A 115,241-nucleotide genomic window follows, 5' to 3' on the forward strand; every position below is an offset into this window, starting at 1 on the left:
AGACTCTTGGTTGCAGCAATAAAATCAGTGTATTTAATTAATATTGTTAGAAAAACTATGTATGAACACATTCTGGGGGAAAAAAGTCATTTAAAAAGTTTGCTTTGTTCCTTGAAATAGCATTGGGATTTTCACTACTCTTTAAAATACTCTGCATGTTCAAACTCAGTAGACTAAACTTAGCCTCAAGGAGCTCTTTGAAAGAAAAAGTATGTGCATCTGAAACAACAGAATGGATATTCAAACATCTTCATGTTAATAATATATTTTGCCTTCTAAACTACAAATGCTGAGGAAGAAAATGCTGATAATTGTTTTTCCTTTTTGAGACCCCAGAAATTATTGAAGAATTAGAAAGCATCATTTTAAATAATATGTTAGTGTTTTAAAAATACACTGTTTCTTTTGAACTGGTTACTTTTTTTTTAGAAACCACTGCAATATTGGTCTCTGTACTATGAGTACAATTAAAATGGGCTGGAACTTTAGAAGCTATATAATCAGTCTTTCCCAAGGCCTCATGGCACACTTGTTAACTTTATGAAGTAAAATATTTTCTAGTATTCTCTTTTTAAATTGATAATCCCATGCCTCTTTCAAAAGTAGTTGAAATAAATATATCTATAGTAGAAAAATTCAGTTTTTTAGTATCAGAAAATATGGTGAAAATTTTTGTGTGAGCTGGAAATGTACCTATTGCTTGGGCCTAACACATGAATATATTTAAGCAAAAGAAGACAAAGACCCTGTAAAATGTACTTACATTTGTACATGAGAGGAATATGCCAGTTCTTATGGAAACAATTTTTATGAAGATTGTAACTTTTATGCCCACATTTTATTGTATTTATTTTCCTCTTTTAAAATATTTTAAGAATCTATGCTTATGAAGTGTACACTTTCCTTTTCAACACCAAGTTGAATATGATGAGGATGATCAACTTAAATTTTCTCTAAGACTATTAACAAACAGTGTTGTGTTAGGTCATAAAATATTTAAATAATAAACATAATGAACTTGGGTGCTATTAATATTATGTAACATTTACACAACTCTGCCCTGTAAAACATCCCCTGTGTAAATCAGATAGCTGCAAGTTTTCAACTGACATTTTACGACTGATGAGAAACAAGGAGTTCAGAATGAAAACGAGAGATGGGAAGAAAATATGAGTTGATTATAGGTATTTGTTTCATCAAGATTCTAGGGAGACTGTTCGAAATACTTTCACTGCTCCTATGTGCTCACAGATCTGAGGAGCAAGTTATGTATTCCAGAGCCTTCAAAGGAAAACTGAATAGTTACACAATCTGTTACTGATGCTAAATTATTCCATTGTGTCCTTTTGTTGTAAAACAGGTGTTCTTATATTGGGACAAGGTTAAATGTTGACTATATTCATCAGAAACAATCTTTTTTCCAATTAAGTACCTAAATTATGCCCCAAAGTTTTTCAATAAGACTGTCATAAATAATTGCTCAAGACTAAAACACCATTGTTGTGCCTTATCTCTTCCTCCACACAAGAACATGATTTTTTACTTTTCTCTTAAAATTCTTTTTGATGAAAAATGTGTAATCTGCTTCGCTTTTTTGTTCTCCAACTTCGTAAAAATATAAAGGGAAAGATACAATATTTGTGTCTTGAAGGTTATACCCATCTGGAACAATATTTCACTTCTCATAAAGCCACTCCTGTTATTTTACTAAGATAACTGTCTAATATAAATATGTAAAGAGTCCACTGAGTAATCAAAACGGAGCCATAAATTTGGATCATTTTGTTTTTCAAAGGTATTCATTTGCAGCGGCATATAAACATTTTAATAATTCTTTCAAATATGTTCGTGAACATTTTATTAATCTCTTAATTGCTGGAGCCCAGTAGGCACACCCGCGCACTGCATGAGCGTGCACACCCATCTCGAGCAGCAAAGTATCAACTGCCGTATTCCAGAGGTGACAATGACAAGCATTCTGTAATTACAAGTCCACAGTCTCACTCACAAAAAGGCAATTCTGGGAGTCAGGCTGCTGAGTTAAACAAAAAAAAAAAAAAAAAAAAAAGCCAAAAGCAACCAGTTGCCTTAAATTGGAGCTCCCCGCAGCCTTTCGCGCTGAGCGAGGCAAGGCGAAGGCGTAGCTGTCGCGGGGGGGTGGGGGCCGGGACCCCGACACTGTCCAGCGCTCCCCAAGTGGGTCTCCCACGGAGCGCGCCCGCGCAGCCCCGCGCGAGCCGGTGACAGCCGGAGGTGAGCGCCGCGCGCCAGGGAAAGCGTCTAGCGCGTCCACAAAGCACCGGGGCCGCCCCCCGCCGGGGAGAGGCAGCCCCGGCGGCCCGCGCAGGAGGAAGGGCAGGACGGAAGCGGCGGCGGGCCCGCGCGCAGGGGGAAGGCCGGCGGGGAGGCCCAGGGCGGGGAGGCCCACAGCCGGCGCCGCCGCCCGAGCCGCGCGCGCGCGCGGCCGCATCAGCTGAGCGCGCGGCGCGTGTCACGTGGTGCGCGTGTCGAAGGTCACGGCGCGCTCACAATGGAGCTCTCGGAGTATGTGCAGAAAGGCGTCCAGATGCTGGCGGATCCCCGCTCCTTCGACTCCAACGCCTTCACGCTTCTCCTCCGGGCGGCTTTCCAGAGCCTGCTGGACGCCCAGGCGGATGAGGCCGTGTTAGGTAAGCCGCTCGGCCCCGAGCGGGATCGGCCTGGGTGGAGGGGCGCTCGAAGAAGTGCAGCGAGACCGAGCGAGAGGGGCGAGCCCTGGGGAAAGGAAGTCTCCGGGCTTTGCCCTGGCTCCGAACCGAGTCTGGGGATGAAGCTCTGCCAGAACCCAGAGCCGACCCTGAGCATTGTTCTGTCCCCAGTTGGCACCTGCACATTTCCAGCTACATGTTCCCGGTCAGATTTCCCCTCCCAGCTTCTTTGTTCTTTTGGAAAGCCCGTGTTCAAGTCCTGTTTGTGGCCTAAACATCTGAGGTTTTCAATCTGAAAGCAAAAGCTGTTTGACACTTGGACTTCATCAGGGGAGCTCCCTGCAACCCCAGCTTTCAGTGCCAGGCTGGCGAACGTTTTAAAGGGTCTGTTTCCAAAGTAATTACTAGGTCAAACACTGTTGACATTTTGTAACTTGGAGAATACCTCAAGTTCCTGTGATCGTTCCAAAACTCTAGTACCGCGTTTTGTACAGTTTTCCAAGCCTAGAACTTTAAAGTGTGGTGCATAATGTTTGGTTCCGCACCAGTCACCAGGAGGCGAGTCTCTGTTAAGTGGTGCGGTCAGTGATTGCGGAGTGTGGTTGTCAGTATGGATTGAAAGCTTACTTTAAGATGATCGCCTTAGCTAATTTTCTTAAATGTAAATATCCCAACAATTCAAATTTTGGGTTTTTTTTTTGTAGTTTCATGAAGTAAACATTTGTACAAAAAGTATGAAAGTGGAAGTTCTTTAAACGAAAATAGTAACCACCACCTGGGTTAATTTCAGAAAAAGAATAGCTGTCAAAACCTTAAAATATTTTGAAAATTGTATTTTATATTAGGAACTCGTGTCCTTCCCTCACCCCCTCCCGCTTTAATTTATTCATGTCCATGGAGCCAGTTACCCTAAAGTGAATCACTCTTTAGGGGAAAAAAAGCTTTTGCTTAAATTTATACTTTGTAGAATATTTATCTTATTTTACTTTGAATTTACGTCATCCAGTATGAGAATGATCACTGTACAGTTATTTTCTGGAACTATACTTGTTTATAAAAATAATGAAAAAAGAAGAAAAAAAATAAGTGAAGGTAATTGAGACCAGGTAACAGAATTATTAATGTGTTTGTTCTTTTGCCTTTGACCTGGTTGCTCATCTCATTTACTTATAATTGCTAGTCCTTACACATGAATTCTTTCTGTTAACTTGTTAAGAGGTTTTAAAATGCAAATTAAATATCTTTTTTTAAAAAAGAAACAACTCTATACAGAATTTATTATCACAGGCATCACTGGCAATTAATTTATTTTAGATCACCCAGAACTGAAACATATCGATCCACTGGTTTTAAAACATTGTCATGCAGCAGCTGCAACTTACATACTAGAAGCAGGAAAGCAAAGAGCTGACAAATCAACTCTGAGGTACAGGAATTATTTAAATATTTATTTTCAAACTACCTTTATGATCCCAATTTCAGATTTTAAAATTGAACTTTGGCTTCCCCCCCCCCCTTCTCTAGCGCTTCTCTAGAAGATTGTAAATTTGACAGCGAGCGAATAGAACTGTTTTGCACGGAATATCAGGTTAATTACATTTTTTACAATTAACAATGCTATTTTTCTTCAACTCTGTTTGCAAAAATGTGTTTTCTTTCTTTTTTCTTCTCCCCCCCTCTCCCTGCAGAATAATAAGAATTCCCTAGAAATTCTACTGGGAAGGTAGGTACTGTATAAGGTATCAAGCTGAGCCACTTTTCACTTGCAGGTATGAATGGAGAGTGCTGGTGTGAAAACAGGGCCAAAAAAAAAAAAAAAAAAAACCAAACAGGGACCTTGGCCCAAAAAAAGGGACCAAAGGGCAAATGAAAAGAAGTTAAGCTAATGTTTTTAAAGATAAAGTTTATTGAGATGATTTTTAAATATATTTGTACTATTCAGAACTTGAAAATAAAATTTAACAATGTTTTAAGACTGGATTAAAATTGTGTGTGGGTGGTGGTGGACTGTAGACACCATTCTTAGTAAAGATAAATACTGATAAGTTATTCTGTAGATAAGATGTGCAAATTGTCTTTGTATTTTTCAGCATAGGCAGATCTCTCCCTCACATAACTGATGTTTCTTGGCGTTTGGAATATCAGATAAAGGTAAAGTTTAACTGTTTCCAAGGGTAGTAAGGGAACTTTATTAAAAAATAGTTAAAAGTTGAAACATATGTGTTGTGTTGTTTTAGACCAATCAACTTCATAAGATGTACAGACCTGCATATTTGGTGACCTTAAATGTAGAGGTATTTATGCATAAGCTCTTGTCTACAAAATAAATGTCTAAATGAAAATTTAAATTTCCTTGATTTAAATAAACTGCTTTTTTTTCCTTCCCTAGAATACTGATTCACGATCCCACCCAGAGATTAGTTTTAGTTGCAGCATGGAACAATTACAGGTATGGTATTAGGATCTATGAGTATGTCTTTGTTTTTTGTAATGTTTGAGAATTATGCTTAGGGAAATTTCCAAAGAAAAATAACATAATCATGTGTAAGTAGATAATGAAGGTTGGTTAAGGTTTAATGGGAAGGGGGTTTCAAAAGCAATATTTTAACATAGACTTCACTTTTGGAATTAAGGTGTTAACTAATAGAGAATTGGTCTTTATTTGCCATTCCCTCCCTATTAAAAGAAACTTTTGAAGTTAGTATTGAGTGTAAAATTCTCCTATTTGTGTTGTTTGATCCAGTAGAACAAAGCAAAGTTAAGAGTATAACTTTGAAAATGACTTCTTTGCTGTTAGAAACTGACTTTAACTTTCTAAACAAGATTTTCAAAGCATGGTTTTAAATGACCATAAAGGGAGAGTATACATAGGATTCTAAAACTGTTTATATTGACACTGTAAAACTGGGGAGATTCAAAACTTCATTGATCAATGGTTGTGACAATGAAATTATGTCTTACCATTTGTGAAAAATTAAGATCATGACTTGAAAGTTTGATGAATTAAAACCTTTCAAAGGACATGCCAGGCAGTAGTTTTAATGTAAACAACCTAACTTTAAACTTCCAGAAAATGCAAATGTAGCATGATCTTTGTTAGATAACTTGGGAAATTTTCTTTAGCTGTATCTTGTCTGTTAAGAGCATTCGGTAGGAAATCTTACTTCAAATCTGAAGACAAGTAGCCAGCTTGAAGATGAGATCTTTTATAGGAAAATCTTTTAACGGGTAACCGTTTGTCGAAGGTTAAAATCCTTGTGAATTTTAAACTTGGTTAGAAAGTGTCACCCGACTTTTTTCTTGCATCTCTCTCAAGCTTGGTTCAGATTTTCCCGCGTTTTATCCTGAGAGCGTGGGATGATTTACGTCTTTTTTAGGATTTAGTGGGAAAACTTAAAGATGCTTCAAAGAGCCTGGAAAGAGCAACTCAGCTGTAACCTGGAAATGTTGACGATCTGCCCGGTCAGAAGGAAGACCAGAAATGTGTCGCTGTCGGCCGAACCATCGTTTGTGCGAACTGGATGCCCTCCTTTGTAGTAGAAAAGTTTTTCTTTTGAATTTATGCCACTCATCAGTTTTGACACTTATTTTTTTTTTTGCACTGTGCAAGTGTTAAGAGGGAAATTCTGCTTAAGTGAATCATCTTAGCGTTACCTGTGCATTGACCCATTTTGATCCTGTTTTCAAGTGTTACGAAAGGAAAGACAGTATTACCCTCTGAATAAATAAGTTGTTTTCACAAAAAAAGTAGGGAGAGTTTGTTCGTGTTCGAGCTGGCGTGTCATTGCTGTGAAGTGATTAGCGTGAACTGTTAACGACCACCTTTTCTCTGGGCTAAACAGTGGGAAAGGATGCGAACCCCGGGATTTCTCGAAGACCCGAGCCTCGCGCCTCGGGGAGCGGGCGCGGTCGTCCCGCGGCGGGAGGCGGCGGGTCCCGTTACCTCCCCGGAGGGCTCGCCCGCGGGACTCCCGAGGCCCGGCCGCGCCGGCCGCCGCGCGGGGCTCCTGCCCGGAGCGAGCCGCTGCCCGCGCGCGCCCCGCCTTGGCCGCTGGCGGGTGGGGAAGGGGCCGGCGCGGCCGCGGGAAGGCAGGGGCGGGCGCTGTTGTTTCCGCGAGCCCAACTCGGGCGCAGGTTCCGCGCGGCGCCAGCGTCTGGGCCGCAGCCGTGGGGCCGGCGGGGCCGGGCTGGGGGGGGCGGTGACCCGGCGCTCTCCTCAGCGGGCGCCCACGAACATGTGTGCCGCGGGCGGGGGCGGGCGGCGGAAAGAAAGACCTAACGGGGGGGGGGCGGCGCGGGCTGAGCGGCGTGCGGGGCCGAGCGGAGCCCGCGCCGAGCAGGGGGGCGCGTGAGGCGCTGTGGAGAAACGTCTCCGCGGCCGCGCCAGCGCCGCCGCCGCGCGGAGCGGGCGGGGGGCGGGGGGAGGGGGCCGGGTCGCGCGGCCGCGAGGGGAGGGGGCGGCCGCGGCCCGACTACACCGACACTAATTCCCAGGCCGCCCTTAAGGAATGAGGGGAGCACGTGACCCGGTGGGGGGCGGCGGGGGAGGGGGCGGGCGGACTCTGAGCCATTTTGGAGCCGGTGTCAGTTTCCACTCCGCCTTCAGCGGTGCATTTTTTTTCCACCTTCCCCTCCCCCCCTTCATCCTTCCTCCCCTCTCCCTGCCTCTCCGCACGCACACACGGCGCCCCCGCCCGCCCGCCGCCCCCCTCAGCAACTATGAAATAATAATCGTAGTATTAAAGGCAGAGAGCGGGGCGAGACAATGGGGAGGTTGGCGAGGGAGCCCCGCTCCGGCTTAGAAACACCTCCCAGCCCCGCAGAATAATCCCGCTCGCGCCCCCTCCGCGCGCGCCCTCCCCCGAGCGCGGAGCGGGCGGCGGCGGCCGAGGAGGAGGCGGAGAGGAGGAGGCCCCGGAGGAGGAGGCGTTGGAGGCCGAGGCGGAGGAGGAGGAGGCCGCCGAGGAGGAGGAGGCCGCGGCGCAGGAGCAGGAGGAGGCCGGGCCCGGGAGGCGGCATGAGCGCAGCGCGGCGGCCGCGGCGCCTCTCGGCCGCGCTCGTTGCCCATTGACAGCGGCGTCGGCAGCTCGCTCCAAGATGGCCGCTTGGCTCGCATTCATTTTCTGCTGAACGACTTTTAACTTTCATTGTCTTTTCCGCCCGCTCCGATCGCCTCTCGCCGGCTGCTTTTTCCGGGTACGTAGGAGGCGAGGCGCCTCCGGGACGGGGCCGGGGCCCGGGGGGGGCCGCGCGGGGCTCGGGCCGGCCGCGGGGGCGCGGGGAGCGGCCCCCCGCGCCCGGCCCGCGCCGGCCGGGAGGGCGCTGACAGCGTGGGCGCCGAGCCCCGCGCCGCCGCCCGCCCGCCGGCCCCGCGCGCCGCCCGGCCCCGCGCGCTGCCCGCGCCCGCGAGCGCGCGCCCGCCGCCGCCCGCCGCCTCCCGCGGCGCCGGGACCGACCCGCAGCCCGCGCCGCGCCGCCGCCGCCAGCCGGGCTCGGCGCCGCTCCAGCCGCCGCCCGCTCCGGCCCGGGACGCGCCGCGCGCGGCCCCACGGTTTAGTTCTTTTCTCCCCCGGGCTCCCCGCTAGCCCCTCGCGACGCACATGGTCCCGGAGAAGAAGTCTTGTATTTCCAGCCTCGGCGGCTCCCCCGGTCGCGGCGCCCTTTGTTGAGAGGTAGATTTTGATGAAACGGGACGGGATCCTGAAATCGGGAGCTGCCTGGGTCAAGTGGCTTCCCTCCTCTCCCGAAGAAGGGACTTTTGGGGGGCTTAAACTTCCAGGGAGCGCCCCATTTTATAGGGATGGGTTACGTGGGGGGCAGCGATCCCGCCTAGGTGGCTGTTAGGCTGGAGGGAACCCAGACAAAAATATTATTAACTTAACTTGGAGGGACACTTGTGTGAAATTGGATGGCTTGTAAGATGGCGGTTCCCAGTTGTTTCCAAGGGCTCCTGCTTTTGGGTTTAAAAGTGGTCAAGTTTGCAAGGTGTGATCTGTCGGGAGTCTTGGATAAGTTCTGCAAATACTTGGGACGTCGTCAGTGGGAATTGGGCATTTCAAATTTGGAGCTTTTTCTGGAGGGATGATGGTGACTGGACATGAGCCTTGCTGAGGGTTTCTTTTCTTTCTCCCCATCTTTTCCCCACTCTTTGCCCCCTCTCTCGGAACTACAGTTTTGATCTCAACCTCAGCTATGGGATGCACTTAGAACCGTGACTTTCGTCCACTGTGTTTTATAGGTTTTGCTAGGTGTCAGCATAGGTCATGTGGTAAAGAGATGCTTTGGAAAAAGGGGCATTGAAAAGTTGATTGCATATGTTTATTTAGTCTTTTGGGCTTGACAGCACTGCAGCATGCTCTTTTTCCCAGAGATTTACAGTTAATAATTGGAAGTAAACAAGTAAAGAGACTTTGATCATTCCCAATTGCAATAAAAGGATTTAGTGGGCTTAGTGGTCACGGTTCAGTATTTGAAAGAGAAGCATGTATTAACCCTTCCCCTTAAAGTAGGCAAAATTCTGGGTATACTTAATCAAATCCAAGTGTAGGTTAGTGGTATCTAGGCTGTTTTGAGTAGCTTAACCTATATTTTGTAGGAACCTTAACCCTAAGTTCTGAAAACACATCATAAACTCCAATGAATACTTGATACTTATGGATGCAAATTGTTGACTGTATATATGAACTTATTGTAACTACATTAGCATTTGAGTTTTATCTTAAGTAGACTGAGTAGAGTCCCTTAGAGGTTGATTTTTTCATCAGCAAATTTATAAATTTTTTAATAATTGAGTTCATTCCCATACATCTACCCCAAAGTGTAAACGTGTTTGAAATAACCTACCTGTGCAGAGTACATGCCTAGTAACAGTATCTTTAAACCATACAAAAGGCATTATGCATACATGTGTGTATAGACACACTTTTTTTGGTAAGAAAAGCCAGCATTTAATTGCACTTGATAAACCCATTGATACTCTACCATCAAGTTGTTCTTAGATATACATTAAGTGCTCAGATAGCCAAATTCTCTTCAGGAGTCAAATTAACCCCAACTTTACCCATACTTGTATTGGGCTGTGAGCCCCAACTGGGGTTATGGAGTTCATTTGCATTTCTTAGATTTCAATAGCCTAGCTGATTGTTAACATAAGAACTTGCTTCTGTTTTCCTTCATTTTGACATCTCTGGTGTTAGGCCTCCAACTAAACTGACAGCCCCAACTGAGTATGTTATAATGGCAAGTTTTAACTACTGTGTATTTGTACTATTGTGTGTTTGATGCACTTTTGCTTGCTTAACTGGCAGTTTCTGTGTTAGAACTTAGAAGGTCTTAATTTCTAAGGTACACAAGATTGTTTCTTAAGCCTTATCAAGCATGTTTTGGAAAGTCATTAGGGTGCCAGTACTTTCCAGTGATACAAAAGATAAAGAACTGATTTTTATGTAAGTAACAAAGTGATATTTACTAGCATTATAAGTGGTGTTAGGGTTGTGGCCAAATTCTTCTGAACTGAGATAGAGGTGTAGTGTGAATTAAGACTGAAGATGAATTTGAAAGGGTTTTGGTCAAGTACATGTGACTTAAATGTTCAAAGCCAACCAGTAGATAACCTTCCACTGAGGTTTGATTATTCTTTGTATTAGTATTTGTTTGCTGGTGTTGGCTTTCTGTAGAGGAGAAATAAAGGCAGCTTTTTTTTTTTTTAATTATTATTGAAGCCCCTTCCTAAACTTAATGACCAGCGATATTAGTGTGCTATGCTTTCACGGCAAACAGAAGTATTACCTTACTGACTGTCTTTCTAGGAATGCTCCCGCGGTTTCACAAGGAGAGTTTTCTTTAAGAACCAAGACTTGTCTTTAATCACCAACTGCAGTGGATTTAAATATTGCTACTCTTCAGGGATACTGCTCCACCCACAACTTCTCTGCAGTCCCACTTAAGTTTATATTAGCATTATTTTGACAATATTCATCTGAACAAGTAACCCAAAGATAACTGAGGAGTCACACATGAAGTTTTCTGATTGAAATTGATGAAGTTTTCTGATTGAAATCACTGGTTGCCACTGTGGTTACATTTACCAAAGAGAACTTTGTTTTGGTTTTATCGTTGTCTAGTACTCTAAAGCTTTTCAGTTTCAGCGAGTTGAGGTCTGTTGATTAGCATCCCCCTCTTCTGCATTAAAATTCCCTGAAATTAAAACCTTAGGTGCACTTTCAAGTTTCACATGTGCCTAGATTTTTAGTCAAGGCAGCTTTGAGAATGTACTTAAGACAGATCTAGAACCTAGGTCTTATTTCAGGTTCTGAAGTGAGTGAAATGGGGCAAAATGTATTTTTCAGGAACGCTGCACCGAGTAATTGACTTCCCTGTACGCTGGTGTATTGTTGCTGACAGTTCCCTCCCGTGACTGTTCTGTAATATATGATATCTATTGGGAATACCATTTCATCGTGTTAGGGTTTGTATGGAGAGTAGGCTGAGAAAGTGACATTTGTTTTTCTCTCCTATCATTACTCTGGGTTGACAAGGTGTTGATTTAGCGTTGGGAATGGGCTGGTCACATGGTTCTTTACATATTGTCACTATCGAACCGATTAGTTTTTCTTGCCTCCAGCATAGTTCAAACAGAACACAGGGCTTGCCCCCTCCTTCTTGCTGTAAAACAGATTTCAGTTTCCAAAACTTGGTACCGCTCATCTGACCTACAGGAGAACTTCCTATCAGAGAAGAAAACTTTAAAGAGGTTCAGTTGAATAAACATCTCTGCAGTTTGAGCCCTGACGGTTTCGGGCTAAGTGCACTGTTGGCGATTCTCAGAAGCTCCCTTCGTGAAATTTTTGACCTAGTGATGACTACCAGGAAAGACCGAGTCCAGCTCTGAGAGGTCCTCGCAGCGCGTCGGCGGCGGAGAGAGGCTCCAGAGCGAGTCCGCGCCGGCCGGGAGTGCGGTTTGCATTTTCCTTTGCCCGTCGCACACTCGGGTGCCCCCCGCGCCGCCGCCCCGGTGGCCCAGGGCCGGGATCCTGCGCCCGGCGCGGCGGGGCCGCCCCCCCGCCCCCCCGCGCGCGGCGCCCGCACCCCACCCCGCCCCCGCGCCGGCCCCGCCCCCGCGCCGCGCGGCCCCTCCCCGCGCCCGCCGCGCCGCCGCCCGCCGCCCCGCACGCCCGCCGCGGTCCGGGCTCGGCCGGGCTCCGCGCGGAGTTGCCGAGGTGGCCGGATGCCAAGTGTAAGTGTAAGTTGCTATGGAAACCCCGACCGAGGCGAGTTCCGAATCCCGAGCGAGACGCAGCCCCGGGCGCCGCCGGATCCGCCCCCCTCATCCAGGCCCCAGGGCGGCCGCGCTCAGGCCCCGCCGGAGGCCGCGCGAGGTGCTTCCCCGCGCCGGCACCCGCTCCGGAAATGCCCGGGATGCGGCCGCGCGGGGCGGCGCGCCTTTGTATGGCGCGGGAGCTGCCAGGCTGGGCGGCCCGAGCCGCCTGAAACAGCGGGAGCCCCTGGGAGGCCGGGGCATGCTCCCAAATTTGCGACTGAAGATCCATAAGAAAGTTTCGCCATAAATCTGGAGCCCCGGCCCCGGCCCCGGCGGCTGGTGGAGTCCGCGGGGGCCGGCGACGCCCGCGGCGGCCCGGGCTGCCGGCCGAGGACAAATGGAAGAAAGACCCGACGCCTGCGCTCCCAGCCCCCACCCCAGACCTTTTCTTCTCGCTCCGGGAGTGACCTGAGGGACCAGGAGTTACTTAGCTGGATACTTTTTCGCCATTTCGGGAGAATTGATTTAGGTCTGATTAGTAAATTCCTTCTGTGGAAAACGGTGGGACAGCCCAGCTGTGCACTGTTGAAGGGAGCCTCATGAATTCCAGCATTGCCGAGTGTGCGGCTGCTTAGGAGTGGGAGATCATCTTGATTCTTTTCCTGGGAATTATGGCAAGTATTTCTGTGTCTTGCAGGATCTTTTATCAAGCAGAAATGCATCGAACTACCAGAATCAAGATCACTGAGTTAAATCCCCACCTAATGTGTGTGCTTTGTGGAGGGTACTTCATTGATGCCACAACAATAATAGAATGTCTACATTCCTGTAAGTACAGAATACAGACCTCTCTTGTGTTATGTGTGCATAGTATTTTGTCCTGAAATTTGAAAACTGAACTCTTCCTGCCATCCTTGGGACTCAAGTGATGGAGTCATTTTCTTGTCTCTAGTGACTTTTTTTCTTAATACATATTTAATATATGTATTTAACAAATTGTTAGAGTATCATTGAGTTATTTAGTTGGAAATACCTTTTGCCATTTATTATTTTGGTGCTACTAAGTCTCAGTTGTGGCAGTAATTTAATACTTAATTAGCATCTAATTTCTACACTTAAAAATTTTTATGTTTCTACTTTTAGTCTGTAAAACATGTATTGTGCGTTACCTGGAGACCAGCAAGTATTGTCCTATTTGTGATGTACAAGTTCATAAAACCAGACCACTACTGAATATAAGGTAGGAAAATGTTTAAAATTATTGTAATTGTTATTGGAAAGGTATAATTTAGTAAACGTTACTCCCATTTATTTTGAAAATAAAATTTTCAGAAAATTTACTAATTTACTAATTCCCACCTAATGTATATGTTTTGTGGAGGGTAGACCTTAATTTCTTGTCATCTTAATAGTGAGTCACTTTAATGTTCACTATCTTTCAAGTGATTTCACTATCTTTCAAGTGATTAGAAATTTTTTTATTTGTCTTGTAAAAACTGAATTCTCTGTTTTTGCATGTTTTATTGACTTCATGGCAGGCAAGAGTAAATGTGTTTTAAGTTCTTCTTTTTTTTCCTCTTTATTCTTTGTTCATATTAGCTGATTTAGTATTGTGAAAGGCACACTTCTCTTTACTCAGTGAGAGTAAATCTGTTAGAGATTTTTCTCCTGATTTTAAAAGAGTGCTACTACATAAAGGATTTTTATTCTCATAGTTATAGCTATAGGTACAGACAGTGTCACAATCAAATAAAGTATTATATAGCACAAAGAAAACAAAGAATTTAAGTAACTTACGAACATTTTTAGTTTTGGGCCATTAATTGATAAATTGTGAATTCTTTTTCAGGTCAGATAAAACTCTTCAAGATATTGTATACAAATTAGTTCCAGGGCTTTTCAAAAGTGAGTGACTTACTGAAAAATGAATTTCAACTTTTTATCAGTTTTTCCTACTATACCAAATGTTTAAGTCTTTTTATTTTTCCCTTTCAGATGAAATGAAGAGAAGAAGGGATTTTTATGCAGCTCATCCTTCAGCTGATGGTAAACTCTTTGGAAGGGGGAAGACATTTTATTTGGAGGGAGAACTTACACAGTAATTTATTAAAATCGAATTTAATCTAAATTCCATTCTCCTGTGTGTATGATAATTGTTTGATTTTTTAAAATTTAATTCTAAAATGTCTTTATAGCTGCTAATGGCTCTAATGAAGATAGAGGAGAAGTTGCAGATGAAGATAAAAGAATTATAACTGATGATGAGATAATAAGCTTGTCCATTGAATTCTTTGATCAGAACAGGTAAATTCTTTAGGAAATGTATTTTATTTTAACTTCTTTATTAGCTACATAGTTCCACTAACAAATTTTCTGTTTCTTAGATTGGATCGGAAAGTAAACAAAGACAAAGAGAAATCTAAGGAGGAGGTATGTTTTGTGTTAAAAAATATATGGAAGAAACATTGTTTGGATTCTATTTTATGAGGGTTTATGTTGCCTTTCAGAATATTCTAGGATAAGAAAATGCTATCAAATAGAAGAAAATCATTGTGTTTGATGTTTAAAAGTGATCTGTATTCATAGCTAATAGCTAGAATTTATATATGATTGCTTTATCAGGAATATGTTCGTTTAGTTTTTATAATAATAACAAACTCAAATTTGAATTTAATCACATCCCAGTTTTTCTATTTAGTACTTTTTATCAATTTCCAGCAATAAAATTGAACCTTATTTCTTATCTGAAATTTAGGAATTGAAAAGTAATTACTTTTCTCTAATTACCTTTAGGTGAATGATAAAAGATATTTACGATGCCCAGCAGCAATGACTGTGATGCACCTAAGAAAGTTTCTCAGAAGTAAAATGGACATACCTAATACTTTTCAGGTATCTACTTTATAGTCTTTCTACATTTTATAGAGATCTTTTATTCTTCAATTACTTTTTCCTTTTTGGGTTCTGATTCCAAAAAACTTAAAAAATTAGCACTTAATTTTGAAATAGCTCTTAAAATGTTTGATATGAATTATGATTCATACTATGTAAACAAATCCCTTCATATTCAAGAAATGTTTTGAGAAAATGTTTTTGAAAGTATTTTTGGCTTACATTTAGATGATTTAGATTGTTCTTTGTGATACTTAATTGAAATACTATTTTTCAATAGATTGATGTCATGTATGAAGAGGAACCTTTAAAGGATTATTACACACTAATGGATATTGCCTACATTTATACCTGGAGAAGGGTAAGTGGCATATCTAATATTAGCAGTGTATTGTGGTAAACTATTGAAAGAGTTAAGACCATTTTTTTTTTTCCTTTTAACTTTATAGAATGGTCCACTTCCTTTGAAATACAGAGTTCGACCTACTTGTAAAAGAATGAAGATCAGTCACCAGAGAGATGGACTGACAAATACTGGAGAACTGGAAAGTGACTCTGGAAGTGACAAGGCCAACAGCCCAGCAGGAGGTATTCCCTCCACCTCTTCTTGTTTGCCTAGCCCCAGTACTCCAGTTCAGTCTCCTCATCCTCAGTTTCCTCACATTTCTAGTACTATGAATGGAACCAGCAACAGCCCCAGCGGTAACCACCAATCTTCCTTTGCCAATAGACCTCGAAAATCATCAGTAAATGGGTCGTCAGCAACTTCATCTGGTTGATACTGAGACTGTTAAGGAAAAAAATTTAAACCCCTGATTTATATAGTTATCTTCATGCCATTACAGCTTTATAGATGCTAATACATGTGACTATCGTCCAATTTGCTTTCTTTTGTAGTGACATTAAATTTGGCTATAAAAGATGGACTAGATGTGATATTCATATGGACGTTAATTAAACAGAAAGTTTGTTCCTATAAAGAATTGGTTTCTGAGAAGGCAGTCAAGATATTTTCTTGCGTGTTAGGAAAGATGTGAAATGGTTTCTGTAACCATTGTTTGAATTTGAAAATATTCTGCAATGGATATAAACTTTGGGCCATAGTTTGTTAATCTCAACTAACGCCTACATTACATTCTCCTTGATTGTTCTTGTTATTATGCTGTTTTGTGAACCTGTAGAAAACAAGTGCTTTTTATCTTAAAATTTAACAAACGGAAAGAATTTGCATAGAATAATGCATTCTATGTAGCCATGTCACTGTGAATAACGATTTCTTGCATATTTAGCCATTTTTGATTCCTGTTTGATTTTTACATCTCTGTTGCTACACAAAACCGATCAAAGGAAAGTAAACTTCAGTTTTACAATCTGTATGCCTAAAAGCGGGTACTACCGTTTATTTTACTGACTTGTTTAAATGATTCACTTTTGTAAGAATCAGATGGCATTATGCTTGTTGTACAATGCCATATTGGTATATGACATAACAGGAAACAGTATTGTATGATATATTTATAAATACTATAAAGAAAATATTGTGTTTCATGCATTCAGAAATGGTTGTTAAAATTCTCCCAACTGGTTCGACCTTTGCAGATACCCTATGTTATGCCTTATCAGCATAGAATGTTCTTAATGTGGATATCTATTTCTAAATTCTGTTCTATTGGAAGCAATTGGCAAGTCATAATACTGACTTTAGTAACAAGTTTACTTTTTACATTGTTACAGTAAAGAAAAACTTTTAACTAAGGAATTTGGAAATGGTATCATTTTCCATTGCTTATGATGGAATTAATGTGTTTTTAAAATGCATATTGATCATTATAATTCTAAACTTTTTAAATAAACCAGCAAATAGTTGGAAGGAGGCATTTTATCTAAAATTATTTTAATATGTGGCATAGCAGTAATTTCAAATTTAACAGTTGCTTTTACAATTACAAACAGTGGAATTGCCCTCTCTTTAATGTCTGGAAATAGAAGCAATTTATTACAAGCTTCTAGAGGTAATTTTTAAATAGAGTGAGCATGTTGAATTTACGATATGAATAACCCAAACCATTTTCAGTTTGTGTTTCGCTTTGGTCGAACTTGGTGTTTGTTCATCACCCATCAGTTATTTGTGAGGGTGTTTATTATATATGACTATTGTTTCATGTTTGTATGGGAAAAATGTAGCTGAACATTTCATTGTCCCCAGTCTGCAAAAGAAGCACAATTCTATTGCTTTGTCTTGCTTAGTCATTAAATTACTTTTACATATATTGCTGTTACTTCTGCTTTCTTTAAAGATACAGTAAATGAAGTTTTATGAAACCACAAAATACATATATTTTTATTTTGACCTAAATTTGTACAGTCCCATTGTACCTGTTGTTTCTAATTATAGATGTAAAATTAAATTTCATTTGTAATTGGGAAAAAACCAATAAAAAGGATATTCATTTAGAAAATAGCTAAGACTTTAATAAAAATTTGATATGAAAAGCACAACATGCAGAAGTTTTGGAAACCCTACAGTGGATTGCTACAGACAAAAGATGAAAAATCCATTGGTGTCTCAAAAGTGACGTTTCTAAGAAGTACATGCTTTGTTGTGTAATTGCTTGAAAACCCAATTGAAAGATGTCTGTTTATTTACTCTCAATCTGAAGTAAACATTACCCATGTTTGCCAATTTTGGTGAATTTAACTCATTGTTCTATGTAGGCTTCTCAAGCTTTTCATGATATCTAAGATAAGGAAAAGTTAATGGAATTTTCAAGTGGTAGTTTTAACTTTGGATTATGTATATGAAGGATAAATATTTTCTAAAGGCTAAAAACTTCAAATGCTAGTGGACTGTCATTTGACAAAACCAAGTTATAAGATCAACACGGAATTTGAAGACTGACATCTCAACTTTTTCATGATGAACTTATTAAACTTATAAAACATCAGATATTGTATTTAACAATATTTACCATACTTGAAAATGTGTCCGTTTTATTTGGAAAAGGATTTCCCCCCAATTTTGAAAGTTGCTTAAGTTTTGAAGAATATTTCAGCCTAAAATTTGTCTTAATAAATCAGAAAGTGATGTTTTTTGCATTATCTCTTAGCCAGCCAACACAGTCTGATAATTAAGATTTAAAACTTCTGCTAAACTACCATTTCAAAAAATTTCAACATTAGAAAAACCCATATCAAAGCTATTAGCTTTCTAATTCTTAACAGATAAAGCAGGGTACAAAAAGTAGGCGTTAAGGTTGATTCTTGCTTCTGAAGACTAGGATTTTATATCACAATGTAAGTGTTAAAATATTCCACAGAAAATGCCTAAATTGATTTCACAGATTTTAGTTTAAATGCAAAAAAGGAATGAGGCTGGTTGCTGTTGTGTAAATAGTGATCTATCTTGCTTTACACATGCATACCACTTCACAATCACTTTTTTGCTTTTAAAATTGCCGGCCCGTTAATTGCACTGAGTTGAAAAAAAAAAAAAGCTGTCCCTGGGTTGACTTAAACTATTGACGGTATTGCTTCGTTTCCATATCCACATGTGCAAATAAATGTAGGGTCTCTGGGGGTACAATGCAACAAAGTAAACTAGCAGCGGCTTTCCTTCTTCCTCTTATCCTTTCCCCAATATTTGTAGTTGTAGTTCATTTGGAAGTTGTTTTAGTACACTATGTATAGGCCTATCAAGATAAAGTTTTGTTATGAAACCTGAATAGCAATTTAACAGGAATCCATACAAAAATGCTACTTGCACTGGGCTAACAAAAAATGGAGATGTTTGACTCTTCAAAAAGTAATTTATGGTAGTCTTTTCAGGAGCTAGGATCTTATTTTTAGAATAATCTGTATAAAGGTCTCTAGTCTCTTGGAATTCTGGGGGTGAAGGAAGTGTTTTTCATATTTTAAAAATTTTATAAATCGCTCATCTTTTATTATCCCTGGAATAACAGTTGGAATTTCTGATTTAGTTTATTGCTTGTGTGAAATGGAGGCTACACATCGTATTCTCAAATACAATGGTTGGGTTTTCCCTATACAGCCTCTTTGGAACCCAAAACAGATAATCTTGATGAAATTACATTTTAAATGGTCCTTTAAAAATAAGCCTTTTAAACATCCAGTATGTTTGGAGAAACAACAGCTCCAATATAAGGTTCTTGGGTCAGATGAAGTCATTTCACTTGAAGATGTTTCTCCATGTATAAAATAAACACTACAACAGGTGATTATTTTTAAGGCTGCTCTAAAAAGAAAACTCTGACTCCATCAAAGTAAATCTTTGAACTAAACTGGAACCACAGAATTCAGACAGACGTGTCCTTTAGAAGGAAGATAAAGTATCAAGTGTTAGAGCCTCGCGGTGAAAGAGACTTGGGAAAACACCCAGGCGAAGACCTTGAGCCTGTGGATATCCTTGCAAATCTCAAGATCGCTCAGTTTTGATTATGAAAGTCTCCGAAAATGTTTACACAGTCGAGTGTTTCCTGTTTCCGCAGTTAATTTTTTTTAACGTTTTTTCTTCTTTTGGTTCTTGAAACGGATTTCCTTTATTTGCACCAGTTTCTTTTTCTTAGTGTGCAATTTCTAGAGGTCTCGCATGAAGACTTGACTCCTGGCTTTTGTCTTCATCAAGTCGACGACATCCAAAGTCGTCTCTCACCAAGAGGGCTTTTCTAGGGTGCTTGTGAGTTTTCTGAAGTTCAAGTGCATGTGGAAAACTCATCCCGAAGTTTCATTTAACCCTCCAAGTAATAGTATGCACTCAATAAAAACGTCCAAAGGATTTAAATTACTCAATAAAAACGTCCAAAGGATGATGTTAAATTACCCCCGTTCTTCGGACTCCTGTTTTGAAAACATCCCTTTCAGAGACTAACAAAAGTAACTTGCAAAAATAGCAGGTGGCATTCCCTCAGTTACCCACTTTTCAGTGGAAGTTTGACTTCTTGCTCTTAGAGTTGGGCCACCACAAAATTCAGACGTCGCAATGAAGGTGATTTCAAGTTCGTTGGGGATTCGCTTTCTCCAACTGTCTCTGCTTTCAAGTCTTCCCAAGTGGAGGGAAGAGTCTTTGGAAGGCCACAGATCTGGGTACTCGGGAAACGCGTGGAAAAATGGAATTGCAGGAATGAGAACGTTACAGAGATGGATAAAGACATTATTAGAGAGAGAGGAGTCTGTTCAGGAGCTACAGCCTCAGGCGTCATCCCTCTCAAGAGCGGAAGATAATCAGATAAAACTGAAGACAGGAGGAGCGCGCCGCGCAGCTTGGCTTGCAAGAAACAGCCGACGACGAGGATAATTAGGGTGGAAATAAAACTGCTCTTCCACCTGCGCGCAGCGGCCAGGGCGCAGGACGCCGGCCTGGAGAAAATGACCCCCCTTCCCCCGGACCGCTGCCTGTTGGGTCAGGGAACTGTCCCCAAAAGGCCATGGTAAGGAGGGAATGGCCCTCAGCCAGCAGCTCGCCAGGGACTGCAAAGAGGCGCAGCTCCGACCTCGGCTACCCCCAGCGCGGCGGGCGCTCGGCCTGGCCAGGCGCGCGAGCCCAGGCAGCCGGGCACCGGGAGGCCATTTTGCGCGTGCGCCGCTCTGGGCTCGCGTTTTCGAATCCCGCCAAATTTGAAAGCGACATTCTCAGGCCCTGCGCGACTTGGGAGGCGGGGAAACCAAGTGATTCCTCCTAGTCGCGGGCGGTGTAGACCGCTGGGATGCGCGCGGCCTCACAGGTGGCCCCTTGCTGTCGAGGGCTGCTCTCCCGGGCGAGGGACCGGCTGGTCCGAACGGTCGCCTGGGAGCGGCGTCCAGTCTGTCCGGACCACGCGTTGGGCGCCCCAGAAAACGTTCTAACGAGGTGTCCTTGGAGTTTGGCTTGTTAGAGCCTAGATTGTAAACTAAATTATTACCCAAATAAAGCCATCTTGGAGGTTCCCCAAGACAACACTTCGTGGGCGACGACCGGAAAGGCGGATGGGAGGAGAGAGTCCTCTGGTCGCGCTTGCTAAAGGGTGCACCGGCCCGGATCCTCTGGGAAGGGAAACTGACCAGGTGGACGTGTCCAGAAGGGCGTGGCAGCGCGGGAGAAATCTCAGACCCCAGCGCGGGACCACACCTTGGGATCCCAAGGCGATGCTTAGCAGTGTCTCGCGTCAGGGAGGGACCTGGGGAGTCCTGCGCCCTCGCGCCGCGAGCTGGCACAGGAGCGGCCGGCCAGAGACTGGGGTGTCGCCCCGCAAAGCCGCCAGGACTCAGCCGGCTTCCTGCAGATTCCGCGCCTGCCTGATTCCCCGGGGCATAAACGCTTCTTTGACCCGGGACTCCTATGCCCGCCAAAAACTGGGGGAAGGAAGAAATGCCTTGGGGAGCAGGGTCGGGGTAACCGCAGAGAAGTGAAAGCGGCCTAAAATGGGCGACGCCGGGCGAGTCCTCTTTATCAGCGCAGCATACTGCAGGGGCCGCCATTTAGTGGCGGATTTCGGTATTTCAGTAGCACGTTGTGCTGATCGTCACCACTGGCTTGTCTACGTGGCATGGTGAATTTTAAGCCACGGTTTTAAAAAATGCAATTTCCCGCTAGCTTCGCCCCGCCCCCTCCCAAAGGAGGCTCTTGAATCCTATTCTCCACTCCCGGTGGATCGCTGCGCTCGACCCCGGGCCGGGGGACCGTGCCTCGGGGCTACACCAACCTCTACCTGTCCCCACGGGCTAATGCGAACTGTGCTGAAGCCCCCCTCAATGGTAGAGGGGCGTTTTCCCGAGATCGAGGCGGTTCTGAGTCAGTAGCTTTCCTCTCTGCCCCGTGGGGAGAGTCTCCTGTCCTTGGGGGTCGTGCTGGGATGTGTCTTTCACTGCGCCGGCCCTGGCCTCCCGCCTCCCGCCTCCCATGCGGGGAAGGGACATGGAGGGTCCAGGCCTGGCGAGCAGGACCCACCCGACGAGAGGCGGCTCCCCTGGGACTGCGGGCTGGGCTCCGCAATCGCGCTGCCAGCCGTGCCTGAGTCCCCCCGGGGCCGGGAAGGCGAGACAATACCGCGGCGTGGCGCGCGGTCGGTGTCCCACCCAGGGCTGCCGCGTCCTCGAGGATTTTCATGAAAAGCCCCGAAAGCGTGGCACGAGCCCGAGTGGAGAACAAAGGGCCGAGGAGAGCACCGGCGGCGAGGTAGCGCGCGCGGCTGCCCTTTGCTCGGCTGGGCTCGGAGTCGCGGGCGCGAGCGGGGCCGGCTCCGGCCTGCAGGAGAGCGCGCGGGCTCTGCGGAGTCCGCTGGTCCCCGCCCCCTGGCAGACTCGGTGAACCCGGTCTTCGAGCCAGAACTGCCATGTTGCTTTCATGGGAGGCGCCAAGAATTTGACGCTTGCGAGGCAGCTGCACCCCCAACCCCAAAGCCCTTTAGCCTTCGGTGCCGCACAGCTGCGGTCAACGCCGGAAGGGACCCTGCAGCGTCGGCTGCAGCCAGAGCCCACCGGGCCGCCCAGGGGGAGCGTCCAAAGCGCCGAAGCAGCCTTTCTTCGCCACCTTAGATCCAGGGGTTGCGGGGCTGCGGGCTCGGCAGAGGCTCGGTTGCCAGTAGCAACCACACGACGGCGATTTGCAGCCCCTGCGGCGGCTACCGCCGCCAGCGCTGCTGCCACCTCTTATCCCGGCCGAATATTCGGAACTCGAGGGTTACCCTTGTTGACACCTCTAGCCCCCGCCCGGGTCCTCATTCTCCACTACTCTCAGCTCCGGCTCCAAAGCCAGCTCCCCCGGCTTGGCCCTGCCCCCACAGCAGACAATAGGGGCGACTCCGAGCGCAAGCTGCTGCGCGCGCGGCTCCGAGCAGACACCTGAGCCTCCAAGACAGTGGCGCTTTGCTTAGTCCCAGCCCCAGGTGCCCTCGTCTCCAACTTGAGCCGAAATTCTTTGCAATGGCTAGCCCATCAGGGAGCTTTTCTGGGTATCAGAAATAAAGATGGTTGTGGTAAAGAAGTGGTGGTAAGGACGCCCACTCCTTTCCTTGTAACATCGACACAAAGAAGAGCTTATGTATGTGTCCGCTCTTGGTAACAGTGGCTTTTCTTTGGGTTAGAGCCACAGGCAAAAGCTACAATCTTCCCTCTGCCCTATCTACCAAGGATATATGGCATAAAATCCATAATTCAACCACTTACGTTATTGCAAACTTTACATCCAAACATGTGTTATAAGTGGATGGAGCACCCCCCCCAACCCATTTCATTTGCTGAACCACCTACGTCAGCTCTCGGCAGTGTGGACTGAGTAGTATGATGAATAGAGAAAATGACTGACAGTAACCCTTAGGAATCTTTCTGCCTCTTCTAATATCTGTGGTTCTATGACACTGGTTTAATTATTTAATAGAACCCTTGTTAGTACTTTAAACACGTTTTCAATGAAGAAAAACCTTCAAGGTATACGGCAAAGTCTTTTATTTAACTAGTAGGATCCCTGGAGAAATATGTGCATTATCAAATTTCTTCATTCTTAATAATTGTCCCCATTTGAAAGTCATTTAAGTTAGCTGAATGTTTATTCCTCCTGAATTGAAATTTCGTGTAATTTACAGATGTGCTGAAAGTTTTAAGTTCAAAGTTCCTTGTCAACAAGCACCTGTCTTTGTATGCTTCAGAGTCCTTTTAACATAATTAAGCCAATATTTGTCAAATATCCAGAGATTACAGAAATTCAGAAACTCTTATTGGGAAAAAAAAAAAACCCTTAATGGCAAAAAAAAAAAAAAACCCAAAAAAAACCAAAACCCTTAAAGCTTGGATAGCTTTAAAATACAAGATGAAAAGTTAAACATTTTCCAAGCACGTGGTATTAATCAGGTGTCTTCATTCATGCATATTTTTACCTAATTCAAGAGATAGATTGCACTAAAAAGTATCTCATAGATGTTTGCGAAACTCTAAGGAGAATCATAAATTGTATATAAGAACTTATAACTTTTCTGTTTTCCCATTAAGTGCCTGAATATTGGTTAAATAGTCATAAGAGATTTTAATGACTTTCATGTAGCAACTTTACAACTCAAGGGAATGCTAAGGGGCTTGTATTGGATGTTGCAAATCAACTAAGACAATGTATCTTGAAATAGCCTATTAAATTTAAATAAGCATTAAAAGGTACTGAAAGTAGTCAATATGTCTTAATCATAACTGATGGTATACTGAAGTCAACAATGCCTCCTAGAATGCCTCTTGGGTATGATGCTGTAGAGGGGGCTCTCTATAAGGCTTCACAAAATGTCAAGTTCATTAAATAAAACAGTTTTCTTCAAAGAAGAAAGTTAGCACTACTTGGTTCCTGGAGGCAACATAATGACTTGTTCTTGCCCAAACACCCCACCACTATCTTAAAAATAGGAAAGCAAGGCTTTAGTGAAAAGTTCCTTTCTATGGTCTTTCAGGAAAGAAAAGCTCCAACAACTTGCTTTGGACCAAGTTAAAGAGATTATCTCCTTTTTTCATTACGACTGTGTCTTTCAATGAATTGAAGGGTAAGATCAAAGTGCATTCATATTCATGTGAATTATCGCTATTGACTTGAATAATGATGAATTTCATTGTTTTATTTAAACTGAAACCAGAAACGCTGCTGCTTTTGAGTCTGTACCCCTAAGGCTGTAGAATTTCTTCTATGAGGACTCAAAAGCCAAGCAATTAGGTCTGACAACCACGTCATTTCCATAATGTATTTCCGTACAGAGGACTCTTTACTGGAGTTAGTTACATTTCTATAGAATCTTACCACACAATTTTTGACTCCCTTCCAACTTTTGAACAAAACTCAATAAACACATTTCCACAATATTTAAGTATAAATATTTAAGTATAAATTAAGTATAAAAAGTGTCTAGATGTTCATGAATCAGAAAATCAATGTTATCAGTAATTAACTCAGGAGAGTGTTTTTACTTTGAACATGATTCATTACAGTTTGTTTTCTAATGTAACTAAAGAACTCAGAGGAAGTTTGGGAAAATGTGTTTACCAGCTGTTTCTTTCTAAATATGCCTCATGACAATTTTCTTAAAATATTTTCACTTGGGTTCTCTTCAAATTATCCCATTTCTAAGGAGAGAGGTTGGGAGATCCAGTGTACTGCACTTACTTTTACCAAATGACCATTCTGCTCAGTATATTCATCTATTAAAATTCTTATCACTTTGGACAACACTTCTAAGGAAATTAATTACAATAAAGTAAAAAAACTTTAATATAGATTTAAGAAAAATACATTTTCATGAACTTGAATATACAATTCTTACAGGATCTTTAAACTTAAAAGACTCTAATACAAGACAAGTCTATTATCATGGTCTGCCTGGATTCTGGCAGTTTCCTTTTCCAGAAGGATAACTGATACCTGTATCTTGGTATCATTCTTAAAATGTTTGCCATTCATATAAGGCATTATACAGAGACATCACACCTTCTTTTTTTGACTATGTTTTTCTATACAATTGTGTTAGAAGAAGTCTCTTCGCTGGGCATGCTTAGTATTGCTAAGCACTCTTTAAGCCAAGAGTTTAGTAAGATTGTAGCTGTCTCTTGAATTTGACCATAAACATACTGATATTATTTGTATACTTCCAAGGTTACTTGTAACTTCCAAGACCTTTATCCTTGACTTGTAATTAAAGTGATTAGCAATTGCGTCTCATTTCACCAAGAACAAGTAATTCTAGAATTAAAAGCATTTCTTTTTAATTTATTTCCTTAAGACTAGATCTAACGGGAAAAGTATCAGTATTTTCTTCACGTAGGTAGTCATTAATCTTTTCAAACGTTGTCCATATGAGAATATTTATTCTTCGCTTAAAAAAAATAAATAGGGAGGAACGTTGGAGTAAGATGTAAATTAGGGTGATCCAACTTCAGCAGTATTCAGACGTTTCCTCTGAAATATCAAAGAATAAAATTACAGGAGTTGTGTTTTATAGCTTACTTGTTCTAAAGAGGATGCAAATTATGGCGTAAATATCTTTTTTAAAACAATGAGATGCTGTGCCACTGAGTCTTCCAATTTAGGCTACATTTTAGCCGAGTTTACTTTCTGGGCTCATCAGCTTTGTGGGAGAAATCACCCTAGCATCGCGGATAAAATCTATTATTTTCGTGAAAGCTGAAACTTGAAAACTTTCCCTCGGCTTTGGCAGTATTTTTCTAGGAATCAGAGCAAGCACTTATTTATTCTTCACAGTAATTAATGATAATGAAGTTTTCGCTTGAGACTTGATAAAGCGAAATGACGTAAAAAAAAAATTGAGGCTTGCACATGCGCGGTGAGGTGCAGCTTTTTTTTTTTTTTTTCTTTCAAGGTTTTGGCTTTTCATCCAGCTCCAGGGCTCCGGCCCGCGCTGCGGCCTCTTAGGAGCTGGCTGATGTGAAGTAGTGCAGGTCCCCACATTTCACTCCTGGAAATGGAAATCTGAACCCCCCGCCCCCACTATGCCCCCCCCCCACCCCATGCTCCAAACGGGACTCTCTTTACAAGTCCTGGGAGGAGAAAGCAGGGCTGAAGGGAGCGGCGAGGCGAGCTTTGGGGCTGCCCCCGTGCTTCGGGGCCTCAGCTCCTGGGCTTGGGGTTCCAGCCCACTGCAGGGGCTCCCTTGGAGTTGGGGGCACTATTTCCCGGGCCCCGGGTCATGGGCACTGCGGCGAGGCTCCGCCGAGTCCTGTCGGTGAGACCCGGCCTGGCGCTGCGGTCCTGGCTGGAGGCCTGCCCGGGACGCAAAGCGAAAGGACAGAGGCCGTCGACATCTTGCAGCCCGCCCCCAACAGACGCCGGCCCGCGGGGCCGCGGCCCCTTCCCTCCCCAGCTCCAGGCAGCGGCTTCCAGAAGGCGAGGAAGCCGGAGAGTCGAACTGCCCTCGCTAGCGCCCGCGGCTCGCCCGCGTGGGGGGAGGGAGGTCTCCCCCGCGGAGTCAGCCTCGCGCCCCGGCGCTCGCGCGCCCCGCTTCTTCCCCGCGCTCCAGCCGCGGGTGCGCCCGCCCGCGCTCCCCGCCCAGCGCCCCCCGCACCCTCCTCCTGGCGGGGCAGCCGGGGCCTCGCGGTTCTCTCCTTCGAGCTCTGCCTGACCCTAGCGGATTTCCCGACCCTCCCGCCCAGCTAGAAACTTCGGGAACCCCAGGGGATGCTAGTTGGAGTTTGAGGAACTTTGGGTTAGTGGAAAAGCCCAGGACGTCTGGCAGCACCACTGGCTTCCCTCCCGACCCCACCTCCCCTACCAACTCCGGGCGCAGTTGCCCTCCAGGGCCAGAGCTCGTGACTGAAGCCCAACTTCGGGGCCTGTCTCGCTCTTCGACTTCGGCCAGAACTTTGTGCTTAGCGCTGGCTGAGCCTAGACGAGCCGGTCCAGGATCCGCAGCGCCTCAGGGTGCGCGAGCCAAGTCCTCGCGGGTCTTGGCAGCTTCCAGGGGCCGTTTCCTGTCTGGTAACTTCTATCTTTGTCTCTGGTGTCCTGTACCAATAACAAGGTGGGGAAGCTATCACACCTGCCTTCTCTGAGACATAGAGACCAATCCAGCAACGCCAAGGGTTAAGGGGGGAGGGGGCAGAGACGTGTTGGCTGACTTCGACGGCAGGGTGCTTAGAGGTTTCTATCTGGTGATGCAGGATTTGGGGGACAATTTAAAAAGAAAACTCATGTAAATCTTTAGAAAGAAGATGCATAGCACACATACACAGTAAGCGAGGCAATTTGGTTTTTATGCTTGTCTCAGTGCCCCAGAAAATGTTAGGCTGTGTTTCATACTGCTACATTAAAAGCATCTTTTTTTTTGATATCAAAAACTTTGTGCTGTATGATGCCTTTGGAGCTTACTCGTGTGTGGAATTAAGAATCCCACGGTCACGGTTTTCTTGGGAAGTGAAAAAGACAAGTTCCATCTCTCTGTCCACGGAGTTACTGGAAAAGGAAGCCATGCACAGGTGTATCTTTGGAACTTTGGGGTCAGATAACATTATCATCTTAACTTTTTATTGGCCTTCACACTGAAAGGAAAAGTTTTAAAATGTAAAGCATTGATGTTAAATAGCTTGGAAGGCACAGAATAAGATAAGACACAAGCACAGCATCCTTTCTGGATGGAAGTGTACAAGTCTCTTCTGCCCTGCTAACAAATTTGATCTCATAACTGGATGGTTGGCTCTGACCTTAACCAAAAATCTTGACATTATTTCCCAAGAGGGGCAATGCAACATTAAGATGTTATTTATTTGGCTTCCTTCACAATAGATAATATTATAAATCCATAATTTGGCTAGAGAGTATGTAACACCTTTGCTCTAGAGTAAAAAATGTAAATATGGAGTTACTTCAGTAATTTTAGATTTGGTGCTGGCAAATGATTATTTTATTCTCATAGCTCTAATAATTACATGTAATTACTAAATGGATGCCTTTTTAAATGCTAACTCTGTATTTCTTGGTGGGGTGAAGGAGATTTCATATGTAGATAAACAGCTATTTTTTCTTCAACAGGATACCATTTATTATTTTAGCAGTGTATTAGATATTGTCATTTTATTTAGGTTTCCCTAAGTCCTCTGCTCACAAAACAGCTACAACACTTACAGCAATTACAACCTTTCAAACAGAGCAGCTTGGTGCTGTTGAGTGAATGAGGAGTTTGTTTACATGTATAATTTTCCACTAAATTTCATGTCTTAGAATTCACATTTTATTAGTAGTAAAGTGTTTGACACACACTAAAAATAAATGTTTGACTTGGTGAAGAATATACATACACTTTATTCATTTCAACGACAATTACTAAAATGTGATGTTGACATCTATTTAGCATAAATAAAGTTTTAAATTTTAAAATTCAACTGGGAGGTAAAGAGAATATATACATATGTTAAAATTTGCAGAATTTCTTTTAGACATGTGTAAGAATATATTCCCATAGTGGTGGGATTTTCTGAATCACCGAAGTAGATTTTTAAAGAGAAACAGAATTTTAAAGCTGGCTTTGTATTGTTGTCTTTTACAGTCTCAATTTCATAAGTAGAGGAATTAATGCAAAAATGTTTCTGAAGCTACATATAACTAGCTTTTTAAAAAAGAGCCCAAAACTTCCAAGCAAACCTTTAGTGGAAACAATTTTCCAAGTTGTTCAGATAATATGTTTCACTGTCAAATGTATAGTTTAATGTGTTAACTATGTATCTATTTGAAGTCAGCTGTCCTTTAAGAACAGTAATCTTAGACCCTTTTTAAAAAACACTGAAATACCTCTTTAAATATTTTTCTCACTGCTTAACCACTAGAGAGATGTATGTGATCATGCAGCATTCACTTAGCTTTGTAAAACATTTTGTTTTAAAATATTTTCATTTCATGCTTAATAAAATTTAAAGTGAATGACAAATATAGATTGGCTTTCTTGTCAGTAAAAAATCTCTTGGTATATTTTATTACAATTCAAAATTGCAATTATAAACAATTCATTAAAATGTGTATTATGTATTATGTTGCATTTCATCTTTTAATTTAAATAAATTTTTTAAAAGGCTAAAGAGCAAAGATCTTGCTTCTTTAATATGTCCATTGATATAAAGTAGAATTCCTATATTGTGTTTTATCAGGAAATATATCATTCAACTTATAGATATTATTAGTGACACTCAAAATCTAGTTTAAAAATAGCTTATATGCAATTTGAACTCAAGTTTGTAGCATTCCACAAGTAAACTGTTATGTTTATAGGTTTAGACCACTTCTTCACCCTTGAGTTTTTATCTGAACATTTTTAAAGGAAATAATACATTATAAAGCAATCACTGAAAATGGCAGCTCTAGTAGCTCCAGGGGTTTGAATAGTTGAAGGACTAAAACAAAATATGGTACTTCTTAGTTTTAAGGTGATTTTTGAAAAATAATGTGACAAGGAACTGAAAAAAGTTTCAAGTGAAAGTTGATTACAATTTTGATTATTTGCTCAATGTGATCCCACACCCTCTAAATGGAAAAACCAAAAACTAAAGAACTTGTGTTCTTAGAGAAATTCCAGATCACTTTGCAACTTCTACCTTAGAGTTAAGTAAAGGGATTGTGGGGATCATTGGTTTGTAAATTGCAGGGCAAAAGACATGTAACTGCTCTGGGGTAACAGAACACACATTACTGAACACATTATCCCCCTGACTGCTGGTCCATTCCTCAACTATTTGGGGCTCCACAAAATGTCAGCCCTTCATCAGAGACCTCAAGTCAGAGTGAGATTTCATAGATTATCAGAGAGGGCTCACCCCAAAGAGGAGAACCAACTAAGTTTACACACTCTTCTACTGCAGAGGAGATATCCAGAAGTTTCCTGTCTTAGCAATAGTCAGCAGCAGCCGCGGCTATCTACCCACCTGACACCTGGTGAACTTGTATTTTGTAATGGACAAACATTTAAAGTGGAGCAGCTGTCTTTGAAACATTAGGTACAGTTGTTTTTTTTTTTTTTTTTTCCCAGACAAGCTAGATTAAGTGCTTAATTTTTGTTAAGAGGAACTGGGTAAAGAGAGAAAGTGCTATTAACTAGGATGCGTGGTTAAAACATTTTGATCAAGACTTTCCAGGTAAGATTCTCACTCCCTTTCTTTTGGAAATGCCATTCAAGAGAAAAGTGACAAATTTAAAAGACAAAGACAAGCGTCCAAAAACCACAGCGAGGAAGCAGTAAAGTTAGGAATTCGGGGAAAGCCACGGAAGAAAGCACATTTATCATATTCCCTCTCTTTTCTCATTGAATCTCTGAGAGTGCTTCTAGATTGCTCTCTATATAGTATACTTGCATAAAAATGCTCGTCTGCACCCACCAGGAATCCTGAAACCATAAATCCTGAAACATTTATGGGTGTATAAAACATTTATGGGTGGACTGAAGAGTCCGGATTAATGTCTGGGTTGGACGTTGAAGTTGCCTCGACAACAGCGTATTTATCAGCTCACACACGTCACATGTGAGTGTCTCTGACCATGGAGCCAAGACCACTTCAGCCGGCTCCCTCTGCGCATCTCCCCTCCCGCGCCCCCTCTGCCTCCCAGGGAATCGCGTCCCCGGGGCAGACAAGAGACCAACCGGGTGGACGCAGTTTGGAGAGAGCCCGCGCCCCTGGAGGTGCCCGCCCCTCGACGGGCGCTGTGCTCCCGCAGAAGCCCGGGGTTGGGCACCCGGGAGACCCGGGCAGGCGCGGCAGGGGGAGTGCCCACCCCAGCTCCCCCCAGCCCCCCCAGGCCGGCCGTCGGCGCGGGGCGCCCCAGCCCTGCGGCCGTGACGTCACCCGGGACTGGCCGTTGCGGGGCCGCGGCCGCGTTCCGGTTCCGGTGGGTTACCCGGGAGACGCGCGTACACACAGCAGCGGCGCCCGTCGCAGCGGAGCGGTGGCCGCCGTCGCCCCCGGTGCGGACTCGCAGGCCCCGCGCGCACTCGCCGCCCCGCCGGCCCCGTCGCGGGCGGACACCTGCGGGCCTGATGAGTCAGAGGCAGGTGCTGCAAGGTAGGGCCCGGGGCGGGCGGGGCGCCCCGACGGGCTGGCGGGGGAGCGGCGGGGCCGGCTGGGGCCCGCTCGACCGCGCCTCTCCCCGCAGTGTTCGAGCAGTACCAGAAGGCTCGGACCCAGTTCGTGCAGATGGTGGCCGAGCTGGCGACCAGACCCCAGAACATCGAGACGCTGCAGAACGCGGGTAAGTGCCGGTCCCCGCCCGCGTCTCCTGGCCCGGACGTGGCTCCCTCGCCCGGCCCCGCTCCTGCTCGCGGCTGCCTCCCTGCGCCCCTGGCCCTGCGGCACCTCCTCGCCCCGCTCCTGAACCCCTGGTCGCGGGTCCTCGCCCCTCGCGGGGTGTCCCTGCCGCGTCCTCCCACCGCCCCTGGCATCGCCAAACCCAGCCTGGGTGCCCGCGTTCCTGCCTCGCCCATGCGTTGCCCTGGCTGTCTTCCCCCGGGTGGCGGGTGCCCTGCTCCCCCGCCGGCTCAAGATTTTGGGGATGCTGGAAGGGGCCTGGAGGACGGTGTTCTTGAAGACTGGCATTGTGTGGGGGTGAGTCCAGGTTTCTGATTGGTGTGAGAGTCCCGACGTCCTAATTTCCATTTTCATTGCGACGGAGTGTCCGGTTGAAAGTCAACGTGCTTTGCATTGCCTGGACGTCTTCCTTCGTGAATGGGAATCTACCCTGAAGAGGCCTATTTTATCTGGGTGTCATTGCATATCAACCCCGCCTTTGATAACCTTCCATTTCCTCACAGCAAAGGAATTCCAGAGCCCTTGACACACTTTTTCTGGTCTTGGGGTAGTGGAAGAGCAATGATATGCTCGCACTTTTCCCAAGAGATTTAAAGTTGATAAGGTAGATTTTACTTTTGACAAATCCTTATAGTGCGCTCCTTCCACCCCTCAAGTTTGCATTCTGTGTGTGTGTGTGTGTGTGTGTGTGTGTGAGAGAGAGAGAGAGAGAGAGAGAGAGAGAGAGAGAGAGAGAGAGAGAGAAACACAAACCACCATTACACCATTATCCTGTCACTGTTTCCTCTGCTCTTCTCTTTCCTGTCCTCCTCTTCATATTAGACATGATCACACAACTAGCTGAACTCAACTAGCATGTTCTCACTGCTCTGTCAAGACAGATCTTCAATTTGTAGGAATGATAATCAAAACTGATTTAAATTAACATAAAACTTAAAGAAAATTGAGAGCACAGACAGGAAAGAATGTTTAGAAATAATATTTACTACTCTGTGTGTTTGAAGATAATTTCCTTTGCACTCTAGATGGCAGTTTCTTGGTTTTGTTTGTTTTTATTTTCTTTTGGTAGGGTGTATTTAGAATAGAGTGTTTCATAATTATTTAAAACTTTATTTTGAGATAATTATGGACTAGTTTGTAGATGTAGGAATTAATAGAGAGATCCCCAGTATCTCAAAACTATAGTCAATCACAAACAGAATGTTGACATTGATACAAATCCATTGCTTTATTCCTGTTCTCTAGTTTTATTTATTTGTGTGTGAATGTTTAGTTTTATATGATTTAACCCCAAGTGTATTTATCAGCAGCAGAGTCATCACAAGGGTCTCGTGTGTTGCCCTTTTATAACCATCTATTCTTGTCTCTCACCTTGAGCAACCACTAATCTTTTTTTCCATTTTATTTGTTATTTCAAAGATGATAATTATTTGTTCTGGAATTGTTCCACGTGGAACAGTTTGTGTCTGTGTTCAATTATGCATACTCTTCAGTGTACTCAGAACAGTGCTGGACACAGTATGTTATATATATATTGTTTTATGTTCATTAGAGCATGTGACATTCTAAAAAGCACTTTTTAAGTTTTTTCTCAGTCCTATTTATTAGCCTTTTGAAAGGACACTTGCTGTTTACTCATGTCTTATGGACAGTATGCATATAGCTAAGCTAAAACAGTTTTTAAAAGGGAAATTGACATTTTCAACATTTGATGTTGAAATATGAAAGTATAGGTATCACTTAAGATACAGAGTGTCAATCACATTTTACTATAGTAGAGGCAGGTTATTTCTTCCTATAGTGAACATGTGGAGAATATTATAGAATTGAATTGATCCAAATTTATGTTATGTGATCACCAAAGTATAAGTGACTTACACATTCTTAAATAGCCACATCTTTCCATTTGTGGTCAGACTTATTAAGGAAAGTGATACAAAAGGAATATAATAATGTTTTGAAGTTATATGCACTGGGCTGATATCTTGATGAAATGATAAGATTTTTCTTTTCACAAGGATATTATTTTAACACTTTTATGTCATCTAGATTCAATTTAAGCATTCCTCTAGTAATTGTAAATAGAGGTAGATAGTGATAATTCCAAAATATCCCTTTAGTTAAAATAATCTCAATGCTTTGTTATGAAAAGTTTCCTTTGTAGTCAATTAGCTTAACCATCCAAATTATTCTAAAAAAAAAAAAAACCCAACAGATGACATGTTTTAAAAATAATTTTGAATGAGCCACAGGTTGTATGTGTAACTGCATATTATGATCAAGATATTCTTTCCAGTCAAGTTAACTTCCTTTTGATGGCAATCCATTTTATTCCACTTTTACAATGTTCCTGCATTCTTGGAAGGATTTTGTTTTTCTCACTTTTCCCCTAAACATGAGTCTAGATACTGTGACAAACGTTTTCCATGATAAATAACTGGCTCACTTGTTAAGAATTTTTGAGTTTACTTAATGTGAAATTAACTTTGATTATGACAATTATAATTGGAGTGTTACTTCATTTTACATCTTTGAACTTTTTTGTTGCATTCTTGATATGTTTAGAATAGAATTAGTTTTACTATTAAGTCTAAAGAAATTATCAGAACAAAGAAAGCTTGCAAGATATCTCCTGAAGATTTGGGTAAGAATAAGTTTGAGTTCCAATTAAAATTGTTACCAGAAAGAACTGTGTACAATGTGTCTATAAATCTAGAGTTATTTTTTTCTCATTGAGATTTTATTCCTCATAAATCAAAAGGACATAACTGAAAACATTAAAAGGTTTAATGTTACAAAATTTCTTTATTTGAGCAATCTTGGTAGCTTTTTAAAAATGAATTTTGACACTTCTCCTCCTTTAATTATTAATAACACATAATTGTAATGATAGAAACAATACATGGTTACTTCTACCAATTATGGAATGGAAGTGGTTGATTAGTTATAAAATATAAAAAACATTTAATGGCATAATGGAATACCTGTCCAATCTTAGGTTGGTTAGGTCTTTTGAAATAAGCTAATAAAGGCTCTAAGAAAATTATTTTTAATTGCTTAACTATATAAATAAACTACTTCTGAATGAGCTATTTATATAAGAAAAGTGGTGGTAAAGTTTAAACTAATACTTTGTAATATTTTACTTATCACCTAAAGTAAAATAATAAATATGGCAAATTAGTGGTTCTGTGCATTTTCAGAAGAATAGGAATAGAGAACTTTGCATAACACTTTATATATGCATCTTATGAACTAATTAAAAGATTTAGGAAATTTAATAGGTTCAGAATTTGGAGAATAGTAATATATGTTGAAATAAAATGATATTAAATTATGTGTTTCTGGGCAAGGGTGAAATTCTTCTGCTTAATTATATAGTTCCTCAATTTGTTGTATGAAGGAAAAACCTCTACTAAGCATTTCTTAATGTATTTAATGCATTTCCTGTTAGGTACATACATGTTCCATCATTCTCTTACAAAATAGTTCCAGAGAACACTGAAATTAAAAGATAATTTGCAAAACACCTGCAAAAACCCAGCCAGATTACTTAAATTTGATTTTATTTTCCTAAGATAGGAGTCTTAGAGTTTTGAATATAAAATAATTAACTCAAAGCTTGACTTAAAAATAATAGGGGGCCTCCCTGGTGGCGCAGCGGTTGAGCGCTGGGTTGCGAAGCTGCCGGTGACCTCTGCGGCGCCAGTTCGATTCCTGGCTGCTCCCTGGCCACCAGAGGAGGGTCCCGCATGGCGCGCAGACCTCTCCTGCCGCCCGCTGCTCCCCTCAGCAGTGTACTTCGGTCCTTCTGCCTGCTCTGCTCCCTGCTCTGGCTCTGGTGAATTCTCTCACCCTCCCGCACTTCTGACTGTACCCAGTGCATGTACAAACAAAACAAACAAACAAATAAATAAATAAATAAAACATGCCTCTATTTAAAAAAAAAAAAAAAAAAAAAAAAAAAAAAAAAAAGATTTATAAAAATAATAGGGATCGAGGTTTGTTATATATGCTTAAGTGGAAAATACCTCAGGGAACTCTAATTTTTTTGAAGCTTTATGTGCCTTAACAATATGTTCTAAAAACAAGATTGTTTAGATTTTTATTCTGTGTTTCAAACCTTTATTCCTATATGGACATTTTTCTGTTTTGTCATCTAAGCATTGGTATGTAAGAAATACTGTATCAAGGGCTGTCATCTAATTGTTTTCTTGGGGGAAAAACTGGACAATCAAAAAAAAAAAAATCCAAGCTTCATATGAGCTTATGAAGGTGAGAATTAGAAATGGTAAATATGTGGGCTAAAATTTAATGTTAGAGACTAAATTTCTTTTAAAAGTTATGTATTTTTTAATTCTAATTTACATTTGAGTTCTTTTCCTTGAGCCCTCATAGTAAGGTAATCTCTTGGTTTATGCTTTCTTACTCCTAGTATCTTTCTTTCATAGTGTTTACCACAATTGGATTTCGTTTCCATTCTCCACCAGCTGTAAATTCCATGCCTGGCACAGCGCTTAGCATAGAGCAGGTGTTCAACATGTTTAAATAGAGTGAAGGCAGGTAGCATTATTTTCCTAAGTGTTTTCATATTTTTTTTAATTAAAGATTTATTTTTATTTATTTATGCATGCAAGAACTGGGGTGTGTAGGCCAGAGGTGTGGGGGAGCGGGCGGGGTGAGAGGATTCACCAGAGACAATGTGGGGAGCAGAACAGGCAGATCTACTAAAATACACTGCTGAGGGGAGCAGTGGGTGTGACAGGAGAGGTCTGCTGTGCCATGTGGCCATGTGAGTTATCTCCCTGGCTGGTATTGAACTTGTGCTGCAGTGGCTGCTGCTACCTTGATAGCGCTAAGACTTTAATCCCTGCACCACCAGGGAGGCCCCTGTTTTCATACTTCTTAAAAAATTATTCTTATAATAGCTCAGGTAGGTAGAGTAGGTATCTTCTTCAGTGTGCATACTTAAACCCAAAGGAGTTTGGATAACCACCTTCTTCACAAAATGAGGGTAGTGCTGACTTGAGGGTGGAACCTGTTTCTTCACTGTTTCTTGGCCTTGTGCCTTTGCAGATAAGAGTAACGATTTCCAATGGTTCTAGGAGCTCCTAATGAACCTCAATGTCAACTGTTTCAGTAAGTCTTCTGATTAGGCCTTTGATTGTCAATGGCTGTCCAGTAATTGCATGTAATTGACTTTCGAGGTCTCCTGAGACCACTGTGGGAGTTTGAGAGGAGTCTAGATGAGGCGACTAACACTGATGGACATTTGTAGGTTGAAGCATTGGGGTTGTATTTAGGGCTTAAACTGGCCTGAGTCTAGATGACCTTTCTGCTTCCTATGGCTTCTAAGGAAGCCTTATCAAACAGGAAGCTCTTTAAAAGCACCAGGAAAAAGTGTGCAATCCACTGGAAGTTGACAAACAAGATAGTACTTCAGAAAGTTGTTGGACTGAGAGCCTGCAGGCATCAAAGAGAGACTTTATCAGAGCTGGGGGTGGTCAGCTGCTTTGTGAGTGACTGCCTCTTGCCCTGGACCTCTGAGCACAGTTACTGGGGAGGCAACTGCTATTTGTTGGCTGGTGGCTGTGAATGTATTCTCTATTATTTCATTTAACCATATTTTGTTTGAAGGACTTTTTCATTTACTGGAGCCTGAACTTAGAAATTTTGATTGAGTAGATGTGCTGGGCCTAGGAGAATCTCAAGACCACACCTTGAGAAAAAATTCAGCCTTGCTTTGTAGATGACACAAATTAGACTTATTTAGTTTTCAAAGTGAAATTTTGGTTTTGACATTAAAAGGGATTCAATTTTAAATGTATGGTATATTCAAGTTATGTTAAAAATGTAGGTGAAACAGGGCCTCCCTGGTGGCGCAAGGGGTTAAGATGCAACCTATGAAGCTATCCACAGCCACTGCAGCATGAGTTTAATCTCGGCTGCCAGGGAGCAACCCACATGGCACAGCAGGGCACTTCTGTCTTGCCCACTGCTCCCCTCAGCAGTGTATTTCAGTCAGTCTGCCTGTTCTGTTCCCCACTCTGTCTCTGGTGAATCCTCTCACCTACCTACTCCCCTCCCCACACCTCTGGCCTGTATGCTTGTATGCATAAATAAATAAATCTTTAAAAAAATGTAGGTGAAAACAGTGGTATTTGGGCTTGTGATATGAGTCCATGTGTCTCCAAAGGAAACGATCTCCACACATTTTCTGTATGTAAGTTCTATTGCTATGTCTGGTTAAAATCTCTATTAAATTATGTACAGAGACTATATTACATTAGTTTTCCATGGAAGTGTCTTTGTAGAATTAGTCTAACAATATCCCCTCTGTATTTTGTTCAAATTGAAGGCTTACTTAAAAAGTAGTACAACAGAAGTAAAATGGTGGTCTCCAGAACCAAGACTACAAGGGTTTCTGCAAGAGCTATCTGTATATTCAGAACTGTGATAAATAATTCAATAAATAGAAAAGAAGTATAGAACATAAGCTCTGCTCTAGAAATGTTAATTATTTTACTGAGGAGATTAGACATTTATTCACATAAAATAAATCAGAAAACCATATAACATACTAGGTCAATGATGACTACCATGCTTCAGGAACACCATTTATATCATAATCTATGTAAATGGCATTTCCTGGATTTGTGCAGAATACAGCCTGCCCTGCCATATGTGGTAGACCAGAGAATTACTGAAAGTCTCCATTTTCATTTATTTACCTCTTTTTAAGAGTAAGTGGCACAAACAATACAGCTCTAGCTCCATGACTTTCCATTTCACTTAGAATAACATTGCAAAGACTTAATTTGATCTATAGCCAGATTTGATCTGGCCCAAACCTCTCCAGTTTTATCTTTTGCCATGTCACTCCTCTCACTTTACATTTCAGGACAATGGAATTTATCACTCTTCAGTAGTCTGCAACTATCATGCATCCCTTGTCCACGCCAGAAACTTAGAATTGTCACTGATTCCTTCCTCTCTTTATAATAATATTTGTCTCCTATATGTCGCCTCAGAACTTTCACTTTCTCTTTCCCATTAGCAATTACTATTCTCTAGTCTATCTTCACATCTGGTCTAGGTTTCTACAATAGATTCCCAAGTGGTCTTCCTGCCATCATCTTGTCTGTTTTCATCTTTTCTTTCCAGTGTAACCAGAGTGATCCTTCTTTATAAAATGCAAGTTTGAAAGCAAATATCTGCTAAGAGGTCAATATCTCAAATATATAAAGTACTATAATTCAACAAGAGTAAATGCACCTCAAAAAATGGGTGAAAAATTTAAATTACATCTCTCTGTGAAGATCTACACATAGTCAATAAACACATGAGAAGATGCTCACCATTAATTAGGGGAATGCAAATCAAACTACTTTTGGATACCACTTCATTTTTTGTTGTGTTATAAAACACAACAAAAAATAACAAATATTTGTGAAAATATGGAGAAATTTAAACCCTTGTGCTTTTTAAAAAAATTTTTAAAAAGATTTATTCATTCATTAATTCATGAATTAATTAATCAATTAATTAATACAAGCACTGGGTATAGTCAGAAACATGGGAGGGTGATAGAATTCACCAGAGCCAGAGCAGGGAACAGAACAGGAACAGGCAGACTGACAAAGAAATACACTGCTGAGGGGAGCAGCCGGTGGCAGGAGAGGTCTGTCTCGCCATGTGGGACCCTCTCTGGTGGCCAGGGATCGAACCGGTGCTGCAGAGGCTGCAGGCAGCTTTGTAGCCCAGCGCTCAACCGCTGCGCCACCAGGGGAGGCCCAACCCTTGTGCTTTGCTGGTGAAAATGTAAAATGATTCAGCCACTGTGGAAAGCAGTTTTGGTGGTCCTCAAAATGTTAAACATGGAATTAGTATTTGACCTAGCAAGGACTTTCAACCAGGCACTGGAATGGATACTGGCACACCAGTGTTAAGGGCAGCATTATTTACAATAACCAAAGGTAACAAAAGTCCAAATGTTCATCAACAGAAGAATGGAAACAATGTGATATTATACATACTGGAATATTATTCTTCCTTAAAAAGAAGTGCCATTCTTTTTTTTTTTTTAAGATTTATTTATTTATGCACACAAGAACTGGGGTACAGGCCAGAGGCTTGGAGGGGTGAAAGGATTCATCAGAGACAGAGCGGGAAACAGAACAGGCAGACCGACTGAAATACACTGCTGAGGGGAGCAGCGGGCAAGACAGGAGAGGTCTGCTGCGCCATGTGGGTTGCTCCCTGGCTGACTGGGTATTGAACTCATGCTGCAGAGGCTGCGGATTGCTTCATAGTGCAGTGCTTAACCCCTTGTGCCACCAAGGAGGCCCAGAAGTGCCATTCTTAAACATGTTACATCATGATGAAACTTGAAAACATGCTAAGTGAAATAAGTCAGAAAAGGACATATACTACTTGATTGCACTTATACGAGATACCTCTAATAGGCATAATCAGACTGACAGAAGTTAGAGGTTACCAGAGTCTGGAGTTAGGGGGAGCGGGAAGATACTGTGTAATTGGTAAGACATGTCTGTTAGTGACATTAGTATTTGGGTGTGATGGTGGTGATGGCTGCCCAAAATTGTGACTGTGCTTAATGTCACTGAATTTTCACCTAAAATTGTTAAAATGTTAAATTATATGTATTGTGTACTACCATAAAAAGGAACACAATTTAAAAAATATTTAAAAATGGAACAAAGAAGATAAGAGGTAACCAGACAGCTTTACCATGATTTAAATAAACTCAAAGGCCTAATTTTCAGATACTTGTTTGTAAAGGAAAAAAGTTGAGATGTTTAATAGTTTTATAAAACAGCGGATGATGTATGTATGTATGTACATATATACATATTCATGTAGCATGAGGATTAATTTTTTGTCTTTGGAAATGTTTGACATTTCCTTTCTGATTATTATATGCCTTTCTCATGCAAAATCAAAGTAACTAGACTTTGGTTGCATTAAAAAGGAGTTAAAGAGTTGTGATTACTTTGAGGTTTTTTTTTTAATCTCCTCTAGATTATAGTTTCTTTAGAATAGGGACTGCCTTATTGCTTGCCCTTTGTAAATCCTGATCTAATTTTTAAAAAAAGATTTATTTGTTTATGCATACAAGAACTGGAGTTCAGGCCAGAGGTGCAGGGGGTGAGAGGATTCACCAGAGACAGAGTGGGGAACAGAACAGGCAGATCAACTGAAATACACTGCTGAGGGGAGCAGCGGGTGAGACAGGAGAGGTCTGCTTCGCCATGTGGGTTGCTCCCTGGCCAGCCAGGGATTGAACTCATGCTGCAGAGGCTTTGGATAGCTTCACAGTGCTGTGCTTAACCCCTTGTGCCACCAGGGAGGCCCCTGATCTAATTTTTGAATGAATGATTGTGACAATGTTTGTTTTTATTTTTTGTGTAAGTGGCTTACAATGCAGGTATTACAAGTAATGTCTGCAGTATGTTGCTAGAATGAGAAAAATAGAAAATACTCAAAGGTATGAAATTTGGGGAGAAGGATAATAGAGATTTATTTTACAAGTTAAATTTCAGAAATATTTTATACTATTTTATCAGTTTTTATGGGTAGCATTGTTTTTATAGGTATTTTGAGTATAATATATAATTGTGTTTAATATTAGATATAACATGGGTCCTGTAATGGAGATCCCAGTGAGGTAATTAGCTGTTTGCTAGAGGCCTTGCTTAGCAGACATTTTGCCACTATTCAGACTGCTCTAATTTATGGAATCTAAATTTTCATGCATTCACTCACTTTACTTACAGGCAGGTAAGAAAAACTTTATTTTTATTTTGTAGGTGCTGCCTGCTGGCCTGCCTGCTTGCTCCCTGCCTCTTTCTCTCCTTTCTTCCCTCTCTCCCTTCCCTTCCCTCCTTAACCTGCTTTCATTCTTCTCAGTTCCTCTTAAATTATTACTTGTGTTTTTAGGACAAACCTACAATTAGAATGATAAAGTTTCTGTGCTTAATCTGTTGCAAGACGTTAAAAACATGTCCCTGGGAACTGATGGTTTTGAACACTTAAGAGGCAATTCAAGAACTAGAAATTTGTGGCAATATTTCTGAGAATTTTTCCTCTAACAAAAATGACATTTAAACACAGATTTTAAATTGAAACTGACTTTTTTATAGGTTCAGCGATTTTTAATTTTTCAAAATTCACATGGTGCTACTATCTGCATGAAGGATACTCATACAGAAAGTGTGATAGAGTGGATGTGTGTACATGAATGCCCAACATCAATAGTGAATACAGGATGACAAGGAAAAGAATGATGTGCATTTTATTGATCTTCTATTTCCAGGGCCAAATGAGGCAGAAAAATGAAGGAGAAAATATAGAAAGCAGAAAATTCCTTTGAGCCTTTGTAGCTATGTAAAATTTCTTTTTGGGGATGAAATACTTGACTGCTAAAATTGTAAACAGAATTTTTCCAAAATTGAGAGACTTGTATATTATGTAAAAACTGTAACTAATAATCACTGTAATCAAATTAAATACTACATACCCAGATGGAGTAATTCATCACCTTCTTAACATGAAACTTCAGAGTTCTTGAGTCTTAGTTAAAAATATCCAGGCATAATAACCTAGTAAGAACTGACCTTCTAATCATATTTTGGAAGTCACAAAGCCCCTGACTTCACATAAATATATCATATGAAAAAGAAATTATCAGATTAGTCAGCAAAAAGTAACATTAAGGGCATCCCCTGGTGGCGCAGCGGTTGAGCGCTGGGCTGCGAAGCTGCCCGCAGCCTCTGCAGTGCCTGTTTGATGCCCAGCCGCCAGCTAGGATCCCACGTGACGCGCAGACCTCTCCTGCCGTGCCCACTGCTCCCCTCAGCAGTGTATTTTGTGGGTCTGCCTGTTCTGCTCCCCGCTCTAGCTCTGGTGAATTCTCTTAGCCTCCTGAGCTTCTGACTGTACCCAGTGCTTGTATAAATAAATAAAAATAAATCTTAAAAAAAAAAACCCATGAAGCATGATTGTGATTGTTTTATTTAATTTTTATTTTTTATGTAGATGCCTGTGAAACCCAAGTGTCACCACAATCAAGACAGTGAATATATGACACCTCCCAAATTTTTCCCATGCCCCTTTATTGTTCCCAAGTCAGGCCCTGCCAGCCTCTGCCGTTTCCTGGCACTGTTTCTGCTTTTTTTTTTTTTTACTTTGCCAAAGGGTATGTATTTAAAAGGCATTGAGCTGCTTCCAACTCCATGACCCCTGCTTATAAGTTTTTGTTGTTACTGTAGAAATATATACATTTTTAACAGAAATGAGGGCATATTTATTTATTAAAGATTTATTTATTTATACAAGCACTGGGGTACAGGCCAGAGGTGCAGGAGGGTGAGAGAATTCACCAGAGACAAAGTGGGGAACAGAACAGGCAGATCCACTAAAATACACTGCTGAGGGGAGCAGTGGGCGAGGCAGGAGAGATCTGCTGTGCCGTGTGTGTTGCTCTGCAGCCGGCAGGGATCGAACCAACACTGCGGAGGCTGTGGATGGCTTCACAGCACTGCACTCAACCCATTGCGCCACCGGGGAGGCCCCAAATAAAGGCATATTTAACGGTGTCCTCTAATTTTACTAGCTTACTAGTAAATCTTCACTTCAATTCCTATCATTATTGGTTTTCAGAGATGCATATTTGTCCATGTGAAGGTGCTATAATTTGTTTATTCAAAAGCTAGCATCTTATTGAGGGACTTGTACTTGTTTCAATTTTATATCGTTTCTATTTTATGCTATTCTATTCATATACCATCATTGTTGAATGATTTTATTACATCTTCATGACAAACTCTTCAGTTCTGAACTGAATTGCATCCCTTCAAATTCATATGTTGAAGACCTAACCCTCAGTATCTCAGAATGACTCTAGTTGGAGATTGGACCTTATCTTATTTATTTATTCATCTTTATCCCCACCACCATTGTGTTCCTTGTATCTTTCCCCTGAATGACAAGCTTTGCAAAGTCTTGGGGAGATGATGCCTTAAGTGCCCCTAGCCCTTTGCCCCTACCATGTTCTGGACCATATACTATAAGGTTCACAACCTTTTTCTGCATTCCTTATGACAGCCCTATCAGGTCACATAGTCAATATTTGCTAAATCAAGGATTTAAACTTTTCACCTAACTCCAAGGTCTTTCTTATTTTCATGCTATTCTTCTGCTTTGAAAATTACTATGCAACTTGTATTGTTTTATGCCTTGCCTAGTTAGATCTTTCTAAATATCCCACATTTTTACTACTTTCCCCCTGATTTTCTCATCTGCCTATGTATGGAATTATGTGTTTGCTTTTTAAAGTTTCAATTTTGCTGATTTCTGTTCTTTCATAATTTAACTCAGGTGTAATGTCTTTGCTGAGGCCTCTTCTTCTGGATGTGGTCCCAACAATTCAACAGACTGCTGCTTTGGCTCTTGGGAGACTGGCTAATTATAATGAAGACCTAGCAGAAGCAGTTGTGAAGGGTGACATTCTTCCACAGCTTGTTTATTCATTAGCAGAACAGAATGTAAGAATTAAAAAAAAAGTTACATTTAATTTTTTGGGGGGTTGGAATTTTAAAAAATGTGATGGTTGGGTACAGTTACAAGCTTGTAGCATTAGAATGATTAGGATGCTGGTACAACTTTCAGTTCTTTGAACGGCACATCATCTTGTTTAGGGTATTTTACTTTGGGGTAGATATATACAGCCTTCCATTCTAACTTTTAATACAAAGAGGAAATGGTATAAAAATTTAATGGAGTCATACTTAAATCAGTTATTCTGTGAATGGCAGTATTAAAATGATAGGATCTTTCTTAGTGAGGCAAATCAAATGTAATTTCCAGCAATCTTATATAGAGGTGAGAACTGGTTAATGGAAACTATAAGAGTCAGTTCTGCAGCAAGGGGCAGAGAACATCCAAAGGAATTTATTTCATAAAGCACCAACAAACAATAGTGAAGAACTTTCCCATAGGAAGTTTATCAGGACCTAGGGATATATTTTTCTTGACTTATCTTTGAGATCAAATTCCTATTTGCATAACCAAAGGACAAACAGTCCAGTTAAAAAATGGGTACACATTTTTTCCAAAGCAGATAGACACATGACCATCAGACATGAAAGATGTTCCACAGCAGGAAATGTGTCAATAGGAAATGCAAATCAAACCCACAATGAGGTATCGCGTTACCTATCAGGATGGTCATCACAAAAAGAAAACAAAGGAAAAGAACAAGTGTTAGTAAAGATATAGAGAAGTTGAGAACTCTCATACACTGCTGTAAGAGTATAAAATGGTGCAGCTGCTATGGAAAATAGTTTGGCAGTTCCTCAGTAAGTTAAACATAATTACCATGTGAGCCAGCAATTCTACTCCTAGTTATATTTCCCAAAGAATTGAAAACAGGTGTTCAAACAAAACTTGTACACAAATGTTCATAGCAGCATTATTTACAATACAAAAAGAAAGACTGGCTAAGCAAAATGTTATATACCATACAATGGAATATTATCAGTCATAAAAAGGCATATACTGCAACATGGAGGAAGCTTGAAATCATTTTGCTAGAAAGAAGCCAAACATGAAAGGCTGCATAGCGTGTGATTCTACCTTATGAAATACCCAGACTCTTCACATCTGTAGAGAAAGAGGCACATTGGTGATTATCAGGGGCAAGGAAAAGAGGGGGGCAGTAGAGTCTACATATGGGGTCTTTTTGTTGGGTGATGAAAATACTTGGGAGCTAAACAGAGAATGGTTTACAACATTGTGGATGCAGTAAATGCCACTGAGTTATACACTTTATGTGGGTAAAATGGATGTTAAGCACATGTACTTATTACAGAATAAAAAATTAAAATCCTAAATTACCTTATTTTATAAATTAGAGAGGTATTTACTAATGAGTGTTTTATCTCTGCAAGGAATCACAGAAATTTAATTTGTCTCATAGGTGATATTTCTGTTACCAAATATTTAGACTTTTTTCTTGGACTCTTAGCTCTTTCCACTGAGAGCAGGGTCTGTGTTCTGGTATTCCCCATAGAAAGTTCTCAGTAGAAGTTTTCCAAATATGAAGGAATTTCCATTAGTTGCAAAGAGACATAAAGAAATGGGGCAAAAAGTGAGGTGAAAGAGTATAAAGCGTCATTCACAAACTTCTGTCTCTTTCACCTGCCAGTTCTTAAACATAAGCCTCACAGGAGGCTTCATGTCTTCTTTATGAGCTATGGAGTCCTCTGACTTACTTTTCCGTTTTTTCCCTAAGGAAATGATTTGGGTGAGGAATAGGAGAGAAGATAGGAATTAGGGAAGAAGAGAAAGGTGGTAAAGAACAGAAAGTGGGCCTCCCTGGGTAGGGCACCGCACTGTGGGGCAATCTGCAGCCTCTGTGACCCAGTTCGGCGGGAGTGCGGCCAGCCGGGGAGCAACCCACATGGCACAGCAGACCTCTCCTGTCTTGCTCACTGCTCCCCTCAGCAGTGAACTTTATGGTTAATCTGCCTGTTCTGTTCCCTGCTCTGTCTCTGGTGAATTCTCTCACCCCCTGCATCTCTGGCCTGTACCCCAGCTCTTGTATGCATAAATAAATTTTTAAAAAAACTAAAGAGCTGGAAGTGTAGATTATCGTGTAGTTAATAGTGACTAGTTAGTAGTTCTCAGTAAAGAGTGCATTTGAAAATTTGCAATATAGAAAGTCAAATTAGGGCCTCCCCTGGTGGCGCAGCGGCTGAGCGCTGGGCTGCGAGGCTGCGGGCAGCCTCTGCAGCGCCTGTTCATCTGTTCATTCCGTGGCTGCTGGTGAGGGTCCCACAAAAAAAAAAAAAAAAAAGTCAAATTAGCGTAAGGAAATGACAAGAAATATTTCACTGTTACTTTTACACAATTATGAGAACTTAATCTATGGAAAGCTACTTTAAACTCTAGTCTGATTTTTTACAATAAGTAATATTTGTCTATGTATAAACAATTGGACTTTATAACAAATACTTTAAAATTAATATATGTTAAACTTAAGCTAAAATATATAGCAAATCACAATATAACTAACAGCATATTAATATCATCAATATTTTAAAGTATATTAAAAATACCTGATGTTTTTTTCTATCTCATAGTTTCTATTGTATCTAATATTTTAGTCAAAATAAATGGAACACTTTCAAAACAAGTGCTGTTGCTATCTACTCTCTTTTTATTGGGTTGTTGGAAAAGTCATGTGTCACGACCTTCTGACAACCCAATAGTAATCATTGTAAAGAAAGTAAATAAAATAGGGCAATAATTGTTTCTGTTAATAAAAGGAAAGCTTAGGACATCTTTGCTGTATCATTATGCCAGCCTTAAGACAACAGTGAGTGTGACAGTCAGATATACTGTCTATGTATTTAATTTTGTTGCTATAGGCAGAAAATCATGTAGTCTAGTGTTTTAGTTTTTTCTTCTTTTTAATCAGATAAAAATTATATATCAAGTATTTTAAATGGAGCATTACTTAAAACTCACAAAATGTTATTTACACTTATCTTTATAAAAAGCTTTTTTAAGAGTGGAGAAATAACGTATATCATTGCTTGGCTAGTTTATTTGCCAGGAAATGTTTTAAAACATATATTTAATATACATCTTTTTGTTTATCTGATGATTGGTGGTGCATCCCAGAACATGTTATTTCAGCATCACTTGGGACACTGGCAAGAAGACTATTGAGGTCATCAAAGGTGTCCCATGCTTAGAGATTGGGGCAAGTAAGAAAAATGAGTATGTTAGTTGACAAAATTTAGTTGCACAAGCTAACAATCTAAGAGTTCTCATAGGTCAAGCAAATACCTCCTCATGTAATGCAGATACATAAAATCTCATTATTTTTTGAGTTTGTAGGAAACTTTATATTTTATATAATTTCTAAATGCATGTTTCAGAGTAAAACAATTGAAGTATAACTTAAGACATAGCATTGTTTTAGTTTAGTTACTGAATAAAAGCAATGGGAGAAACATGAAAAAATCAAAATGATTTTGCAGGATATGTTTCATCTTTTGTATTTAAAAGCTGTTGAGCTTTATTTACGTTAATGTTACTTTTACATTGATATTAGTCTTTATTAACTTAGGTAAATACTCAGATCACTTTGAATTTTGTATATTTTCTCCTTGTAGCGTTTTTATAAGAAAGCAGCTGCCTTTGTGTTAAGAGCAGTTGGTAAACATTCTCCTCAGCTAGCTCAGGCGATAGTTGACTGTGGAGCCCTGGATACACTGGTGATATGCTTGGAGGATTTTGACCCTGGAGTCAAGGAAGCTGCAGCCTGGGCACTTGGATATATTGCAAGACACAATGCAGGTAATTGAGCATAGTTTAAAATTTGATTCTTTTTATATTTACTAGGTAAATCTGATTTTGTTTAGCAAATTATAGATGGGGTTTTAATGATTTTTTTTTATACCTTATGGGACATATGTTTTGAATAATGGCCAAGTTGTTTAGATCACATATTCTCAAAAATCTTATACATTTCTCTCTATCTTAGCAGAAGAGAAACTTAAATACTTATGGGGCAGGGGAGATGAGATACTAATTTAGTCTCAAAGGCCTTGGTAAATGGGTTCAGTTAAAAAATGTTTTAGTTTTTCACCACTCAGGGGATATTGAGTCTTCTGTTTCACTCATGTTAGGGTATTCCAAACTAGCCAGGAGCCATATCAAATGGGTGAGTGATGTTAAAAAGATGGACATGATAACTTTCTAGAACATATTTTATTTAGTCCTTGCGCAATTTTATTATATTGGGCAGGAAGGAGGAGGAAGAGAATAATTTCTTGTAAATTGATAGCTCAATGAAGTCCTCTAGGAGCGATCTGGGCTTCTTGTACGAATGTTGTACACACCCAATTACTTTAAAAATAATTGGGGGGGCCTCCCTGGTGTCACAAAGGATTAAGTCTCAGCACTATGCTTTATCAGCAGCCACTGCAGCACGAGTTCAATCCCTGGCCAGGGAGATAACCCTGGCACAGCAAACATCTCCTGTCTCGCCCGCTGCTCCCCTCAGCAGTGTATTTCAGTCGATCTGCCTGTTCTGCTCCCCACTCTGTCTCTGGTGAATCCTCTCACATCCTCTGCCCCTGCACCCTTAGCCTACACCCCAGCTCTTGTATGCATAAATAAATAAAATAAATCTTTTTTAAAAATGGGGAACAAAATTATACCAAGTACTTTACAGAAGTTGCTAAATAATATGAAAAAATAATGAGGAAATGTAATTTCAAAATAAACATGTAAAAATGATCAACTTTGCTAGTAATCATACAGCTGCATGTTATAATATCAATGAAACTATCTTTTCCCACCTATTATTATTTGGAGAAAGAAGAGTGAAGAAGAAATAAAGCCAAGTGGCTAAGAGTGCTGTGATATTAGACAGTGTTCTGATGTTGAGTCCAAGTTATAATGCTTACTTGCTGTGTGGCCTTCTATGTGGCTTTTAAGTTTTTGAGTTTCAACTTACTTGTCAATGAAAAGTGGGCAATTAACAGTAGCTAGTTCAGTGATAGATGATGAGGTTCTGTATGCACTTAGATCAGTGCTTATCAAATGCTAAATCTTGAATAAAAGATATAGTATTAGTGCTGAAGGTTGGAGAGGGCAGCATGATGGCTATATGCATTGGTGGAGAGTCTACAAATCATATGAACTTGTGGAAAGCAAGCTTTTTTGTGTAGTCATACTAGGAAAATATTCTACAGAATGGAAAAACAAAACTCTTGCAAATGTTTTAGTAGTACTGCATATAATATTGAAAAACTCACCTATTTGCCAGGAATTTCATGGTTAAATGATGCTGTTTACTTAATAAAATCTTATGCAACAAATTTCAAAAGGTAGTAATTAATGAACCCTGCATGATAACATGAATACGAGATTATAGTGCAAAAAAGGACAACATTGTATGTTACAAACATAATAAATAAAAATAAGTTCTTATGCAGGCATAAATTACAAAGATATATGTTTGTGTTACTAGAGTGATAGAATTAAGGATAATGTTTCTTCATTTTCCAGATTTTTCACTGTCTATGTATGTATGTATAAAATAATAGCTGCTGTTTATTGAGTAATTTCTGTGCCTGACTGTTCAGTATGCTTTAGGTACATTATCTCATGTTGGTTACAGTCGCCACTAAGATGTAGGTGTTACCCTTCCTGGTAAGCAGAGGAAGAAAGTGGAATTTAGGGAGGATTCTGAAGCTGTGTTAATGGTGAAGACGGAGTGTGAGTCTAATCACATGTCTGTGTTAACCAGCACACCAGACAGCTTTACTGACTGCTAATTTGAAAGAGTACTGAAGAAGAAAACAGAAACAGGAAGAGTCTCTTGCATGGTTACATGTTTAATTTGGTTCTTAAAGTGATGAGACCAAAAAATGATATAAAAGTAAACCAAGGAAGAAAAGTAGTTATGCTTAGAACTATTCAGAATTAATGTATTACAAAATAATCCTTACTATCTGGATTTGGCTTTTCCAAATTGGTATAATTTAGGATTGTTATTTAATATATGCTGATTGGGAAAACTAAGGCAATTTTTAAAATCAGAAGCTGGTCATCAGCTTAAATGTAAGTGGACTTTATGGCCAACAGATTGTAACGTGAGTTATTTCAAAAGATGGTGCAAAAGAGCCTAGAGGGACATTCACTTAGACACCCTCTCAGGCAGGTGCCCTTAGATAACTTTTTGTTGTGCCTGAGGCTAAATTGTAGTTTATAAATAACATCTGTCTTTGGGATTCCATTCCAATTTCTTGCTATTATCTGACTCCCTCATGGGCTTCCCACTGGAATTTCAATATTTCACACTAGTTAGGGACCTGGGATCCAGAAGCCCCCAGAAGAGGTTACTGCATAGATTTCTTTGAGGGAAAGGAAATTATTATCCAAAAAGCAGCAAGTCATCATTCACATCCTGAATATGAGTGAAAATAGAGGATTTATTGCCAAATACCTTTCTTTCTGAATCATCTCGTAAGAAAAGAATTTATTGAGAGGAATGAGGACATTCATTCATTGTTTTCTTCTTAGTATTAGCAGTAAAATGTTTAATTATACAGTTCAGGAAATTAACACCTATAGTGGAGATGCAAAGGAAATGAAGTGCACCTTTAAGGGCAACGGAGAGAAATGTTTTGTGTATAAAGAGCAAAAATATGGTAAGCATCGATTAGAAATGAGAAACCCAAAATCTGACTTTTCCTTATTTGAAAACTACAATTTCTAAAAGTTACTTCTATGTGTAGAGTTTGAAGCATTTTATAGATAACCAAGGGGAACTAACAACCATGAAGTGTGGAGTTGGTTTTTTAATTTAATTGTACAAATCTTGTGATCAAATTTCTGTAATTGAACATTGAGCTAGTAATACTCTGGATGATACGTACCTCTGATTTTGAAGATAAATAGACCAATTCTTTATATATTTATGTGCTCGTTAATAAAGACAGAGGTAGGATTCTCAGATTACTTGTCTCTCTTCCTCCTTCTTGCTACACTCTCCCACGCTACAGAATTATTGCATTAGCTTATTTACATAAAAAATGTGGAATCTCTCATTCTTTATACCAATTAGCTTTGCTTTTGGAGCTAGGAGGGCCTGGAGAGGAGCCCTTGAGAAGCGAGGCAGGAGGAGCCTGGGCTCTGTGGCCAAAGCCCTTCTGCCCAGAGGGCTTCAGGAAGGCCTCCCTGCTCCCTCCTGGCAGCTGCCCTCCTGCCCTGTGACTGGCAGTAGCACAGCAGCGGGAGAGCCAGTGGGGAATGTGGGAGCATTTCCAGTGCTTGGGTGTGAGGCTAGAGCAATAGCCTGACTGGGAGGAGGAGCGTGCAAGAGTTTTGTTTTTTTGTTTTTTTCAGCTTCTTGAAATTGATTTCTTTCTTTGTTTCTTTTTTCTTTGACTCCCCTGATTGCAGATTTTCTTTTTTATTATTTTACTTTATATATATTTTTACATCATTTTTCATTTTTGCACAATGTATGCATTCTCATCGGTTATAGTCCCCATACAATTCCCACCCCCCCTTATATTGACCCTAATCCCTCCTTCTCTCCTCCCCTCCCCACCCCGTTGTGTCTCTGGTGTATAGTTGCTTGTTGATTTTGATTTTTACTTTATGAACTGCCACATGGGGCTCAAGGAAAACTTTCAAGTGTTTATTTTGGGAGTTTCAGCTAAAAGTGCTGTCTCCTGTAAACTTGGTTTCTTGTAAACCTTTGCTGCCGAAAAGCAAACTTTGGCTGCTCTCCTGCCTGGCAGAGAAAGTGAAATCAATTTGATTGGCTGGTCTGAAATTTGGAAATCATTGGTATACTAGTCCTATTAGAGATGAGGAAACTGAAGTAGAGAGGTTAAAGGATTTATTCTGGTCGGATACAATTTATGGTGGAACTGCTGGCTATAACTCAAAACCTTTCAGAGATTCTTCCTATTTATCAGGTGAGAGAGGAAAGTGTATGAGACCTCATCACTCTTTGCTTTAAGAGCCTTGTAGTATCTGAAAGTCTTGCCAGATGCCTCTGTTTTTAATCTCCAGTGGCTGCTTTCCACATGTGTGTGACTATTTTTTTTTCCTGTAGACCCTGAAGGACCTGCATGAGAAATCTCCATTCTAGCTATGAGTTAGGAGATGAGATTGCTGAGGACAAAGATGAACAGCCCTTAAGGGAATTGGCTGATTTGAATACTATAGAAACATTTAGTGATTATATGCTGTTTACTAGAGAGATAATAAATGTAAGCAGGGAATCTGGATAGATCTGGACGACCTGAATCTTTTCTATCTGGTATAGCATGATGACATTAAATGAGGGAAAGACTATAAAATTCAGATCTTTTGCAAATATTCTTTTATGCTACTCATATTTAATTCCAGTAGTCTAAATTATGTGAAATAGACTTAGGAAAAAGTAATTAACTTTTTAAAAATACACATATTGATGTGAAATATTTGAGAAAATTAGGACATTGTAATGGGTGTGTTAGAGTGAGGATGGTGCAGAGGGATATTAGAACATGACCATTAAAAATTATTTTAAAAGATTAAAAAATAAAAACCATTTATAAAACCTGACAGACTGCTGTCTTTACTGATGCTTATAGGTTGATTTTTTGCTTTTTATAATTTATTTTATCTTGGTACTTGAGGAACACATAAACATAGAGACACCTAATGCAATGGGATTATATATGTTACATACCACCCCTATTTTGAAACTCACATTTATTTTCACAAATACTTTTCTATTTATTTGTTGGTGAAAAAAGAAAAAGTGAAAATACAAGACTCTAAATAATAAATGTGTTTTAATAATAAATGTGTTTTTTGGTTTATAGAGGCCAAATGTGGCAAACAAAGTGAGTTAAATTACAAAATTATGTTATTTTACTTGCCAAATTTGTGTGCTGGTAAAAACATGTTGTGAATTCTATATTTTTATTTACTATGAATTTTAAAGTATTCTAAGTACATGTAGATAACCACTGGACAGAGTTTGGGCATAGAAGTAAAAGCAAGGGTGACACTGATAGTGCAGATTCAGGAGAAGGTTAAGCCCCATTCCCATATAAAATGCCTGTTTGCCTGATATTACCTATTGTTCTGCTATCCTGAGACTTTTTTTTCTAAGTAGTACAAAGAAATGTCACAGGTGTGTGTGCTGAGTGGATAAAGAGAAGGGTATTTGTACCCTAGTGGTTTATTTATTTTTTTTAAAGATTTATTTATTTACGCATACAAGAGCTGGGGTGCAGGCCAGAGGTGTAGGGGTTGAGAGGATTCACCAGAGACAGAGTGGGGAACAGAACAGGCAGATTGACCCAAGTACACTCCTGAAGGGAGCAGTGGGCAAGTCAGGAGATTGCGCCACCAGAGAGGCCCCCCTAGTGGTTTAGAAATAAACTGGAGTTAGAACACTGCATCGTAACATAATTTTTGAGTTAGAACAAAATCAGTTCTCAAATTTGGTTTATTTTCCAGTCTCCAGTGTATAAAACCATGAATGCCTTTCAGATTTTGAGTGCCATTGAAATTTGAGCGATAAAATATGCATTTTCCACTTCTTTTTAAAAGCAGAATGCAAAAGGGTAGGTAGAACAAAATTACAATTTTAGTTCTAATATTATATAAAACAAATGAAAAGCTTCTAGATACAAAAAAATATATTTTGCAAAGATCTTATTCCATGTACTTTATTCTTATTTTCTTCATTACAGGCGTACTGCAGACACTGTAGTTTTGCCTTTTCAACTTAGTCTCAGCTGTTAAGGCAAAAAGTGAAAATTACTAAAAGTGGGTTTTAAAAATTACTTTACATCTGGTCTTACCTAGTATCTTCCAAGGCCATTCCCAAGGTCTTTGTCTTCTCTCAGCTTCTTTCCCTCACCTCCACTTCCTTTTTTTATTTTATATATATTTTTACATCGTTTTTCATGCACCTGCACCTCTATGTTTATAGCAGCACTATATACAATAGATAAGCTATGGAAACAAACCAAATGCCCCAAAATAGATGACCAGATTGAGAAGATGTGGTACATATACACCATGAAATATTACTCAGCAATCAAAAAAGATAAATTCATCTCCACTTCTTACCTTTTTGTTGCCATAGCTTGAAGCTGTTCTTGCACTGTGAATGTGCTCATCCATTCCAGCTGATTATCTCTTGTACAAGGCCCCACTGACTCCAGATTAATGGCTTCCTTGACTCACTTGACTTTTTAAACTAGCCTCAATTATTTAACCTTCAAGGCATATGAATGTTTGTTAACCTTTCACCTTTTGAATCCTTAACAATGTGTAACAGTTACACTAGTAGCTGTGAAGACTGGGTGTAGCAAAATGGGGTAGACCGATGAAAATAGGAAACAACGACAAATGAGAGGGTAAAGGAGATAAATAAAAACCACGTGTTAGAACTTTTCCTAATAACAGGCAAATTCTCACTCCTGTCTGCGATGGAGATGTCAACCTCTCAGCTCAGAATTTTAGCTGTAGTGTGTTATTGTTACCTATGAAAGGATGTTGCCTTGGTCAGAAGTGTTGGTGAAGAAGAAAGGTTTTTGTGGTAGCCAGCCTCCATGCAGCCCCCTACCCCAGGGATGCCCAACTCCCATTATTCACATCCTTAAGTGGTCTCCAACCTTGTCCCAGTGAAATATAGCAGAAGTGATGGGATGTCACTTCTGGTGCTGGATCATAAAAGACTGCAGCTTTTGTCTTGGGTTCCTTTTGGATCACTCACATTCGGGCAAGCCTCATGATGAGCAGCCTATGAAAAGGTTGTGGAAATGGTGAGGAACTGAGCCAACTGATTACTAACAAAACATCCTAGGTGCTAGACAGACATTAAATATATTGTTAACCTGTATTATTAAAAAAACAGTTTTGAAGTGATATAAGTATGTATTTTCTGGGCAGATGCAAACACCAGCCTATTTTTATCTGATAATTGTGCCCACCTAAGTGCAAAGAAATAATGATTCATGACTTCATGACTGTGTTTTCATTATGAGCGTATTAGTTGAGTATCGTAGTGTATGTTTAGATTAATCCATGGTTTTAATGAAAACCACTTACGTTTTCATCAATTTCTTAGAATTGTCCTCTGAATTTTTTTAGGAATTCTACAGTTCTTTACTACAAAACACGACTTCAAAAATCAATGGTAGGAAGAGCATCACCTTTCCATATCCTGAAGCCTCCACTGGTCCTTTTAGAGTGTCAGTTTTAAGCTAAGATTTTAAAAAGGTAGTTGCAGATTGTAGGTGACCACTAGATAGATGGGCTTTATTGCTCTCTGCTATGTTTTCTCATCTCAAAAAAGGTGTTCTTAAAAATAAATGTTGCCAACATTAAAAAAACTAGTCAATTTCAAGTTAAAGATCAGATTTCTGGATTGTCTTGAAAAGTAAGAGATCTGATATCAATAGGCCTAACCCCCTACATGGCACACTGGGCTGGAGCTAAGTAACCTCTATTCCTCAAGCTGGAACATACCTTTTACAGTTTTCTGTTATGACTTATTTCAGTTGCCTGGGCCCTGTGGGCATTGAGTTCACCACTCCTGTTCTAGACAAACAACTAGCAGCAACAGTTTGGATGGACTGAAGCCACCATGAGCACTATTAAAGCAAAGTCACTTTTGCCTAATTTACCTAGTTTTGCCTGTGACAGTCTTCCCCATTTATGCTGGTGGGCATTTCTGTCTGCCTTCTTAACGTCACTTCTTATATACCATTGACCCAGCTTTAGATAGCACTGATTTTATCAGTGTTGTTGATTTTAAAAGGCCTCCCTTTAGTTCTCTTTTTGCTTTAAAATTAAACCTGAGGTTTTTCAATTATTTTAAATTGAAGATTTTGATCCATTTAATTTTTAACACTTCACACTTGAGAGATCACTACAAGTTCAATCTTAATTTTGTTAGGAAAAGAAGCCAAACCCAAATCCCAGTTCCCAACAAGAGCACAGAATAAAATCTTAGTTAAATGCATCTGTGTAAGAAGTGAAGAGCTGGCATCCAAATTTTCATCTTATTACTAATGAACGAGTTGTATGTACATATCGTGGAAGATCTGAGAGGCACAGAAGAGTGTGAGTAGAGGACCCCCACCCTTGGCACATTCCCAGGCAGGGGCCCAGTAGGTCCCACCTCCATTCCTTCACTCATCAATGAGCTATTCATGAGGTGGAAGAGAACAATTTTTTTTCTTTGCTGAAAACAAATAACCATCAAGGTTGAGGACTGTATATTCAATTTTCTACATGCACACAACATTTGACTTTAATTACTGTTTGTGAATAAGGGTAATATGGTAATTTTGCTCCCTTTGAGAAACTGCATTCTAAAAAAATTGTGAAAAATGAGTAACTCCTAACATAAAAAAAATGTGATGTTTTTACTTCATTATTGTAAAGGTGTAAATAAAGGCAGCAGGGAAAGTGTGGGAAAGTAAGGATAGTATTTCTAGTATATATGAGTAATTCTTTGAAGAATAATTGTACATTTTTTTCTAATATTTTGTTTAAAAGAGATAAGCAATCCCACCCACAATTTTTAAAATAGGAAACTTTTTGCTATATTGACAAACAAGCTAAAATTTTTTTTACATAATAGTATTTTTCTTAGATAATAATGTTAGTAGTTAGTTCCAGCAATAACTACATGTATGGACAGGAGACATTGTTCATATTTATATTTTTAATTATGTAATCACATAGAAGAAAAATTGGCAAATAGAGAAGACAGATATATCCCTAGTAGCACCATCACCCCAGTATTAATCCCATCAGCATGGTTATATAACAGTCTTTTTTTGCTTTATATCTTTTAATTTAGTTAAAACTTCTAATCTTGCTCATTATCCAAGAGTACATGATTATGTCACATATTATTGCATAATTGTGTTTTTTAAATTTGATTTTTTTGAATGTTCACTTGAAATTTAAAATGGCAAAGATATTTTCAAGACTGGTGATAAATTTCTTGACTTACTGTCAAGAAATGAGTATCTAAGTCAGTTCATATCAATCTTTGATTTCATAAGTATGACAATTGAATAACCATAATTCACTTTCAAATTGGAGTTTAAAAATGAGCACTCCTGTGGGAATTTATTTTAAATGTACCAGAATTTTGTATGTGTTTTGGTTACTAGAGTCTTTTTTAGAGTAGGGAAGCATAGGAACAGAGAAAAGCGTAGAAGGGAGCAACAGAAGTAGACTGTCTGCATGCCATATGCAATTTCCCTAAACATGCCACAGACTTGCCTCCTAGCTCTGCTCTTTTTTTGTGGTGGTCTGGTGTTACAGTCACCCTGAGTGGACTCTTCTAGGACAGAAGAGTGTTTTACTCTGATTTCCTCATATTTAGCCAAATTTCTAGCATAAAGCAAGCTTTTAAAGAACACCCAAATGATTGAAGGAAGAGAGGGCAATATGCATATACACCAAGCACAAGAGAATTATATCAGGATGCTTTTGTTTATAAGCTACACAGTATGAACTACAAGTGGTTAAACAATAAGGACATTTTGTAATTTCACATGACACCAAGTTCAGAGTCAGGGCAGTTCCAAGGTTGGTTATGCATCTGACTGTCAGGAAAGACCCAGATGGTTTTCATTTTTGTACTAAGCCATCCTCAGTATATTGGTGATTTTTCCGATAGAGTTGCAAGATGGATGTAGGAGTTCCAGATGTCATTTACAGACATGACCATGTCCAGCAAAGAAGAGGCAGTATTAACCTCCTGCGTATCTCTTTACAACAGAGAAGAACCTCTTACAGATGCTTCTAACTGACGTCTACTCAGGAGTCATTGGCCAGGATTGGCTCACAAGCCCATGTCCTGACTGACAAAGCAACTGGGTGGATAACAGGGACAGCAAGAAGTAGTAGGGAAGAAGAGACAGATATGCCATAGATAAACTAGGAGTGACAGAAGCAGAATGAAATAGCTAGCCTGTAGTGTGTGTAATATAAGTGTGGATTATTTGGGCCCATTGTATTTTCACCTGCATATATACCCTTTTATACTTTACATATGTATGAAAGTAGGACAGTATTATTTATTAATAATAATGTGTACCACTCAGAAACAGATTCTGGTTTTATAGGACCATATATAGAGAGACGTACATGAAATTGCAAGACAAAATTGCTAAGACAAACCCAGATCCGTGGAAGCTTCATTACCTTCACCACAAATCTTTCCCCTGTGCTGTCCCCAATGTTCCCCACAATTAACATTGCTGTTATAGGGATAATAGAAAATAGCGTAGGACTGGGATGGGATTGGGTAACAAGTAGAAAGAATGGTTTGTTTCATTAGTCACATTATAATATTCAAGGAAAGAAGAGCATGGCATTCTGACAGTCAAAGAAAAGTAAATGTATGAAAATCACAAAGGTAATTGATATTTTACAAATAAAGTTTTTGCTAGTAATACTCTTAAACAATTGTAGTTTACTCTTTATTCTTAGTAACTATGTATAAAAAAGAAACTACATAATGAAGTAATTCTTATACTCTCCTAAAACAAAATGTCTCATCCATTTATGTTCCAAGTGCCCTTAGGTATGTACATACAAAGTTCATATTTCCATATAATACCTATATAATTGAGTGATATAGGTATTAATAAATTAATAAGTGATATGTTGATAATGAACATAAATGTGAAAATTATACCTAGAAATTGCATATCACACTTTTTGTTTTCTTCCAGTGTCCCTCGGGTGGGCAGGTGGGAGAGAGAAATAGTGATCACCTGTTTTACTGACAGCTACAGTGGAATCCCAGACATGTTTCTGAGGATTGTGATAATGCTAGGTTGACAATGTAGTCTCTTACTGTAATTCTCTTTTATTTACCATTTCCACTCATCTGGCTCTGGTTCTTGAGATTATATGTTAACTTCCCCTTGTACTTCAAATTTTGACTAGATATTTAAAATTGAAACATTTTTGCTAATCTATGTAGAGTTAGTTTATGGAAGTGAGTTACATGAACCAGAGTTGAATGAACCAGGCATATAACCTTTCACCGATATTTCTTTTTATATATATATATATATATTTTTGTTGTTGTTGTTTTGTTTTAAAGATTTATTTATTCATTTATGCATATAAGAGCTGGGGTGTAGGCCAGAGGTGCAGGAGGCAGGGTGAGAGGATTCACCAGAGACGTACTAGGGAGCCGAACAGGCAGATCTGTTGAAATACACATGCTGCAGTGGCTGCAGATTGTTCATGGTGCTGAGACTTTACCCCTTGTGCCACCAGGGAGGCCCCCTCAATAATGCTTCTTAAAGAAAGAATGAATAAATCGTTTATATTATATTGGGACTTTTTGGATAATTATAATAATTGAAGGAAAACAAATGTTGGACACAAATCTGTTTTCTTATAAAATATGATATCACCAATACTTTGAAAAATTACACACCATATTTACTTTATTTTTTTTTTTTTTTTTTTAATTTTTTTTTTTTTTTATAGAGGCATGCTTTATTTATTTATTTGTTTGTTTGTTTGTTTTGTTTATACATGCACTGGGTACAGTCAGAAGCACGGGAGGGTGAGAGAATTCACCAGAGCCAGAGCGGGGAGCAGAGCAGGCAGAAGGACCGAAGTACACTGCTGAGGGGAGCAGCGGGCGGCAGGAGAGGTCTGCGCGCCGTGTGGGACCCTCCTCCGGTGGCAGGGGAGCAGCCGGGGATAGAACCGGCGCTGCAGAGGCCGCGGGCAGCTTCGCAACCCAGCGCTCAACCGCTGCGCCACCGGGGAGGCCCACCATATTTACTTTAGATTAAATAACTTAAGTAATGCTGAATAGGTATCTTAGCTGGATTTAAAACATGCCCAGGCTACCAGAAATTTGGGGGCTATTATTTTTGGACAAACAAAATGGTTAAGATAATATATTCCTCTATCTAAACACTATCTATCAAAATGCAATTTGTAGTGTGTTTGAAATTTGTAGTCCTGTTTGAAAGTGTTTTTATATGTACAATGAAATTACCTTTTTTATTGTGTATAAAGTTAAAAAAATCTTTTTGAAGTACTATAAAATGAAAAAGAATTAAAAATTGACATTATTGGCATAAGATTCATGCTAATGTTTAGTCATGTAAATAGCACAAAATACTGCCTAATTAGTGTAGTTGGTAAATTTTGGTATTTAATTTTCTCTGTTATTGTAAACCATGCATAAAATACTTGCCTATTGAGAAGTGCAGAATTGTCAGAGCTTAAACAGCTGACATCTGCTTACTCTCTTAAAAAAAAAAAAAAGAATAACAAGCCATTTCAGCCTAATCTACCTCAAATGTGCTCATGTAAATGGAGGTCCATCTATTGACCTGCATGCTTTTCAGCTCAGGATTGGTCCACATGGTTTATGAAACCAGGAAGGCTGATTTGAAATGCAGATGTCGAGACAGTGAAGTACACCCTCCCCTTTTTTCTTTGCTGTATCTGTCAGGGTGAAAAATGGCTTGCACAAGGGTCAGTCACCCATACTCACTTAATTACTTTCCTTGGACCCACAGAACTGTCACAAGCTGTGGTGGATGCGGGAGCTGTTCCTCTTTTAGTACTTTGTATCCAGGAGCCAGAAATTGCTTTGAAAAGGATTGCTGCTTCCACCCTCAGTGATATTTCAAAGCATTCTCCGGAGTTAGCACAGACAGTAGTGGATGCCGGAGCTGTTGCTCACTTAGCCCAGATGATCCTGAATCCTGATGCTAAGTTGAAGGTATTTAAAAATAAAGTTAAACAAACCAACAAACCAGCTTCGTATAGTCTAAGAAAATGGAAATGTGCAAGGATTAATATTCTACATTTAAGAATCATTCCTAAATTATCATTGAAAACAGATAGGAATTATTATGTTTGGTCTTTGAATGTGTAAAAAGCATGCGATAAGGACTGGAGAATAAAAATGCAAATGGGAAACTATGTGCCATGTTAAAAATTGGAGTAGTACCAGGATTAACATGAATCATTAAAGTAAGTGATCGCGGGGGTAGGGGGAGATCACAGTGGACTGTGTTGGAGGACTGTGGGTATTAGGGTGGTGGGAGTGCTATGGTAACTACACCTGAGGGGGGAAATCCTATAGTGTCAATACACTAGCAAGGATGTAAAAAAGTGATATTTCAATTAAAATAAAAATATTAATTTAAAAAATATCACAGAATGATTGAATCACAGAATTAGAGGACAACTAAAAGTTTTTCAGTCCACCACTATAATATTTAAGCCACCACTAAAATTAGCCATACCCATAGCTTTTTTTTATAGCTTTCAAAATTTTGATTTTCATTTGATAGTCACCAATTTTACTTTTGTTTTCTAAAAATTATATTCATAACTTTTTAAATTATATCAAGAAAGCAATGAGTTCTTCAAAATGATATCAGCAAAATGTCAAAATAGTATGTTAGTTCTACTTGATGATTTTTTTACCATGTTATCACATGTATCACAAATTCAGTATTACAAAGCTAAGAAATAATATTCAAGTAATCCTAAAGTCATAATAAATTATTACAAATTGAAATAATCCAAAGATCATATTCTTGATCATCTGCAATATACAGATATTTAAATAATCAATAGAGAGCTAAGACATTTAACTTGGAAATTGACCACTATAGGAAATGGAATATTTAGGAATAAGACTAGGACATGAATGTCTTGAGATTGAGTAATTTTCTGTTAAATATATAATTGTTTTTTCCTTATTAAATAGCATCTGAAGGTTAAAGCTGTTTAAATTACATCTGAACTCTCAGTGGACTCTACTTTATGTTTCTTTCTTTTGGTTTTTACTTAACAGCGTCAAGTCCTTTCAGCTCTTGGTGAGATTGCAAAACACTCTGTGGATCTGGCAGAAATGGTGGTTGAGGCAGAGATTTTTCCAGTTGTACTTACCTGTTTGAAGGACAAAGATGAATATGTGAAGAAAAATGCTTCCACTTTAATTAGAGAGATTGCAAAACATACACCTGAGGTAAAACAAAACAAACATAAAAAAACAACTAGCTTCAAAATACAGTGTGCGGTTAGTTTTATTTTTATGAAAACATCAATTTGTTTATGAGCACCTAAGTGCTCAGCCACATGATCTGGTTAAGTCAGGGTTTCTTAACCTGAGCACTGTGGATATTTTGGACAGATAGTTCTTTGTTGTGGGGGTTTGTCTTGTCCACTATAGGGTGGATGTTTACCAACATCCCTGTCTTCTGCCCACTAGATGCCAGTAGCACCCCTCCTGCCCCTTTGTCACAATCAAAAGTGCCTCACATACTGCCAAGTGTACCCAGAGGGGAAAACTACCCCAGTTAAGAACTACTAGGACATATCAATGGAAGTTGCGTCTGAAATCTCAGTTTTCAATCCTTTCCTGCTAATATTTCTAGATTGTGGGGACCATAATATCCTGGTCATTTTAGTATAGCTGGGAGCAGTGTGAGATGGTACAACTTTCCGGGTAGGAGAGACTCCCTTCACACCCCCTTCCATAGTGTATCCCCTCCAATAGCTGCTCTCACAATAGTGTTCCTCTCTGAGTTCTTAGATGCAAAATGAGACAAAGCAACCCTGGGTGGATTCTAGAAGGTGTATTTTTTTTCTGTGTAGATTTTTCTAACTTCATTTCACTAAGGTTCAAAATCCTCATTCCTTATTTCACCTAACAACTGTATTTGGTGGTGATTTTTCAAGACTGATCAGCTAGTAATCACTGGTAAAAAGGGGGTATTATGAAGCTAGAATATTTCAAGTCTAGCATTATCTTTCAGCATCCAGTGATTAATCTGTTTTATACTCATGTATTGTGATATGGGGTTTCAGTAGTTAGCTAGTTAGAACCAGCCCTAGGCTGAGGTGAGGTATATAGGCGAAGAACTTTGACACCCCTTATAGTAGGAAAAAAGTCTTGCCATCCATGCATGAAAGATTGAACCAGAGTAAAGCTCCTTCCAGGGAGTAGCATATTTGTGCTTTCAAAATAGCAGGATTGTAGTTACCACATTAATTTCACTAAATGATATTTCAAACTTTACTAGATGTTTTTAGTTCCTAATTAAACATCTTTGGCAACATTAAAGAAAAAGTTAAAGTTGATCTTACACATTAAGGTCGCAATTATCTAGGCTCCTTCTTTCCTCTTAGCTATCACAGTTGATTGTCAATGCAGGAGGAGTTGCTGCCATGATTGATTGTATTGGGTCCTGCAAAGGAAATATAAGGCTGCCTGGCATCATGATGCTTGGATATGTTGCGGCTCATTCTGAGAACTTGGCAATGGCGGTGATCATTTCCAAGGTTTGTTCTAGCTTCATTTTCTTCTCGTTATTGCACTGATATATTTCAAGATAAAACCACATTCTAATACTGTCACAAAGTATAATATACACCTGAGCAGAGTGAAAGAATTACCTGAAATTTTTTTTTTCCCAGTGCTTATTGTAGGTTGCAAAAGCTATGCTTAAAATAAGATTTATTCATTTTTTTTAAGATTTATTTATTTATGCATACAAGAGCTGGGGTATAGGCTGGAAATGCGGGCGTGAGAGGATTCACCAGAGACAGAATGGGGAACAGAACAGGCAGATTGACTGAAGCAGGAAAGGTAGAAAACACGGTGGGGGCCAAGGTCTTGGTCACATGAGGAGCAGCGGGTGAGCCAGGAGAGGTCTGCTGCGCCATTGTGGGTTGCTCCTGGGGGATCAGACTACTGCTGCGGGGGCTGTGGATTTCTTCATAGTGCGGTGCTTAACAACTTGCGCCACCAGGGAGGCCCAAAAAAGGTTTATTCTGTGGAAGTTTAAAGTCCCCTCAATATTTGATCTCAATAAAATACCCACTTCCTTGAGTATGAGTGTTATCTATATTTAAATACTAACTATATGTTTAACTTCAAGCACTGTACATATTTACAAACATCTAGAGCATTCCTTAATTTGAAACAACTACTGTAAATGAGGTGCCTGGCAGTCATTTGCATTATTCTTAGAGGTCTACACATGCTTGCCTTCCCTGTCTTGGGTAGGAGATGGCAGTTGTTAGAACATCCCTTTTTCCTGCTTTTCTTCCTAGATGCAAGCAATTCTGAGTGGATGTCAGACAGTAAACACTTTGTTTCTCTAATGTGTGTTTTTTGCCCTATTTTAATTTACAACTTGTATTAACCCAGCATATACTAGATCCCAGGTATATTGTCAGTGCTCAAAAAATATTTGTGGAATGGCTAAATATTGATCTCCTGAAGAATGCTTCATAGGCTGTGTGCTTACAGTGTCTCTTGGAACCCTCTCAAGTATAAGTTTCTTGTCAGCATAGAAACATGCTGTTGCATGTTAAACCCTGTGGACTTCTTTTTTGTCCCTTGCCAGTCCTTGGAAAAAATAGAGGAGTCTCAGATCTTTATTTTCTACCAATTTTTGATACTTCTTTGCTTCACTCCCTTTTTGTCCTGTGCTTTTCCATTTGTTCTTATACTCCCAAATTCCATGTGGTGACAGAGAAGTGGTGCTGCTTTCTGAAGGGTCACTCTAGGGATAGTAGCACGATCTTTGATTCTAGGTTCCTTTGTGGATAGTCAAAAAGCTTACACACAGGAAGAATGATGAAGGAAGCAGCAGTTGCTCTTGCTTCCTATATTTCTTCCCCAAACTAACCAGGAGGAGCCTCCCCTGCTTTGTCTAAGGTTGCTCCATTAATCCTTACACATTGTCCATCTCTATCTTGTTGCCTTTATAAGCTGGAAGTCTATTTGATCAAATATAAGTATGGCTGTTCCTGCCTTAAATTTTTTTTAATATATCATTTACTTGTAGGGTTGTTTTACACCCATTTATTTTGAGTCTGTGTTTCTCTCTGGTGTTCAGGTGGGTTTCCTATTACGGTAGTAATTTGGGTTTTGTTTTCTGAGCAACAAGCTCCTCTGTCCCTTTAGATTGGTGAGTTCAGTACATTTACATTTAATGTGATCATTAGTATAAGAGGGTTTGCTACTACCATTTTATCTTTAGTTTTCTGGTTCTTTTGTTTCCTTGCTCAGTTTATTTGATGAATTCTATTACCTTCATATTAGATAGGAGAGCTCCTTCCAACTCCTCTTGTCGGGAGTTCTAGTGTTAGCAAACTCATCAGCTTCTGTTTCTTTGGGATGGCCTTTATTTCCTTCTCATATCTGAGGAAGAGTCTTGCAGGATATATTATTGACTGGCAATTTTTATCTTTACATATTTTGAATATGTCAATTAGTTCTCTCCTTGCACATAGAGTTTGCTCAAAGAAATCAGAAGTACAGAGAAACTGGGGGCTCCCAGCTATGGGAGCCTATGGTAATACATTTATAGGTTATCTGTTTTTTCCTCCCCTAGCAACTCTGAATATATTTTATTTGTCTTGAATGCTTCATAGTTTCACAACTAAGAATCTTGATATAAGTCTCATTATCTTTAGATAACCAAGTGTTCTTTTAGCTTCGTGGACTTGTATATTTAGTTTCTTCCCCTGGTTTGAGAAGTTTTCCTCTATTATTTCTTTGAATAAGTTTTCTGTTCCCTTCTCTCTCTCTCTCTCTCTCTCTCTCTCTCTCTCTCTCTCTCTCTCTCTGTGTGTGTGTGTGTGTGTGTGCACGCGCGTGTGTCTCTGTCTCTCTCTTCTTGGATACTCATTACTTTATGTTGCTTTTCCTAGTAGAGTTAGATAGTTATTTGAGTGTTTCTTCATTTTTTCCCCTTGTATTTCTTTATCCACCTGGGTCCTTTGTACTTTATTATCTTTAAGGTCATTGATTCAGTCCTACAGTGGTCTAATTTTCCATAGCTTTTTTTGTAGAATATTTTTTTATCTGCTCTATTGACATTTTTACATGCCACAACTCCCTTATTTTCTGTTCTTTAATTTTATTTCTCATACTAATTTTTAAATGATTTTTCTTATATCTCCTTGATTTTCTTTTCAGAGTTCTTTTTTATCATTTGCCTTGGTTTTCTGTAGTTCCTTCATTTTCTTTGAATTTCATTATCATGACCATTTCGAACTCTATCAGATAGGAAGAAAAAATCTTCCATATTTTTGTGTTTGGATTCTGGAGATTTGTTCTCTTGTATTGTAGTATTCCCTAGTGTTATCAAAAATGCCATGTGTTTGTATTTTTTTTGGTCTGCATATTTTGCTGATTTAGATTTTAGAGATTTGAACTACTTATACCTCTCCAGCAGATGAGCTGTAATTTTTATTATTTTGGATTTGTCTTTCTCTGGCTTCTATGGGTCTGAGACTTGTACTGACAGCTTCAGAATCAGTGGGTAGGGGTTTAGATTGCTCAAGACCCAGTTGTGAACGAATGCAGGTGTGCGTAGGCCTGTGTTTGTGGTGCCACCAACAGCCCTGCTTTCTGGGTTTCCAGACCTGAGTCTCTGCTGTCTCTGCACATTCTCAGTGAGACTCACAAGGTCTCCACTAGGCCCGAAGAGTATGGGAGGGCCTCAGTGTACTCTACTTTTTCCTTTCTCTGGGGACCTGATCTGCTGGGGCACCCAGCTTGTCTGTACATATTTTCCCTCAGTGAAGGGTCTGTATGTACAATTGTTCAGTTCTTTCCTCCCCAGGGCCTCTGGCCTAGCAGCCCCCCACCCCCATATATAGCTCCAAACATCATTTCCACCCACCTTTTCTTCTCAGGAGATAGAATCTCCCCCATGTCTCTTCTTGTACAATCTGCCTGGTCTCTGAAGTACAACAGCTGTTCTAGTATAACCTCAAGCTATGGAACTCTCTGGGTACAGTATTCCTTAGTTAAAGTAGATGATCCTTTGGGGAGCAAAGCAGGGGACTTCTTCTGATACCATCTTGGACTTTTTTTTTCTATTTAAAATTCTTGCCCAAATAACTCATTTGCTTTTGGATCTATAGTAGTTACTTTGTTCCCGGGTCTATTATACTTGGAGAAGAGGCAATTTTTAGGGATTCTATATTAACTTTTTTAACAAAGAGAAATAAAAAGCTTTGAAATCCTAAGTATTTTGAATTTGTCAAGGTGGAATCTAGGCCTATAGCCTAGTCTGTGGCATCTGTTGTTTCGTTAAATTCCTCTCTAATTGGTGGTCAAGGTGGAATCTAGGCCTATAGCCTAGTCTGTGGCATCTGTTGTTTCGTTAAATTCCTCTCTAATTGGTGAGTAAACACGAGCAAATATATGCTTTGTTTAGTTGGATTGTTACACATAATTAAGGTAAATTAGTTCTAGTCATTTTCTTGACTTGAAATATGACAGTTCCTGTGATGTACTCATTTATGCAAAATTAGAAGGAACTCTAATGTTTGAAGGACATGGAAGACTCTTTTATCCTGCTTTAGATTCATAACACTTCATCTTTTGATCATTGCTGCAGGGTGTGCCCCAGTTGTCAGTATGCTTGTCAGAAGAACCAGAAAATCATATTAAGGCTGCTGCTGCTTGGGCCTTGGGACAAATTGGGAGACATACTCCGGAACATGCACGAGCTGTTGCAGTTTCTAATACTCTGCCAGTTCTGCTTTCTTTGTACATGTCAAGAGATAGTTCTGAGGATCTTCAAATAAAAGTAAGTGTTTTAATTCTCAACTGTTTCATAAAGATCTGTTAGATTTTGCCTCATTATTTAACATGTAATTTAAACTGATTTAATTTTTATTATAGACAATATTGCACTTAATGAGTCAAGAAATATAAATTCCTCAAAAGAATTGAGATTACTCTTCTTTGATAATGGGTTATCTGTGTCTATAAAAATCAGTGATATATACTTATATGTGTATATATTATTGTGGTAACATTGTTTTACAATACTGTGTACGATTAAGAGTTATAGGAGCTCTCCCTCTCACCCATCACCAAAACACACATAGTCCACTATGCTTCCGTCCCGATTTGCTCTCTCCCCTCTTTTGCTCTTGTAGCCTCAGTTACACAATCAGATTTCTAGGTTGTTTTTTTTTTAAATTGATTTGGCTTTATCCGACACTTTGGTTTCTCTATATTCCAGATGTATGTGTTATTTTAGGTTGTACATCCATGTCTTTAGTCTAATTCGAGCTAATTTTTATTTATGCTGTGAATAGTGGTTTAGTTTCATTCTTTTTTATTTATGTTTTTTTTTAAGATTTATTTATTTATACATTCAAGAACTGGGGTACAGGCCAGAGATCAGGGGAGGGGGTTGGAGAGGATTCACCAGAGCCAGAGCAGGGAACAGAACAGGCAGACTGACTGAAATACATTGCTGAGGGGAGCAGTGGGCTAGCCAGGAGAGGTCTGCTGTGCCATGTGGGTCACCTCACTGGTCGGGGATCGAACTCGCACTGCAGTGGCTGTGGATAGCCTTATTGGTTGCGTTTTAACCCCTTGCACCACCAGGGAGGCCTTCTTTCTTTTTTTTAATGTATCCTTCCAGTTTTCCTAGCACCATTTATTAAAAGGACTTATCTTTCCCCATTGTATGCTCTTGGCTTGTTTGTCATGAAATAACTGTCCATAGAAATGTGGTTTTATTTCCTGGTTCTCAGTTCTATTGCATTGATCTGTGTGTCTCTTGGCATTCCAGTGATGTACTGGTTTGATCACTACAGTTTTGTAGTGTAGTGTGATATATAGGAGTGTGATACTTGTGTTCTTTTTTTCTTTTTGTCAGTATTGCTTTCGTTATTTGGATCTTTTATGGTTCCTTATTAACTTTAGTAATATTTATTGTTGTTATTTGAAGAATATCATTGAATCTTTACTAGGGATTGCATTGAATTCAAATATTGCTTTGGGTAAGATAGACTTTTTACCAATGTTAAGTCTTTGAATCTACAAAAAGGGATTCCCTTTTTATTTCTTTGTGTCTTCTATTTCTTTTGACAATGTCTTATAGTTTTTGTTTTACAGTTCTTTCACCTGCTTAAGTTTCTTCCTACATATCTTTTTTTGCGATTATGAGTGGGACTGTTTTCTTGATTTCTTTCTCTTCTAGTTAGTTTTTTGCATGTAGAAATGCAACTGATTTCTGTTAATAGATTTTGTACCCTGCCACTTTATGTATTATTATTTCAATTAGTTTAATGGAGACTTCAAGGTTTTCTGTGTACATTATGTCATCTGCAAATAGTGACAGCTTTACCTCTTCTTTTCCAATTTGTATTCCTTTTATATCTTTCTCTTGCCTAATTCCTCTAGCTAGGACTTCCAATACCATGTTGGATAGTTAACAGTGAAGGTATACATCCTTGTTGTAACTGTTCTTTTAGAGGAAAAGTTTTGAGTTTTTCACCATTGAGTATCTTAGCTGTGGGTTTGTAATCTGGTTGATCTGATTGATGTAAGTGGGGCACTGAAGTTTCCCACTTTTATTTTGTTGTAAATGTTTCTAAGTTACTGTTACAAATATTTAAAATAGGTGAACTTAAAGTAGCAAAATAGGTAGAAGAGTAGTACAATTCATGGCAACTCTAGATCTCAAGGAAATAGGACATCACAAGGAAAAAATAGTGAAAACTTCACATATTGTAGGATTATATTTGTATGAATTGTTGAGAAATGTCAAATTTATAGAGACATCAAGTGTATTAGGGGAACTTCCATTCTCCCACTCTTGCTCCCAAGCTCAGTGTGGACAGCTATATAGCATGAACAGGTGGTGCCACCATATGAAATGGAATCCTACTTGTGGACAACCCCTGTGGCCTGAGCCTTCTGACTAGTACTTCAAACAGAGGCAGAAGAATTACACAGAGAAGGAGATCTTACTTTGCAGGGCCAAGCAATTAGTGATGTTTCTGTCCAGAGTGAACAAGATCTGGGGATACTACCTCTTCCAGAAGCTGTCTAAGATTGAGATGTTGGAAGTTTACTTAAAAAAAAAAAAAAAAAGACATGAGGGCCTCCCTGGTGGCACAAGGAGTTAAGATGCAATCTATGAAGCTGTCCGCAGCCACTGCAGCATGAGTTCAATCCCTGGCCAGGGAGTGGTCCAGAGGACCTCTCCTGACTCGTCCACTGCTCCCCTCAGTAGTGTATTTCCATCGATCTGCCTGTTCTGTTCCCTACTCTGTTTCTGGTGAGTCCTCTCACCTCCCGCATCTCTGGCCTGTACCCCAATTCTTGTATGCATAAATAAATAAATCTTTAAAAAAAAGTCATGAGCTGAGTTGAACTGAGAGGTAATGTATAGCAGAAGAATGAACAGGAGAATCTAGGACATAGAAGCAAGTCACACTAGTCCTTTCATGACCATTCCATTTGCCTTCTTTCCCAGCTTTACTTCCTAATATGCATATGTGAAACACAGATAATGAATAAACCTCTGGGGATGGTGTCACTTGAGGATGTGACTGAGGATTTCACCTTGGAAGAGTGGTAGGACCTAGATGATGCTCAGTGGACTTATACTGGTACATGATGCTAGAGACCTAGAATAGCCTTGTCATGGGGACATTGCATTACCAAACCTAAGGTGATCATCACTTTGGAGCAAAGAACAGAGCCATAGACTGTAGAAGTACCCCCAAACCAGAGCCTCTCAGATATCCAGATTCTGGATGTTCTGATTGAGATGAACCAGGAAGATCAGGGTGTGCATTTGTGCCAAGTGAACATTGTCTAAGGGAAGAACTGACTTTCATAAAACATTCAATTTGAGCTCGATTCATATTTCAAACCTGATTATAAATAATGGAATCCATTTGAAAACAATGTAGAAGAGCAGTTGCTTGGGGCTGCTGGGGTAAGTGGAGGGAGGAGATAGGGATTGACTTATAAATGGGTATGAGGTTTGCTTTTGGAGTGATGAAATGCTCTAAAATTACACTGTAGTGATGGTTACACAGTTTTTGTAAATTTACTTAAAATCCATTGAATTGGGCACTTACAATGAATGAATTCATGACATGTAAATTATATCTCAATTAAGTTGTTAATAATTCTTAAGTCCAGAAATTGACAAGTAATTAACTGCTATCCTAATATTTCTTTCATTCTGGTTAATACAGTTAATAATTAACCATGACATACATTCTAAAAGTATAGACTTGTGAACTGAATATATTTCCTGAGAAGGATAGTAAACTCAATGAGTTTCTGTTGTAATCAGATTCTTTTCTAGGGTTCATGATTAATAACTTGATAGTACATCACCAACTTGGAACTGTTAGAATTAGACTAAGGCTGGCTGCCTGGTACAGTGGATGTGATCTCTGCTATACTGTTAGCAGACTCTGACACCCACAGAAGTTAAGTTAAATTGATTGGCCTGCTAAGATCACGATGATCCTAGGATGGTTCACAAAAGCATAACTAGGTGTTTTGAGAATCAAGAGTTTTATTCCAACTTATATTCCTATGGGGGAGCAATTGGACTGCATTTCTTTTCTTTTTTAAATGATTTTATTTATTTATACAAACACTGGGGTGCAGGCCAGAGGTGCAGGAGGGTGAGAGAATCCACCAGAGACAGAGCAGGTAGCAGAACAGGCAGAAGGACTGAAATACACTGCTGAGGGGAGCAGTGGGCGTGACAGGAGAGGTCTGCCTCACCATGTGGGAATCGCCCTGGCTGGCTGGGAATCGAACCGGTGCCATGGAGGCTTCAGACAGCTTCACAGTGCTGTGCTCAACCCGCTGAGCCACTGGGGAGACCCATGGCTGTATTTCTTATATTCCTTTTATTTAACTAGTTTATAAAACAATGTTTGAGTATCAATGTGTTAAAATAAGAGGGTACACAAAACTATAGCTGGGTCTCTGTGAAACCATAAATTCAAGAAATCCTTTACTGATAGCACCAATGAGTTTTGGTCAAATCATTTACCAATTGTAAACTTCATGATGTAGATATCAGCCTGTTCCTTGACATTCCAGGAACATTGCTAAATATTCAGAAGCAGGATCTCAGAAGACGAGGTGGGGTAAGCAGAGAGTATAAGTAATTAGACGTAAGGCAATAAGGATGCATTAGAGGATAAAACCACATAACAAGCAGATGTGGAATTCTAGAGGGAAGCAATTATAGACAAACCCAATTGTGAAATTTTCCAAAGTGCAGGGGGCAGCCTTTAATACAAAGAAACAAATAACAAACAGCCATGGCCTTAGAACTGGTTATAGTGATACACATCAGGACCCTTTTCCAGCCATACTTGTATTAGAGGCACTACATTGTGTGTCACTGTGAAACACACAAGAATGCTGGGGGATGGTGAGAAAGGTACCTGTGCTTTTGCTTGTAGGTGATATATTTCTTATTGTTGAATGGAGTTTTATTCGACAGTTGAATAAATCCTGTCTGTTTTGCTTTTGTCTGTAAATGGGGCAATTTCTAGCCATGAACTATGTACACGGTAGACTATTTCTACCTGCATACTTTATAGCCATGAAACTTTCTGGAGAACACAGCGTTGCCTGATATTGACTTTCTACAATAAACTAAATACTTTCTTGTATTTATTGGTTGGAAGCATTAGTGCATTATATGATACTTATTATGTTTTATACTAATAAAGTGTACTTATTAATTTACATGCTACGGTTTTGCATTTTATCATTTTAATTTGCTTGCTGGTATTTTAAGAGCGCAACAGTACTTTGTATATTTTAAAATTTAACATGAAGACAGCTGGAGGGTATTGTACCAATGAAACAGATGTTTTTTTGATAATTTTTTTAAATCCTTTTTTTTAAGACAAATATTTTTTAAAATGAAACATCAGATTAGATTACCAAATAGCTTTCAGGAACATGAGACATGAATTTTTGCAAAGTTTTCATTGATTACTTACTTTGGTATATGTTTTTCTTTGTATTTTCAATAGAGTAAAAAGGCCATAAAGAATATCCTACAAAAATGTACCTATTTACCAGCACTTGAGCCATTTCTGTATGATGCTCCTCCCAATATTCTGAAACATGTGGTTGGACAGTTCAGCAAGGTAACAAATGTTCTCTTAACCTGGAAATGGGGGGAGAAAGTGAAATGAGTTATTTACTTATTTTTTCTGTTCCATAGGATGGGGCAGGGTTTTACTTCTTAATTCTCCTGATTATGTTGACACGGAAAGTAACCGAGGTTAATAAAATTTACATGTTAATAAAATCTACACATAAATCAATCACACTTTTTCTTCCTCATATTTTCCTTACTGCCTCTGCACTGTCTTTTTCAGTGTTCTTAGGGAGTAAGTAGTATGTTAACTTATTAGGACCTCAAAATACAGATAATTAATATTAGTAAGAAACTTAGTAATTTTACTGGTGTCTGTTAGTCTCACTCATCTGGTAACACTGTAAAGGTCTTGTAAAAAAAAGGAAACATTGTCTCCGAGCCACTGAAATACTTTCAATGAAGTCCATACACTTTACTGGAGATGCACTCAGACAGTCATTTGAAGTACATTGACTTAAGAGCAGTTTTAGCAAATATAGCTGCCATATTATTGTAGATCTTTGGCTATTAGAAGTAGTAAGGTAAAAAGATGAAGCTACTAGGTGTGGGCACAGCCAGCAGGATTGTCTACTGATGGTCAAGTTTAAAAGAGAATAGCTATGAATGGCCAGGATGGTGAGCCTAAGTTATCAGGAAGTGGTTATATTGTCCTCAGCCGATCTGATTGAAGAAAATCGGGTCTAAGTAGTATCCCTTACTGCCTGGATTTACATTTACTGGCTGCAATATGTTCAGCAGTCTTTTTTTTTTTTTTTAAAGATTTATTTATTTATGTATACAAGTACTGGGGTGTAGGCCAGAGGAGTGTATGTGGGGATGGGGGGTAACAGGATTCACTAGAGACAGAGTGGGGAGCAGAACAGTCAGATCCATTGAAATGCACTGCTGAGGGGAGAAGCGGGTTCGACAGGAGAGGTCTGCTGACCCATGTGGGTTAGCTCCCTGGCTGGGATAGAACTCATGCTGCAGTGGCTGCTGATAGCTTGATAGCACCTTGTTTTTAACCCCTGCACCACCAGGGAGGCCCTGTTTAGCAAAGTCTTCACCTTTCTAAACCTAGTATCATTATACATAAAGTGGTGATTATAAAAGTATTATTTCATAGGGTTATTGCCAAGATTAAATGAGATGTTATTTAAATGTTGGATACATATTAGACACTCAAATATTCCCCCACTTAAGTAACTCATAAACCCCCATAAAGTTGTTTTTAAGAAATAAAACATTGAAGTGGTTAACACTGATTTTTAAAAATTAATAAAAATAAATGAGAGTCGGCCTCCCCGGTGGCGCAGCGGTTGAGCACTGGGTTGCGCAGCTGCCTGCAGCCTCTGCAGCACCGGTTAGATCCCCGGTCACTGGGCGAGGGTCCCACATGGCACACAGACCTCTCCTGCCGCCCGCTGCTCCCCTTAGCAGTGCATTTCATCCGTCTGCCTGTTCTGCTCCCTGCTCTGGCTCTGGTGAATTCTCTCACCCTCCTGCACTTCTGACTGTACCCAGTGCTTTTATAAATAAATAAATCAATCTTAAAAAAAAATTAAAAAAGCATAAAAATAAAACTTAAAAAAATAAATGAGAGTCAAATTATTTGAATAGTTATAATGTTACATAAAGGGATTTATTTGATGTTTGAATATGATATGTCTGCAAAAAAAAAAAAAAAAGAAAAACAACTATATAGCATTATGTCAGTTAAGTAGGTCTAGTTTTAGGTACTCATCTGAAAGATAGATTAAGAGCCATTGGTTTGGGCCTCCCTGGTGGTGCAGTGGGTTGAACGCTGCACTGTGAAGCTGTCCGCAGCCTCTGCAGCGTGGGTTTGATTCCGGCCAGCCAGCGAGAATCCCACATGGCGAAGCAGACCTCTCCTGTCTCACCCGCTACTCCCCTCAGCAGTGTATTTCATTAGTCTACCTGTTCTGTTCCCTGCTCTGTCTCTGGTGAATCCTCTCACCCTCCCCTGTATCCTCTCACCCTCCCCTGTATCCCCTGTTCTTGTATAAATAAATAAATGTTAAGAAAAAAAAAGGAGCTATTGGTTCCTGAACACCTTTCATCATTTCCAAAAGCTTGGTTGATACTCAAACACATTAGCTGTTAGATTTTACATTGCTGAAGCCATCTCAGGATACAATTCTTTGACTCAAACTCCTATGTCCTGTCTTCTTCCTTCTATGACAATAAACTCTTTTTCCTCCTAGTTATATGAAATGTGGGAGATTGAATAGCAATGCCCCTTTGAGAAACCAAATAACCAAAAAATCCTGAAAAATGACTAAATTATGGTACAGAGGAAATTGATCTACATCTTCATTTTTGTGTGCTTTGGGGTGCTAAGTAACAAAGTAACCAGTTAATTTGATTAGCTAAGAGGAAGGGCGAGTAAGGGAGCTGATTGGTCTTCCATAGACCAAGTCATCAGTTCCTAATAAGAAGTTGACATTATTTATGACTTTCACTTTGTAGTTTAATCTTTTAGACTACAGAATAAGGTATTCTAGTTTTACTAAACTTGCTATACTAACCTGTATTTAGAGTTCAGAGTGACTTGCTAAAGTAAATAAAATTAACTCAGTGGGATTTGTGGAAGTTAGACAATCAGGATGAAATAAAGTCAGTACCTCATAACATATTCTATATAAGTATGTTCAGGAATATTTGCCTTAGGCAGAACTTTGTGTTTTCTTAATCTAAGTGAATCAGAGCACTAGAAAGAGATGGAAAAGCAAGGCAGAAGTTAAAAAAAGGCACTAGAGAAATGAATTAATGAGTAGTTCACTGCCCTCAATGATATTTATGTGTGACAGACATATAAACTGATCATTTAAATATTGCACCAATAGGGTTTAAAGAGAATGCTAGGAGAGAAGAAAAGTATCTAACTTATGCTGGGATAAGAGGCTAGGGGTGCCCGAGAGAAGTCTTACCAGAGGTAGTATCTGAGCTGAGTCTTAAAACATGAATAAGAGTTAGCCAAGCAAATTAGGGGAAGTGTGTGAAGAGTGGGAGGTCATTCTAGGAAGAGGAAAGCATGGACAAAGGCAAGAACTATCCAAGCACACACCCTTTAAGGTCACTGAAACATAATTTAGACTAGGAATTGGTGGGAAGGGAAACTAGAGAAGTATTTAGAAGCTGGACTTATAGAAGGTTCTGTGTGCCTTGACAAGGAGCTTGCCTTTAATTTTTTAGGTAGTAGAGAGACCTTGAATGGGTATAAGTAAAGGAGGACTCAATTTACAGTTTATATACATATCTGAGGGATCTCCTTTGTTCATGTTCATTGCCTTTATCTCCATAACATAAAAAGCGTCATTTCTAAAAAGACTGCTGATGATTTCCAATCATCAGCAAATTTAGACTTATTATATTATAGGTATATTGGAAATATGTTCTCTTTTACATTTACATTTCCTCAGAAATATTACTACTTTTCAGTATCAGTAATCTATCTTGAAAAAAGAAAAGCTGACATTATAATGTGCTTCCCCTTTCAAGGTGCTGCCACATGACAGCAAAGCTCGAAGACTCTTTGTAATAAGTGGTGGACTTAAAAAGGTTCAAGAGATAAAAGCAGAACCTGGGTCTCTCCTTCAGGAATACATCAATAGTATTAACAATTGTTACCCAGAGGAAATAGTAAGGTGGGAAAAATAGATCTTGAGAAGCTCAAAATGATAATGTATTTTTCTGTTTTCAAATTTAGATTTTATATATACTTTGCCAAAATGTGTACTTTTTAATACTACATGAGAATAACATATACCTTTACTTCTCCCTGTTTTTCTTTCCCCTCAGACACATTCTTTTCCAAATCAGACTAGAATGTCATTTGAGACATTTCTGTACTAATTTTTAGCGCATGCTTTACTAAAGAGTACCCCAAATGCAAAATTGTTTTATTAACAATTTTTACTGGGAACCTGACTTAGAAGGGGTTAGTAGATTGACTTTCATAAAATAATCCTTGTGTATTATTTTTCTGCCTAAAGCTCACATTTATAGTAATGGGAGTATCACATATGTGGGAAAAAAAAGTTGAGAGGTGGAAAAATGTTACTATCTATAATGTAAAGGTGCCACTCTATTTTGACTGGTGAATTCAGGCCATTCACATTTAATGTGATTATTAAGATATAAACACTCATTGCCATTTTGTTATATTTTTATTTAGGGTGGGTTGTCTTGTCTTTTATATGTTTTTTGATCTACCTGTTTTTTTTTTTAATGTTACTTCTGTTAATTTTTGTTTGAGTTTCTCCTGAGATTAACACATGATGGGCTATTTGTGTGACCTAATGGAAGGCTAGTCTCTGACTTGAGCGAATGGTCATTTTGTTACTCTCTCCCTTTTTCTTCATGTTAAGTGATTCACATGTCAGTTGCCTCTATATTCATTACAATGTTGCTTTATAATAACCCCTTCAAAATTTCTTTAATGTGTGGCTTGGTGTTAACAAATTCTTTTAGTTTTTGCTTTTCAGTGAAGCTTCTTACTCTCCCTTTTGTCTTGAATGTTAATCTTGCTGGGAAGGATTCCAGGCTAGAAGTCTTTCCTTCAAGTGCTTTAAATATCTCCTCCCATTCCATTTGTGCTTACAATGTTTCTATGTAAAAGTCTGCAGACAATCTGACCACTGTTGCCTTATAGGTTACCCTTTTTCACTCTTGATGTTTTTAATAGTCTATCCTTGTTGTTGGCTTTCGGTAGCTTTATTATAATATGTCTTGGTGTATGTGTGTTGGGTATTAATTAGTTTGGAATTCTTTGGGCCTCTCGGGTCATAACTTCTGTTCAATGAATATTAGGTTACATCTGGAACAAACACCTTAGGGGGGAGGCTTAATTATTGTGAATGTTTTAGAAATTTTAAATACACTCAGATTTTTTATGCATTTATTATATTGTAGGATGTTTGCCAAATTTTGATATGCTTTCATATGAATATAAATTCTTTTCATGATATGTGAAGCACTGTTTTTATACTAAATCTTTTATAAAATATTCAATTCATAAATATTAATTTATAGTACTACAGATGCCCATCAACCAATGAAAATTATTAGTATGCTATGTTTACATGATGAAGTATTGTTAAACCATTTATTAGTTATTTAATGTGAATTATACTCCCCAAAATTTTTATTTTTACTGGCAACCAGATATGATTAAAATATACATTGAGAATAATCTCTAAGGCAATCTGTATGTAGGAGTTGATTAGTAATAATAGACTGTTGTCTAATTATGAAAAAAAGTCCCTTATCTATGATCATTAAAGTAAACATCAGTCACTTGACATAATGAAAACAAAATCTACATAACAGATTACTATCACTGGGCCCAAGTATCTTACTTTCTTTACCATTGCATTGATATCCGTTATATGTTTGTTATTATTTTAGCATAGTCTTTTCAGTTTGAGTTCAGGGTGTATTTGAGATTTCACTCATTGAATCATTTCAGATAAATGTGTTTCATTGAATCTTTTGTGCATCCTCTGCTGAATCTTTTCATTAAAATCTGACAGAAAATTTTCTTTTGCAGGTACTATTCCCCTGGATATTCAGATACTCTTCTTCAGAGAGTAGACAGCTATCAACCACTTACTAACTAAATGAAACTATGTTTTTCTACTTGAATTCTCAGCAGAGTATTTATGAATAATAGTTGTTAAAGCTCTTTCTAAATATATGAACTAAGTACATTCTAGATTAATTCAATGTGAAATGCCTTTTTAATAATACTTTCTAAATTTATCTAATTCTTAAAAAATAGTAGCTTGCATCTATTGAAGAACTATTCTTGATCATTTGCATAGAATTTGCTCAATAGGTAGATCTTAAGAAGATATTAAAGGGTTTAAAGGCATCTGAAATTCCTATATTAAAGTACACACAAAGAAACATAGAGCCTTCCAGCTAGGTATAGATGAAAAATAGTGTTCAAAAGTTCATATTAGTTATTTAGGCCAGTTCCTCATAGACAAAGGCAGGGAAAACACAGTAGGCAATAAAAGGGAAACAGATAATAGAGGAAACTAATGGCAGAAATGCAGAGCACGTGAGACTTCAATGCTGGTTACATAAATGCAGTAACCTAACACACAGAATCTATGTACAAGCTGTCAGGTTTTCCTAAGAACTTTGGAAGCTCTCCTCTTCTGCCAAGTTTTCTAAGATCTTTTCTCTCCCTACCTAAACTGTTCCTTGCCTTTTATGGATGGACAAAGGTAGAAGTAAATATTAAGCATTGTAGTACTGCAGACATGCTTTCCTTTTTCATTTAAAGTTTTCTTAGTCTAGTTTTGCTCACAAACAAGGAACCAGGAATGTAAATGGGTCCTTAGTATTCCCTTGTCCTACCTTCACCTTCACAAATTTCAAAAGTCACATTTTCTGAAATTCAATTTGAAATGAATTTATAATTTGAAATGAATATCATGAGGGTCAGACTTAATATACATTATCATCTAGGGAGCTGAAAGGGGGTGAGGAGAAATTTAAATAAAATTTTGAATAAAAACATTAGAATTGTCCTTTTTGTCCTGTCTAGTATGTTTCTGACCTTGGGAAATGTAATTAGACTTAGGAGTCTTGGGTAGGTGGCAAATGTTATCTTCTGATCTAAAGGGCCATTCTTTACAGTGACTCCCCTGGAGGCCTAGAGAGTAGGTGTATAATAACCAGAGAGCCCATAGGCTACAGCATTTCCAATGTGGTCAGCTTTCAGTATTCTTTCTTAGACTCTTCCCCCACACTCCCCAAAAGGAACCTACACATTTATTTTTGGCATTTTCTCCATTTATCTCATCTCTGGCATCATCTCCTAACATTGTATCACTTTATTGCATTTTTTTTAAAGATTAATTTTTATTTATGCACACAAGAACTGGGGTGTAGGCCAAAGGTACAAGGGGTAAGAGAATTCACCAGATTCAGAGTGGGGAGCAGAACAGGCAGATCCACTGAAATATACCGCTAAGGGGAGCAGTGGGCAAGACAGGAGAGGTCTGCTGAACCATGAGGGTCAGCTCCCTGGCCAGAGTTCAAACTCATGCTGGCGATAGCTTGATAGCATTTAGACTTTAACCCCTATGCCACCAAGGAGGCCCCCACTTTGTTGCACCTTTTTAAACTTCATTATGCCCAGTACTGTCCCAATTATTTTTGCCTGTATTAGTCTAGGAGAGTTTATGGTTTGACTTTTGAAAACTTCCTTGGCTTTACTTTGTTTCCTTGCAGTAACTGCTTTGACTCATTGGATAAGAAAATGTAATTTATACTTCCAATTTTTCAGCTTTCTTTCCACCTGCCTGCCCAACTTGTCTTATGACCACCTTTCAACAATTTGAGAAAATAAAAAGATTGTTTTCATATTTCTTCATAAGGGCCATTTTGTTAAAGGCAGAAATGAGTCCATCTGGGATAAAACCTCCTTAGATATCCTGTATATGGTCAATTTCCCATTATGAATTTCTTGCCATTTTATATTTACTTGAAGTTTTCCACATCATATATTATTTCATATTTATCAAATAGTATTAAGCTAAAAAGTGATAAAATATTTAATAGTGTTTGCATGGGTTGCTATAAATTTGATTATATGTAATTTGGAAAATTTATGCTATGAAATGTTTCTTGACATTAAATACTTAGAGCAAAAGGAAACGATTTTTTAAAAACACACACACAAAATTTTCTATTTGTGTTGGAGCAAAAGTAGTATTTCTCAATTATGGCATTCTTTTATATTTTCACTGTTGGAACCATCAATTCTAATTCCTTGGGCATAGTGACCCCTGCCTCCTCCAGCTTATTTAAAATTCAACTACCATTAGAATATCTCAGTTTTATAAACTATTTTTAGAACTTCAAGAATAGAATTGGTTGAATCTCATTGGTTGAATCTAATTATTAATGATTCAGTTCACCTATTGTAAAAATGTATATTGGTAGTTTGGGAAAAGAGATGTTGGAAAATCTGGTTTCTAGCTGTATCTGTTAAATAGTCTTACTCAGCTTACTCATAAGGTACTTATGAAAATAACCTGCAATGATGCATTTAACAATTTCATAAATTGTTCCATTTTGTGTAAACTAACATGTGATTTATGGACATTCTGACAGATTACATATCTTTGCCAGCTATTGGGCAGAACAGGCCCATGTGACACAGATAGTTTATGATAAAGGCAACATTCCCTGCCCTCAAGGAGTTTTCCAATATGAACAAAATTGCTCCAGACACAGGGAATAAGATAGGCACAAGACATTGAACACAAAACAGGTGTATTTCATTTAGTATGTAAAAACAAATGACAACCTCATTTTTATAGGCGGTTGAATTGTTTTTCTAACCTTTTCCTTTCAAACCACCCCTTTAAAGGAAGGATTAAAGACTTGTTTCTAAGTTTGAGTTGAGGTACTTCTTAATATAAACCCTGACCTTAAATTCCTGGGTGAGGCTATCTCCTGCCTAAGATGTCAAGCTTAGATACTAACCTTGAAAGAATGAAGGAGATTTGCCTGTTGTGTTTTCAAATTGCCAAATCTTTAATTAAGTTAGGTGCTGGCAAATGCTGAGGTTTATTACACTGTGGCTTATTTTGTCATAGAATTCACTGTCTGGAAAATATTGGTAGCTATTCTCTCTCAGGGATTAAAAGATCAATTGATCGCCTGTAAATATCCACTACTGTATTTACCAGTTGGTTAAGGAACTTTGGTTTTTAAAAATTTGACTTCTATGCAATTATTTTTCTAGTAACATGAATAATCAAGTTTCATTTTTAAGAGGTCTTAGCAGGTCAAAAATTTAGACATATATTCAATGATACTGCTTTAAACAATGGTGAGTTTAACTGTATTTGTAAAATGCAATAAGATTTTTAAAAATTTAGGCAATATATGTAAGGATATAGAAGACAGTAAAAACATCACTACATATATCACAGCCTACCAAATAACTGTCCTCAACAAAATAACATAATTCCAAATACCTCTCTGAAACTTGTAAAGTAAAAAAAAATCTAAAAAGTAAATTCATGGTTTACTTGCTGTTTTATAATAAAAAAGAAAAAGTTAAAGCAGTTCATTTCATGGAAGATAGAGTTTTGCTTTTTTTGTTCACAATTATTATTTCAGTAGGTTTAGGGAAAAGATATCCTCAGTGATAAAATATAAAATATTTATAGATGGTGTCCTTTTCTTAATGATTGACTAGTATTTGCCATAGAGAGTTTAAACTGTTAATTGTGTCTTCTCAGTTTTACAACAATGAATCAAGGATATTATATATTATACTATGTCATTTATATTATATTAAATGAAGCCTCTAATTTCCTTATGTATATAAAATTTATGGTAATGCACTATTACTAAAATTTATACTAAAGTATAGTGTGTACATTACTGACGGTGTTTATTCAAAGTATTTTTGAATATAAAGAACTCTGAGAACTATATAACCTATATCAAGTTCTTTTGTTTTTAAATTTCGATAGCATGTATAGTTTAAATCATATATATGTAAATAAAAAACCAAAGGGAATTACATCATTCTCCTATTTTTCCCACTAACTCAATATAACCTTTTTTTTATAGCTGAGTGAAATGTGCCTTGTCTCATTCAGTTCCCAGTGATACCAGCACAATCTCAACATACAATGGAACTGGCAGCAGGCTGGCTTGAGCGTCAGGGCAGCTGGGCTCTCTGTGTTAAGTCTCTGGGACTTGGGGTTCTGAATGAGCAATGGTTAGTGCAGAAGGGCATAGGCTCTAGAGTTAGGGATCCACATTACTATCTCCAAACTACTACAAACTAACTCTGTGCCTCTGACAAGTTATTAATAGCACTCATTTCATAGGATCCTAATGATTAAACAAGGGTTAGTGAGCACAAGATCTGGCATATAGTGAGAAGTGCCGCCACTAGCCTGTATATCTTTGTGTAACTAGAAAAAGGCACACAGTCTGGAAGTCACTTTACTTCCATCTAGCAGAAATTGTTGTAATATTATGATTTGGGTAGAACAAGACGCTTTACTGCCACCTGCTGGAAAATTCCTTTGATGAATACGCAAATCATTATGTCTATACTTGAACCACCCCCTTTCAAGTGCTGGTGCTCACTTTGAGGGTTTCTAGACCTCAGTGCAAGTTTCAGATCTGGAACTCATTCACTTAAGACTGAAGATGGAGCCTGAAACACTTCAATAAGTGTATTCAGTAGTTATTTCCCATGCATTCAGAATATTGTTCCAACCCTTTTACCAAAGGCAGAGCCCTGCAGCAGATCAAGGCACCAGAACAAAAGCCCTGTCATATCACTCAGTAGACCCTATGAACCCTATGATACTTGAGGGAGCTGTGGTTGGAAAAGTTGCCAGAAGGTTATTAGTAATCCCAGTATGAGAGCAACAGCACCGACTCCTAGGACTCTGGAGCAAGATGATATCATTTGGTAATAAAGAAGTAGACGCCATTAGAAAAGAAGTTCTTAGATTCTTGACTGAGGTGAAGCACTGACCATGGGATATCATGAAACTTGCAGCTAGAGACAACCATCCTGTGCTGGGCTCTGTCAGACCCAGCAAGTCATGAGTTGTATGGGCAGCTATACATCATAAAATGGAAGTGACAGATAAAGAATTGGGCATGAGCAGGGTCAAAGGATACAATTAAGTTGTACGAGGTGACAGCCAAGATCCCCGTAGCATCTACTATTATTGCACTTTGTTCACAACTATAGTGTCACAAGTATCTCAGCTCACAACTATGGCTACATGGGGGTGTTCCTTATGACCAGCTGACTGAAGAAGAAAATGCCAACCATTCAAAGATGAGTCAGCTCAGTGTAAGGATGGAAGCCAAAAATAGATGCTGCTACACTACAATCCTATTTGGGGTGGCCCTGAAAGAGAACAGTGAGGGGAAATCCTCCCAGGTGGCAGAGAACCTAGTCTACTTTGTGTGGAAAGAAGAGCAGCTCAAGGTAAGAGTGTATATAAACTCGTGGATAGTGGTAAATGGAAGGCAGTTTGTTCAGGGGCTTAGAAGGAAAAATATTAGAATATCATGGGTAAGGTGTGAATATAAAGTGTGCAGAATTTTGTCTCCCATGTTAACATACATCAAAGTATTCTCTACCAAAAAGGCACTAATCAACATTCATGACTCAGTCATGGATTCAGCCAGCCTCTCTCACTGGCTGCTGGGATACTGGCATGATGGGCACATGAATGGAGAAGCTGTAGTTGTGGGGGTGGTGGCTAGGAGCAAACCCAGTAACATGAACTTCCATTCACCAAGGCTGATCCAGCTACTGCTGCTGCTCTGCCATATGTCCAGCCTCTCAATCACAAGACCAATTGATTAAGAAAAATCAATTCAGGGGCCTCCCCGGTGGCGCCGCGGTTGAGCGCTGGGCTGCGAAGCTGCCTGCAGCCTCTGCGGCGCCAGCTCGATCCCCGGCTGCTCCCTGGCCACCGGAGGAGGGTCCCACATGGCGCACACGCAGACCTCTCCTGCCGCCCTCTGCTCCCCTCAGCAGTGTCTCTTGGTCCTTCTGCCTGCTCTGCTCCCCGCTCTGGCTCTGGTGAATTCTCTCACCCTCCCGCGCTTCTGACTGTACCCAGTGCTTGTACAAATAAATAAATAAATAAATAAATAAATAAATAAATAAATAAATAAATAATAAATCTTTAAAAAAAAAAAAAAAAGACTCTTGGAAATGCAGGTCTGGGCCACCACACCAGGCAATCTATTTAGACTAGCATAAGTGCTAGCAGAGCCTGAGGCAAATCTAGAATGGGTGGTGAAAAGGGAATAAAGAAAGTATCAGTTACTAGAGGCTTGAGATCCATTGCAGGAGCTGCAACTGTGATATAAGTTTCCCAGCAATAAGAGCAGGCCAGAATCCAGGAGTTGCTGGTTACAAGATGGATGAACTTATTAAAAACAAATGGATCTGCACCTCCTCTTCAGCATCAAAGGTCAATGCACCCATCTTTTACAGCAATATTCTAGTCACACCTATTATATTTTCACCACAGATATGAACTATGTTAATAAACTGAATTAAATCCTCAATGCAAAACTATAATGAACTGTAATAATTTTGCTAAATCTGAATATTAACACCTTAAATTGAACAAAAAATATTTAAGAACACTTAGGCAACTAGTTCAAATTGGAATCAAACCAAACTAGAACAACACATTTTCTCACATATAAACATTTGAGTTTATTGGCCAAGGGAAGCTGTAAGCTTGCAACGAAAGTTCCAGACACTGCACATACAACCCTAGTCAGCCTCTGTGTGGCCTTAGCAGCCTTGGCTAATTAGAAGCTCTTTCCTCTGGCAGGTTAGCTGATAAAAGTTTTCTAAAGTCTGTTCCCAGCTGAGGTTAGGGGAAATAACTATAATTTTAAAACTTAGCTTGCATTAAGTTATCTATTTGGTTCTGATGGGGAAGAAAATATCAACTGTTTTCAAAATTCCACACCCACCTAATATCTTACTCTCCTGGTCACATCATAAAACTAAGTGACACCTGGCATTGGTTATTTGTGAAGGTATCTCACGTTTCAACTGAAATAGCCTAATGAATGCTCTAAATACAGGGATGAATTTTAAAAGTTTTTTTTTTTTTATTTTCTTACATCATTGTTCATTTCTGTACAGTAATTGGTTTCTCCCCTTAGGTGTAGTCCCCATGGTTTTCCCACCACCACATAGGGGTGAATTCTTAACCTCCTTAATAATGAGGTGCCTTTATAACTCACACAAAATCCTTGGGTTTCTCGTCCAAGTGTGGCAGATGAAAGGGAGTTATAAAAAAAAGAGTATTCATGTGAAAAATTACTCATAAGCTTTTAGATTATTGCTCAGACAAGAGCTAGAGGTCTGGGATGAAGCTCTGTGAGGGTAAGAACCATTCATCTTAGTATCTAGTAGTATATCACATAGCAGTTTCCTGGCACTCAGAGGGTCAATAATTAGTTACTGAGTGAAAGGATGAATGTGAGTTCCAGGTGCCATCTTGGTTGATGACATCTCTTGAGGGGACTTTGTCTCTTTCTTCATCTTCCCAAGTATCTCATTGTGAGAATGAGGAAGGCAAATTCTGCCTCTGCTTCAAGTCCTTGACTTAGATGAATTTAATGGATGCCACTGGGAAGGAAAGGCTAACTTAGGAAAGGAAAGAGAGTTGTGATTTTAAGAAAATTACTCCAAGTCTATGTGGGAGGAGGATGTAAAAAGGGGAGGAATTTGGACCATTTATTTGAGCAAATTTTACTGACAGTTAAACATAGTAGTTGTTCTGTTTTCTGCCACTTGACGGTTATTTAATTAAATTCATGACCTAGGATGCTAACCAGCCCCACATCTAAAATAATTGCTCCTCTGTTGGTGAGATGTAAAGCCGGGATTGATTTTCCCCTGGCTGATAGCTCTCCTTTCTGAGTCATGAATGTCATCTCCACTCTCCCCTCCACGTAATTTGATCTCTGTATTTGATCCCTATTTAGTAGTACACTTCACTAAACAGATGTCTGAGTAATTAAAATCCCACATGGGCAAGCCCGTCAGTGAGTTACATCTATTTAACAGTCAGCTTAGAAACATTTCACCCTGGGCTCTTTCACCATCCTCGTGTCATATGTCACAGGCCTTGACCAGGCTTTAAATATTAGAGTTCAAACCTGCTATGTTTGTTCTTCTGCATTGAGCCCCTCTTTTCATTTTTCATTCTGCCTGCATTTATTTTCCTCACAACTCTCTGATCTCTTTCACCTTCAGCTCACCTGGATTTTCTATATAGTTTTTCACCAGCACTGAAATTCTCATTGGGTGAGTCATCCTGTAGTTCATTCATGCCAGCACCAGCAATGAAAAAAGAACAATGTTGTAAGTGTGGATTAAGAGTGCCTTTTATTTCCCCCCCTGAGGCATAGCAAATATTTCAGTCTGAATAATCCCTGCATTAAATAAAAACTACTTTAGATCAAATACTAGAAACCGGTTTCATTTCTACAGGTCACTGAAGGATTTTGATCATTAAGAATTATAGAAAGAATGTGTGGTTGGAAGAGGAAAGGGAAATAAAGGGGTTTTTTTAGATGTGATTTACCTATTTTTGAGAGCAGATTTACATGAAAATTTATTTACAAAAATATTTATGCCTACAGAGATAATTTTTCTACAATTAATCTTTTGATACTGATATAACAATACATAAAACTTGTAATTATCTGACACACGTGTTCTAAATGCTTGTGTAGGTATGTCTGTGTAATTTCTTCTAGTGGTTTATGATTAGTTGTTTTCCATTCAAGTATCACTTAAATATTCACTTATATTTTCTTTTACTTCTTTCATTGTTTTATTTTCACATTTGCCTTTTTAATCCATGTTGGGTACATTTCAGCATATTGTGTAATGTGAGTATATAATCTGATATGTTTTTTCCTCCCAAATGATTGGCCAGTTTTCCTGGTACCAATTATTCAATAATCTATGTCCTCCTCATTGGTAATATTTCATGTATTGGTATATAGAATTTTCTGTTACGACTATCTGTTCTAAAATATTAATCTATCTTAGATTAATCTTTCCTCTGTAGTTTAAAATCATTATAATTATTGTGGCTTTATGGTATATAATGGCAGCTGGTACAGAAAATCTTCTGTTATTACTCTTCCTTTTCAAAAGTACCCTGGCTATTCTCGTCTGTTTTTCCCTCTAAGTAGAAACTACTTTGCTTCAACTTCCACTTGGAAGCAAATTCTACTTGGAATTCGGGTTAAAATCGCAAAGAAAGAAATAGGTACATTTGTCTAGGAGCATTAACAATTTTCTTAAACTATTCAATGTTTCTGCTTTTATGTCCCACCCCCTTTTTTTGTTGTGTGTAGATCCTTTCTTGTTCCTGGCAATATTATTTTATGTGACTAGGATCTTTAAAAGTATATATTCCCCAACAAGTGAGTGTTGAATCATTGGAAAAATTATTAATTTTAATAGTTATTTTATGATAGGTTTTATCTATCTATCTATCTATCTATCTATCTATCTATCTATCTATCTATCTATCTATCTATTTATACATACATACAAGCACTGGGTACAGTCAGAAGCGCGGAGGATGAGAGAATCCACCAGAGCCAGAGACAAAGAGCAGAACAGGCAGAAGGACGAAGTACACTGCTGAGGGGAGCAGCTGGCGGCAGAAGAGGTCTGCGCGCCATGTGGGACCCTCGACCTGCGGCTGGGGATCGAACTGGTACTGCAGAGGCTGCGGGCAGCTTTGCAACCCAGCGCTCAACCGCTGCGCCATGGGGGAGGCCTATTTTATGATAGATTTTTAATCAGATCTTCTGAGATTTCTAGGTAAGCATATCATCTTCAAATATTACCATCTTTCAGTATTTTTACTTCTTATTCCTATTTCTTATTACAAATTTACTTCAGTATAATTTTAAGGAATGATGGTAATAGTGTGTATCTATATTTTATTTTAATGAGAATGCTTTTAATGATATATCATTAAGTATGGAAATGTAAAAATATATACGAAAGTATCTTGACTAGTAAAATGAGTTCTCACGTATCTCACTTCGCTTCAATAACAATAATTTTGCATATGCTAGTAGTTGGATAAGTTAATTGAGCCTTTTTGGATGTTAATTTGTAAATATTTATCATGTATGTTTTCAACTTCAAATATCTATCCAAATACGGTTCTAACAATTTTGATGCTATTAATCCTACAAGTATACCAGTTCCAAAAAGAAAAGACATTCAAGGATACTCACTGTAATTGTATATAGTTGCAGAAAGCTACAAAATATCCTAAATGGTCACCAATAGGTGTGTGAAAAAATATGATTCATTCATGTAGTAGTACTCAGCTTTTATTAAACATTCTGGTAGATCTATGTGCTGATGTAGAACAATGTCTAAACTATTTGAAGAAAAAAAAACAGTGAAAAAAAGCAGAAGATTATGTACAGAAGATTCCATTTGTTTTTTTCAAAGCAGATATTCATATGGCTTTATATGCATGTAAAATGTATGGAAGGCTACCTCAGAAACTTAAAGAGGTTATTTTGAGGAGGAAGAATGAAGAGTGGTGACGGGCAGTTAAAGAATTAACCACAATTTTTTCTCTTCCCTACAGTTTGGCTGTCATAGCATTAGCATTATCATTTTTATAAACCTTATTAGATGAGGTTAATTATTAGTTTAATATTTACTGAAATTTTTAATCCAGTTGTTTAAGGACTAGTTATTAAGATGTTATCATTTATTAAGATTTTTTTATGTGTCCTGAATGTATGATTTGTTATATCAATTGCCTTCCTATATTAAAATATCCTGGCATTTCTAAGATAAAACCTACCAGATCACATTAAAGATTACTTACTTCATTGAGTTTAATTTGCTAATATTTTGTAAGGGAATTTTGCCATTGAATTTCTCATTAAGTTCATGTTTTTTAGTGTTCTCTTTGTACCAGTTTTGAAAGGCTTAAGAATTATGTATGATTTTAAAAATCACATTCAATATCCATATGAGTTTAGAAAATGCATGATGTATCCTTCAAAAATGTAGAACAACTTGCCAATAAGATTTCTAGGACTAGGCCTTTTAAAATTTTGTCCTTGGTTTTGATACACTATGTTATTCTACATCTTCTTGACTCAGTTTAGGTGATTTATGTTTTTCCAGGAAAAAAAAGTGTATGCACATAGATTACTACACAAAGCATTCTGATATAATTAATATTCTCACTATGTGTTATGTTTCATTTCACCTTTATAATTTTATTTCTATTCTTTGCATTATGTAAATGTCAGAGATTTCTCTACTTTCTTTTTTTTTTTTATTTTTTTTTATTTTTTTTTTATTTTTTAATAGAGGCATGCTTTATTTATTTGTTTGCTGGTTTGTTTGTTTTGTTTATACATGCACTGGGCACAGTCAGAAGCACGGGAGGGTGAGAGAATTCACCAGAGCCAGAGCGGGGAGCAGAGCAGGCAGAAGGACCGAAGTACACTGCTGAGGGGAGCAGCGGGCGGCAGGAGAGGTCTGCGCGCCATGTGGGACCCTCCTCTGGTGGCCGGGGAGCAGCCGGGGATCGAACCGGCGCCGCAGAGGCCGCGGGCAGCTTCGCAACCCAGCGCTCAACCGCTGCGCCACCGGGGAGGCCCGATTTCTCTACTTTCTTGCAATTTTTTTTCCAATAAATTACTTTTGGCAATGATCCAAAATTTTGGTTTTTGTTTGTTTTCTCATTCATCAGTTTCTGCTTCAACCATTCTTTAATTTTCTTTTTCTCATCTAACTTTTTAAAAGTATTACTCAGTGCTCTTATTTTTAATCTTTCTTGATAATTTTCCCTGCCAAAAATGTTTATTAAGCTTGGTCTGATTTAAATTACTTTTTAAATTTCAATTTATTTCAAAAATTAAATCTACTTTAGAAGAGGAAGATTTGCTGTCACTGATAATTAAAAGAATATGATTCAGTCTCTTAGTATAAATTTTTAAAGAATTCTAGTGGCAATACATTTTTCTATTCTAAAGGGTCCAATACCTCCATATATATAAAATCTATACATTTGCTAGAACATTTTCTGCCCCAATATATCTGGAAAGAATCAAGCACTAGGATTCAAAGAGAAGTTCTCATGTTTGCTTAATAGGATAGCCTCTGATATTGTATGTCAGTGATTCAAGGTACTTAAAGCTTTTTTTTCTTTTATTTTTAAATACATTATGTGTATTTAAAATACTAACTTCATTGCTACTTGTGATTGGAATTAATTCCAGGTAAAACATTTTCCAAATGCAAAGATAAAGATGGCTTACCTAATATGAAGAAAAAGTTTCACTGTAAAAATCAATTCACTGTGATATAGAAAGAAGATGGTAACTTTTAATCTTCTCATAGGCCAGATTATAAGCAATAAATAGTTTCTAATTAAAAATATTGTGCCAATAGGAGGTAGATTTGCAGCTGTGACTTTTGCAAACAGTCAGCATAAGATCATCATGTGTTTGTAGATTATGTAACAGTGTGCAAGTGGCCAGGAAAGGGAGGATTTTATGGTGAAGAAAGTGGAAGTGTCCTATTTAATTTATGACCCTACCAGTACCATCTCAAATTACTGTTGATCAAGTTACAGATGATTGTCAATTCTGGTGGGAGGGATAATAAATATCTACAAATCTGAGGTCAGAAAAACGGTGGCTTTTATTGAAAATACAAATTTACTGGTTCTCATCATTTAAAATAATGCAAAGAAAAACTGTTTTACAAAGTATTCTTGACCAGAAGTTGCTTGGAAAAGTTTTAACTTATCCTCCCCTAATAATAAGATTTTAGGAAAGATTGAACATGGCTTCATGAATGAACAAGAAACATAACCTTCCCCTACCTCCAAATTAACAGCTTTATGATCATGAGTGAAATCCATTTTCTTTGTTTTGCACCTATATCCTCTTAAGTGTCTCAAAGTTCCAAATGTTTACAGTATGCAAAATCTTATGCTCTGGGAATTTACTCTTGAAGGGAAACAACTACTAACCAACACACTGAAAACCTAATTTTTATCTTTATCAACTTCAGAGGAACACTTATACAAATACATATACTTAGTATTGGTCTCAGCTCACTGTCTCTTAAACTAGCATTTTAGGGCAGAAACAAAAATAATTCTAATTTGTTTGCCATTGTGGCTATGAAATTTTCAGAAAAGCACAGCCCCAAGTCCAACTGCTTTACCTAGAAAGCAAAGCCTGAGGCCAAGTGTGTAAGTGCTAAGATTTTTATGAGGAAGTGCAATCCCAGGGCAGCAAGGGTAAGGGGAAATGCAAAGGGAAGCAAATAAGGGGGGTGGGGGTGGGGTGGGGTGCATCACTGAGCTGCAAACTTCCCAAGTACAGCTGCTGGCTCAGTTCCAAAGCACAGCTTCCAGCCAAGCCAGGCAGACCCACCGGCGTGAAGACCAGCCCTGTCAGTGAGGAGCGGAGAGGTGTTTATGTGTTGGCCACTTACTGCCTTCTGGCCCTTTTCGTGAACGTTTGCCTCAAGAGCCTCCAGGGCCCGCGCCCGCCCCGAGTGTGGTCCCCGGTCTCCCCAGTCTTCTGCCAGGGAAACCTCCAGTTTCCACCTGGCTCTGGGCTGGTGGGCGGAGCCAGAGCCTCCCACCTCAGGGAGGGCCCCCGCCCCCCGCCAGTCTCTAAGAGCCCCAAATTGGGTCCTGGGAGTGGGAGTGTGCAAACCTGGGGGGGTGCACAACTGGGTGGAGTACAGCCTTCTAGGATCTGCGCTTTCCCTCGCGCTGGTTCTTGGGGGAGGAAGAGGAGCCCCTCAGTTCACAGGCCGCCACATTCGTGCTCAGATTTTGTGCTCAGTGTCCCCCCTCCCCGCAATCACCCCCAGCCACTACCTTAACTCTTGGCCCGCAAAGACGTCCCGCAACATTTTTGAGATGTAACTGCAATGTGATAAAATCAAGCTGTTTAAAGACAACAGTGACCAACTGTGGCGACTGAGGATCCCGTAACTCCCCCTCCTGTCAAGCCCAGAACTTGCTCCACCGCTCCCCAAGGTCTCCTCGGGCTCCCCTGCGTCCCCCCAGGCGACCACTCGCCGTCTCCTCACAGGAGACGTTTTCATTTCCCCTCGCGTGGCCGCGGGTGTCGTTCTGCTCTGCCCGGGCGCGCTCACCCCGCGCCGGAAACGGGGGCGCCTGTCCCCGCACGCGGTCAGCGGAGCCCACCTTTGTGCTCCACGGCGGAGGCGCCGGGCTCGGGACGCCCCGCCCCGGCGCTTGGGAGGAGGCCCCGGGACGCGCCTGCCCCTCGGCCCCCCGGGTTTGGACGAGCCACGGCGACGCGGCCCGGCCGAGGTGGCAGCGCCCGGGGGAGCGGCGGGCGCGCGGGAGCCGCCACGTCCCCGCGGACGCGTCCCGGCGGGGCCCCCTCACCGGCGTTTCCCTCCGCGCGGCCGGCGCTACTTCCCGCCGGGGCGAGGGCGAGGGCGGGGGAGGCCTTGGAGCCGGGGGTCGGCGGGGCCGCCCGCTGCGCGTCTCGCGGCTGGAGGCGGCTGAGCGCGGGGTCGCCTCGCGGCCCCCACCACCTCCACAGGCAGCCGGCGCGTCCCCGCCCGCGAGGCTCGAGATTGTTTTCAAGACACGGGGGACCCTGAGATGGGGGCGCCGCCCTCCGCCCGGGCGGCCGGAGCCGCTGTGGTGGGGCCGCCTGACGGGTGGAGCGCGGCACCCCGGGCGGCGGGGGACGGAGGCGGCTTTGTCTGCGGGGAAGGGGCTGTTGTCCGACGCCCCGAGCGCGCGGCCGCCCCAGCCACCCTCCGCGGGGGGCGGGGACCGCCTGCGGCTACTCCGACTCCGTGAAGGAGGAAACACCCGGCCCCCCATTCCCCCTCAGAGGGAGCCGCGGAGACCTGTCTCCGGCCGCGCGTCCCCGTCTCCTCGGCTGCTTCCTTCTCTCAAAGCTCAGGGACGCGCGTTCCCTTCGGACCCGATAACGGCGTTTGCTCCCCAGAAGTAGCTGCATTCGGGGAGCGCGGGGGTGGGCGCTGCCCCCCGCGCTCGGGGCCTGGACTGAGCCGCGGCTGCCGAATCCTCCCCGGAGCGCCAGACAGAAGCCCTGAGGGAAACGCGCGGCCCAGGGAGGCTGTGGAGAGAGAAGGGGAGAGGGCGGGGGAGCAGGGGCCGTCGGGGGTGCGGGGTGGTTCCGTCACCAGAGGCCGGGACTGGGACTATCCGGCGGGGTGCCTGCTCGGAGAAGGGGGGCGACCACTGGGTCTTCAGGTCCGCTGGGCAGGCGGCTGTGGTTCGTCTACACCAGATGCGGTGACAGAAAGAAAGTGGTCGAGTCATGTTTGACAGCCCCAAAGTAACGTGTGGGGTCAGAGCTGCTTGTTACGATTATCTCCCATCCTCTTCCTTTGTTTCTGGTCACAGCACTTATCGCCACCTGATAACGTCTCATATTTTGCTTGTTTATTCGTCGTCTTCTCTCCCTGCTTCCTCTACTCCGGAGAGAGCTGGGAGTTGTCTGTTCAGGGCTGTGCCCTGCAGCCTGGCACAGTTCCTGGCAGAGTGCTGGGATTTCAGTATTCAACTGAATCAATGAATAAAAAACAAACTTCCCGTTATTTAATGGTTTTGTGAGAGATTCAAGGCAAATTTACCCCTTTAATTGTGCTTCACAAGAGAGAGTCTATTCCATTTTCCAAAGAAGAAAAATGTGAGAAATGAACTCTCACACTCACGGTGCTAGCCATTCTATTCTAAGGATTGATTCTCTGAGGTGAACCCACCAAAAGCCTATGAAGAAAATGTTAGTCCTTTCCTACCTGTTCCTCTGAGTCCCTGAGATACATTCTTTCCTCCATTTGGGAGGTCTGGGTGCTGTGTGCTGGGCAACACATCACGGGGTTTGGGGACATTCAGCACACAAGATGGACATCAATGTGCCAGAGTTTCTTCTGTGCTGGTGTCTCTATCATGGACACTTGGAGACACATCTGCGGAGAATGTTTCACTTGAAAATCAGCTAGTTTTCTACTACCTGAACTCCCTTTCAAAAATGGCCCCACAGGATGTTGATTAGTAATTGATGGATTCCTTTTGAAAGAAAGAAAAATAGCTTATTTTGACAGTAGAAAAGGATCAGAATAATCAATTCCTCTGAGAAACTACCTCTGTCTCAACTTCCATTTCTTTGTAACTTGATTAGGAAAGGGCCATACATTGAGAAAGCTTATAATACCTGACGGAATATAGTTGGAAAGTTTTTCATAAAAATATAAGTTTCAGACTAAAATCCCTCTCCTGATTTGTTTTGTCCACAACCGGACCTCTTCCATCACTTCAATGTCTTTTTCTTTATCTTTGATTTGCCACCTTTTGAAACCACCTTTTTTCAAAACATGCTGTTTTCTGCCCCTTACTTCATACCAATGATATCAGATACAACTAGATGATGAAATAAAATCCTTTTAACTTTTTACCAGACAGAATTTACTTCTCAAATTTTCTTTTTCTGGCTGCATTTTTTTTTTTTTAAGTTCAAATATGTTCTTTCTAGATCCTTCAGTTGCCTGTTGTGTAAGTGTAGATAACTACTATTCAATCAGCTTTTATCCTTCCATGAGAAAATTAACTTTACCCAGAATTTGACCATACCTATCTTATAGTAGTATCTAACAATGCAGAGAATAGCAAAATGAAATAAATTTAAAAAAATTAAAAAATAGAGGCATTCCTTTCCTAGATTTTATTTTTACTAGTAAATTGAATGCTGGCTGAGGGTCTCAGAATACATATGATTTACAACAGGGATCCAGTCTAAGCTGTACAAATTCTGATTTTTTCCATCAGTTTTCTCTAAAGTTAGTCACTCTCATTCAGTCCAAAAAGCTCACTGGCCCGAATATTCCTTAAAATCAATGGCTTACCAATAATCCTCCCCCTTACCCATTTCACATTTAGTTGTACTGTATTTCAGACTCAAACATTCTTCTGAACTTCCCTATTTGCCTGATCGTTCTCTTCAGCCTCAATTAAGGCAGATAACTGACTTCCTCTCTGCAGCACCATTCTTCCCTGCTCAACAACACCCCCCACCTCAATTGCTGAAGCCCAGGCTTTAGGCCTGGTTTAACCAACCTGCTATTAAGTCTTTCAACCCCGATTGACAGAATTATTTGGGAAATTTAAAAAATACAGTCAATATCCTTTTGCTCTCTAGAAGTTTCCAGGGATCTCCAATGTCAATGGTTAGTATTTTTAAGCAGATGTGGCACCAGGCACAGATTGCAGTTAATAAGGGGTAAAAGGCTGGGAGTTGTTCTCTTTTTCCTCCATAGCAGAATCTTATCTTGGGGTGTCCACTCCTGTTGTTCACAGGTGCTTGAGCTCTAGTTTGTTTCAGCATTCTTTGCAGGGGGGCCAAGTGTTTGGGGTATCTCATCCTGGGGTAGGGAGAGGCAGGTATTTGAAATATTTCAGCCAGGGCTTTGAGTAGTAGCCTCTTCTATAGGGAAGTGTAGGTGCACCAACCTGATTCAAGCTACAGTTGTTCTGTGTTATGAGCCTCAGATTCAAGCCGCTAATCCTCGCTCTATATCACCTGCTCTCCAGCAATGCACCCTCCTGGGGGCCTGTTCATGTACTCTCTTATCCAGTGCATTTCTGGAACCTGGTTGTAGGGGCAGCAATGACCACTGAGCAGGTTTTCTGATCCCATGCAGATCGGGTGAAAGAGGAGTCCTTAGTGGCTTTTTGCAGGTCTTTTTATTGGTATTTACCCGGTACACAGCAGGCAGGGGTGCTGGGGGGCTGGGAGGCAAGTCTTCACTCTATCTGGGTTCTCTGGCCTTCTCTCAGCTTCTGCTTCTCTTGCTTCTTTCTCGGCTTCTGCTGCTTCTTTCTCGGCTTCTCTTTTGGCTTCTACTGGCGTCCTCATGACACTGCCCTTAAAAGCCCAGTCTTAGCCCAGGTGAATCCCATCTACCTATGCCCACACCCTATTTCAGGTGCCCGCCATCAGGCGTGCATTCAGGACCTCAAGGATCCATCATCTATCCTGATGGCGGGAGGGCAGAAAAGCCTGACATTTTTTCCTTACCCTACACTGGTGTTGGCATGTGTAGGGGAAAGAAAACATCAGGCTTTTCTGCCCTTCCGCCATCAGGATAGATGATGGATCCTTGTCCTGAATGCATGCCTGATGGCGGGCACCTGGAATAGGGTGTGGGCATAGGTAGATGGGATTCAGCTGAGCTGAGACTGTGCTTTTAAGGGCGGCGTCACGGGGGGACGCCAGCAGCAGAAGCAGCAGCAGCAGCAGCACCAGCAGCAGCAGCAGCACCAGCAGCAGCACCAGCAGCAGAAGCAGCAGCAGCAGCAGCCGAAGCCGAAGCCGAGAAGCAGCAGAACGAACGCTAGAGAGCCCAGATAGTGAAGACTTGCTGGGGGCTGGGAGGCCTGCCAGCCTCCCAGCCCCCCAGCCAGCACCCCTGCCTGCCATATGCCTGGTGAACCCCTAATAAAAAACCTGCAAAACTACTGAGGACTCTGACTCCTCCTTTACCCGGTCTGCATGGGATCAGAAAACCTGCACCGTGTCCAGTCCTGCCCCCTACAATTGGCGTATGTCGGCAAGATCCATGCAGACGGGTATTGGAGCCCTCCGAAGACCTGGAGGGACTAAGGAGAACAGACTTTGCCTGTGACGACGCTGGAGGCACCATGGCGGTATAGAAGATGGATACGTCCACGAGCTACAGGATGAGACCTGGCGTGAAGGAGACGCCCGAAAGGACCAGCCAACGACACCGGATAGGACCAGCCAACGACACCGGATAGGACCAGCCAACGACACCGGATAGGACCAGCCAACGACACCGGAAAGGACCAGCCAATGACCCCTGAGGCAGCAGGCCATTGCTGAAGCAGGGAGAGGCCAATGGACTGATAGACTGATGAACTGATGATTTTGGACTGACAATCCCGCCAGAAGGTGGAGGACCTTAGCAGGTTATGTTTATTTTTTGAGAATCTGGGGGTGGCCAGTGGGCCTAGATGGCCAAAAGCAGCCTGTGTATGCCCAGTGGCCAGGTGGAGGAGAAAAGCCAACTAAGGTGGCAAAAGCTGGTACTGATGCTAAGTTGAGAAGCCCTAAAGCGGCTGTTAAGCAGCCTGGGTATGCTGAAGCCCTGTGAGTCTCGTAAAATCACCTATGGGTGATGCCCTGCTCATTCTTGAGTGAGGGTGAGGAGCTGAGGAGGCCGTCCTTGGGGGACGGGTGGGGAATGTGGCTTGGGGTAGAGCCCAAGCCAAATGCAAAAGTTTGGATCCCCAACCCATGTGCTTGTGCAGTGGGTTGGCTTGAGAGCAGGGGTCTGTGAGTCGCATGGGTGGCTGTGAAGGCCGAGTGTTGGAGCGACTGCAGACAGAAACCCTGAGGGTTGGCGATTACCCCCAACAGAATAAAATTGCCAATCCCAGAGCGAGTGCATCCTGGGGGTGGATGCTGTGTGTGCCTTGTAGCCGAGACTACAGCCAGAGAAGGCCAGGAAGCCTGACGGCTCCTGGTGTGATATAGTAGATGCCGTGAGTGATTCCCCTCCCTTGTATGAGCAGTGCCTTCGGCAGCAGATGTGGTGGCTTATCTGCTGGTACCAATAATTGTCTTTTGCACTAGGTTGGTGCCCTGCTTGGACTTATTTGTGTTCTGTTGTATTTTGTTGTGATGTATTTGCTTTTGTGGGCCATGGCTGCATTGTCTGTTTGATAAGGCAGAAAACCCTGAGGGGGTGGACTGTAGGGGAAAGAAAACATCAGGCTTTTCTGCCCTTCCGCCATCAGGATAGATGATGGATCCTTGTCCTGAATGCATGCCTGATAGCGGGCACCTGGAATAGGGTGTGGGCATAGGTAGATGGGATTCAGCTGAGCTGAGACTGTGCTTTTAAGGGCGGCGTCACGGGAGGACGCCAGCAGCAGAAGCAGCAGCAGCAGCAGCACCAGCAGCAGCAGCAGCAGCAGCAGCACCAGCAGCAGCACCAGCAGCAGAAGCAGCAGCAGCAGCAGCCGAAGCCGAAGCCGAGAAGCAGCAGAACGAACGCTAGAGAGCCCAGATAGTGAAGACTTGCTGGGGGCTGGGAGGCCTGCCAGCCTCCCAGCCCCCCAGCCAGCACCCCTGCCTGCCATATGCCTGGTGAACCCCTAATAAAAAACCTGCAAAACTACTGAGGACTCTGACTCCTCCTTTACCCGGTCTGCATGGGATCAGAAAACCTGCACCGTGTCCAGTCCTGCCCCCTACAGCATGTGCCCAAGTCAACAGCTGTAGGGGGTTCTGCACAGTAGCTGCTTCTTCCTCTTGCAGGTGGTAGTGCCCTGTTATCATTCTAAACTGAGTTCACTTAATATATTCCCTACTTTTCCACTGGATGCCCTATTGTGTGTGGAGGTCCTCAGTTTATCCCTCAGGGACTTTGGCTTTATTATTTATTTATTTGTTTGTTTGTTTTTAAAAGATTTATTTATTTATTTATACAGGCACTGGGTACAGTCAGAAGTGCAGGAGGGTGAGAGAATTCACCAGAGCCAGAGGGGAGAGCAGAGCAGGCAGACTGACCAAGTACACTGCTGAGGGGAGCAACAGGTGGCAGGAGAGGTCTGCGCGCCATGTGGGACCCTCGCCGGTGTCCGGGGACCGAACCGTTGCTGCAAGAGGCTGCGCGCAGCTTTGCAGCCCAGCGCTCAACCGCTGTGCCACCGGGGAGGCCCACTTTTGCTTTATTTTATAGCAGTTTTGCTGGGAATATCTGAAGGAGGAAAACTCCGTTTCCTCGTTCTGCTGCCATCTTGCTGGAATCTGGTATGTTCTACACATAACTCAGTAAAGGCAACTTTGAGCTATCATCCCTCATCTTTCCATTTTATAGGAAATAAAACTGAGGCACAGGGAGGTGGGAGATTTGTAGCGGGTTAGGTAGCTAATAGGGGTAGAGTCTGGATTCTGTCTCTGGGCAGTGATCCATGGCCTTCATTGCACTTTGGATTCACCTGGAGAATTTTTAAAACTGATGTATGGGTCCACATTTCCTCCAATCAGCTCAAATCGAGTTTCTAATTTAATTTTTTTAAACACTGCTGGGATAATTCTAATGAACTTCCAGAGTTGAACCCTCTTGTCTGGAACTAGCATCTCAGCATCATACTAAAAAGTCCACGAGAAATTCTTGAAAAGATTCTATATTTTGGTTCTTATGACCTATACCATCAATGCAAAGAAAAATCATGTGAATGAAATAAAACAATCTGTCAACATTTAGCTAGTCATAGGTATTAGGTGCCTAAGTGCCTCAGGACTTAGTATTTTCACTTGATGAGCAAAAGGTTTTCAAACTCAATGATTTCCTGGTTCCTTCTAGTGCTATGAGTGTGTGAATTCAATGTTACCTGCAAGTGGATGACCCACAGAAAGTGTTTACTTTCAGGACTGGCTTCCTTCAATTAGCCTTCTTATCTATTAATGTATTCTCAAGGAATGCACGTGAATTATATTTTTGACCTGAGCAGAATGAGCAAGGAAAGAATCATCTGTTTGTGTGTATGTGCAAGTGAAAGCCATTCAAAAGATAAATTAAATGATTTTGAGGGATTATCTGCTGTTTTGGATTATCCACCTCACTGCCTCCTCCAATAGCGTTGATAATTGAAAGTTGCCTGTAGTCTGATTGCTGACTGCTGGAGGATCCATGTTGCCAAGGAAGCTGTGGCTGCATGCCAAGTAACGACCTGATTAATTATCCTTTTCTTTGTTTTGTCCCAGCTCTCCATAAGCTTCCCTCACCAGAGTGGTGTCCAGTTTCAGGAGCATGAAGAGAACAGTAAGTCCCCAAAATGAGCAGTCCCCACACCCCAAGACAAAATATATTGGAGAGATTCCCCCTCCTCTCAGTCCTTTGCTCGCTGCTCTAATTGTTGACTGTACATACCTGAGACAATAGTTAAATCAAGGAGGGTCTGTTGAGTAAGACTGACTTTCCACACAGAAGGTTTCAGCAAAATGTTCTCTCTTCTTCTGCATGAGGAGGTCACCCAAAATAGCACACCAGAGGCTTGGGTGTAAGAACAAATGACCGTGACCGTGAGGTTAAACCTTGTCCCGACTTTGCTTTACTATGACCGGACTTAAATGAGTAATTGTCTTTGTGTTCTAGTTTGGCGTCCCATCTAGAATTCTGACAGCCATTTCTAAACTGGTTTTAAAGAACTACCTGCCATTCCCAGGGATATTAGATGGCACTGAACTTAGGGCTGCAGGACAGATGCATTGGTTGCGCTGGGTGTGGGCTGCACAACACCTCTGCAAGGGTTGCACCAGCAAGGGGTGAAACCCATGTACATTTCTCCTTGGCTGGTCTGATCTCAGCACCAAGGGCCACGGACTTTTTCTCCTCATGGACTCCAAGGGCTTTTGTTGTCTGTGGCTCAACCAGTGGCCTCATAATAGAGCACCCTAGTCCCAAAGAGGCTGTGTCTGGTTTTTAATGGGTGTGCTGCCAGGGGCCAACTCTGTGCCGGTCTGCTGGATATTCCAGTGCTGGTTCTCCCCTGCCAGCCTCTGGCTGTGTTGCTGTCACTCTGGAAGCAACCCTAGAAAGGTCAGGTTCTCTTACCACCAGAACTTACCAGAACTTTCTCAGTCCACGGGCTTAGGCTCCTCATGTGGTAGAGTCACCAGACCTCAGGTGCCTGCTCCATCTGAGGTCAGCGGTAGCAATTATTTCAGCGAGAACCAGTCTGATTTTACAAACATTCCATACAACTCTTTTAAGAGCAGGGTCCTGTCCTGAGGCAGCTGGAAGGGCAAAAATTTCCCTCTTAGAACTTACCTGTGAAGTGGATTCAACAGTAATGTTACTATGAGCTTTTCATGAATCCAGTTGTAAATCGATTTGGGAGTTTGTTCTAATAAGTTGGAAAACACAGCTTTCCTGTGTGGGTTGGCTCAGAGAAGCCACTGTTTTAAAACCACTGGAGCTCAGGGCTCCCCTCCAAGTAGGTAGTTCCAGACATTTCCTGAGGTCAATAAAAAGAAGCTGAGCCTGACCCTCTATTAGTAGAATAGGTGAGTTCTCACATGCTCAGACACTGGTTTATATATATATATATATTTATGTGTAAAACACAGATTACTCAGGAATCTAAGTCATATGGATACTTGGTTTCACTATCTAAATACGTCTATAGCTTAACTTATTAATTTGCCTTTTTGCCAAAGAACAATTTAACCTCTAAAACATATACTGATGTTTAAATAATACTAATAGCTTTGGAAAAGAGTTTCAGCCGACTCTAAAATTGTTTTGCAGGTTTACATAACCACAGATTTACTTGTGTGTAAAATGCCAAATTGACTTTCTCTCTCTGTTCATGAAATTTCTTTATGATTTTACATATTGCCAGAAGAGTACCTGTTGACAGAGTAGAGACATATTAAATTTTCCTAGCCATCAAAGGAATGTAAACTGAAACTAGAAGATTTTTCACCCACCAAACAGTCATACCATCAAGGAAACTAATATTAACACATATTGCTGGTGGGATAGCTATGAACACATTTTAACACAAAACTACTTCTAAGTAGAAGGAAAAGCATCATGTATGAAGTTTCTCAGTACTACACTAATTTATACTAATAAAAGAATACAGGGAAAAAAATCTAAATTCAATGCAAGGAAATGTTTGAATGATTAGTCACCTCGTAATCAAAAATTGCTCTAGTGAAGAACATTGAAAATGTTGATAATATACAGTTAAGTAAAAGGCAGCATGCAACACAGGGCGTGGACAATGGTAACTCTGTTTCTTTTTAAAAATTTTAAGTATGAAATGTGTTTCTGGAGACAACCTACCCCCCACATCTTCAACGTTTGCTTAGTGACTTAAGGCAAAACCTAGGAATTGAAGGCCATTCCCAGTGAGCCCAGTTCCCCTCCACCCCCACATTTCTGTGCCTCCCTCAGAGCAAATGCTTACAAGGCACCCTGCTTTCAGGCCTCTGCACAGGCTGTTCTCTTGCCCCAAAAGTGCTTTTACATTCCCATCTCAGTGTGTCCCCATCCTCCTTGACAAGCGTTCTCTGTGCCACACAGTTGACCATTTAAGGTCTTGCATTCTGCTCTAAGATTTCACGTGCCTTCTGCATTTTTCATGTTCATCCGGGGCAGGTTGCAGGTACTCAGGAAGGCGAAAGCTCCTAGGAGGCATGTGATTATTTTATCACGTTTACCAAACACCCCCTGAACTGTATTCATGAATAAATCAAAGAGTTACAGTAATGCAGATGCCTTGCTGCAGTTTCAGGGAACCTAGCAATCAGGGTTTCATAATCTGGCCAAGAGTGGAACAAAATTTTGTTGGAAAAGTCTTAATTCCCGTGGCATGACAGAACAATATTTGTGACTTAAATGTGAGTTGGCCTGCCCTAGTATTAGTAGGTTCAGAGATCTGTGGGAGAAAGAACTTGGAGCTATGCAGCAGTGTCAGGAGACAGACTGGGGACCCTACCCCCATGTCCCCTGCTCTGCCAGGGCTTGGTGCTCAGCCCTTCACTCCAGATTTGGCCCTGGGTCTGTTAAATAGACAAAGCCAAGGTCAGTGGGAAGCAAAGCACAGCAAGTGTCTATCAGGAAGTCAAGATAACACACAATAAAAATGAAAGTGCTATATAAATCGTTCATGATTGGAAACATACAGGTCAGGATCCAGGGCAAGATGCAGGATCACAACGACAGAATGTCTCTCAATATTATTTCTGATGAGACCAAGTCAAATTACATTTAATATGTTTTAAAATAACCAGCTTACTCATATTATTTGATATTAGTAACAAGAGCTGAAATTGAATCTTAATGTGGCTCATGAACCTACTCAGCAGAGGTTTATTATTTCTAAAAATGCTTTGTGTAATCACAGTACTTTATCATTAAAATTGCCAGGTTTTGTGATACAATATATTAGATTCATAATTAAAATTCTATTGTCTATTAATGCTACCACAGCATTTTACTCAAGCAGATACCTTAAAAAATGGTATACTCTTATCATTCTCAATGGTGAAAAGCTGAAAGCAATTCCATTAAGATCTGGAACAAGACAAGATGTCCACTCTCACCACTGCTTTTCAATATAATACTGGAAGTCCTAGCCAGAGCAATAAGACAAGAGAAAGACATCCAAGGAATCCAAATAGGAAAAGAAGAAGTCAAACTATCACTATTTGCAGATGATATGATAATATACATAGAGAACCCCAAAATCTCCACAGAAAAACTAATTCAACTCATCAATCAATTCAGTAAAGTGGCAGGATACAAAATCAACACGCAAAAGTCAGTAGCCTTCCTATACACAAACAATAAATCTGAAGAAGAAGAAATCAAAAAAACCACCCCTTTTATTATCGAAACAAAAAAAATCAAATATTTGGGAATAAATCTAACAAAAGAGGTAAAGGACCTATACAAAGAAAACTATAAAACACTGTTAAAAGAAATAGAAGAAGACACAAAGAAATGGAAAGACATCCCCTGCTCATGGATTGGAAGAATAAACATTATTAAAATGGCCATCCTACCAAAAGCAATATACAGATTCAATGCTATTCCAATCAAAATCTCAATGGCATTCTTCAAAGAAATAGAACAATTATTGATGAAATTCATATGGAATCACCAAAAACCCCGAATAGCCAAAGCTCTACTGAAAAAAAAAGAAGGAAATGGAGGCATCACACTCCCAGACTTCAAACTATACTACAAAGCCATAATCATCAAAACTGCATGGTATTGGAACAAGAACAGACATACAGACCAATGGAATCGAATAGAAAATCCAGAAATAAACCCACAGATTTATGGTCAACTAATCTTTGACAAAGGAGCAAAGACTATGCATTGGAGCAAAGAAAGTTTGTTCAATAAATGGTGCTGGGAAAACTGGGTCGCTACATGCAAAAGAATGAAGCTTGACCACTACCTCACACCATACACAAAAATCAGCTCAAAATGGATTAAAGAACTAGACATAAGACCTGAAACCATAAAATACATAGAAGGAAATATAGGCGAAACACTACGGGATTTGCACATCAAAGACATCTTTACAGACACATCACCCAAAGCAGTGATAGTGAAGAGAAAGATAAACAGCTGGGACTACATCAAATTAAAGAGCTTCTGCACAGCAAAAGAGACAATAACAAAAACAAAGAGAAACCCCACCAACTGGGAGAACATTTTTGCACACAACACTAATGATAAAGGACTGATCACAAAAATCTGCAAAGAGCTGATGAGACTCAGCAACAACAAAGAAAATAATCCAGTCAAAAAATGGGCAGAAGAGCTAAAAAGAAACTTCTCTGAAGAGGAAATGCAAATGGCCAACAGACATATGAAAAAATGTTCAACATCACTTGTAATCAGGGAAATGCAAATCAAAACTACCATGAGATACCATCTCACACCAGTGAGAATGGCACATATTAAAAAAACTAGCAACAACAAATGTTGGCGAGGATGTGGAGAAAAAGGAACTCTCCTGCACTGTTGGTGGGAGTGCAAACTGGTCCAACCACTATGGAGAGCTGTGTGGAGATTTCTGGACCTACTAAACATAGAGCTTCCATATGATCCAGCAATTCCACTCCTAGGTATTTACCCAAAGGACACAGAAACATCCATTCCAAAGAGCACCTGCACCCCTATGTTTATAGCAGCACTGTTTACAATAGCTAAGCTTTGGAATCAACCCAAATGCCCCAAAATAGATGACTGGATCAAGAAGATGTGGTACATATACACCATGGAATATTACTCAGCATTCAAAAAAGATAAACACATGCAATTTGCAGCAACATGGATGGCGCTGGAAGGGATCATGCTCAGCGAAATAAGCCAGAAAGAAAAAGAAAAATACCGGATGGTCTCACTCATAGCAGGAATCTAGAAAACTTAAATAAGGGACCAGGAAAATGAATATAAGAAAGTGAAAATCAAAATCAACAAAAAACTATGAACCAGAGACACTTTTTGGGGGGTGGGGGGCGGGAGGGGAAGGATTGGGGTCAGAATGGGGCGTTTGCAATTGTATGGGGGAATATAAAAATAAAATTTAATATTAAAAAAAAAATGGTATACTCTTTCAAGGATGAGTGAGTTCCCCTGTGAGGAGAAATTCCTCCCTACACATGCTTGATTTATTAATGTGATCTATCCAAAGAAGAATAAAATAGTATAAGTGTGTTAATGAGGCCTAAGAGCACAAGTTTGAAACACTCATCACCTTGCCCAGAGGGAAAAATGGCCCCTTCACACCACCCACCTCTTCTGTGGTTTTAAAATTGCACTGACTCCTAAGGCTCATCAAGCAGTGTAATCAGAGACATCATGGAAACAAATAAAGACATAATGAACTTTTTAAAGAAGGAACCCCAGTATGAGCAGAATAGTTTATTCTATGCCCTATGGTATGGGTGGGGGCAGGGGGGTGGAGTTTGGTCTCCATCTGCCACCCAGAGGGCACTGTGGTAGGAGAGTTCCACCATTTATTTCCAGCCATAAAAGGCCAAGCACAGTGAAGCTGGCTGACCGGCAAGAGTGAGGCAGGAGTGGACCGAGGTAGGAAAGACAGTGGAAAGAGCCAGAGAATATTCCTTCAGGTGACTCTGCCCTTCTTCAACTAGTTGGTCAAAACTCTAAAAAGGGTTTTGGGTTATATGTTGCTCACAGAAGAGTGCATTCCTCCCATAAAAATGTATCTAGGTGACTCCAGGGTAAAGGAAACCAGACTTTTGGGTTTCAGGCAAAGCAGGCATTGGCTCATCAAGTCTCATTATATTCTCACTTGCTTGTTTAACTCTTGTCGCTGCTTTGGTTGAAGTTTCTTGAAAATCTGTGTCAGGAAAATGAAATTGACTAGAGTAGAGGCATCCAATCTTTTATACCAGGAGCTCTTCACTCTCCCACCATGAAAAAAAAGAAGAAATCATTTACTACTTTTCCACTTTGAAGTTCAGAGCATCTGATCAGCAGGAGGATAAGTCCTGCCTCAAATTGTTGATGAACTTCTAGGTCAATGCCACAACTCAGGGCACGTGGACTCTCTCTCTCTCTTTTTTCAAAGATTTATTTTTAAAAATTTATTTATGCATACAAGAACTGGGGTGTAGGCCAGAGGTGCGGGGGGTGAAAGGATTCACCAGAAATAGAGTGGAGAGCAGAACAGGCAGATCTACTGAAATACACTGCTAAGGGGAGCAGTGGGTGAGACAGGAGAGGTCTGCTGCGCCATGTGGGTTAGCAGTGGCTGGCGGTAGATTGATAGTGCTGAGACTTTCACTCCTGAGCCACCAGGGAGGCCCTAGACACATGGACTCTTGCAGTGGGCCCATGTATGATTGTCATAGACTTTGGTATTTAAAATAGGACTCCCTTCATTGTCATGAAAACCTTTGACAATCCTGGCCTTGGTGTATCTAGCAGAACAGAATCTGGGGAGGAAGAGAGTTCAGAGCAGGCGATGTAGATCCTGTGAGGTTTTGATACACTTCTGCAGCAATGGTGGAGCCGGAAGTTGAAAATTCTCATGTGCTCAGTGGGTCATTTCCAGGGGTGGGGAAGTTCTCAGAAGATGGAATGTGAAACATTCAATCTGGATGCTCTAGGGATAAAAATTTAAGCAACAAGAACAATAATAGCACAAAGATACATACTTTAAAATCTTTACAAAGGGCTTTAAAAATGGTAAAAAGAAAAAAGCCAAGGGGGGAATATGTATTCTGTGGACTTTTCAGACTACAGGTGACAAAATGTGTTTAAAGAAGGGAAGGACAATTTCAACAAGGAAAATTTGTGTTATTGAGCAGGTACCATCTGCCTGGCATTGGGTTAGGTGCTTTAGGGGGGTTAGGTTTCCTTTCAACAGTTAAATGTCATTCACTCGGATTGTTCTCTTGCGATGACCCAAAAATTAGTGACCAAAAACCAGTATGACAGCAATTGTAGATGTCGGAACAGGAACACTAACATCAACTTCAGTAATACTGACAGTAACAGGTAATGTTTACTGAGCACCTAAGCCAGATCAGGCACCAGGATTAGCCTTGCTTAGTCCCAGGGACACCCTAATTACAGAGGTACTGTTATGATGATCCCCATTTTACACCTGGGAGGCCATAAAGGCAGACTTGGCTGCACTCTCCACTCGCTCCCAAATGACACCTGCTTTGAGATGAAGCAGAAGTGGCACAAGAGACATGGAGCCAAGAGAGATAACTTCCACTTTCCCCACCAATATCCCTTCCCCCAGATCCTGCCAGAGGAACTAGGGGACGCTGAAGGGGGAGGGATTTGTAGTTCCCACTGGGTGGGCGACACTATGTCCAGAGATATATGAAATAGTGAAGTATTGATGGACACTCTTTTCACTCTCAAATGGTACACCTGGGGAAGAAAGTCTTAGTCTTGCAGGATGGGTCTTTCATCTTTTTCACATGTATGTAGGTTTTCTGAGTTGGAATTCTGACTTCTTGAATGCAAGGGCTTCACCTGTTTCACATATGATTTTGCAAAGTGTTATATGATTTCAATGTTCTGTCTGTTTTTGTGAAGATGGCAGCTGTTACTAAGAGATAGGGTTCTTCTTCACAAAATCCTTGAATTCCAGAGAACTCTCTCCTTAACAAGTCCTTGGTATTCTTTTCTGAGAAATGATGATGATGTTCCACTGCTACTTTAAGTCACTGAGCTGAGTCTCTTCAGAGTGTGTTAGTTCCTTTTTCTAATACTGACACATCTTCCATTTAGTGGGTTGAGCATCTTCTGAACATTACTTTTCATTTGACTGCTCAGCCATCAAGCTGATTACTTTAGAGTCTGATTTGAATAATCACAGTCTAGTGTAGCAACCAGAAGGTGGTCACAGTCAGATGGCCCTGGAGGGGCTCTCTTTCTGTCTCTGCCTTAGGAGGCTAGGTAACTCCTCATCACCCTTTGGATTCACCCAAGACTCCAGTCCCCATTCCATTCCTTTCCTTTTGCAGGCTCCTCCTGTGTGGACAGCATTTCATGCCTCAGCACCTGTCTGCTTGGGGGGGCCTCTACCACAAGGGGAAGTGGGGGTGTGGGTGAGGGTGTGAGGGGGGAGGGGTGGGAATCTGCTTTACCTCTGATAGTCAGCTGCTGTGGTAACTAAATGAGGACCAGTTCAATCCATTTATGATTAACACAAAATACAATGGCTTTAAAAGCACCAGGCATTTGAAAACCAAAGACCCAGAGACTCACTGTGTTCAAGAGAGGGGGAAAAACAACTTTAAATAAGGGGTTTTACATTTATTAGCATTTTCTCTATTTATTAGCATTTCTACCTGAATCAATAAAAATAGGCTGTTCAGAACAGCTAAGATACATTAAAATACACACCAGCACAGACTTTGCCACGTCAAGATGTTTTGAATCCTTGATGCCAGCTGGGGGACTTCCTGCAGCCAGCACCAAGAGTTAGGAAAACCTTTTTTTAAAAAAAACCTTCTATGTTGACACAAAGCAAGCATTTCAGTACACCCATAATGAAGAGAACTTTTTGACTGAGTAGATGAAAATCAAGGTATTCGGCTTTCCAGGTTGCAGTGTGGAGGCCATTTTCAGAGACACTTAATGATCGTGGGAGTGACCGAGTATTGGATTCAGCTGGCTTTGGAGAGGCAGGCGGGGAAAGACAGTGCTGTAAGTTAGGTAATAGGTGCTCTCTGGGAATTTGATTGACCCTAAGGACGAGTATAAAACATACTACTAGATGCTCACTGACCTGCTCAGAAACCTGAAAATAAACTGATTGTTGAAAATGTGAGGCTGTCTCCAAGGGGTATGAGAAAAAAAAAATATCAGGCTGGTTTAAAAGTGAGAGGGAAGGTGGAAGGAGGGGCAGGGGGGAGAAGGAAGAAGGAAGAGGGAAGGAGGATGGAAGAAGAAGGAGGAAGAAATGGAGGGAGAGAAAAGGTAAAGGGAGAAACAGCAGTGACCTGAGTGGTGTGTGATCTCCCCCACATTCTCATGGGGGGTTATCACTCGTGCATTCTCCAGCGTGTTTCCTTTTATTTTGTCTTGTTTCAGTCTCATTACATCTTTGAGAGAAAAATGTTTATTTAATTATTTTTTTTAATCCACCACCATCTCTTATATTTCTTTTTTTAAAGATTTATTTACTTATGCCTACAAGAAGTGGGGTGCAGGCCAGAGGTGTGGGGGTTGAGAGGATTCACCAGAGACAGAGTGGGGAACAGAACAGGCAGATCTACAGAAATACACTGCTGAGGGGAGCAGCAGGCAAGACAGGCAGGTCTGCTGTGCCATGTGGGTAGCTCCTTGGCTGGGGATCGAACTCGTGCTGCAGAGGCTGCAGACAGCTTCACAGCGCTATGCTCAACCCCTTGCACCACCAGGGAGGCCCTAATGTTGCAATCTTATATATAATCTTTAATTCATTTGGAGATTGTGTGTTTTTATGTAAGGGTTTAGCAAATGATCCAACTTAGTTCTTTGATGTGTGGCTTTCCATTTGTCCCAACACCATTTATTAAAGAGGTTGTCCTTTCTCCATTTTATGATCAGAGTTGTTTTTATCAGATTGGGTGCTGGTGAGGGAAACATTTTTAAAGTAGGATAACAAAGACATATAAGTTAAGTGACCTGCACAGGATGATTCAGTGAACTTGTGAGTGGGCAGCCCAGCCAACCACTCTAAGAATAAAGCCAAGAGGTCCTGTTTGCACTGTTGAATCAATCCCTCATGCCTCTTCCTTAGAGTCCCTCTGCCCTTGTGTAGCTGTTCAAGTCATCATATGGAATGATTTAGAGAAAGCCTCTGAAGGCAGGGGCATGGGCTTAATGATGCCCAGAGATCCCCGGCCACATGAGGTTTTCTTATGATTCTGCCAGCACAGCCAGCCTCTATGGAAACAGGGTCCCATGTGCAGGAAGCCGGGACTGGGCTCCATTTCTTGTCACTGATCAGTAGCACATGTTGGGAAAGAGCATAAAAGGAGAGAAACAGATGTTCACCAAGGGCCTGTCTTGCTGATAAGGAGCTCTTGTTGCTTGTCCATCAGTGTCCCTCATTTGGGCTCAGGGGCCTTCCCAGGAGGTCCAGTGACCAGAGTGAGAACACTGCACTGGACACTCCTCATGCCCTAATCTGCTGGGCTCCAAATTCTCTCAGAGTCTACACCCCTCTGTCCCTCTTGGTAGGCGGTGGGTGGAGGCTCTGTTAGGATGGAGGCTGGTTGGGAGGGACCTTTTGGATGGGTTTCTCCCTCTGATACTTAGGTCATCTCCTAAAAAAAAAAAAAAGACTGCTGTCATTTTGATTCCATAATTATTGACTGTGTGAAGAGTTGCTGTAGCAACATGCTTTCTGCCTCAGGTTGATATAAATTCATACTTTCCTGATTTATAAAACAACTGGGCATTCATTCCCCCATCAGAGAATTTATACATAAAAAAATAATATCTACAAATTCTCACTTTATTATTACTTTTTTAAACTTTTGGTTTGGTTTGAACATAAAGCAGAGCAGACACTTGTCTAAGGAAGTTTCGTGTCTAGCACCGGCATCAACAATCATCAACATATGGCTAATCTTGCTTCACTTCCACACCTCCTTCTCCTGCCTTCCTCCACCACTGGGCTATTTTTAAACACTTCCCAACTATCATCATTTCATCCACAAATACTTCAGTCTGAATCTCTAACAGATACTCTTTTTAACAAATGATTCTCACATGAATAATAAAAGAATTGAAGATAAATTCTAAAAGAAAAAGAGTTCAGAATACAAATTCTGCCTTTCCTCCAAATTATTGAATTGCATCTATTCCCTTTTAGTAATATCTCTGCTCAGGACTTGTGTATATTTTGGTTTAAAATATAACAGCACTGTGTAGCAGGCCAAGTCCCAAGTACTTTACATGAATCATCTCATTTAATCATCAGAACAGCCCAGTGAGGTTGATGCTATTATAATAGCATCATAATGCAGATGAAGGAAATAAGGTAAGGAAGATTAGTAACTTGGTCAACATCAAATGCTCAGAATATGTAAATACCTTCTTTTAAGTTCCTAATCAGGATCCATGTTCCCCCTGAAAGGACAGCGTATATTACTTAACATGCTGTTTACCAAGCAATGCCTGCTTTCCTGTGCTGCCCTGTGTCCACTCAAAAGACTTGACATTAAAACCTTATTGAGCAGAACTAGGTCACTATAAGAAGCAAGTTAGGTGACTTAGGATTTATCCTCAAGACAACCACCTTATCTTTATCTTTACAAAGTGTATTTTCAGCTCTTACATATACAATAATTCCTTACTTAGTGTGGTAGACAGGTTATTGGAAATTGCAACTTTCAGGGAAAAGATGTATATAATGAAACCAATTTTATCAGAGATTAACTGAAGAGTTAAATATCTATGGCAGATGTCTCGACATAAGAACATCGTGCAACTTCTAAATAAAGACCCACAATACTTCTAATATTAAAAAATCACTTGCATTCTTTCATTCCTTCCCAACCTGCTTTTTCCAGTCCAGGGTCATGAGAAGCTGGTAGCTCAGGCTGCAAGGGAGGAATCAGCCCTGGGCAGGAGACTCTCTGAGCACACTCACACACATACCCCACTCACTCAGAGTAGATAATGTAGATACCAAAGAACCACACATGCACATCTTTGGGATATGGGCGGAAACCCTCCCCCCCAACCCAGATGGTGGACAATAGGCAAACTCTGCCCAAAGAGAGTGGCCCCAGCCAGAATCTGTTTTTTCCCCTCTTCACCATTACAAGGAAATCACATAGAATGGAGCAATCTGCTGCATTCTATTAAATCCTGAGCAATATCTTTCCATGAAACTTTGAAAGTTGAATCCCTGAGCAGCAATGCTGTGAGGAAGACATCCAACTGGGTGATGTTGCCCAACCCCTATGGGCTGTGGGAGGAGGGCAGGCAGCTGCACCTTAGCTCCTGATGTGTAGTGTTTGCCCATGGAACCCTTGCCATGTTGAACTGCACCTACCTTCTTACTCGTCGATTTCCTTAGCTGCTGGTTTAGCTGTTTGTTCTTTTTTTTGGGTCTCAGAACTGAAATTGGCATGTAGTAAGTGTTCAGCAAGTTTTTCTAGATACTGTAATTCCTGAATTCCCTCAACTTTTCTTTCAAATCAAGCAAATAATGAAGTATCTGGCAATAACTAAAACACAGAATATATAAAAATGGTCATATAATTCACAGAAAAGACAAACTTTGTTTTCAAATTTTACATTGATGAAAAAATGTTCCTGTCTGATTTCACATTGTGCTCATGTTGATACTATTCAACGCACAATATTCCAATGCTTTTTTAGACACAGTGCAGTTTATCTTGGAAAAAATTGGCAGTATATTACTTGAAATTTAATATTTAATATTTTAATATTTAAGACCATTAAGATGAACTGCCTTTTTAAATAGTAATTTAATAAACACCTATACAGAACAAGAACTGAAAAGGTACAAATAAATTCATTATTAATAGAATGCTGAAGTATTTTCAAGTCATTGCAAAATCATTCCTCACACTTAGTAGTACAGTAAGGTCATCCAAATTTTCTGAGATTGCTTTGAGTTTTCAGTGGACTATGGGGAAGACTATGGGTGTTCTGGTGGTGGGTGTGGTGTGCTAACACACCTGAAGGGGGAGATCCTTCACCTCTAAATCACCAACAATGTTGTAAAACAGTGTTACCTCAAATAAATAAATAAACAAACAGACATTTGCCTTATTGTTCCCACTGTATTTATCAGATCATATACGAATTTTTGGTTTAGAAAATATAATTACTGTACTTAATAGACTAATAACAATATTAAATTTACACATTGAGTTGATATTTATCTTTAGATAAGCTGTGCTTCATTCTGGATTTTATTCCACGTGACAGAAAATATAAAAAATATCTCAGGCAATGTGTGTTGGGATTTTGTTGAAAATGATTCCTTCAAATGTAACTGTTTGGTCTTATAGTTCAAACTGTTTACTGAGAAATTATTATAGGTAAGTACTATGTAAAAAAAAAATCAGAATTCTGATAATTTACTCAGCTCCTTCTGCTTCATATAAAAACACAGAAAACAATGTAATATTTAACATATATCACTCATCATCTATTTTTTGTATTTTTGTGAAGATTCTAAAAATGTTATTTTTGATGCAGGATGTGCTGGTTCAGCTCATAATGAAGGGATCTGCCATTACAGTTCAACTAACTGGCTTCTTTGTCAACACTGAGAAATTGCTTGATTTGATGTGTTTCTCTTTAATCTACCCAGAATGGGACAACAGATCAACCTTTCCCACATGGTTGTAAATGATGATGAAACATCACTCTAGCAACACAAACGTCTCTATGCAGTGATTCAGCATTCAATAAATATTTTATAAATATTTCCTCCTCTGCCTAAAAAATAGTCATAGTTGTTATTTGAGGTTCTTGGACCCTTTACTTCTTAACCCCAGATCTCATGCTTCACCTGAAACCTTTTTTAATTCAAGGAAAATAGCAGGACAACTGATAATTATATATTTTAGTGTAAAAGGTTTAGAACTGCAAAAATCAGGGTGCATGCTCATGAGTAAGCAGGGTCCTTAACAGGCCCTGCAGGGTGTAGTAGTGCCAAAGACTTTGAGAGCAAAATATAACCCTGCTCCTGGAGTCCCGCACCCCAGGGTGCTGTCTGAACCAGTCCCCTGCTGGTTCCCAGAGCAGTGGCCACATTCCTACAATGTACATCCTCCTGGCCTTTCCCCCAGATCTCTTCTCTGCTGGATCCTGATTTCTTGTTAGAGACAGCCTGTAACCCTTCTTTTGAAGTAGAGTCTTCCTGTGCTAGTTCAGAATTCTCAGGGAGGCAGTGTTTAAGCTCGTCACTCACATCAGGTCTGCAGAGCTCACCCTTTAGGCCTCTAAACCAAAATCCATCAGAATGTGTTGCCCAGTAGCAGGAGGGAGTTAGGGAAGAAACTCAGGGACGCCTGCGCTGTGCCTCAGCAGGCACTGTGCGCTTGGTGGCGTGCCCCTGTCTCTTCTGGAGCTATGGCCTCTAGTCTAACTCCCTTGCTCCTGGACCAGCAACCCTCAGCACTGTTTTTTCCTCTTTGCCTGAGTGTTCACAGCCTGGGAGGATGGTCATGGTACTTGGGGGTTTCTAATTTAAACTTCAGCTCAACCCTAACTGATTCCTGCATCCCCTTTCCCCAATTAGAAATGTCTCAAAGACCACAGGGGTACTGGTTGGAGTTTGAGAAACTTTGGATTAGTGGAAATGCCTAGGATGCCTGGGGAGTACTATCTTCTTTCCTTCCCCTTGAACCCCAACACTCATGAGGTTGCCTGCTCATCCAGTG

General features: G+C 40.4%; 3 protein-coding genes and 1 long non-coding RNA gene across 8 annotated transcripts; 3 read left to right on the forward strand and 1 right to left on the reverse strand.

Annotated features, from left to right (window-relative positions):
- The first annotated feature begins 2,486 nt into the window (after positions 1-2,486).
- COMMD3 (COMM domain containing 3) lies at positions 2,487-6,425 on the forward strand. The gene is made up of 8 exons (XM_037510700.2): positions 2,487-2,669; positions 4,002-4,113; positions 4,212-4,275; positions 4,376-4,410; positions 4,778-4,838; positions 4,925-4,981; positions 5,077-5,136; positions 6,065-6,425. The coding sequence occupies exons 1-8, from the start codon at positions 2,531-2,533 to the stop codon at positions 6,122-6,124; spliced, it is 588 nt and encodes a 195-aa protein (XP_037366597.1). The 5' UTR covers positions 2,487-2,530; the 3' UTR covers positions 6,125-6,425.
- An 847-nt stretch (positions 6,426-7,272) lies between these two features.
- Positions 7,273-17,297, forward strand: BMI1 (BMI1 proto-oncogene, polycomb ring finger). Of its 5 annotated transcripts, XM_037510699.2 has the most exons (11): positions 7,703-7,883; positions 12,644-12,774; positions 13,090-13,186; positions 13,796-13,851; positions 13,942-13,992; positions 14,142-14,250; positions 14,331-14,376; positions 14,740-14,838; positions 15,119-15,199; positions 15,288-15,426; positions 15,509-15,545. In XM_037510699.2, the coding sequence occupies exons 2-11, from the start codon at positions 12,663-12,665 to the stop codon at positions 15,514-15,516; spliced, it is 798 nt and encodes a 265-aa protein (XP_037366596.1). In that variant the 5' UTR covers positions 7,703-7,883; positions 12,644-12,662; the 3' UTR covers positions 15,517-15,545. The 5 variants fall into 5 exon arrangements, with proteins under 5 accessions (XP_037366592.1, XP_037366596.1, XP_037366594.1 ...); XM_037510695.2 differs by having other exon boundaries at positions 7,273-7,883; positions 15,288-17,297; XM_037510697.2 differs by lacking the exon at positions 7,703-7,883 and adding an exon at positions 11,866-11,928 and having other exon boundaries at positions 15,288-17,297.
- A 13,966-nt stretch (positions 17,298-31,263) lies between these two features.
- On the forward strand, positions 31,264-80,665 carry SPAG6 (sperm associated antigen 6). The gene is made up of 11 exons (XM_037510701.2): positions 31,264-31,347; positions 31,439-31,534; positions 43,990-44,156; positions 47,796-47,979; positions 60,741-60,946; positions 62,033-62,206; positions 63,370-63,522; positions 67,605-67,796; positions 73,039-73,155; positions 76,671-76,816; positions 78,721-80,665. Exons 1-11 carry the CDS (start codon positions 31,323-31,325, stop codon positions 78,788-78,790), a joined length of 1,530 nt encoding a protein of 509 aa, XP_037366598.1. The 5' UTR covers positions 31,264-31,322; the 3' UTR covers positions 78,791-80,665.
- A 10,728-nt stretch (positions 80,666-91,393) lies between these two features.
- Positions 91,394-92,835, reverse strand: LOC119245282 (uncharacterized). Its single transcript, XR_005125256.2, has 3 exons — positions 92,636-92,835; positions 92,469-92,533; positions 91,394-92,197 (listed from the first exon to the last, which is right to left on the reverse strand). It is a non-coding gene; the product is annotated as an uncharacterized LOC119245282 (long non-coding RNA).
- Between the last annotated feature and the right edge of the window lie 22,406 nt (positions 92,836-115,241).

Source organism: Talpa occidentalis, unplaced genomic scaffold (genome assembly GCF_014898055.3).
Source record: "Talpa occidentalis isolate TD23 unplaced genomic scaffold, MPIMG_talOcc4v2.1 talOcc4.14, whole genome shotgun sequence".
Taxonomy (NCBI): Eukaryota; Metazoa; Chordata; class Mammalia; order Eulipotyphla; family Talpidae; genus Talpa; species Talpa occidentalis.

What these genes read in the sequence shown, in the direction of transcription:
- COMMD3 (XM_037510700.2), top strand. Translation starts at nt 2,531, where the DNA reads ATGGAGCTCTCGGAGTATGTGCAGAAAGGCGTCCAGATGCTGGCGGAT. An exon ending in GGCGGATGAGGCCGTGTTAG is followed by an intron (nt 2,670 to 4,001) that starts GTAAGCCGCTCG and finishes AATTTATTTTAG; the next exon opens with ATCACCCAGAACTGAAACAT. An exon ending in GCAGCATGGAACAATTACAG is followed by an intron (nt 5,137 to 6,064) that starts GTATGGTATTAG and finishes CGTCTTTTTTAG; the next exon opens with GATTTAGTGGGAAAACTTAA.
- SPAG6 (XM_037510701.2), top strand. Translation starts at nt 31,323, where the DNA reads ATGAGTCAGAGGCAGGTGCTGCAAG. An exon ending in TCAGAGGCAGGTGCTGCAAG is followed by an intron (nt 31,348 to 31,438) that starts GTAGGGCCCGGG and finishes CTCTCCCCGCAG; the next exon opens with TGTTCGAGCAGTACCAGAAG. An exon ending in ATTCATTAGCAGAACAGAAT is followed by an intron (nt 44,157 to 47,795) that starts GTAAGAATTAAA and finishes TTCTCCTTGTAG; the next exon opens with CGTTTTTATAAGAAAGCAGC.
- BMI1 (XM_037510695.2), top strand. Translation starts at nt 12,663, where the DNA reads ATGCATCGAACTACCAGAATCAAGATCACTGAGTTAAATCCCCACCTA. An exon ending in AGTTCCAGGGCTTTTCAAAA is followed by an intron (nt 13,852 to 13,941) that starts GTGAGTGACTTA and finishes TTTCCCTTTCAG; the next exon opens with ATGAAATGAAGAGAAGAAGG. An exon ending in GAATTCTTTGATCAGAACAG is followed by an intron (nt 14,251 to 14,330) that starts GTAAATTCTTTA and finishes TCTGTTTCTTAG; the next exon opens with ATTGGATCGGAAAGTAAACA.